Source organism: Megalops cyprinoides, chromosome 20 (assembly GCF_013368585.1).
Source record: "Megalops cyprinoides isolate fMegCyp1 chromosome 20, fMegCyp1.pri, whole genome shotgun sequence".
NCBI lineage: Eukaryota > Metazoa > Chordata > Actinopteri > Elopiformes > Megalopidae > Megalops > Megalops cyprinoides.
Genome location: NC_050602.1, coordinates 23,894,673 through 24,038,851, shown reverse-complemented (window position 1 = coordinate 24,038,851; position 144,179 = coordinate 23,894,673). Strand labels below are relative to the sequence as shown.

At 44.1% G+C, this 144,179-nt stretch overlaps 1 protein-coding gene across 2 annotated transcripts; it reads left to right on the top strand.

The window, feature by feature from the left end:
• The first annotated feature begins 24,751 nt into the window (after positions 1-24,751).
• On the top strand, positions 24,752-94,721 carry LOC118795783 (pre-B-cell leukemia transcription factor 1). Of its 2 annotated transcripts, XM_036554512.1 has the most exons (9): positions 24,752-25,382; positions 27,114-27,187; positions 81,846-82,090; positions 84,725-84,915; positions 85,788-85,923; positions 87,641-87,800; positions 89,583-89,695; positions 91,500-91,589; positions 94,225-94,721. In XM_036554512.1, exons 1-9 carry the CDS (start codon positions 25,198-25,200, stop codon positions 94,315-94,317), a joined length of 1,287 nt encoding a protein of 428 aa, XP_036410405.1. In that variant the 5' UTR covers positions 24,752-25,197; the 3' UTR covers positions 94,318-94,721. The 2 variants fall into 2 exon arrangements, with proteins under 2 accessions (XP_036410405.1, XP_036410406.1); XM_036554513.1 differs by lacking the exon at positions 89,583-89,695 and having other exon boundaries at positions 94,225-94,301.
• Positions 94,722-144,179: the final 49,458 nt, after the last annotated feature.

The following is a 144,179-nucleotide window of genomic DNA, read 5'->3' as shown; positions in this document are numbered from 1 at the left end:
CAAAAAGAAGTGTAACTGCTGTGAGCCAGGTCTACCTGCATAAAGCATGCAGGATATCATAGTGAAACCAACTGGGACTTGATACTCAATGGCTTTTGTGTCCAGGGTTGGATAATACATTCAACGGTAAAGAGACACCTTTTCCAGTGCCGACAGGTCAAAACACACAAGGTAGACCACACACTAACCCAGACATGTTGTCATAACTTTACTGTGTGATGTATAGCAATTAAAATGATTTACGCCACAACTAATTTAGATAATTTATTCCATGCTTTGCTGAAAAAAAAAGTGCTCATATTTCAGCTCTAAGCACCTGCTTGAAGGTCCTTTTCCATAATGTCTCAGCCTGGTAGCAACAGCTCCATTTTCTATCATGTGGCGTAATTATGATCCTCATAGTTTTCCTCTTTTTCTTCTCTGTTTTGACAAGCCATAATGGTCCCCCCAGTCAAAAAGGGCCACGCCATCGCCTTTGCCATTATGAAAACCATTTTCATTTCCTCCTAAGAGGTCCTGGCTTTCGCCAACCTTGACAGGGCTCCCTCTAAATCATCTTCACATGTAATTACTCCCCTACTTACCCAAATGGCTCGGGCTTTCTTTATTTGCCTAAGTGCATTAACTTGGAATATCGGCTCATTTTATTCCCACTTCGGTCTCAGAACTCCCAGGCTAATTCACGTCCCCCCGACACCCCCCAACACACCCGCCCCCCCGCCCCCACCCCACAAACATCCTGCTGTCTCACTGCTGCTTTATGTTGTCCCTGTTTACCTTTCACACTTCATCTTATTTTTTATTTGTGGGACCATAAACAAAGGGAAAGGAAAAAACAAAATGCACAGATTTAGAGAGTGAAAGATTTAGACAGAATGTCTATAATTTCCATTACTTCTGAAGAGTCTCCTCTCATCGTTGAAAATATAGTCCGTCCACGTTACACTTACAGACTTGAATCTTACGTCATGTGCCTGTCCAAGAGATTGCGAAGCCATTTGTATCATATAGCAAATCTTGACTACTAAGTTTGATCAGTGGCAAAGCTGAAATGTCCAGATAACATTTTTGAAATGATTTATTTTGTGTGTTGCAGGGTCTCAGGGAGACTAATGACAATACAAAGTGAGGATATTTTAGTTTATTTTTCTACTTTCCTGTCTGATTTCTGTTTATTCTTTGGGTCCTTGTGTAGATAGTGTGGCATGTACTGGCTTATCAACATGCTAAATGCTCATGCATCCCAGGCAGCCAATCAGAGTGCTCCGCAGTCCCTTCCCCCCCACCGTCAGGGACCAATGACGTCAGTCGGTGGCAAACACGTGGCACACGCTCCCATCGCTGGCGTCCTCCAACAGGCCGGCCCAGCATTACAAACAGATCACTTAACCTCATTGATCTTCCTCGCGCCACATTAAAAGAGGAGCTCTTCCAGTTACGGCCGAGACTGGCAGGCCCATCGATTTTGTGACAAGGGGAAAAGCCAGTGTCAAATCAAGCGGCAAAACATTGCGAGAAAGTTTCAATTAGGTCTTTGTGGACGAAATTAGAGGCCGCAATGAATTCCACCGCAATGTTCTTTTGGCTGAAATGGGCCGGCTGGCGTGGGGCCTCCTCACCTTCACAGTCTGAATGCTTGACATTCACGTCTTGGAGCTGAATGGAATGTGATATTTTTCCCTCCCGACCTCCCTCTTGCTAAAGGGTGGGGAAGTATATCGCTTCGAAATTCCAGAGCTTTTTTGTGTCCATTTTTTCTTCCTTTTGGCTCTATTTCCATCCATATCTGTTCCTTATGTTACCGTAACTGATGATACGCTTGTTTTTTTATAAAAATGGAATATTCTCATATTGTCCAGTTCTGGTGTTTCTGAATGGGTGCTGTGTGTTGACACTGAATAAACCATTCGTGGAACCCAGCACGGTCTCCTGCTTTCTGTACAATTAACCATGTTTAATGAGCAAGGGTTTTGGCCAAAGCATCTATTGGATTGTTCAAGAGAGCTAAATTATTGTATTGACGATTCCAAATTGCTTTTATTCAGCATGTTGGAGCTTCACCTACTGTTTGTGCTGCACATCATAAGTATATGTGGATAACAAATACCCCCTTCGTGTAATTTTTAAAACATCCGGGAATGTATAAGTGTGAACCGCAAAACTGTCTGTATAGTTTTTATTTTTCCCCAGTTTTCAAAATACAGACATAATTAGTACCTTTGAAAATAGGTTGATATTGCAGTGAAAACAAGGACTACAGCTGGAAGATGGCACCCTCATTCTTCATTAAACCTTGGCTTTGTGGGTGTTATCCAGCATGCTTATTGGTACTCTGGTAGGAGTTACTGTGGTTTTATGTAAGTTTGGGATAACACTCACACCTCTAATGTGAGAATTATATACATAGAATGGCACAATCTCCTGAAGGTGTAGTACTTCCCACCTTTGCCAAGTTCTTCAAGCTGAAGCTTAAGGGCGCTAGATGCCAAGGTACTTTTTATACCCTTCCGACTCAACAGCTTTCAAATGAAAGAATGCAGTATATTTTTTACTGCGTCTGTTCATTTATGAGGATAGGGGGTGCCTATATGATGCTTATGAGCAAGCGAGAATGTTCCCGCTTATTTAAAAAACGATTATGGTTTCAGTTCATCATCATCATCATTATCATCGTCACAGTCCTAATTGTTTGGCAGCCAGCTGTCGAGTGTTGTGATAATTGAGTAATCTGACATTGTGCGACAGCATCCTGAAACAATCTCCCATCACAAGTGAATGCTTGTTTACCTAAATGAGGGGGTTCATTTCTACAGGAGCTGTAATGTGGTGATTCAGCGCTGCGTTTTGAGATCTGCAGCTCATTGATAAATTGTTATTGAAGTTCCGCTCACATCTACAGGAAAATTTCAGGGGTGCTTTGATCATTAGATGTTACAATTCATTAGTGTGCGCTTGCCAAAAAAAAAAAGGCTGAATAAATTTAGGCGTAATGAGCAGCGTTTTCCAAACATTCGGATTATCCGTGTTTGTCTGTTCAAGTTCAGGATAAAATATTTGCTTCACCTCTGTTTCTGAGAGATAATCTTTGAGACACTTTGAGAGGACAAAATCTAACTGCACATTAGAGAGTTTTGGAACATAAATTCACCAATTTATCAACACTAGCGCTAATAATATTTTAATTGTGAGTGGTTGCAAAATGCAGGGTAGCACCACCATGCCTAATAAACTTTTCCATTCTTAAAACACATCCCTGCATTCACTCTCAGAACATGAATATGGAAGGGTACTGTGACTGATTCACCCAAACCCATTAAAAATTATGGAAGCCTTTTAATGATGATTTGAGTTGGAATGAAGGCCACCGCAGCTTCGTCTGGTAGCTGTAATCTATAATATTATTCCAGTCACCACTTGCTACCCACGGTCCCCAGTGCACATCGGCTAATTACTTACAGAAAGCAAGTATTGATAGGTGACTGCCTGCATAATGACTGCAGAGCTCTGTCACATTTTGTTCTCCAAACACTAATTAATCCTATCTGATCATAGCTTGGTTAGAAATGAAAAAATCTCGCTTTTGTTCAGGACGGCATTCTGTGCTGTGTCTTTTCCTTTTCCCTTCAACACAGTATTTTGACGTTTTTAGAGATAAGTTCAAGGATCCAAATTTGATGGTCAGCACACAATTGCTTAATGTTTTAGGCGACGCTTTGTCCCACTGCTAAATTGGCTGTCTGTGTCCGTTTGACTTTTTTTAAGTGCTTGTGCCTTTTTAAAAGGAAAGCCACTGATCTAATCAGGGAACCAGGTTTATTAAGGGCAGACACCAGGCAGCTCCCCCTCATTAAAGAAAATGATTTGGTGAGATTCTATCTTCTCCCTGAACTGTATATTGCAATTATCCTCTCGCTAAGAATCACTTTGAATGAGCCTGGTGATATAATCCTTTATAGAAATTAAATAGCCTTGAGGATTCTGGTGGTGTTTACTGTGTTTTTTAACTGGGCTGATTTTAGATATCTGCTAGTGTTTTGGACACAGAGAAAACTATGTTTAGTGATTAAGCCCCATTCCCCTACACATACAAGAAAGGCTGAATCAAGTTTAACATTACTGCCTTTCCTACGTCTGAAAGGCATGTTCGGAGCAAACTAAAGAGCCTTCAATCCACACTGCTTGGTCCCAGTTGTTAAACATGGTGGTACATGTGCTATAATATGGACGGTCTTCTTGTGGGAGTTATGCATGGTAGAATTACCACCACCAAGGAATGTGAAGACATTTAAGGCAACCGGGTGCACCCTACTGTACGGTACAAACATCATTTCCTCAAAGTTCTTCTTATATTCCAAGACGACCATGTAAATACAGTTAAACTGATCCAAGGGTGGTTTCAGGAGCACCAGGATGAACTCAAACACCTTCCATGGCCTCCCCATTCACCAGATCTAAACATCACTGAACCTTTATGGGAAGTTCTGCAACGTAAGGGGAGAGTAGATTTCCACCTTCTTCATCTCTTAAAGAACTTGAGACGTTCACTCTTGAAAGATGGTTCAATATTCCACTAGAGCATTCCAAGGAGGATTTAAGCTGTTCTCAGGGCAAAATGTAGCCCAGCTCCTTATTACTTAATAAATATTCATATGTTTGGTGTCTCCTTTTGTCTACCCCCTATATGTGTGTGTGTGTGTGTGTGTGTGTGTGTGTGTGTGTGTGTGTGTGTGCATATTTATATGTAAACCCTGTTGTTGAGCTGGAAGCTGTGTGCATTTTTATAGCATGTTGAATATGCTGAATGACAGAAATAGAGGTAGTAATTTCTGAATGTATGTCCTTGCGGAGGAGCCCTTCCAGTTTAAAAATAAACATTGTGTCTTTCAAACGTAGGGAGGAATCTTGCAGTTTGCGCGTCGTGCAGCGAAGTCATAAAAATGCAAGGATACCGGCCGTCTAACAGAGTGAATTCATTAGGGGGCGGCACTGTTGCCGGCGCAGCTGCAGGCGGGCCCGGGATTAGAATGTATGTCATGATTGACACGCATTGACAGACCTGTATGTCAATACTCCCTCCCTGTTCATCCGCGGCTACGTCACTGTCAGCCCTACCTCCCATGCAACGCCACACCGAGCGCCGGAGGTTCCGGGGCGCGCCCCAAAAAGGCCCGAAACGGAGAGGGAGAAAGGTGCGCTCTCCTCAGCGCCCCCCACCCCCCCCGCCAGCTGCTCGGAAGTTATTTTTCATCGCGGCACACGGGCAGTAAATACCTTGCTCCTCAGACTGTGGTCCTGGGCTGAACCTGTGACCTCCCCCCCGTCTCGAATGGCGCTCCCAAGGTCCCCTGCTCAAGGCTGCCGAGGTACTAGCAGGCCGGAGAGCGGCCCTGTAATTCACCGCTTGCTAGATCGTCTGCCAGCTGGTATTGATTTTTGTTTCCCAATCTCCAGGAGAGAAGGAAAGAAAAGATTAAAAACACTTTGTCAGTTTGGAGTTGAATAAGAATTCTGCACAGGGGATACGTTAGAGTGCGAGGGGTCAGGGCTGAGCTACGTCTCTATGGCTTTAACCCCTTCCCTGCTGGAGCTGTTCTCTCCCTCTCCCTTCCCTGATCGCTGCAGAGGTGTGCAGTGCAGGAAACGCACCGATTGCAGCTCTGCCTTTAGATCTAACATCCTCACATCTGAGACGTCCTCACTAGAGAATGGGGCCGAATGAATACTCAAGCCTGATCTGTCTCAGTATTTGTTATGGCTAAAAATATAGCTTAATACTGTTTTTCTCTGGAGCTAAACCAGTTTAGCATCGATGAAACAGGCAAAACAATGATCCCTCTGCAATCCATACAGGGCAGAATGAATGGCTGAGTGTAATCAGTAATCAATGCTTTATAATAACTTGCATGCTAATCCGTAAATTTAACCCGCCACTTTAAATTGGCTGGCGTTTCTTCAATGCTTGATGTGCTAGTGACTCCTTCTGCCCGTGTGCAGTCCCTGAGTGTTTTAAAAGCCTCTCCGGCCCCTTGACCTGATGTGAAATATTGTGTCGTTTGGTCTACATTAGTTGCCATAACCCATTATGGGTGGTGACACCAGGGTGACATTTCTCCTGCTGTCCTCTTCATTGTTGGCCTTCCATCTTTCTGCCGGCCCCTCACACCCCCCCCTCCTCCCCCCAGAATCGCTGGAGAAGTGGTGGTTATTTTTAACCCTTTCTACTAGGAGCCAGTGCTCTTGTCCCTTCTTGTCAGTCTCCATCAGCATCATGAACACCGCATTGTCTCTCAGTCTCCACTCAACACACCTCCTTCAGATTTGCCTGTTCTCTCCACCCATCAGAGGGCCTGACCTCTCAGCCAGTAGCCTGAACTCATTGAAACTGCGCTTGAGTTCCTTTCATCTATCTCCCTCCCTCTCCAGGAACACATACGCTACAGAGCAGGGTGAGACTTCCTATTGTAGGGTCTCCAACTACATTTTCTCTGTTGGCGTGTGTAAATGCGTTCTTAATTTGATGGAACCATGCTTGGGTGTGTCTCAGGTTGCTGTGAATGGTTTGGCTTTACCTTTTGCCATTTTGTAGTGGAAAACATATTTTTAAGAAGCATCAAGGCAGGCCACTGTGTGGTTATCAGCATAGGTTGAGCCCCGAGACCATGACCTGAAGCCGTCCCTGTCACCTGGCAACAGTGACAAATTGGCTTTGTTCCACAGGTGATAGGTGTGGGTAGGTTGGCCAGGGTTCACCTGTCATTCTACTGGAACACCTTGCATCTGTCCCGGATGCCTGCAGGTTACCCAGATAGCATCAGGGGATATGCACTTCTCCACTATTCACTGTCTCCAGGTGTGCTGTTGGGCTCGTTGTGTGTAAAGGAGTTGTGCTGGCTATTATTTTAGTGATATATAATATAACATTTCAGTTTTGTTTGTCTTTTATTTTAAGGTTGCATCAGCTTATTAACTAACAACCATCAGTTAATAACTTCACAAATGGCATACAGACATCAAAACATACCTGTGAGTTTAAAAGCAATTATAGCTTAGCTCTTTCCAACATGTTTTTCTGTAAGCCAACAAAGTATTATTATGAAAGAGACTTATGTGCTTTTTTAAGACAAGTACATGTAAGTAGTTAATCATGTTCTGAATGATATTTGTTGTAACTGCTATAGAAAATAAATAAAAATAAAAACTCCTCTGAAAGCAATCCAGAAAAAATCCAATCAACTATGTTGGAGGCCCTTCAACAGAATTACCATATAAACCAATAGATTTTACCCAAGTACAAGAGGCTTTGGGTAACATCTATTCAAAATTCAGAGCTGAAAAGCTGCTGTAGAGACCCTCCACCATGCTCAAAGTACACGTTACAGGTGCTCACTAATATCTGCGGGCCTAAGAATAGCACAGATATTGTTTGCATGGTAACCGTTTCTGATAGGCAATCAAGTCCGCCGCTTTTCGCCGCAAATTAAGTCCGTGCAATTAAAATTCCTCCCTTATTAATTTCGAGAGGTGTGACAAAGCTACAAGGCATCTAATCAGAATTTCTCTTTGGTGAAATGGTGTCATTTTGTGTTCCTATGGCAGGTATCTCTGTTCTATTATTAATTAGCATTTGTTGACAAAGTGCTGCCCTCCCTTTGGGAAAGAGTTATCCGAGGAGCCTTTATTCTTGATATTCTACTGACATATACTGTCATTTTCCCGCGAAAAAACATGCGTGGTGTTCAAATATTTAAGACGCGTCAACAACGAGTAACACCTAACATAACGCGCTTCCACTGCCAGAGACCGTTTCGCATTTGTTAAATAGTGTAAATTAATTGGTCAAATCTCCAAATCCCTTTGTAATTAGATCTAAGAGTCAAGAATGAAATTAGCGAGAAACATGCTTAACACGCGATTTTTTTTTTTTTTTTAGTTTTTAATCTTTTTATAGTGCTGAATATTAATTAAAATACTCATAAAATGAAATGGGACTGTTGTTTTCTCCCTGCATCCTTACTATGGAATCATATTGCCTTAAATTGCACAGTTTATCATTTAAATTACACCGAATTGCTTTTTTTTTCAAATAATTTCTTTCACCTATAAATATCTTCCAATTTGTTAAGTAACCATAGGTTACATACAGTTAATTAACCCTACATTAAATCAACCCCACTGAACGTAGCACCACTATATTCATGCCATTAAAAGCCATAATTCGCTATGTTTTTAGAGAGCAACATCGCGGTAGGATAAATTGTTTTTCGGTAAACCAGTAAATGTTTATTTGTCCTAGCACGACCGCACTTCCCCCTTGATTTAATCACGGTATTTCCAGTCTCTTTCCAGGAGCGATAAAAAAAAATGCATTTGACCAGAGAATGACTATGTGTGTCACATTACTGGAGGACAGAGAGTTTTGTATATCCATCCTCTGGTGTTGGATATTGCATTATTGAATGTGAATTTGCTTGCATCGGGACGGGCGGAGAATGCTCCGAGCAAACAGACAGACTCAGCACCCGGCTCAAAGGGCATATTATCCTTGCTGTTGCATATTCATTCATTTCGCCTGTGAGCATGCAGAATTGTTCTGACTGCACGCCGACGCCCCCCCCCCCCCCCCCTTACATCCTCATATATATGTCCTGCCCTGGAGACGCAGGGAGGGAGGAAGGGAGAGAGAGAGAGAGGGAGAGAATGAGAGATGCTGGCAGCGTAGTATATCGCTGCCTGACACCATCTGAGGGACAGTGATAGAACAATAAACCAACACTTACATATAGCACGTCTTACTGTTACTGTTTATTCATTCTCATATTTCTTTTGGTATGAATGCAGATACATTTGTTTTGTACCTGGAAGCCAGCATATGTATGTATGTGGGTACATCTTAATTTTTGTTTTGCTATTATTATTTATTTAAAGTTTGTTGATGGTTATCATTCATGATCATTGTTACTCATGTTATTTACGTAATGCTGCTCCGGCAAAAACAAATATTGATTTTGTCATACCAATAAAACAAACCAAACTGAAAACAGAAAACAGAGAGGGAGGGAGAAAGAGAGAGAGAGAGAGAGAGAGTTTTTCTATTAACCGTGCCCTGCTTTCTTTCGCTCCTTCTCTGAATGAAAGACTGCTGGAATGCGGGACTGTGGATTCCTCTCCTCCACGCTCTCCCGCCCAGGCCGCGGCTCTGCTGTCTCTCCCGCCCAGGCCGCGGCTCTGCTGTCTCTCCCGCTCAGGCCGCGGCTCTGCTGTCTCTCCCGCCCAGGCCGCGGCTCTGCTGTCTCTCCCGCTCAGGGCTCCCCAGTCTGCCGGTCCAGACAGGTGAGCGCTCCTGCACGCATCGCTGGGGATGCATGCGGCTTTGTCTTTCATCCTGGCACCGCGTACCCTACCAGATGTTCACATATATTACCATCCTCTTACGGCGCCACATGTGGTCCGGTGGATGGCTGCATTCGGTTATGAGCTTCTATTGTCCGAATAAAAGTGGCAACTTTAATCTGACAAAAAAAAAGCTTGAGCAATATTGAAAATTCATTTTAAAATCTAAAAATAGAACAGTTCATCAGTACCACCACCATCATAGAATATTTGAATAGAATTTTGTTTTTAATAAAATTTCCAAAAAATGTTCCCAATTTTTCATGATTTTTTTTTAGTAGTACTTTATAAAAAAAAATAGCAGCTGGTACCATCTACAGTAGCAACACAGTGAGCAAACCATAAACCATGTAAACCCTTGCAAAAGCACAAGTGAGAAAAATCATTATGCAGCACTGTGTTGATCCAGCCAGCGCAACCATGACAGTCTGACTGTCTGAATCTCTCTCAGTGGCAGTGACTGATGTCAGCAGGCACTAAACCACTCGTATATTTTGCTAACTAATCTATTCTGTTGCTACACTGAATCCCTGTCTAGGCGAGCATGTGCCATTTCACATAATGACACTCCAGACGGCTGATGCTTTTTATGAGAAACGCTCTTAATTGTCTCTGATTTTACAAGACATATCTGTCAGGTTTATTTCAGACCCGTTGTGGTGCAGAGCAGAGACAGCCGTCCTGTGTATGTCAGTGGGATGGGAGGGAAACAGCAGGAGCCTATGAGCGGTGGGGGGACCAAGCGCACACAGTCACAAGCACAGTGAATGAAGTCTTCACATTTAAGCTACAACTGGCTATCATATCTGTTTGCCTCTTGACTGGCCAAGCATTATTTAAAATGATTATCAATTGACCAGAGCATTTGAATTTGCTTCTGGACCTGGCAACAGCCGAGAGGGACGGGTTCTTAGCTGCATTCTGTGGATTCTGAGAGACTGTGCTGTATTTTTAGGCTTGCGGATGTACATGTGAAGGCAGCCGCCACAACGATGTAGCTCTGTGGCGTTCGGTCCTGGCGTATTAGCAGAGGGTTTGCAGGTGGATTTAGCAGGGAGAGCGTGAGCATTCAGCTGCCGAAGCCCAGGTGGAATTGGAGCAAGCTGTTCTCGCCAGCCCCTACCCCACACCCCCCACACACCCCCCACTCCCCTCCCAGCCCCTCTCCTCGGAGCTGTCAAACAGGCACTACTCATAATGAAGGGAAAAATATTTTATTCAGATTTATTAATTTGAAAATGAAGCATGCCTGTCGACAGAGGGACAGTTCTTCTCAATCTGTCATCGTTGAACCACACGCCGCTGACACCGGGATTCATTCGTCTTGTCGTCCCTGACAGTCGGATTCTCCCTGCGCTCTTCCGGGACGCGTCGTCCTGGGATTTTAAGGCGGATAAAAACCGCACTCCGACAAGGAACAGCCTCTTTATTAATGCAAATTACCCCGGTAAAATGCTAGCAACACCGGCGAAGGCTCCAGATTCCTGCCTCGCTCACATTTTCAGTCCTGATGTAAAAAAAAAAAAAAAAAGCCTGCCTATATGTCTCCTGATGGCTTACAGGGAACACTGTCACTCCTCAGCAGTGACACGCAAAATGCGTCTCAGTGAATAAATGTGCAGAATCTCGCCCAACAGGAAGTGCCCTTTCCTCTGCTTCAAACAAGCCCCTAGCCCCCCAGCCCATAGATGTGAATGAGTGCATACCTATGGAAACACAGGATCCTCATTCACCTGTCATTTTTTTGTGGCTGAGGTACAGTATGACCGGTGCCAGGAAGTGATGACGTCTTGCTTCCATTGTTGCTCTCCTGGCAGTTATTCTACCACCAGGCTTCCGCTCGATTTAGGTGGAATTTGGTCTTGCCAGGGGTCTGAGGCTTTAATTTATGAAAAAAAAATGAAGCATATTCTAATTCTAAAGCAAGCTCACAGCGGAGAACATGTATGTATGTATTTTAGGCAGTATAGACATGTCAGTGTTGACATGTCTAACCACGCCACAATTTGCCATTACAACAACCTGTTACTTCCCCATAGCCTTGCATTTTATATAGCAGGTGACCTAATGCAATTCACTATTACACTGTGCTGAAGACTCATGATCACCTTTCTGGACTCTTCACATCACTATTGCCATTACTTTCCCATGTCATAAAGGCAGGAACACTGGCCTTGTCTGCTTTATATTATCATTACTATCATCCATTATTATCATTCATTTATTCATAGCAGCTTACATAACTGTCACGGCAATATACACAAAGGGATGCATTCATTTATTTCTCCTGATGCACATATTTAATGCTCTGTCGTCGTTTTTATTCTTTTTTTTTTTTTCGCGAACAACGCGGTGCAATCTGAGCCGCGTTGGCTCACCTTGGTACGTGTTTTCCTTTGTTGTCTGGGTTTTTCAGATGAAAAAGCGGCAGTGAGGGCTTTCCTGCAGCGAGCAGGAGCCCTGACTCACAGCCTGCACACGCGCTGCGGCTGCGTGAGCATGCAGGAGCAGGCGGGGGGGTGGGGGGGGGGGCGCGGTGGCGAGTTGTTGTTTTTCGAGCCGCGTCCTCTGACATTTAGCTCCCCTCACCTGCTACCCCAGGGCCCTGAGTGAGATGCGTTGTGACAGGCCTCTCCTCTCCCCCCCCCGGCCGGCCAGTGCAGCGCTGGCCTCGGTTGGCACCGCTCTGCCAGCCAGGTTTCCCTCCCTCGCCACGGCAACGTGGCCCTCGGGCAGGCCGAGGGGCCTTTTCGCCGAGGCTGCCCGCTGTGGCGGTACACGGGAAGGGGCGGGGGGGGGGTCCCATGACCCCCCCCCCCCCGCCTCTCCACAGCTCAAACCACCAGCACCCTTACGAGAGCGCCCGCACGCTGGGTTGTTAAAAGCCGAGGGCTGTCAATCACTGACGCGGCGGGAGCCGGAGACGTGTGTGATGTGTAAGAGTGCGGGCGGTCACAGGCACGGGAGGATGGCCGCCCGTGAGGTTTGATGTGCACTGGCTTCTCCGGTCCTCAGCAGCTAAGGGAATAGAATGGATGGTAATCTGATAATGTAACATTGGGCTAATGTGCTGTCCGCTCAGCCAGGGTGGAGGATGAGCTGTCCTTTTACTGGAACAAAGAATCAAAAGTCCTAGTATTTATTGTGTGTGGGTGTCTGTGTCTGTGTCTGTATCTGTCTGTCCATATATACCTGGGAGGATGATAGTCTTTCCTACCCATGTTAGACTGTTAAGTATCACATCCTCTTATGTCAAGAATTTTCCCACTTGGTGGCTTCTTCTACATCAGCAGTGTTTTTTTACACTGAGAAACACAATGAGTCAGCCATATAAGCAACTTTCCTTCCTATTACACTAGACCTGGTCTGTGTACAAAAAAATACCAGTTTAGTCAAAAAGATGATTTAATGATGCACTTAATAAGACTTAAAGAGGCAAGTTAAAGATCTAGCCATGATATAAAACGTCTCCCTTTATATAGGGTGCTAAACATTACGTAAAATTATTTTACTTCAGCAGAGCTTGTTGTTCTATATGTGGATCTTTCTTTGAAATTTAATTTGGCTATTCCAAGGAGGGGCTCAAATCAAGATTGTTCAGGTAATAAGCAGTTGCCATAGCACCATGCCGCACAAGGTGTAAGTATGAATTAGTTACATTACGTTTAAACCATTAAATAAGTGTTTAAAACATGCACTTTATATTTGAAACATTTACACAAATGTGAAATATTGAAATAATTATACATGTTTTAAATATATACAATGAAATATTTAAACAAAATGATTACAGGAATATATAACACATTAGGGAAATGTTTGAAACGTTCAGATGTTTTTTGTAAACCTTCTGCAAATGTTGAATTTCACTAAATAATACAACATGTAGCATAAACATTTATTATTACTTGAAATATTTAGTTCTGAAATAGCATATTAAATACATAAAAAATGCCAAATATGGAAACAAGTCTATTAAAGTTGATATATTTTATTTAGCATCTGGCAACCCCATACGATTATACCTTGTTTTCACACCACCTAGGTGATGACCGCTTTATTTATAGTAAACACGGTTACATTAAGGCAGACATCCAGACTTGAAAGCAATATTTGGTGATGCTCCTTACCTGTTCATTAATCTCTGGAAAGAAGTTCTGTGCCTGCTTTGCTCCACATCATTACCATTTTAAACACTCCTCTGCATCTCGCTAGCTTTTATTTCCCCCCAGCACAAGTGTCTTCTCCCACCTTCACTTCATCAATTTCCTTCATAATTTTAAAAGCCTCCTTTTTACAGTGTTGTTTTCTTTTCATATAGCAAATGGAGCCATAATTTAATATTTTAATGCATGTTAATGTGTTGTTTAACCTTCTCACAACAATCAGTCGCCTCTAAAAGGTTAACCTTGAATGGGAGCCAGAGTGAGCAGTGGTTCTGTGACACGTCAGTCTTGAAAAACATCTCCCTCTAATGGATTGGTAGTTGATTGCCCAGCCCATCTCGAGTTAGATGCTGTATATATTGAATAGACATTAAAACGAACATTTCTCAATTTGTCTGCACCAGCCATAGGGTCAATGGATCGCGGGGGTACTGAAATGCTGAGTCAACTGCTGCCTCCCTATCTGTCTTGGCTTTGATTAAAGCTTAACTTTCGACCACACTGCTAACGCCACCGAATGCGCCACTCTTCGGATTTCGGGCTGCAAGCTGTGGCAGGCTTGAGCGTACGGTGTCACAAAGGCGCACATAGATAGCACAGGGAAAACTCCTGTGAGGGAAAACTAATTTTCCTTTTGACTAGAAGTTTTTTTTTTCCACACATATTAAACATATAGTTAAATCAATTGTGAATGTGCAGCCATTCAAATGATTTAGAGAAAGGATTACGCATGTGCTTTAATGTAGTTATTTGTGGAGGTGGGGAACAGCCGACATGATGTCTTAGGGTATTGATTTGGCAAAAAAGCCATAGATGAACTACTATATATTTTCTATGTTTCATTTATGTTCTGCTTACATACTGATCTGAACCACCAAACAATCAATCGATCCAATAAGCCGTGTTTGGGATCATCTACAGCGGTGGTTGGCACACCCTGTAACACAATGAACATATCTCACCAGTCTTTTTCAGACAGATACAGGCTTATAGAGACCAAGATGTGTTTTTCCAGTCTGTTTTTACTCTGACTGCAGAGACCACAAGATTTGTGTCATTTTCTTTTTTCCCAGATGCTGTTGTGTAGGGGTATGTATGATTGTCTGTCAAGGGGTTAACACTGGGTCTAAATTCTAGGCCGTATTATTCTGCTGGGAGACATTCATTTCAAACCCAGTCTGTGGCCTGTTTGAACTCCCCCTGGGGGAGCCAATGGGATAACGTGTTCTTGCCCTCAAGCTCCCACTCTGATTGGATAAGGAGAGTCTGTTATTTCTTGTAAACTCATTGAAACCAGGAGCCTCAGAGCCATATCCCAGGAAATGTAAGGAAATAACTTCATTGCCTTCAGCTAGAGAATGTACTGAAGAAAACAAAAACGCTCCAGAAATTAAAACACAAATGATGTATCTTGTGATTATTTGCGCTCTTTGCGGCTGCTCATGAGGATGGGTCATGACTGTAAGCCTTAATTTAGTTTATAGGTTTATTTTAGAGCCCTGACACTGTAGGACCATGCTTGTGGGGTGTGACATGGTTCTTGTGTTCAGGGCGGAGACAGCACTCTGATGAATAAGAAGTTTCAAAGTGTTCCTGCCTCTGGTCCTCCTTCATAGTCATGTGATGTCATAGATTCTTGGTGGACTTGCCATGCTGGGATGAAGTCCACCTTCCTTTGCTCCACTCAGCTATTGAATAAATATATTCATTCATTGCTATTAGTTAACCTATTCCAGTTCTTGACTTATAACAAAACATAACCAAACATCTTTAAGCCTTGCACATGCAAAGGTAATGAAATCAGAGTCAGAAATATAAGGTGTTTTGCGATGGCAAAATAAACTACATACTATTGAAACGAATGCTTAATCTTCCTTGCAGATGTGACTGTTAAACATTATTTGATAACCTTGCAGTGGCTGGTCTCCAGCAGACACCGTGTCCTGTGTGCTGCCTTTGTTCCGTGGTGGATTGTCTCCAAGCTGTTTCCTCTGCATGTGTGTTTGTAACATTGGGGCTGTTGGAGGGAAAAAGGAGAGTCGTCACGGAAACATAATTACGAGTATGAATAAACAAGGCTGTGATTGATGTGACAGCCTGCTCGTGGAAGCATTCCTGGACTTTAATTGCGAGCGGAGAGGGAGAAAAATCCGCACCGATCCAAGACTTCACAACTGCCAAAAAGGACCAATTTCTGCTGCTACTGTACTCTGCACGAGGACTTTGGTGAAACCAGAAATGTTGTTTATGCAGTCACGGTCTGAACGTCAGCACCTTTCAAACTGTAGGCTCACCATTTTCCTCTGCACCGATCACCTTCAGCGGTTCCCTGCTCAGGGCTGCATATGAAATGCAGTGACAACCAAGGTCACAGTGGCAAAGCAACAGAAACGCCCACCCCTACCCCTCCCTGGGTACAATTCCTGCCTTCCGCCCTCCCTCAAAATGCGCCAGACCCATGTTTAAAGCCGGCACTTATATTCCCATTTCCTCTCTTCCCTGACAGAGAGAAGCACAGTCTCCTCCACAACTTTGGAGCTCTACCTTTTCATCTCTTTCCCTGTCTTCAAGAGCAGAACAATGCCAGAGGCGAAAATATAAAAGGGAGCGAAAGGGAGAAAGCGAAGTTTCATTGCGGCTGTTTGAAGTATTCCACTGAATTCCTCATTCTAAAACCATGAGCCAATCAAGGCTGACAGATTGAGTGAAGCGGTAGCTCATACGTGAGCATGATTAAATCTCTGCATGAGTTTTCGATTTTGCGATAGTCACAGAATTTGTAAAAAAAGAAGTTTAAACTCTCAAAACCTGTGAAAAAAAATGATGTGAGTTGTATTAGAAACAGAATGCAGATTAAAACATGAAGGGAGTTTTTCCCACCGGGAAAAAAGTGCATTTATTTCACACTGACTATAAAAATGATGCTTACAATCACTTACAATAACATCTACCTGAACCAAAATGTTTTTCAAGATCCAAATCAGTTTTGCTTTTTCATTAAAAAATATATGTGTTTCCAGCATCTGGATTCAGTATTTACTACAGTGTCTGAGCCTGTTAGTGTCAGTTATTTTACGAGTGCATTTTATGAGTTATTTTATGAGTCTTTTATTTCATGAGTATACAATTAGTTTTGCATATTACAGACTGTGTCTGAACAAGGTGGGCTCCAAAACAGATGCTGGTCATAGGAAGTGGACCATGACGCTTGTGTTGTAAGAATGACTGTTTCCTCTCTGCTGTGCAAAGCCGTATCAGGATCACTATATTTCCTTTGCCCATGTAATCAGAAGACACCAGCCCATTTCATTCAACGGTCTTCTGGGAACAGTGAGAGCATATATTTAAACGTATCTTCCAGACTAAGGGCTCCAGCCCCACAGAATAATTGCTCTATTATACCATAAAATCTGGAGACCAGAGCAAGTTTGAATGCCATTGAATGAGTATTATTAATATATAAGGAGATTAAACAATTTGACCCCTGACTTTCAATTGCTCATGTTCCAGCTGAATTGTTGTGTTTGAAAAGTTGCTCTTACAAGGATTCACAAAAAAAAAAAATCCAACAAAAATACACACAGGCTCCTTGAACAATGGCTGTCTGTTTTCTCAGCGTTTGAACAGATTTCACAATCGGGGACACTGACAGTGCTGAGAGCAGAAAATATTTCTTGCACAAATAAAGACAGTATGGGTCTAAATTTAACTGAAGGTTGAGCTTCCAGTACTGTTTGCTCTATTTACATTCACACGGCATGCGAATCTGCTGATCGAAAAGAAAATCTTGCTCATTCCATGCGAAATGCAAAACAGAACTTGCATATGCGAGAGCGATTATCTAATATTTATAAGTTTGCAGCTTACTGGATGCAGCATGGTTTACTTGAATTTTTAATCTCTTTGCATTTAATCATTCAAAGAATATTAATGCAGCAACGTCACATAATTTGAACTGAACTGAGCAAAAAATTCTTATAGACACGCACACACACACACAATATGCAGTTTTAGCTCAATCACTCAGTCCATTACATGTTCACTCTTTACCTTACTCTCAGTCCTTCCCCTGTTCCTTTCAGCAGTGTTGATTACTATGGAAGATTACTGGCCTGTGAATGCATCATAGTTCTTTGCTATGTTAGTCATCACCCCTTCACTAGGCTGGCTGGCATGCCCAACACTGGTTCTACCTGACGGACTGTCAGCACCTCAGCATGCCTGTTTCTTTCTTCTATAACCAATGATGGACAGCCAAACATTTCTCTGCGGGGGTGAACGGATCCATTGCTCACTGCATTGATCCATCGATTGATTGAGTTTGCCTGATCGCTGTCCCAAAGGAAATGCAATGTGTGCAGTGACATGCAAAATATGAGAGGCGGAGCTTTACCCAGCTGTCACAGTGGCCATTAAACCCAAATTCCCCCTCTTCCTAATAATTTTGGTGAAAATGAAGACCTTAAATTAATACATTGCACCTGCACCCCCTGCACTGTTCTTTATATAATGAATAAATACCAGAAATATAAATACTTTTTTAAATGAAAAATGCCAGAGTAAAAACCTTTAGATGTAAAATATCATGGTTCTGTCTTGCAAAAATAAACCCCTAATATGCCCTGACTTATGGACCTAGGAATATGTTGTTTTCTTTTGTTTGAATCTTTCATATCACAGTCCTATATGACAACACTTGTGAAATGTGTTGCGTAACTGTAACAAAATATAGCAAATGAAATCTTCAAAGCTGATACTTATCTATACTTGATTATGCATTTTTACAAACAGGACCTTATATCTGAAGGTTACTCATGGGAATGGGAATTTCCACACCAATTTCTTTCATTTTGAGGTAGATGTCAAGGTCTAGACTCCAGACAGACAGTCCAGTATTCCAGCCGAGTGAGCCAGTCCGATTCCTGTATGACCTCCCAGTCCCCCGTTTGAGACCAAATGAGAAAATCATTGATCACTTTAACTGGAAACACAAGAAGAGAAGGGGAGATTCCAGCAGCGTAAATCCTTTATTGGTTAGTGTGTCTGCCGTCGAGTATCAATACGGTTAAAACATCAATCCTGGTGTTAATGAGAAAAACAACCTCTCTGTCAAGGTCCTGGATAAATATAGAGGAACTGCTTTGTGTATTTTTACAGGGATGAACGCTGCGTCCCCTCACTCGATATTACTCGGTTGGTGTTGATCTTGAGTTTGAAGCACGTTAATCTCCGCTTTTTAAGGCTTTGTGCCATGCCAGTTCTAGTATGACCTGAAATGATGCAATGCTGTAATTGCTAGATAAGGCATAAAAACTACATTCAAAACGTGATCTGACATTCCGCTCGTCTAGAGAGAAAGCCTGGTGAGGGGAGGTTGTGGTTAGTCATTACTGTTCATCACGTAGGTGTTGATAGACAGGCTGTAAAGTCAACAATTTGTTGTGTGTATCCAAGAATGCTTGCAGTGACAAGGACGCCCTCTTTAACACCCTCCTTACCTTAGAATTACAACGAATTGATTCACGACAGAGAAATGTGACCTCTGGCCACGACTAGCAGGCATGATTTATTTACATTTTTCCAGGTACATCATGAAGTTATGCCTTTTCGGCCTAGGCAAAATGAAGACAGCTACTGTAGCCTTTCAACCTACTTTTTTTTCTATGGTTTTATTTGATAAAACAGAGAGAGAGAGACTCGGTCAATGTCTGTTTTTTATTGAATTACAGCCTTATGAATGAAGAACAAGGAGAACAGTCATTTTCACTGCAGAGGGACTTTAAAGCACACTCAGTACACTAATATCTCTGGACTATGTGTCATGTAAACTGGGTCATTCTGAATGAAAATTTACCCTCACTGCTATAAATAATCAAAATCCAAACCTACCTTTTTTCATCCTTACTATACGTTCTAAATATATCTATGATGAAAATAAATCAGCCCTCTCCAACCTCCAACTATTAATATGAGGTCAACAATGTTTTACCGCTCAGAAAATTATTATTTTGTTGGTGTCATTCATTCATGTATCATTCAGATGTTTGCACAGTCTAGAATGATAGCTCATAGCTTGGCATTGAATATGCTCATACAATGGAATTCTTTACATTACATTCATTTTACATTACATTTTATTCATTACATTCATGCAGGAGCGACTGGGGTAACACACCCTAAAGCAGTGATGTTCCACCCGGCTTTCACAGTGAGCCTTACTCATTGCACCCCAGCTCGGTGTCCATTACCCCATAGTACTGCTCCTATGACACACCCAGCCTTAACTGCACTCCTGGTCTCCTCCCTGATGCAGTCAGAAGCATTGTTCTGAATGGGTCTCTGTAACCTATTTCTAATGTGTGTGGGCAAACATTCCACAAAGTGTTAACGACCACAGAGATTTTAATCATTAAATTGACCACAGAGCTCAGCTAAGGGCAGGCTTGACAGGTTTGCCATAATAAAATCTATAATTGGCTTTTCGGTTGTGGTTTCGGGTGGGAGTGAGGGTAATACAGGAACTCACTGGCTCGCTCTGGGCCTCCTAATGACTTATTCCAATGCCAATGCCAATTCCAAAGGGTATTCCAATGGCTCTGGGCGCAATGGGCTCCTGGGTCTGCAAAAAAGGGAGACATCAGATGGTTAACTTGACCGTTTACTTCCATTGGCATCAACTAAGGAATCAGTGAAAAGTAAAACACCCCCCCCAACCCCATTTTATTCCCCTTTCTCCAAAGGGGCCAAAGATACTCAGAACATGCCAGACATGATGGGCTTCATTCGTGTGGTTCTTATCGTATGCTGTGTAAAGTGAATGGTGGATGGATGAGGGGGTGGGAGATCGCCTAGGCAACGTTTGGTGCCTGAAGAGTCACCCTTTGTTGATCATTTCCTTTTCACTGTTTGGAAAGGAAATACAATGCTAATAATATAAAGACCACCGTGTTAAAAATAGTAATGCAGGGATGATAATAGCAGTTATTGATATAATTTTGGGACTCCTGTGCAGTAGATAGCCTAGGCTGCCCTCTTTAGGCATTTGCCTGAGTATCACTGCAATGAGACCAGTAATACGACCATTGCAATAAGATCTGTGTAGTAATAATCACTGTGTGATTAAATTAATTTCATAAATTAATTGCATTTAGTAAATGATAATTCTTAAAAAAAAAAACCTCTGGGACTGTATACGACCAAAGATGCCTTCTGCTTCCACTATGAAAGGAAGCTCATGTTATAAAGGACGAGTCATACTGAATAAGTGCGGTGGACGCTGTGCAGTGAGCTCCCTGCTGTCCTAGTCTGCAGGCTCCGGCGTGGTGTCCCTGCCAGCGCGTTCTATTTTAGGGACCCAGCGGATTGGACGCTTAAACCCAGTGGGTCAAAGCCACATGTTCAGTTCCTCTTGTGTTGTCTCGCCACCGTCCATGAGCACAGAACAAAGCAGGAGCGCGGGAATCCGCAGACGCCGTCACCGGAGAGCGCTCTGTCAAATCAAGTCGCCAGCGCAAATTCATTCGCATATACTCCATTAGGAGAAATGACCCGGGGCGGCAAAGATGGAGTCCTGTCTTCAACACCAAGTAATGTCAACTGATGCACTACTGACTGCAACACTGTCAGCTCGGATTTGCTCAAAGCCACGTCTGAAAATGACCTGCAGTGGTGGGCAGAATATATACATTTATTGCACTGGAGATGGAAGGGATTGAGACTATGTGTGTTGTTCATTCCGTTCTTGTATGAAGGTTCATTTAAAAACACCTGCAGGAAATATTTGTCTTGGCTGTGACAGTATATGTATATATATATTTCCATTTTCATAGGTTTATTAGTGGACTTTTGATTTTAAATTGGATCTAACAAAGTCAGATAATGCATACATTCTTTTAATTTGCACATGGACAACGGCTGTAACTTGGTCTACATATGAATTTACTAGATACATAGAGAAATATACACTCCTTCATCTTTCAAAACTAGAAACCCTTAAAACGCCATGTTTATATGCAAGTATTTGCTTTCCTCCACAAAAAGCAAAGTAATGTGTTGGATACAGTTTATATGCATAATAAAATAGATGTATTTATCCCTTTAAAAATGTTACTGTATGGAGAGGAGAAGGAGCAACAGCACTTCAATTTTCATCCAATCATACATAATATATACATGCTGGGTGGGGCAGGAGTGCTTCCTTCCACAAAGGTGTTGTATTTGACAAGGCTGTCTGAAAGCTCTTTGAATAACTGCAACTTTATTAGAAGGAATCACAGCTCTGGGGGAGAAATATTGTGCTGCGTCAAATTAACAGAGCCCCACATTATGTTCAATTTACACCTGCTGACCAACATGGTCAGGAAAATGAGGGCTATTACTTTCCCCTTTTCCCTTCTGAGAGGCAGCCATTTGGCCGTTTCGAGCAATCTTCCGCAGTCTTCAAATTGTGGGCATTTTCTCTCTCGCTCTACAAAGTCATCAGAGAGTATCGATTTGTTTGTGGCAATTGGTATTGACTGGTGCAGATGCAGCTGTTGTGTTCTCCTTTCGGATTTAAAGAAACAGCATTGTAATATATATCGAAGGTTTCAGCCCAACCAGACGCATTCAACATTTTATCAGATAAGTGGACAGGACACTTCAAAGTGCAGTTTTCTTGAATAGCATAAACCAGTTGTGTCAAATACGTCAACAAATAGAAGCTTTGTTGCTCTGTAATGGCAAGAAAGGTTTCATTTATGCACTGTCAAACAGGATGCTTTCACATCACCTCAGTATACACTTCTGAGGCATCTTTGCACTTGTGGGGAAAATTGATGATAATGGAAAATGCCTACAAATAAAATACTTCAGAAGAGATTTGAGGAATATTTATACATATTGTGTGTGTGTATATATATATATATATATATATATATATATATATACACGTATACACACACACACACACAACCAAAGGTATATTTTTTAATTCAATTGTTTTTTGGAAAGAAGTAAATAGGCATAATTTCCATAATTTATATTTGTCTAAGAAACAAATCTCAAGCATTTATGTGTAGGTCTTTAGCTCAAAATGTCTGAATGCATGTTTCCCATTACCTTAATCAGGTGTGTCCAAACTTTTGATTGGTACTACATATACTATATATAAACAACAGAAACAGCAAAAAAAGTCTTGTCCAGAATCCTCTACAAATTTGACAGCAACCCTAAACATCTGCTCCAACAGGCAAAAGCAATTCTAAAGAAGTGATGAAGTGTATTGATTGATTGATTACCTGCACACACCCCTCCATACATACACACACACCCTACCCCATACCAAATAATAAAAACAGAAAGCCCTGCTCTCCAAGCACACAGATTTTATACATACAAATGAAGCTCTCTGTTGATTCCTGCTGGCACCGTGATGCGTGAGTGATGAGTGGTGGCCCACTGTGAACTCTTGCTGACATCACTTCCTATTAGCTGATGTCTCCGCTCTGAGAATGACAGCTTTTTGAGTATGTGCCTTCCTCTGTGAACTCTCTGACATCACAGTTTTGGGGGCGCTGACTTTTTAGATGACTGACCTCCTTGTTTTCCAGGATTACTCAAGAAGTAAGCAGCTGTCTCAGCGGTAGGTTTCAACACTTAGCGGTAAGTGTGTGACATAATATATTCCAACATTTCCCGGGACCAGATGGAAGTAACTGATCGAATGTGCCATTTTTTTACAAACATTGTTTACCTGATATGGTGTGTACAGGTAAAAGCATTGCTCTACTGGTGTGTAAAATGAAATAATTTGTCTTATTTGGAGTTCTCTACATGTGTTTTATTTCATCATAAATGTTAAAATTCCTGGCCACAGATTCTAAGCAGCCCTTGAACTTAATACATTAGAAGCCATTATTATGTGTGCTTAATGCTTCCCTTACATACTCTGTACAGTATGACATTATTTAAAATGAAGACCCCTTTGTCCAATACAGTAGACCAGTAAAATAAATTACTTTGAATAATTAATAAGCTGTTGCTGGCTTCACAGCCATTGAAGCGTTTGGAGTTTTGACTGTCTCTGTACTCCGCTCAATGGTGCGAAACCATTTGCAACAAGATCATTTATCTCTGTATGCACGGGGTTTATGCAGCAAGTAAGAGAGGAGCAATTATGGTTTTGCTTTAGATGATCATGTGGTCGTGAAACCAGGCTCTCTTCCAGACCTGAACGAAACAGGCCTTTTTTTTCCCCACTAAGAATAGACTGAATCAGACAGTGCTGGAAGGATGTTATAATTTTCCCTTTTTTATACAGAGAAGTAATTCAGACTTAAATTGGTACAGGGACCGCCCCCCTGCCTGTCTGTCACGGATGCCATAGTGCTGGTCCTCCATTCTCCTGCCTCTCGATCGTGCAGGCTGAGACAGCAGGCTTGGGTAGGCCTCGGAGCCTGAGGGGGTACTGCCTGGCTGGACACAGACCCTGCAGCAAGCCTCGTCTCTGTGGGTCAGTGGCACACACAACGAGCGATGTGTGACACAAACTCAGCCACAGCCCTGTAAGAGACGTCTGCAAAAACAATACACTACCTAGCAGAGAGCAAAAAAGAGGAACATGCATTTCAAATAAGCATGATGCAGAGTACATACGTGTAGTTTAAGTACAAGTTACGATGATATCTGCAATTTCCATGCAAAAGATTGACACTAGATTTTTTTTTACAGATTAGCATTCTGAGGGTATATCACAATTGGTGGACTCCTCCCTCAGTAGTCATTAGTCTAAATATGGTGTAGTATGTTTTGATATGTGGAATAAAATGCCAATTGCTTTGATTAGGTTTTACAAACCGCAGTGGAGTAAATCTATTTCTTGGCAACGGCCTGGATAATTAAATGGACGACGTTAGAGAAAATGGGGGTCTTTCCTTTGGTCGGGGTGGTGAGAAAAGAGCGGACCTCTTGTGTCAAGGACTGTTATTTATTTCAAGTTCAGGTTCAATCCATCACCATGTTGCCACCCCGACCTGTCCCAGAGCTAGCACCACATCTTTAAACTTATTACAGCGTCCCACCTCCCCCGTCCGATGATTGACGTTTCGTGATCAGCACGCCGGGGCGGGGATACACGGTGTTCTCGTCCAATCGTCTCTAGCGGGTGGAGTTTGGTCTCCATACTCCTGCTGTATGTCAGTTGCCAGTACTAGGCTAAACAAAAGCGGCGGAGAGTACTAAGGCAATCAAAGCTACACCGAGGGTATTCAAAAAACCTGCCGCAGACGCGCTAGAGCCTTCGAGGGAAGAGTCCGCGTTTTCCACAAGCCTCAGACGAGCGTTATTGCACGGGATTAGCACTCAGATTTAAAGTTGAAGCAGATTTTCCCCCCTCTCTCTCTTGCAGTGCAGGAGTGGCTAAAAGGCAACAGCAAGCGATTCAGATCAGATTTCATTTAGACCAGCTGGGCGAGAGCAAGAGACAGCGTTCTGCCTTTTTTCCCCTTCCCCTCTCTGGTCCAAGGAGAGCACAGGGGGTGCGAGAGAGAGAGAGAGAGAGACGGACTGAGATCCAAAGGAATTTCTCGGGGGTGTTCCTTTTAGCCTGAGAGAGAAGCTTTACTTGTCAAGAGGAGAGTGAGAGCCAGAGAACAGGGCTGAGATGGACGAGCAGCCGCGGTTGATGCACTCTCACGGAGTGGGGATGGCCGGACACCCCGGCCTTTCTCAGCATATGCCGGATGGCACCGGAGGGACGGACGGAGAGGGCAGGAAACAGGACATTGGAGACATTTTACAGCAAATCATGACCATTACAGATCAAAGTCTGGACGAAGCGCAGGCCAGGTAAGGAGCCGGATTGGAGATGTCTCGCACTCCATATTTGCCATAACCAGCTGTGTTGGTTAAGTGATATTTCTCTTAGAATACTCAAAGGAGCAATTACGGCTTAATAATTATGGACCATAAAACAATTAGCTAACGCGTGCTAGCCAGGATCAATAAGTAATCCCACCCCTAAAAACCACAGTTGCCCGCCAAACGCACCCCCCTCAACAGCGCACAACACATGTAAGTCGCTATCAAGCTACATATCAAAAATATTGGCAAAAACTTTCAAAGGCAGCGCAAATTTGTGAAATAACAAACTTTTCAGAACATTGACAGAAAGGAGTGTTTGTTTATGCGACGTATTTACATAGCCGCGGCTTACAGTATTGGGTATCTCATAGCCGATTATGTAGCTGTTTACCAGAGATATACATCTGTTCAGTTTCCCATAATTTCTGGAAATGAGATTACACAATTGCTCGCTACATGTAGCGGGTGTGTAGCTCCGGGGAATATTAATTGCCGTCCTTTTGATATTTAGTTTAATAAACCATGTTTCGCCAGGCTGAAGTGTCGTGTGGACGAGGAAAACATTTACTTTACCCTAGAAACCGCAAACAGCAATTTAGGAATATATAGGTAGACGTATTGTAAATGTATATTTTTTTACATCATCTGAATTTAAAAGGGATTACGCAGTACTGTGTCATTGGTATTTTTGTTTTATTTGATGAATGAAAGAAACGCACAAGCATATCATTTATTGTTGGTAATTAACTATATAGGTCGAAATTATGTCGGAGTTTATTTTGTGACACGTGCACGGTTGGCCACATACTGTACTTTGTTTACAGATAACGTGGTCACACTAGAGATTTAAAATATGAAGAAGACACTTCAAAAAACACAAGATCAACAAACTGTTGTCATTTTTAGTCACGATAAAGCCTATCAATATTCGTTTTTATGTCAGAAAACGACTGAAAAGTGATATTTGTGTACGCGTGTCTTAACACAGTAATTCCAGATATTTATGGTATCAAATATTTTAAAAATAATAAACAAAATGCTGGACAATAAATAGGCAGGTAAATACTTAATATATACTAATACATATTTCTAATGCCAATAACATTTATTAATGATGGATAGCATAGAGACAAAAGCATTTCCCTTTATTTGCATTGTGCAAGGTTTCGTCTATAGAAAATGTAAAGTAGTAAAAATGAAACAAAAATGATAAAATTACAGTAGCCTTTGCTTCATGAAAAAAAAATGAAGATTTTGTGTGACCAACCTCTGGAATTACTCCAATTTTTTGAAATTTAAGACATCTGTATTATTTTAAAACAATTACATTGTTGAAAGTAGTTTTCATTTTAGAAGACAGTTACAACTTGAAAATGAATCATTATTATATGTAAAAGTGTGTTTATTATTGTGTAAGATGAACTATAATTCACAATAACAACAACAAAAATACTTGCCGTAAAGTGGTATTTTGTTTTTGGTAAGGCAAAGCTGTGTTCACATTGAAGATACATTCCTTTAATGTAAATGTATGCACTGTAATTCATTGCTGGAATATGCACCCATTTATGATACATTGTATGAAAAACAGTTATGCTCCATCCTGCATCTAATGGAAATATTTGGTCAGTTTTGAGCCTTGTTTCTGAAAATCTTGTGTCATGTCAAATACTGTGATTGTAAATCTATTAAGTGGGCGTACCTGTTGTATTTTAGGAAACATGCTTTGAATTGCCATAGAATGAAGCCGGCTCTCTTCAACGTCTTATGTGAAATTAAAGAAAAAACAGGTAAAGCTGAACATTTATGTATTTATTCTTAAAGCATTCAACCTCACGCTTTTATACAGTATCTCTGTTCCATAGTTTAAAAGCTGGAGCTCAAAATCCTACACCACTTTTAATATTAAGTGTTGTCTTTTAAGTTACAAATGTTGCTTGCACGTTAGAGAAATTTAGTTTTAAAGTGTTTTTTCTTTTTATTATTATTTTTGCAAAATTAGGAAACTGTGTATAAGACAAGTCATGTGCACATAATTTCGCAATTTTGTAAAGTAATTATCTTATGCCATTATATACTGGAGTAGAGTGAATAGGATTATTTGTCAGTAGTAGGGGGGAAAAGTTGCAAAATATTTACGCAGATTTTCAGCAGCAGATACAGTGTTCTGTAGCTTTTAAATTTAAAGCGCTCGGCTACGGTTTAGGCTACCTAAAGCTCTAGGACTGCAGGACTGATATTGACAAAAACATTGGATAGAAATGTCACAATCAATTACGTGAAAAGCGAAGTTTGAAGCTGACATCCTACTGACGGCACTTTAGCACCTCAGTGCCTCTAACCAGAAATGTAAATACATTACATACCAGACTTTCCATGTTCTTCCGGGCTTTGAGCTAGGGTTTGTTAAAGGGAGAAGGCAGAATATGCCTTGTATGGCTAAGGTAAATCAATGTGCTGTTGTCAGTATATCTGTTGTTGGGAAAAAAAGAAAAAAAAAAAGATTTTGTCATTTTGAATGTTGTCATTGTACATGTAGTTCTGTTCCTAATATTATATAGCACCATGAAAACAACATAAGGTGCATTCCCTGACAGTTGAAGCTAAAGAAATGCTAAGTGAAGGCAGTGGGATAGGAAGCTTTTGTGGCTGTATTAGCACCTTGTCGAGGGAGCAGTCTGTGCGCATTGAGGTCCACGCAGTGCATGATTCCCAAACTATCCGCTCCACGGAGAGAGATTGTCGCGGTGGTGCTCCGTGGAGCACAGTGGTGCCTTTTTGACCATATTCGGGGGGTTTGAGTGCTGTCTGTGGGTGTCCTGCTTTGTGTCAGTGTGGTGGTTTGGTAGGGTTTGGTAGCGTTTGGCCATCAAAGGCAGCGGCCCGCGGAGTGCATGAAATTTCCCTTTGCATCCCTGCTGGTTTAGTCCCTATCAGCATGGCATAAGCGTGAGCTCCTTGGTGTTGCTCACTCCATTGCCTCGAGCTCAGCATTGTTTTAGCTTTGTTCTTCGTGAGCCAGTGGGATCCTGATGCTAAAAATCAAAGTTGTGTTTGACTGCGTTGTTAAGGGAAACTGTAGTGCTCCCGGATGGAGTCTGGGTATGTCTTGGTTTGCGTCCACCATGTCCCTCGTGCCTGTGTGTGTGTTTTTGAACAATTGCGTGCGTGTGTGTGTGTGTGCGTGTGTGTGTGCGTGTGTGTGTGCGTGTGTGTGTGCGTGTGTGTGTGCGTGTGTGTGTGCGTGTGTGTGTGCGTGTGCGTGTGTGTGTGCGTGTGTGTGCGTGTGTGTGCGCGTGTGTGCGCGTGCGTGTGTGTGTGTCCGTGTGTCCGTGTGTCCGTGTGTCTGCATTTGTTTGTTTGTGCATGTGTATGTGTATCCTTGCATACAAGTGTGTACAACTACATGTGTGTGTCTGAGACTGCTCTTTATGCGTGATATAATTAACTGCATGTAATTTTCTGCACATTTATATTTCCTTGGCATAAAACTCTTCAAATACTGGGGAGGAAATAACATTGAAAAGAAAATTAAAATTTTATTTTTAAAATATTGAGACAAAACTGTTTAAATTTTTAAGGCCCTTGACTTAAAAAATATTGGAAAATATTCCAAAAAATGTGGAAAATATTCCAGTGGATTTCACGATCTCCAACCACCACATGGAACGAAAGTAAACAAGAGTCTAGGTAAAGGAGGATCATTTCTTCTCCCTAATTAGCCCCAAAGTGTAATTTGCTTAGATTCAGTCGTTTCATTGCTGTGAAGCAGAGGCTGGCTCAGGGCCCGATGCTAAAAGCTGCTGTATTAGCATGCGGTTTTTTTGAAGTGTCGCCCCCCCCACCCCCCCCACTCCTGTAACACACCGTGAATCGACCACAGTCCGAGGAGAGCAGGGGGCCTTTTGGGCCTGCAGAGTTTCTCCTCTTTTTCTGTTGTTTAGCAAGATTGTTGGAGGAGTGAAAGAGTTATGCGTGGTGTTGTACTCCCTGCCTTCTCCCGGGGTTCATCCAGAGTTCGGAGCTGGATGAAGAACAAAGTGACTTGGACCTTTTCCTGACTGCTCACCCTGGCTTTTCTCCCAATGCTGGCAGGCAGGAACCGGGGTCTTGTGAACACGGGGGTATCCTGTTCTGTTTACTCTTTTGTAAAAAAAGAAGAAAAAAAAACTAAAAATGGGAAACTGTCTTGGAGGTGACTTTATGTATATATTGTTTACAATGACAAGTTTTGATTTAGGTCAGCTACTTTATTTCTTTTGTGGTGAGTGAAACAAACTTTGAGCGGGTTTATTTACCTTGGCTGCTGCTGTCCACTTTGGCCTGGCTTTCTGGCGGTGTTGGGGGGGGGGGTGCAGGGGGGGGTCCATTGAGTTGGCTCCTCAGGATAATAGCCCTGCAGGGGACTCCCTTTGACCCCGTCCAGTCTTTTGTCTCTCGTGAGGACTGTAGTCAGTCTTTGTTGGAGGCAGTGATGTGAGCTGTGTAATCCTGGAAGAGCTGCGTTGCACTGTATCCTGCAGGACCCCAGTCGAGGCTGTCCGTCCTGCGTAATCTGCACATGACTTGCCGCTGAAGTACAGCGAGCGTTGTGACGTTTGTAAAAATTCAAGGACTGGGATCAGAGAGTTGTGGCATTCTTTTTAGGACCAAGATGCTTTGATTCACTTATGTGAAAGTCAGGACAACAAACAAGACAACCGCTCAAAGACATGCTGTATTTATTGTATATTGTAAATATATATTTTAAAACTCTATGATATGTGGTAGATAGCTAGCTAGACCACTAGCAAGCCACTGTCGAAAAATGTTAAGCTTGACAAACTACCAGCTAGCAGTATGGGGTTAGATACAGAGTGAAAAGCATAAATTAAATAAGCATGAGTAGAAGTTACTTTAAATTGCTAACTGCTAATGGCATTGGTTTAGCTAGCTAACACCATTGAGACAGTGCACTGATGTAGAAATGACTAGGTATGTGTGTGGGATATTACAACTGTTCTTGCAATTTAGTTGTAGTGCTTTTTTTTTGGAATGACAATCATCTAAGTACCTTTGGCTTCATTACTTAAATGTTTATTTTGCCAATTGCTGTTTTACAGTTCAAAAGATTCACTCTTGTCCACATACACTGTGCTTCAAATGACAACATGCCATTTTTTAGAAAGTAAGCAAAAAGTTATTTTACAAAGCAGTGGTCTGGAGAACAGTGGTCTTACAGTGTACTGTGCTGCAATGGATGTGCACATTGGATTGCAAAAAAAATTTGACAGATTTGTGTTAATTATATGAATATGATAAATTTATATTTTGTTATATTTTGTTTCACACCTCCTCCCATCAGGCCAAGAGCTGAGCTTTATTCGGCAAAGTGCTTGGGAATGCTTAGATTTTTTTTCATGGTTTAGAATGTTTTTAATGAACGTTCATTACACTCATTGCAATTGATCTGAGTTATAAGTGAAGCACCAGTGCGGTATGTTTTCGAAAACATAAATTGTAAGCTGATGAAGCCTGAAAAAAATCTTTTTAAAAAAAAAAATAAATAAATAAATAATAAACTGACTTGCCTCTCTTGGCTGGCTGCCAAAATTGCTAAAAAGTCAAGACAAGTTGATTTTTAGAAGGAGGCTGCCCTTATTCTTGGCTTCTGACCACCGCGGTACAAAGATGGTCAAATTCTGAGGCGTCTGCGTTAAAGTGAGAGACGTTTCTCCATCTTAGTTTTAGTTTCAGTTTAATGTCAGTGCAGCCCTTCATCTCCCCTCTGCTGTTTGTGTTTGCTTTTGAATATAAAACATTTATGAAAAACACTGGCACATTTTATAGCTATTTTGGGCACCTTGAGGATTTGCTCTGGGGATTGCAAATGCCTCCATCACCTCATATTTGTGCAGTGTTCAATGTCTGAAAGATGCCTTTCATGTCTTATTTTAGGCTTCGTAAACTTGCTGATGAAGGTTCAAAGCCCACTTAAAGTGCACCAAGGGTATTCTCCCAAACATTGATTGATTCTTCACCATGTTTTTACTTTTTGTTTTTACTGTGTCATTTATAGATTGGTGGGAGCTTGACTTTGTAACTTTTAGATTTATTTCTTTTTTTAAGCATTTGAAACGTCGGATGTAGCCAGCATTATGTAGACGGCCTGTACAGGACACAAGATCGATTCGTAATTTCTTGGTATGCCCATGCAAACTATTTCCCTAGGTTTAGTTTTTAAGGCCCCTGGATGCTCTTAAATACCACCTTTGTCATCAGCCTTAAAATGACTCCTGAAACAACACACACGGGTACAGGACCAAAAATATCCCTCAATTAAAGATAATTCCTGTGTAAAAAGCAGCCTTTGTGTTTGCCTTCAACAGCAGCATTATATTGTCTCTCCTTTTAAACCGGCATGGGGCCAGACTTCAACCCCTCTGCATTTAATTTAGGGGGGGGGGGCAATCTTTTTTTCTTTTCACCCTATACAGGCAGCACTGAGATTATTCTCTGCAGCGAGGGAGAGAGAGGGAGAGAGAGGGAGAAAATGACTGTAACTTGCCTGTGACATTTACTAGGAATGTGCTGAGCACAGTGTGAAATGGGAACAGCGATTTTTGTCAGTTCTTTTTATATTTTTTAAAGACTCAGCCACTCTCCCCAGTTTTACATTGTTGCGGCCGGGTCCCAGGTGGATTGCAAAGGAGCAGCCATTAAAGTCGCAGCCAGCGTGTTTGTTGGGAGGGGAGGGAGGGGAGGTAGCCGGGTGCGACTGCGGCCTCTCCGCGAGTTTGCGGCGTGGCGACGCCAGCGTCAGCGGATCGGCAGCGGGGTGCACACCCATGCGCTTGTTTTCTCCTTACATGCAGCACAGAACTCACGGAACTCCTGAAAAATCGCGTAGGTTTCAAAGGCAGGTATCGTTTTGAATTTCACGTTTTGCGGCTGTGAGCTATAAAGCTGTACAGTGCATGGAAAAATCAGAGCCATGAAAACACCACAGCTTTTGATTATCAGTCCGTTTTGGATACAGGTGGGCTTACGTGACGACTTGCTCTGACATTTCCAGTTTAACGATGTGAAGGCCTTGCAGCAGAAAAGACGTAAGGCGTGTCCAAGAGTTCCCTGAAAACACTATCAATACAAAGAGGCTGGCAGCAGACAGCAGATGACTTGAATGACTCCTCTGAGCCATAAATCTGCTGGTCGGCTCAGTTGGGAGAGTCCAAACAGAGAATCCCAGCAATCTGAAATCGAAATGTCACCGAGCAAATTTGCCCGCGTGCAGGCAAATGGTTGGCTTCTTGAGGAGGGGGCAGGGTACGGGTGGGGGGGGGGTTGACTCTCGGGTTGCTCGGTGCATTGGGATGTCGGCCCCCTCAGTGGCTGGATTGCACCGAGGCGGTGACAGGCTCTGCTTTGGCCACCCGTGCATCATCTCAGCGCCCCCCCCCCCCCCCCCCCCCCCCCCCCGTCCTGTCCTGTCCCCCCCCGGCAGCTGACAGATCAGGCAGGGGAGAAGGCCAACCCCAGGCAGACAGGGGCCCTGAACTCTCGACCCGCTCTGTGTATTTTTACTGGAGCGGTTCTGCGGAGAGACGCGGGGCCGAGCACGGCGCTGTATAAACAAGCGCAGGGGCGGTGGGAGGAGGAAGGAGCCCTCTCTCTCAGACAGGCCTCGTTCCTGCCCCCCCCAACCCCCCACCACCCCCGACTCTTACCTCTCACTTTCATTCCAAACATGTTTGGATATTTTTCTAGCTGGAAGGAATGCAGAGTTCCACAGTGAGAGGGATTTGGGTTATTTATTTTGCCCAGGTGTGTGTGAGTGTAAGTGTTTAGGTGTGTGTGTGTGTGTGTGTGTGTGCATATTTGTGTGTCTGAGCGGGAATGTGTTCATGCATATGTGTGTGTTTGTGCTGTGTGAGTGTATGCATTAGTGTGTAGTGTGTCTGAGTGGGGTTGTGTTCATGTATACGTGTGTGTGCATGTGTGTGTGTATGCATTAGTGTGTAGTGTGTCTGAGCGGGAATGTGTTCATGTATACGTGTGTGTGCGTGTGTGTGTGTATATTGATGTGTACAAGCAGGATTGTATTCACGTGTACATGCATGTTTTTGCCGTGTATGTGTATTTTTGTGTCTTAGCGAGGCTGAGTTTGTGTATACGTGCATGTTTTTGCTGTTTGTGTGTGTGTGTGTGTGTGTGTGTGTTTTTGTGTCCTGGCGAGGTTGTGTTTGTGTATACGTGTGTGTTTGTGCTATGTGTGAGCATACGTGCCCGTGTTTGTGTCGAACCATCGCGCCTGGGGAGGTTGGCACGTACAGGTTGTCCGGGTCGGGAAGGGAAGCCAGACATCAGCTTTTACATTTTTGGGTGTCGGGTTTCAGGTCTGCGAGCTCTCTCGCTCTCTCTCCCTCTCTAGCCTCTCTCTTTCTCTCCCTCTCCCGCGCTCGCTCCCTCCTTTCTGGGGCTGACATCATGATCGGAGAGCTGAGGCTGCTTGTAGTGGCCACCCTGTCGCATCTGGCGTGGCTCAGAGCCCTCTGGCGAGAAAGCTTTCCTGCATTTACACCCTGAGTTAAGTTTGGATTTCAGCTTGGAATATAACCTTACAGCATCTTTGATTACTCTGTCGAAGATGTGGTGGAATCGGAGTAAAAATATTGTCCTGTTATTTGATATCTGAGTGGTCTTAGTAGTCAAACACAGTATACATCATGTACCAGTGATCTTTAAGTAAATGGATTGATCTAACTTATGGGGGGGAAAAAAAGTTGAAGCCTTAAGAAGGAAGTGCATTTGAATATTAAAATTGAATTTTAAAATGCCCTGAAGGCATAGGTTTGGAAGATAATCATGATTCAAAACATTTCTGTGTTATGCCACCTGCTCTGAATTAAGTTTCTAAATTCTGTTTTGAACATGACGAACAAGGAAATGTCAGTGAATTTGCCTTGTCACTTTTCCCCACTTGTTGTCACCACTGCCCCCTCCCTGGGTGTCGTTATGGAGGGCTGTGGACATCAGCTGGGACACAGCCAGGCGGTCCAAAAATACACAGTGACAAATTCCCCCCCACCACCCCTCCCAACCCCGAGAGATTGTGCCTGGCTACCTCCAGGACCCCTGGTGTCACGCCACTGCTAGGATTATTTATATAGAGCTGACATCACAATAGAAACAAGCAGAGAGCAAGCCAACAGCAGCCAGCTTCAGACTGTTTCTGTTGAACCGCTGGTCTGGATTGCTCTCAGATAATACGCTGTTGCTCCAAGCAAAAACTCCAGTCAAACTCTCCGCCTCTAATGGGCGAGGAGATTTTCCTGCAGGATTCCATGCAGGTGGGGTCGTCCCGAGGCCTGTGGAAACGCACCGGAGCTAAAAAAATGACCTTTTTCTGCGTCTCAGTCTATGAAACGCGAGTGACCTTTGATGGAAGCCTTTGTTTATAATGGCGGGTTTTCTGGAATTTTCTTTTTTGCAAATGTTCTGCAGCACGCTACCTGGTGAAGATGCAGCCATTTAAAGGGTGAATTTGGAGAGCTGTCCTTTGAATTTTTTTTTAGCACAGGGAAAGTGTTTAGTCAGACCTACAATACATTACCTCTGTAGCGGTATGACGGCTGTTGACTCCGTGTGCTGGTACATACAGAGGTATACATTAAAGGTAAACTGCTCACGTGCCGTTTCCCTGAGGTACTGTGGGAATGGCCGTACGTATGAGGAGAAATTCGGAGCAATATCCCTGACGTCCTTTGGAACAAAGCAGATTTAGTAAAATTTAGACTGAATAACTCGGCCAGATGTTCCATTTGGTTTATGTTTTTATCTCCCTAACCATCTTGATTCTGACCTAAACAGTAACCATATGGAGCTAACAGTACAGAGGCCAGGCTTATGAGTGGGGTTGTCTGTGAACCCCACCACACTGTTGCAGAGTCTCTTACGTACATTACATTACATTACATGACATTACTGGCATTTAGCAGACGCTCTTATCCAGAGTGACTTACATAAGTTGCAGTTATATACATGTTTACCGTTTACACAGCTGGGTATTTATTGAGGCAATTCTGGGTTGAATACCTGTCCCAAAGGTACAGCAGCAGTGACTGAGCGAGGAATTGAACCGGCAACCTTTCAGTTACAAGTCCTGCTCCTCACCATTATGATACACTGCCGTTCCTTATGTTTTGGAACACTGACACATTAGAAAGGTGAAAATTTGGACACCTCAGCTGTTCTGTGTTTTAGAGTTTGGAGCTCCCCAGTTTGACCGCGCCATTCGGAGTAACCCGGTTTGGAACAAGGGCCTCTTTCATAAGAGCATACCTGCGCGGCTGATTCAGTCCTCAGGCAAATCCCTCTGAACGTGCCCTTGTTTGTCAAAGTCACGGCTCCTCTCTCACAAATCCCCGGTGACGAACCGGACGGGTTCTGTCTCCTTTCCATGCCAAAGCGGAGATTTATCGAAAAAAAGTTGGCAAAAAGCAAAGTTTATTTTTATTCCAAATATATTTCAAACGGGCCGAGCACTCACTCTTATGACCTTTTCCTGTGACTCTTATATTCTGGGGGGGAAACCTGCTCAACAATAACCTTAAATAAATACATGGCGCATTTTAAAAAATATAAATTACGTACTGCTAGGGGGTTGCAAGGGGGACGAATGTTCCATTTTTACTGTATACTTTTTAAAAAATGTACATTACTTCTTTTCATGATTGTTTTTTTTTGCCACTCATTGTTGTTCTGATGTCACGAGCGCTCTGATTAATCCTTTCTTTATCCGGAAGAACAATTAGCTGCAGTTTGACAATGAGCTGCAGAGTCTGAGGAGAGAGGCTTTTTAATTAGCATTGCCTTTGAAAGGATGGAGCCATTATGCATTGTTTTCATATTCACCACTCGAACAATGGCGGTGGTGGTGGGGGTGGGGGGGTGGGGGGGGATGCAAGCTTTTGATTTCCTCCTCTATTAATACAACTATTTATAGTCGGAGAGTGTCACGGTAATTGGCTTCATGAAAAACGCATAAAGAAAAAAAATTTTAGAGGAAGGACTTGGTGAGTGTGTGTGTGTGTGTTTTTTTTTATCTGGTGGTTTTCAAGTCTTGCAGGGTATTACAGCTCGAAATTCAAGCCATCTGGAGTCATTGTTTGTTCAGTTATTAGCAATATATCATTACATATGCTTCTGACAAATCCATGTTCAAGCTGGGCTGGAGATTCGCTGTACATATGTAGGAAACGTAACTAAAAACAGACAGAGCTCTGGGACCTCAACGTTTGATATTTTTATTATCTATTATTTTTCATTTAGGGATGTGCACGGTTTGTACGTTTGGCAGTGTAGTGCTGATGGTATGTGACTCTAATCTTATATTTTTCACATAATGAATTCGTTTGATTTTTAAAGTGTATTCAATGTTTAGCTCGTGCAAAAAATACGGAACAGTTTATTTTCACAAAGACTGAAAGTCCAGACAGTCAGTGATGTTTTCAGGACTGTTCCTGCACATTTTTATCCCTCTTGAGAACATAATGAAAATGGCTCCTCCTCTCCAGCGTAAACAAACAAATGACAGAGAGCTTTTGACAATAAATTGTAGTGGTCCAAATGCATTCTGCAAATGCTTGAAATTTTGAATGGAGTGGAACAGAGCGATTACTCAAGTGAAACATTCACCGAGTGAGTTGCATTGACTGCCTCCTTCTTCCTTGAAACCACAGCACAATATCCAATTTTCTTGCAGGCTGTGTCTAAATACTATTAGGTTGCATGTCATGCGCCCATTTATTAATATGACTAGAGACATGATGTAATGTTGCTTCATGTCTTATATCATAAGTCAATATGTGGCGTTTTACAGAGGTCAGTGGGACAGTACTTGATTATGGGGAGATGAGCTCAAGATCATTTTAGATCATGGTTATTTTTTTATGTGGAATGAATGAATGAGATGAAATTTCATTCATCTGAAGCATGGACACAATAAAAATTGATTTTGAATTTTTTATCACATTCCTAGGTGAAATTCCCAGAAAAAGGGGAAGAGGTTAGACTTGGTCATCTTAATAACTCTGCTTAATAAAATTTCTAGAAATAAATGCATTTGTATGATCAAATTAATCCCGGCGTATAACTGTTGTTTTTTTGCAAACCCACAGAGATTCTCTTACCCTCTCAGAGCCCTGTGTCCCTTTCAAACGAACATCTGTACGTGTGTCAGCCAGCTGATAGTCTACTACAGTTCCTAACACTGCCAATGTGGAAGTCAATTAAAATAAAACATTGGAGCCGTAATGGCGGCATCCAGGGACCTGGGTTTCCGATGATACGGTTCAAAAAAAGGAAATGAAAAGTGTCCCGTTTTGATTTGTTGCTGTCCACTGCAGCACTTCAGTGCTTTCAGATGAGCATAAGGGTGATGGTTATGGCCAAATGGAATTCAGATTTCTCATTTTTGATGAAAGGGTTTGCAACTTAATGTAACTGCATGCTACAGCCAAGCTCTCTGCTGTATCCCAGGCCTTTCCCCATAGGCCTAGGGCAGGTGCATCAAATGGCCCAGGTGCTGATTATACTTGTATTATACTGATATTTGCCAACATATGTTTCGGTGGCTAACTCCATTAAAAATCAGTCTGCACTTTGCAGGCTATACCACCTACTGAATATGTTTTGCATTATGAGAGCAACTTTCTCTGCAGTATATTTAATACTAACAGCTAATGCTGTCAAAACTGCCAGCTAATGTTGCTGATATTGCCAGCTAGAATTTTTTGGAACATGCTAGTCGTACATATCCTGTAAATGAGGGAGGAAGCATTCAATGTTTTAGCCACAACATATGCTAAATATAATGTACAGTGTGTAAGGTGTGAAATAGATCCTTGTTAAATTTGTGACACGCTCTCCCATTGGCAAAAAGGTGGGCTGTGAATTGTGATGGGCATGGACATTTGCATTTTTTTCATGGTGAATATTTTGCTGCTGAGCATGTTTGACCATAAATAGAAATACGTTTTAATTTTACATTTTTAAAGTTCTTTTAAATCCCATTATTAGTGTTAACAAAGGGTGAGGCTCTCATGACACTGTGCTGTAGCACAGACCAAACATTCGTCCCCTTGATGTCCTCGGAAGAGGACTCGCCGGACGGTCATTTCTCGGTCAGTCACGTGAGCGGAGCTTCGCTTCTGTTGCAGCCTCCATGGTGATGCAGGAACTGTCTTGTGAAAGACACCAAACACTGCAGCTACTCTGTTAATGCCTTTCAGTCATCATCGGATCAGTAATGCTTTTTATTCTGTGGATAAAGTAACAGGAATGTCGGCGCAAGAAAGGGTCTACAGTTTTTCTGATAAAATACGTCGTGTTTACTTTCAGTGGACGGACGCCCCCCCCCCCTTTTCTGAGAGATAATTACAAATCCATATATTGGCAGTCAAACAGACATGCTTCAGTAGTGGCATAATGCATTTTGTGTTCTGTTATTACCCAGCTTAAAATCTGAACTCACGCGCAATTAGGAGTCCTTATAAATTATGCAAATTATCACTGGCGTAATTGAGACATGTTAATCATATTTTAAGAGCCTAATTACAGAAATATATAACAGCACTGTGATTTGGTAATTAACTGAGATAACAGGTTTGAGTGAAATGACTCTGCGGTGGAGGTTCTTCTTGCAGGTACCCATCTTGTGTGAGGTCAGAGAGGACCTCAGAAGTCACTGACCTTTTTCTTTTTTCACAAAGTGATATTGTGACCGCTTCTTTCACACTCTGTGTAAGCTGCCCGTGTTTAGCTCTCTCGGTCGTCGCTCTTTAATTGGTCTTTAATGGGCACGTGCAGATGTGAGCCCGCTGTTTGGTTTTTGTGAACAGCGCTTACCTGGGTGACCTCGGAAGGGGAAGCCTATTTCTATCGACGTGTGCGCAGGTGAGAAGTGACAGATGAAGGTGGAAAATAACCCTCCTCTCAAGGGCGACCAGAGTTGTTTTTCAAAGTAAACCGAGGCAAAGTGACGGGTGGATGCACCAAGCATTTCTCATTCTGCCTTGTAAGGGCCAACCAAGCACTTTCCTCAGGTTTAATTTTCTGCTTATCTATTTCTTTATTAATTTTGTTTTTTTTAGGTAGGTGCCCTTGTCCCATGCATTGTGCTGGTCTCATGTTGTCCACGGTATGTAATGGAGGAGTGTGATTATTACAGAAACAGTAAAGGCTAAAGCACTGCAGTCAGAGGTGCTGTGGTGCTATGCAGTGTCCCAGGCTCAAACCAGCAGCTTCCTGCATACAAAACCAGTTCACACCGGTACTCTGCCTTTTAAAGGCCATTCAAAATGTGTCAATATGGAAATATGCTAGTATATTTTAACATATTTATTAGAAAATAGAATTTAAATTGGACTACAATTTTAATTTCTCTGTGAAAGTAAACCAGTAGTAGATAATTAGACCCAAGCAAAGCGAGATGTCTGGTGATGTTTGCTCTGAAGGGGGCAATATTAGCAATTCAGTGAAGAGTGCTGTTTAATGTATTTTTCTGAAACCGAGGAGCACTTTGACACAGAGAGAGGGAGAGAGCTTCTCTCCACATTATAACTTAACATTATGAAGATCTCTCTCCGATAATCTACTTTATTTTCCTCCGTTTTTAAGCCCTATGGTAATTTTGCAGCACTGATCTCTTCGGTTACCTAATACAGCAATATTGGCTATCCTGCAAGCTCGTTGCTTTATTATGAAATTGCTTCTGTACTTTTTTTTTTTTTGTATGACAGATATCACATTCACATCCATTAGGGTTAAATGGCTTGCCACTTATTGTTTCAGAAATTTTCTCTGAAATTTGCCTGCGACCGCGCTGTGTTTTCGTCGGTCGGGGACTCGCTAAATCGTGCAGGTGATGCGCCTCACGGCGACTGAATTAGCAGGCGTGTTCCTCTCTGTGTGCCTGTGTAAGGCAGCAGCAGTGGGCATTGCTCCTATTGTCCGTTTCTCAGTTTTACCCGGGATTAGCTCCGAATCCCTCAGCAGCGTGGGCTAATTCCTGCTTATGCACGCCAGGCTGCGGGGATTCCAGGAAAGAAATTCCCCCCTCCTTTCTCCCTGCTCCTTCCTTCTCGTCCCGTTTAATCTCCCCAATGTGTTACAAACGTATTAAAATCCCGCAAATTTGTTATGTATGTTAAATTTAATCGCCGGCGCCACTTTCAACTCCAGTTGCCATACCAACACCCCGGGAGTTCATTTTCTTTAATTCGGGGGCTGGAATCTCATTTCCTCCCTGCCCTGCCGCCGGAGCGGTGACGCCAACGTCTAGCGGCCAGCTCACAGCGCCGATCGCCGAGCGCGGACAGCCTATGAGAGAGCCCAGACACCTAGGCAGCGGAGTGCCGGGCGGCGAGCAGGGCTCCCTTTCCTGGCTCGACTTAGTAAAAATGACACAAATTAATATACACTACTTAAACCAGACCAAGATTAATGGTCCTCTTTCGCGGCGGCTTAGCCCAACTGTCAGTTGCCGGGCGCTCGTTGGACAAAATCAACACTAATCAACATTTATTCCCCCCTTTTTGCCCTGGGCTTGGCGGAATGCGAGATGACTGTGCCGTTAACCCCCCCCTCGTCCCCCACCCCCCCCCCCCGGTCCATCTCGCTACGCTTTTCGCCCCTCATCCAGCTGCACCATACATCAGCCCCTGCCCTGCACCTCTCCTCAAAGGCCTCCCCGCACAGGTCTCTCTCTGTCAGGCCCGTGTGATAGATTTCCTCTTCATTTGCATGGGATTTTTTTTTCTCTCTGGGTAAAGTGAGGCACTCGCTCCCTTCCCAGCGGTGTGCACGCGATGTACCCCCCCTTTCTCCCCGGATACGCCGCGTTCTTATCTTCATCCCGGGCTCCATACGGCGTTGCATTGCGTAGCCTTCTCAAACGCACGCATGCATTATGGATGCACACGGGAAGCTGATGCCCCCCCCCCCCCCCCCCACAAAATCGGGCCTATTTGCAGTTTCCTGCATTACTGGGAGGCAGAGAAATCACCCTGTGAGAGCAGGATGCACAGGATGGGGGTGGGGGGGGGGGGGGGGGGCAATGCTAGCCACGCTGAATACCTGCGCCCAATGTTATCCTTGGATTAGCACCTGTCTCCTGCTCTGCCTATTCATCGGCTTCCAATTTCCCAGGCCTTCACGCAGAGACGCTCCTGCAGGCACTGAGCATGCCCAGGAAGGCCTTTCTCCCTGCACTCAGCTGGGGATTCTGCTCCATTCTTATTGAAAACCCTTTTAATTGTAAGATGTGCAGTTTGCCCCCCAAAAAAAAGAATCCTTCTGTAGATATTCAAACAGATACTTAGTTATTGAATTTTTACAGCCGTGTTTAATTGCATGATATAAAATCACACGGAACAGTCTTACCTTGGCCTGACGGCCCAATGGAAAGGGAGCTTTTCAATTACTGATGGTAATGCAATTCATATTGCGGGCATGCAATAAGGATATCAGCATTCCTAATCTGCTGGGGGCTTATTATGCGGATCTGACTGTTTTTCCTCGCCACCGAAGGTTCTGAATCGAGGCTCTGGTGGGATTGGGGCTGGTGGGGTGGGGGGGTTGTGGGGGGGGGGGTGTCAATAATGGAAAGCTATGCATCACACACAGGAGTGCCTCTCTGTGCCTTATGCTAATATATGTTAATAAACCCCGTCATTACTTGGCTCTCCGATGACGCACAGAACAAAGGGGACCTCCGCGTGTCCCCCGTCACCCGGGGGGGGGTGCGGTATGGCGACAGGAAGCATGATAAAGTGAGAGTGATAAATTTAGCCCCCGTCCCGTGATGCAGGAGGTTGTGTGAGTAGTGCCCGCTCAAAAAAAAAAAAAAAAAAGACAGCTGAAATGTCATGGCCCTCTCTCTCCACGGCGCTACGGCCCAGCCCACCGTGTGCTGATTGGTTGTCATCAGGGCTGCTGATGTGGAGTGTGGAGAAACCGCTGTCTCATCATGTAATTCTCCTTACAATTTCTGTGCAATGGTTTGCATATCTTTCCAAAAAAACATTTTTTTCTGTTACAGTTTTTAGTTTCACAAAATGATTGACAAGAAGGACTTTTTTTTTTTTTTTTTCTTTATTCGAGTGATGTCCGATGAGTGTGTGCCTAAAGGGTTAGGACTCCGTGCTGTTTCTTTAAGGAAATCATTAATTGTTTTCTGAATTGGGCTCAAAGGGAGGCCTGACACAGGCAGCTATGTTGTTGAGATATCAATCCTCTTCACCTTTCAACGGAAGAAGTACAGAGGAAGGCTTGAAGCTTGTCAGTGGCTGTCAGGTGTGTCAGTGGCGGACGCAGTGAATCCCGCATGTATGTGTCAAAGCCATTAATGCTTCTACTTGTGCGACCGTCATAACATGCGACCCCCGCGGAAAACAAGCCGACGTTTTTATGACTCAGCAAAGTAGGCCTAATTTACGACAGTTTCTATCTTAGTGCTGTGGTGTGACCAAGTCTGACATCGTTCCTGAGCTGTTCGTGTCCCAGACTGTGGTTTTTGGGTTGTGCTCTCTGACAGACGCATTAGCCAAAGCAGAGAGACTTCCATGTTGTGTCCCGGCGACAGCAGAGGAATTATCGTGTTCTCTGTACTCCTGCCACAGAGAACTCCCTGAAACTATTTCATCTCTGCAAGTCTCGAAGGAAAGGCCGCTTCAGTTCTTCAAATCTGAACTGCAATTCTCATACGAGTGTGGAAGAGAGAAAATAATCTGTCTGACGAAATGAAATGTTTTCCAAATGGAACGAACGGTGGTGCTGTCCAAAACCCAGATTAGCATCAGAGAGGCGAAGCCAGGCAGTTAAACGCCGCCTTTGGGAGGAGAAATTGTTTTAAAAACCAATGTGTCTCCTCTGACACTGAACAAAGAACTGCAGCAAGGTCCAGCCGTGGGGAGCATCCAGAGCTGGAGCAAAGTCCGGCTTTTACTTTTCTTCCAAGAGCTCTTTTTAAAGCCCTGTGCTTCGCTGCGTATGCAAATCCAGAAATATAACCGTGAAAAAAAGAAGGGGGGGAAAAAAAAAACCAGGGGTGGCTTTGGATGAATTTCGATGAAACTCTGCGACAGTTTTGCTCAAAGACACCTTTGGAGACGCGCGGTGCCGTCCTCCTGGGGGTGTGTTTACATAACTAAACCAATCTGTGCTCGGCAGAACCGGCGGCAGAGAACCGGCAGCCGAGAGCCCGCGCCGATCTGGGAGAGGTGCTCCAGGTGGGCTCTGCGGATCTTTAAATAGACTCCCTTTGCACGTGGGGCGGGGGGGCGGGGGGGAAATTAGGATAAGCAAGTAGGCCTTCTGCCGCGGAAAGGACTGAATTCTGCAACGCGAAGGGGGAGAGCACGCCGGACTTGGATCGGTTCCCGGCGCAGACATGAGTGACATCGCAGGTAGCTTTTAGCACAGCGGGGTGAAGTACGGGATCTTTCGTAGGGGTCAGCGCTTGGCACGCTCACTTGGCAGCCGAAGCACGAAAAAAAAAACCCTTATGTCCGGGAGCCGGCAGAGGGTACCTCTGAAAGAGCCCTCACAACGCAAAAGCAGAATTTAACCGAGGAGGGAAAGGAGAAAGAAACATTACCGAGTTTCCTTTGAGTCAAAACATTAGACACATATTTGATAATTGCCTATATTTTCACCTGGGTGTTAATCCCATCCCACAACACTATCTTGCATGTTCATGTTCTGCAAAATGAAAATCTTAAAAATTGAAATATTTCTAGTTTGAACATAAATTGTGAGCTTTTTCAGAGAATATCAAACTCCTACTACTTAGAGAGTAATTGTAAAAGATCCTGCCCCTAGTTCCAAAGTAAATGTGGTTTCCCAACTTTCTGTCCATCATTCTGACAGTAATCACTCTCTGAACAGGAATAGCAGACATTATTTTCTTTGTACTGAAACCAGAACACAAATGCGGAAATTGACCTTGGTAAACAAACCGGCAAATGAGCCCTCGCACATTGCCGAACGCTGGAACGTGATGAATGTGATTGAGCATTTCATTCTCAGTCCCTACCCCTCATACAGTAAAAGCTAGAAGTCCCCTTCCTCTCCCTACCATATCCCTTCTGTTAGCCACACTGCCTTCGACGGCGTTAGTTATGCGCGGTTAACTCCTGCCGGTATTCTGTAAATGGCTGTCATTTTTTTTGTTCTTCTGCATAATCAGCATTATCATATTCAGCTGTGTCTGCTCACACACCTTTCTGCAGAGTTTGGGAAAGGGGGGGGCGTGTAGGGGGGGTTGGGGGGAGGGTGCTGAAATGGCATCTGGACTTCCTTCCAGACGGCGGGCGGCACGGTGATGTCGTTGTGCAGTTACCTTTACCTGCTTCTCCAAAGGTGACCTGCTCCCTGCCGAGGCCACCTCGGGTTCCTGGCCTTGTTGTGGGAGAACTGCACGCTCCGAGTACGTGCCCGATGCACCTTTCATCCTGTCTGCGTACCTGCGTACCTGCATACCTGCATACCTGCATATGCATGCATACCTATATGTGCGTATTTGTAATTTGATTATTGATAGGTTTTTTTACCTGCTCAGTTTATTCTTTAGTAATGTTTATTCTTTAGATGGTGAGCAAGGGATTTTTTTATGACAGAGGGACTGAAATAGATCTACTAGCCGAACAGAAATTGGAGTTAGACACCACATGCACACAGCCTGTGGGGTAAATATAGACCCAGCAGAATGTTTTTCCTCTGCGCCGAGAGCCAAGGAGAGTCGGCATACAAAATGAACCCACCTTGATGTTTCTAAAGACGCGCGCGTGTATTAATAGCTAGCTGGAAAAAAAATACGTGTTCAAACTAATGCCGCTGACCGATGAGGATGTAGTGTGGGGCTTCAATTTAATTTAAAAGCAGAATTCATCACTGTGAATTAGGAGGTTGCAGCAAAACATTTAGCAAATTAGCCAGTGCGTGTTTCTTTAAAACTGTTTGGCTTTTTTTTTTTTTTTTGGTGGGGGTTGGGGGGCCCTGCTGAAGGATTGGTCTTTGCAGTAAAAATGTGCACAGCCTCAATTGCTGCTGAGCTGAAGAGCAATTTAATCTCCCCTGTTTGTTACCGAGCTGTTTTAATTTATCGATGGCGGCGTTCTGTATTTTTAATGAAAATGTCAGTTGACAACAGGCCTCAGCGGTAACTGCCCACAAATTCATAAACCCCTCTCTCCCTCCTCACTGTCTCCCATTACTGGACCTTAGCGGGTTTTGATTGTTTCGGCGAACCCCTACTGAAAAAAAAAAAATCCTCCCTGATAAGATGGTATTGATAATTCGATATTCGGAAAACAGAAGTGAGATAAAAAGGGGTTAAGAGTGTTGAGGGTAGTTTAACCTTGATAAAACAGTTGTTTCAATGAGGTTGATTTCTTCCCATCTATCTTCATCCATCATGGCGCGGCTGAAGTATGCAAATGAAGCCCACAGATAGGAGTACAGTGCGGTTAAATGGGCCGTTTCAAATGTTCGCTGTACCGCACTGACAGGGTGATACTACTTACTGTCCAAATTTAGTGCGCCTTCCGTGATTTTCCCAACCCCCCCCTTCCAGGCCACCTCCCCCCCCACCCGCAACACACACACACACACACACGGAAGCGCATGCACAATTTGAAGTCACACAGCATAGTGGAAAGATGGTGACTCATAAAATATTAATACCATGTAGAATTTTTTTTTTTTTTTGCTCTGGCACATTCCTCTTCATTCTCAACTGTGTCAGCACAAACGAAACCCGTTATCTCTCTGCATTTGTATTCGTTTCAAAGCTCGTTTTACGATACTCCCCCCCCCCCCCCCCTAATCGTTAAAGAAGAAATCTCTCTGTGGTGTTAGTGTTGCACACAAGCGTCATTGTACACTTTTCAGAACAAGACTCTCAGAGCATCATCAGTGGTGCATTAAAAATGACTTTGAGCTGAAGAAAGACAATTGAAATTGTGATTGCAATTGCAAGAGGAATTCTGTTGAATTTTTCATCCCTAGCCTTCTATTTAATTCCTGTAAAGTGTATTTATCTCCTGTTTTACTGTTGTGTGTGTGGATGTGTGTGGCTGGGTTTGTGTTTCATTTTTTTGGTTTATGAGTTATGTGAAAACTACTCTGAGCAGCATGTGGGGTTTTATAATTTTACTGTGCGGTGCTATCAGGCATTTTATTAACAGTCCCCCAAATGTTTGTCTGTTTATTGAGCTAATTGGTGGCATGGAATGTGTGTTTATTAGGCTTTTTTTATGATGCCAGCATTTAAGTTTTTATGGGGAAATGCATTCCAGAGTGTTTTGGGTGCTGTGTGTGTTTTGGAAGGTGCTGGTGTTTGGCTAACACAGACATTGTTAAAATGTCCTACCAGTTATGTGTTACGACTTTTAGTCAACATATTTCTGAGATTAGCCTTTAATGTTTACAGCAGAGACACATATAGACATAATAAAATAATGATAGCATAGTTAATAAAAACAAATAACATTTTGACTGAAAATAACAACAGTTATCTTGCCAAGTTTTACTCGCAGGATTTTTGATTTCTTTAAACAGATAAATAATAGGATTATGTATTTCATGCACAAACCATTGTGGCTGTTTTCTGTGGACTAGACTTCTTTTTTATATTACAGAATTGTCTTGCATTGAACAGACTGCTGTTCTTCAGTAAGCTGAGTATCTGAACTTTGCAGAATATGACTGATTTATCGCATTCTGCCTAGAAGATTGATTTTATTCCTTTTTCTATTCTCGCACTTCACCGCTCATTTCAAAGCACGCCCGCCTTAGAAGGTGGGGATGATACTGTACGTTCCTTTTTATTGGTCAGACATAGTGAAGGTACAGCTGTCAGTCTCCTGCCAGGTTCTTTTTAATATGCTCTCTGGGTGGGTCTGAGGATGATTGATAGCCGTAGGAGCCTATCAGGCGATGAAGCCAAACAGTGTCTGTCTGGAGCCTGTTACAAGCCAGGAAAATACATGTAACCACTGTAGCCCTAACCACTGGCCTCCACTGGAAACTATGATAATTAATGACCTTCATTTGCCGTAAAATGTCATGACTTGATATGTAGTCTCACATGGATATGTGAGTTACTGCTTAGAATATAAAGTAATAGAATGTGTTAACCTCTTTAAAATATTACAGGGTTTTTTTTTTTGATTGCCACACAGCTGGGCAAGTATGTGAGCGCAGCAAAAATCCATTTTACCGAAAGGAGGTTAGCAAGCAGAGGAATATCTTCGATAATAATGCAGTAATTGTCGGTTTAGTTCAGGTGCATAAAAACCTCAATGTTTTTTTTTTTTTTTTTCTGTCGGAGATAAGCGTGACATAATTAGTTGATGTGCTGCATCTGCGTCCTCCTATCAGGCCTGGGAACGCGTTGTTTGCCGTTTGCTTAATGACTGCGTGTCTGCAGGTAGCCGTCCGCTTGATGGATTTATTGAAGGGAGAACCTGAGGCGGTTTGCTGGGATCGCCGGGTCTGTGGTCAGAGCGTGTGGGGGGGGTGGGGGGGTGGATGGTGGGTGCATCACCTCGGTGGCGCCTCCTCGAAAATCGCTCTGCGGGCACAAGCGGCACAGGCCACGCCCTTCTCCTCTGATTGGATATGCCAGCGTCTATATCGGGTAGCAGTGTAGGGTAGTAGTAAGGAGCAGGGCTCGTAACTGAAAGGTTGCTGGTTCAATTCCCTGCTGTGGCACTGCTGCTGTACCCTTGGGCAAGGTACTTAACCCAGAATTGCCTCAGTAAATGTCTAGCTGCATAAATGGATACTATGTAAAAATTGTGACCTGTGTAAGTCATTCTGGATAACAGTGTCTGCTGAATGATAATAATGTAATGTAATGTAATGTAATATATCTCTGTTTATATATACATGATCCTGCCGCCTTCCTGCTGAACCCTGAGGTCTGCTTCTCAGGTCACGCCCTCGTTGGGAGGAAAGAGAAAACAAGGTCACAAAAAAAAAAAAGCTGGAAGTGAAGTAAAGTGAAATCATAAAAGGCTTTTACGATGGTCTTCCAGGAGCCGGCCATTCGTCTCAGGCTGCTGATGGTTTCCCAGGCCCTGCGTCTGGCGATCGGGGCTCTGAATTTCTTTCATGACACCCCCATTATAAATTACACCACCCACAGGCCTCGTTTCCTTTGGATATTGTGGAGCATGTTGGGTCAGCATCCACCGACGCGCACCAAGTGGTAAGACGACTGTGGTGGCCCGTGACAGCGGGCTACATGCAGGGAGAGGAATGGAGAGTGTGTGTGCGTGTGTGTGTGTGTGTGTGTGTGTGTGTGTGTGCGTGTGTGTGTGTGTGTGTGTGTGTGTGTGTGTGTGTCAGGGGGAGGGAGGAGGGGAATGATGTGGGAAGCACTACCAGGCACGACATGCAAAAGGCTCCTTTGAATCTGCTGGGCTGGAATTATTTATGACGTCTGAGAAAGCGGAGATGCTGACCGGAGTGGAGAAGGAACCGTCAGTGACAGCGTGACAGTGTGTGTCCGGGCTGCACCGCCTGCCAGCGTGGACAGGGCCCGGTGCCTGGCGCTCGGGCCTGGGTCGGGTTCTCTGGGCTCGGCCCGGTTCTGGGGGTGAGTGAGAAATTCCATTTAGAAACCGCATTTAGGATGGAAGTGGGGAAGGTAATGGAGAGGCTTTGTGATGACCTCGCGACGCCCCGCGTCGGCCTCCAGACGGAAGGTGAGCATGACACCCACCCGCAGCATGTGCTGCAGTCGGCTGTCACCGGCTCGCGTATCTGTCATGCGCCTGTCCTGTCAGCGGCGGCGGGACAGACGGGTGTCACCCCCCGTCAGGGCAGATGGCGGCTGCGACGGCGTGGCCGAGGTGAGGCTGAGTCGGGTGGAAAGATGGCCGACGCGGCGTTTGTCCCGCAGACATTTCGGGCGCCCGTCCGCTCGTGTCAGGGGCTCGCGTTTGAGCTGCACCGTGCGTGCACCCGAGGGGGGGGGCTGTCCTCTCCTCTCCTCTCCTCCTGGCCTCCTGTCTGTCCCTCACCGCCACGGCTTTTATACCCCACCCGCGTCTCCGCGGAAACCTGCACTGAGAGCCGAAACTTTCCCCGACACCTAAGTGCACGCCACAGAAAGAACGGCATTGTGGGTGAAGGAGGGGGACGTCAGACCTTTTAGGCAGATGCAGAAATAAACGTCCACATTATAGCTGATGTATATCGCCCCAGTTGTTGTGTTTTTTTTTTTTTCTTCCCCTCTTTTCCTCCCTCTCTTCATGTTCGCTTTGCATCCTGCATTCGTGTGTAGGGATTATAAAAGCTCCTGGCAGAAGCCTAGCTCCTCATTTAGGAGGCAATTTCTTGCAGTTCCCTGCTGTTCTACCTGCCAGCGTGTGACATTTCTCCTGAGAGCAGTGACGTGTAATAGCGGGAGTGAAATTACTAATGCAAGCCCCTCCGTTCCTCCCCAGCCCGCACCGCGCACTGGACTCCATTTCTCCCTGCTTGTGTATATTTTAAGGAAATTTGAACTAAGCCATTGGCAGGCCAGACAAAGGTTCCACTGTCTCTAATGCCCTTCAGACTGAATATTAAGGGCACCCTTTGTGCCATGTGGAATGATCCCCCCCCCCCCCCCAGCAGCGCTCAGCCTATCAGAGCGCGTGTTTCCGAGGTGCCTGCGAGTGCATTAATATTTAACGGCAGAGGTGTATCTGAGACGCAAGGAGAGCATATGCGGAGGATGTTGTTTATAATATCAATGAAGGTACGAGCTGGATTGGCGGGGGCCGCCTCAGTGTCCCGTCCCCCCCCCACCCCCCCCCTCACCGGTGACAGGCCGCCTGTCCTTCACTCCCTCGGCCCTCTCTTCTTCCTCCTCTTCCCCCTATCATTTATTAATGGTGCCTCCGCTTCCCCCCTCTCCAAAAAAAAACTGCTGCACCCAAGAAATATTGTTGAGTTTTGCTGGCTGTCTGGCGGAGCGGAGGTCCGTCCCCGAATGGCCCTCTCCCACCGCTGCGGCTGTCACCACTGACAGTCCTCATGTTTGTTTCATCCGGCGTGGGGGGGGTGGTGGCGGTGGTGGTAGTGGTGGTGGGGAGGGGGGGCTGTCTTGTTTCCCTGTCCTGCGATGTCATTAGCGCCGAGCAGAGCGGACCCCGCAGAGCCTGGCTTAATGAATTCTGCCGCGGCTCCGCGCTCACCCACCTCGTTACCCCCGGCTCAGGGTGTCAAATTAAAAGCAGCCTGGAAAGGAAGGGTGGGGGAGATGGGGGGGGTGCGAGGGAGGGTGATGGAAGCCAAAGGCTGGTCAGGTATGGGGGCAAGCTCGTGTCTCGTGTCCCTGGCTGCGGGGACAAAGGAAACGCCGAAGCCCTCTGCGTGTGACAGGGGAGAGGGTCTCAGCCCTCAGATCCATAACCAGTGCTGCGTGATGCTGAGACCCTTTAAATTGACTTTATTGCCGCTAATGGTGATGGTGATGATGATGATGATGATGGCGCTGATCATAGCGTGGTACTCTCCCAGCATCAATATACTCACGATCTTTACATGGCGCCGGTCCCCGGTGTTCCCGGAAACGATCTGCAGATGAGAAAGCTGAGAGGCTGAAGGAATGGCACATTTTCTGTGCAGTGTGTGGAGAGGGATATCGCAGCCTTAGATTGCGACACTTATGCCTGAAGGATGCTGACTGTCGTGTTTTTAAAATGAGTCCAGCGTCAGCACTGAGGTTCGGTGCTAATTTGGCTATCATGTGGCTAATTAAATCTTCCTGTGTTCCTGTTAAAAGCCTAACTGCAGCTCCTGTTGGCTAGAGGGGTGAGGCAAGGCCTTGTTTTTTTTTTATCTGTCTGAGCTTCTAGCATCGAATAGTTTTTTTTTGTTTCACTTGTTCACAGTTCAAACAAACAAAAAACCACAAAGGCACAGGTGCACCTTATAAAACAGATCACCTTGAAAAAGAACAATAAAACAAAAACAAAAAAAACAGCTTCATTACAATTTTGCTGCAACTTTTCCAACTCTTTTTGTCAAAGTTGAATGTGAGTGAGTAGCGTGAGTTGAAGGTGAGAAATCTCGGCCTTCATGCTGTGTCCTCTTCTTCCAGGGATCCATCCTCTTGACCACCTGCCTGTATTCTAGAAAATCCTTTTATTTCCCTCCGCCTTCAGGTTCTGCCCGTCTCAGTCTGTGTAGCATATTTTGCTCTCAGTTATGTACAGTGCTCATGGTGTTACAAACCAGGCGGGAACTTGGTTTCTCCGATTGTCGAATCAAATATGCGCATGAAACGAGACAGCGATGGCATCGCGAAGCCCCACCATCAATAACAGCGCGGCGGTCCCGTTTAGCGGAGAGCCAGGCCGGCCGCTGACCGTGGTATTACCGCAGAGGAGATGAGACTTCTGCAGGGGTGGCGTGGCTGTTTAGCTCTCCGCTGACAGCACGGGCAGATGGGAAATGGTGTCAATCAATTCATCAGTCGATGAGAGGCCGGGTCTGCGGCCGGGGGGATGACTGTGTTTAGGGAGCTGGCAGGGCTCAGTGCTGGGGACGGTGTGAGATGAGAAAGTGCTGAGGACATTACATTACATTGCGCTGCATTATTGTCATTTAGCAGATGCTCTTATCCAGAGTTTTTTTTTTTTTTACATGTTATCCATTTATACAGGGTATACCTTGCCCAAGGGTACAGCAGCAGTGCCCCAGCAGGTAATCGAACCAGCAACCTTTCGGTTACGAGCCCTCCTCATTACCACTATGCTACACTGTCAGGACCATCACTGGATCATCACTGAATTTTCTGAGATGACTAATCTTGGGAAGGAGTTGTTATGTTTTTAAGTCTGTGTACAGCAGTATGTTCGTCCAGTAAGAGGCTTATTACTGTAAATATTTGATTTATGAATCGTGCTTTCAGATTAGTCATCCTTTTTGAGCCAGCGGAATTCTGAAAAGCGCCATGGAAACATTCCGGAGATTTGCGTTCCTCTCTGGTGGCTCCTGATGACGGCTGCAAAATAGACTTTACAATACAAAAATGTTACGGTGTTTATCGAAAAAAGGACTCGAGCTGTGTATCTGAAAGATGCTGCGATGAAAGGATAGGCAAGCTATTCAGCAGCGTTTATGGGAGGGATGCGCAGGTACGGGAAAAGGCCTCCGCAGCAGGGCCCCCTGGGGCCCCTGAGGAGTCTCTGAACCCGCTCAGAGATTCTGGGGGGCCCAAGCGTCCGGCCAGCCTGTCAGTCACCCAGGAATACAGGGCTCCATCACCTTGGCAGCTCCTGCCCACAGCTTGTTAGCGTGAAAGAATGCACCACGTTAATTAATGATATGTAAATATCCTTGAATGGGCCACATTTGCATATTAAGAGAGATTTGCGGAATCTGTGGAGTAATATATTTTAATTAAGGATTAATTAAAAATAATGGGAATTTCATTTCGCCTGGCAGAATCGGTTTAAATTGGAGCGCGCGTCTGGCACAGCCCGTCCTCTGAATGCTGAGCACCCTCTCTCTCCGAGAGAGGCGCGCCGCGTTCCTTTCTCCCGAAAAACGCCGGCCCACTCCAGGTCTCCACAACGAGAGCGCACCCGTCCAAAGAGGCTGGGGGGGGGGGGGGGGAAGACATTAAACGTGGGGGGATGGTGCCCGGTTTGACTTAATTTGATTTTTTTTTTTTTTTTTTTTTTACACTCCCTCTCCTCATGAAGGAAGGGAATGGCTCGGAGACATGGAACACTAGTTGTGTTGGCAATTATGTTAATGGGATGCTATTAGGCTATGATTCTGTATGAGCGATCGGGGAGAGGAAGTGCTTTGGCGGGAGAAAATGATAACAGACATGTGCCTCCTTGATGCCGCTTCAGCGGTTTAATTTGCATAATTGATCCCTCCCACTGGCTGGGGGGGGGCGTGGCTGCTGTGTCAGGGACTCCCCTTTCAAATTTGGGAATATCGGTGCAGTCCTTGTAGTAGGACGTACGCTGCCATCTCCACATGACTACCACAAGGTTTTTTTTTTTTTTTATTTTCAACAGACCCAAATTTCTGCTTATTTTGCTTATAACATAACATGCATTGTAAATGACCTCTACAGTAGGACATATGGCGGTTCATTAGTATCTAATGCCACCGTGCAGACATAAAGCTGTCTCCATTTATAACAGTTACATAGCCTCAGTGTGTGATATTGTCGCTTGCTGTTGTTTTCTGGTGCTGTGTAGGTGTGTGCTGGAATGAGAGGATCTTCCCTGAATCTGTGCTAAGTAATATTCTGCAGACCAGGCTCTGCTGTGCAGCAAGCAGTTGTGAGGAAGAGGATGTTTGTGTTTCCCACCTGTCCCCGTTAGACTGGTGCAGGCCGGTTCCCGCGGCGACTGCGGCCTCCCCAGCACTCCTCCGCTCCGCGCGCGATCGGTGACATCACCGGCGACGGCGTGTGAGTAACCGCGGCGACACCCGGGTCTGCTGCTCCTGTGATGTCACCCCCCCAACCCCCCCCCCCCCCCCCCCACCCGACGTGCCACCTGCTTCCCCGAGTCTATCCAGCAGCGCGCCCGGAGGTGCCCAACGCACGACAACCTGCACGCCACAAACGCCACCGCTGCGCCCCCCCCCCCTTCCTCTGAGTCAGACTCGCGGTATCACAGAGCTCAGGATGCAGGCAGGTAACACACTACATCCCTGAGGGGCTTAAAGTGTGCCTGTATGAATTAGCACAGATAATTGCGTGGAGCTGAAGCCGGGGGCCCGAGCGCGGGGGTGCTTTACCCCTTCCTTCCTTCCTCCTGGGCAGGAGCGGTCCTCCGGGTGGATCTGTGTTGGGGGAGGTGGGCGGGGGGGGGGTTTGGGGAGGAAGTAGTCGGCCTCCCCTCGCCTCTGCGTTCGGAGCGGGAGCCGGGGTGCTGATATTATTGATCTAAGCCTTCAGAATTCATTATTAATTTGGTTGGAGCTGCACCACATCTTTATTTATGCTTTGCCTCTCTTCCCTTCATGTATTATTCTTTTACTGCAGGCTTATTGTGTGTGTTTTCCTGTGGATAGGACCTGTCATCTTTAGGCGCTGCCTGGGGATTTGATGGGAGCGATGTGGGGGCCCGGGGGGAGGCATTAAACACCCCCACTGCCCCCCCGCCCCCCCCCGCCCCACCGTCGCCCCCCTACCCCCCCCCCTCCGAAACCCCCTTTCGCTTCCCTTTAATGAGAATTCCTCCTAAGCATTTCAGAGGCTGGAGCACAGGGGACTGGCGGTGGAGCAGGATCTCGATACTCAGACGTGACTGTTATGCTGATAGAGGCAGGAGATCAATAATTTAGACCCCGGCCTTAATGGCAGTGCTAAGAGCTTATGTGTCTGAGTCGAGATTCGACTTTAAAGGTATAGCGCCGATAAAAAGGGAAAGCGGGCCCAGGCTGTAGTTAACTGCGCGTGCGGGTGGGACTGTTCCTCTGGAACGAGGTGGGGAATTTTTCCTTCGCACTGGAACAAGTTGTTTTTATTCAGTAAGATTCAGGGACTTGTTATACACAAAGAGAAAGAAAGTTGTGTCCTTTCTGTGTCTCTGGCTCACATACATTTATGCACATGCACTCTACAATCTTGGATGCACATTTGTAATAGTCCCCCCCCCACACACACACATCGTAATATTTGTTTTGTTATAATGTTGTATTGTGGTAATCCTGACTGAAATTAATCCACCTCTAGCTCTCCTCCTTTTCCATCGATTATCACAAGACATTTGTAAAGCTGGGCCTCCCAGCTGAACAAAAGCTGCTGAAACGAGTGGGTGTAATCTGGTTCTAGGATTTGTACTCATCTCTCCCTCTCTCTCCCCCCCCCCCCCCCATGCTGAAGGCCGTTGCACATTCAGAATATTTTTTTTTTTGCCATCCATGAATTTGATTTGTGGGAAATTAACATCGGGACCCACTGCTCCTCTCTGAGTCCGCCTGCTCTCCCTTTTATTCCCCCGGAGAACACGGGGATTCTAGAATTTTTTAGGTCACCTCCCCTTAGGAGTGGATGCATGAGATAACAGACTCGGTTTTATGCAGCGCAAGCAGACTCCCCTGGGACCTGGCTGGATGTGCACGTTTTTTAATATACTCCGCTGTTATGAAGGGCCACCCGATGCAGAGCCTCCAGCCTCTCTGGGGCCCTCAGACCTTACTCAATTATTAAAGCCATGATTGGACGACTCGCTGAAATAATAAAGACGGAGCCTCGTGAAGGAACGGGACCAGAAAGACTCATGTATAATACAGCAGCGCGACTGGACGTTATTTCCCTTCGAACTGAGGGAAAAAAAAACACAAAAGTGGTGGCATTTGACCTCCCGTTCTTCTGCTGGGGCTGACTGAGGTCAGAATCCGCCAGCGTTTGACGTTCGGTGGCACCGGAGGAGAAGATTACCCAGATGTTCATTTCGGAGAACGCAGATGCTTCTCTGTTCAGATTTTTCCCATATGTTTCAGTTTGCGTCACATTCCGTTTGAGGCGGTATTTGAGCAATGCGATTGGTTAAAAGGACTTTGCAAAAGCGGTTGTGTGGGGATACCGTTTATCTTATGATGCAGTCACTGGCATGGCGTGGGCAGTCCAAATGTTCTCTGAGGTGGCAGTCTTGATTGACGTGGTCTTTTGCTTGCCACCCAAGATACGTGGATAAGTGTTTCCTAAGAAATGTAGACTAGTGCATTTTTCTCAGTTAATTTTAGTGTAATGAGAAAGTCCATCTTGATTTTAAGCAGATATCGCAAGCCATGTAATGCTAGAACTGTACTTAGTTATTGAATAGTTTATGAAATACTCTTGTAAATTTTGGATAGGTAGAACCCACTGAAAAAGAAAACCCCCCTTTTTTAATTTGATGGGGCCTGCCATTATCCTTTGTCTCTATCGTTTCATTAAATCGCAGAAGATTGCTACTCAGATGACTGGCTGGTCAGGCTCATTTAAGCAAGAAATCTTTTGGCCCTGGGCTACAATATCTCTTAACCTCCTACCAAAGCCTGTGTCTTGGAACGGTGGCTGCTTTAAAGGGTAATTAATTATTAAAATTCATTTTAAATACATGCATTAAAGTCACATTTTGAGTAGTTTATTCGAAGGCACAGCCTTTTTGCTAATGGTAAGCAAAAGCAGCCATTACGTTGAAAAATAGGGCTGTTGTTTCTGTTGACTTGTGGCGTGTTGCAATGAGTGATGGAGACAAACTCAAGTGTTTAAAACGGTGAATTGAAATTAATGCTCCCTCATTGCGAGCCATGCTGACAATACATTAAAGTTAATACCCCCGTAAAGTAAAACGAATGCTTGTTTATACGTGTGAAATGCACAGGAAGCTCTCGCTCGCCACCGCGAAAGAGGGAGTGATTGAATCTGGCTGATGTAAATCTTTCTGTAGTACATTTGAAATGAAAGGGGGAAAACGAAGTACAGACAAAACAGAAGGTAATTGATACAGGGACACGCGTCAGACTAATGAATCGGCAGGAGTCGGCTGCTCGTGTAGTATTTTTGTCATCCCCGAGGAAGAATTTGGGCTCTGATTATTTACACTGTATCAGTCATCCATCATGCAGATTGCTGTGTAGCTTGATTGAAGGTGATTGTAGGTGGTGCCATTTCCTGCTTTGGGTGTTTTTTTCACTTTAATATGACCTTTCTGTGAACCAAATAAGTTTTTTTTGTAATTTTTAAAAAAAAATGGAAATTGAGTAGTCAGAAATTTCATACCAGTTCATTATAGCTGTAATTTCAGTAATTACATTTTATTGTAGTTGTCTATTCTTTTAGTTTTACCTGTAAGATTATACCTAAAAATAAATGCTAAATATAACGTCTTTTAATTGGTTTCCATAGAATTTTTCTGTTTGGGGCCCAGTCATACATTATCATCCAAATCATTGGAAACTGACATTTATACATACACATATATGGCCTGTAAGTACTGTAGTTGTACAAAATAAGACACCGAAAGAAAACTCACCATTCTGTATGCAGTACCTATTCAAAATGGCAGGCGCCTGCAATCCAAGCATTGTCAGCTTTACCTGCATTTGTGCGCAGTGCTTACAAATGAAACGGAGAATAAAAGGCAACAACAGCAACAAAAAAAACCCCGTAAATCTGTATCTGGAGCGGATGGATGGGTGATGCTTTTTGTCACACTCCACAGCCTTGGCAGCACAGTGGCTGGTGCGTGGTTCAGTGTACATCCGAACGCAATTTATGCTCTCACGCCTCAGCTGGCCCTCACAGGATCTTAAAGGGACATTACTTTATAAGGCGGGACGTGTCCCTTTAGTGGCGACGGGGGAATGACACAAAAAAGACATTAGCAATAATGAAAGCTGTAGCGGGAACGGCGGTAAAGCACGGTGGCTTTTCCAACGGCAGAGACTTCGGTCGCAACGTGGCGGCGGACGCGCGTCCCGAAAGCGCCGGCTCTCTCCGCTCCGATAGGCCGCGTGCGCCGCAGGAAATGACACGTATGACAGGGGTTGCCTTCTTTTTCCCTTTTTCCGCGAGGTAACCAAAAAAAAAAGAAAAGAAAAGAGAGAATGTAGTGCGGATGGCCGGGGGTGTTATTTATTTCCCCCAGTCCCTGCTTCGGTGTCCCGGAGTTGACGGAGTGGCTTTGTAGAATAGAAACATTATAGACTGTTACTGTCAAAGTGTTAAATGTGATATATAGAAGGGAGCTCCGCCAGCCATGTCTGAGGCCCGGGTGCTCGTGGGAGAGGGAGAAGCATCCGCATGTAAGAAATGGATGAGGTAATGTGGCGGGAGGTAATGGCTTTACGCAGCATACTGGAACAGAGGGGCTCATTAGAGAGCCGAGTTAACCCTGCGAGGCCCGCAGCCCGCCTTTGTCATCCGCGGCGTGTGCGGGGGGCGACGGGGAGCCCGGGTTGCAGCATGCGAGCGGAAGAAGGAGCAGGCGGACTGGGGGGCGCGTGGTGCGGTCCAAAAGCGGTGAAAGGGATCTGATTGGTGCCCTGGTTACGCTGTGAAGCCAAAGACGAGTGCTAAACCCCCCCCTTAACATGTACACCCACACACAAATTCACACGCACGTATGCACACACAAGCACACACACACACAAACACACACGCATATTTACATGCAAGCATGCACGCACATACACGTGCTCACACGCGCGCACACACACTTCCCTCGTTGTACTGTTAGTGGCTATTGTGGAAGCTGGTCTTGAGCGTGACACAGTGCTTTTGGCTGGAATGGTAGGGTTTGAATGTCTGATTGTTAATTTGCCTCAGTAAATAAGTCATTGCTTAATTAAGTGGATGATTCTAAGGCCAGTCATTTCTTGTTTGGAGTCATAAATACAAGCGGCCTGTTTCCTCTGCCTGGCCGTGCTGCCAAACACGATCTCACTTTGGATGGGGGAAGGACCCACACCATTGCATCAATCGCCCTTGTGTGAGCGGTCCCTCTTCCCCATGGCTTGTTCGGGTGATTCGCCGGGGGGGTGAAGACGAGATGGGAAAGTAGGGGGGGGGGGTAATATCCGTGTGTGCTGATGGGAATATTCCGCGGGATGAAGCGAGAATGCTGGAGGTGAAGGGGTTAACGGTGCGCGGCGCCCGCGGTCGCCGTTCCATTTTCGCCGCGGCGAGCTCATTCTAGGTGACAAGGGGGATTGTCTGTCATTAAGGCCCGTGTTCTGCCCGCTATCCAAGTGTGAAATGCGCTGCCGTGGTGACGCTGGTCCTTGCTCCTTCGCCTGGCTCGCGCGTCCAAACCGAGAGCCGGGCCCGTGCCTCAGAGCGGGGTGACGGGCTCGTTTTTGGGTGGTGTCATCACCGATATTTGTGGGGGCCTTGTTTTTTTTTCTCCTGCTCTCGTTCTTGGTTTCTTTCGCTTTTTGTTTTATTCATGTGCCCAGCACACATGATAATGATCACACAGAGGTGGGTCATGTGACGAAAGTACCATACACACAGGTTTACAGACATGTTTAGGCGTCACTCAAGACACATTGACACGTCAAAAAGAGCCTCACGGGAAATATGATAATAACAATAAAGCAGACCGGTTATTCCCCTGTTGACAACTTCCAAATGTTTTTATGGCCATTTTGAAGATATAAAACTTTATTGCACACGTGGAAAAGGGGACAGCGCCTACTTGCATTGCTTTCCCAGGTCTGGCTTTATACTCCTGCTGTTATGGCCCTTCTGTGACATTTTAAACTTTATTGAACAGGACTTTTAAATCTGGAGGAAGTATATAAAATGAGGAATTTATTAGTTTTTGCGCGGGGAAGTGTCTCAGGCAATTGAGGGCTGCAGGTCCAGACTGTCAGATCCGCCTGGCTTTCTGATGCGGTAACAGGTAATTCGCTCATAAATTTACAGCGTAAACACTGCATTACATGGCTGGTCAGGTATTATAACATATACATTTTTATTGACACACTGCGCTCAAGATGTCGCGCTGCATTTTATTACCGCAATAATGTCTCCATGGATACAGGAGACATGGCGACTGACCGGGGATGTCATTTGCCTGATAGCTGAAAAACGAGGGGCACCTCATCGCAAGGTGTTCTGCCCAATCTGTGCGGGTTTCCAAATCATCCAGCTGATTATGGAGGTGATTATTTACACCTGTGCTGTGACGCTAGTTTTCCCTGTATGTATTTCTGGAATGTAATTTGCTCAAAAAATCTAAATATTGTGTGCACCATAATTGAAGGAAAGTGCTTGCAATTGTTTAAAGACCCACTGGGCCTACCTTGTATCTCCAGAGTAGACAAGGATGAAATGACAATAAACAATTTTAATTTGACGTATTTATTCCAACTTTAATTTTTTTATATGGCTGATTTATATTTTTAGAAATACAGGAAAAATAACACTTAAGCTCTAAAGCAAAAAGGAGGCTTCTTGTCTTCTGTGGGGGCGGGGGGGGGGGCGGGGTGTTGCAGCCTCCACGGTCAGGGCTGGGTCTGAAGGCCAGGGCGGTGGAGACAGGCATTGCATGGTAATGGAGCCAGCCAGTCAATAAGACCTGAATCTTTTATGAAGGCTGAGATATTCAGATCACAGCCGAGCTGACAGCGAGAGGCAGGTGCCGATTATATAAGAGGGGAGAGCAGAGGAGGGGAAGACCTAAATCTGGGGGAGATTTACGGCACCCCCATTAGGGTAATTGTTTGTTCATTACACTGTCTGGCCTGTGCTGTCTCTGCGAATCCATCCTCGGAATTGGGGAAGTTTTTGATTCTTATGCCTGTCTGAACATGCCGAAGTGGACAAATTCTCAGCTGTAAGAGACCACAGCTCAAACGGCCATGTTGGATGCTCAGTACTGATCAATGACTTATTTGTGTCGTGTAATCATGTTTATTGAGTTTTGAACCTGATTCAGTATAAATGTTTCTCTTGTTGGTTGTCTTGTGCAGTAACTTGGGGTAACAGCTGGAGTTTTCTCACACCAAAAGGCCTTTGCCATGTTTCTTAGGTGCTATGACGGGCTTTGAGGGTGTTTTATCTTCACCATGTCTTCCAGTGCCATTAATTGTGGTGGAGATGCTGTTTGTTCAAGGCTGATATTAAAGTCTGGAACTCAAGCCAACCCATGAATCTAACGAAGAGCTAGAGCTCGCCTAATCTTCCGATCAAGGCTCTCTCCTACATGAGGTCTAATTCCGCTGACAGGGAAAGCTTTCGGAACACTGACATCTGAAAATGTAAAACTAAAAACCTGAGTGACACAATAACGGCAGTTCTAGAATGATGCCACCTGCAGGTGTTGCGTTGTATTTGTGCGCCCTAGAACATCAGAAGGTTCCGTTATCTCCGCGTCTCTATTGTCTTCCCTCCCATGCCTTCCGCAGGTGTGCCGTTTGTCCTTGCAGGAACCCATGTGACATTGATGCGATCACATGACCGTCTGTGCCTGTCTGGCACTCCGTCACTCCGCCAAAACAGGGGAGCGCGTTGTCTCTGATGTCTGGGGGGTTCTCGTCAGCCCCGCTCGCCGCGGACAAAGGATATCCCTGTCCGTTCGCTTCAATTTAGAACGGAGGCCGGCGGTGCAGGGGGGGACAGGCGCCATTCGCGGGAACGAAGGGCGAATATAGCGGCTTGAATTCATGGCTCGGGGCAGGCGGTTACTCGCTACACCTGCGCCCGCCGCGCCGCAGCGTTTTCTGCAAAGGGGGCACTGTGCCGGGGACAGGTTTGGGTGCATTTCTGCTGCTGTTTCCCCTGGTCCCCCCAGAGAGAAGAGAAAGCCGCCCGCCTCTCTTTTGTGGTGTTTTTTGGAGGTGCTCCGCCGGCGCTCATTGCAATTAAAATGAAGTGTCCGTCAGAGACTATCTTCTCTGTGTGGCCCATATGTTTCAGTGCTGATACAGTGCGGATTATTCTGTTTGGGAAGCCTGATAACGGCTGTTTATAACCTTGGCAGAGAGCGGGGCCTAATCTGGCAGGAGCACATTTTCCCCGGCTCCCTGATAAAGGCCTGTTAGCGGCTTTATCACAGGGGGAGATAGGCCAGAACGAGGCGGGCAGCCGCTCCGTGCCCAATCTGGCTCCGCATACTTTTATTTTTAGTAGCTGTTTGCTTTCCTCCAACCCGGGGAGCAATCAATTCCTGCATCTCCGTACAGTAGCATTGAAGGTAACCGAGGACAACATGGCAAACAAATGGGACACACTCTCCTCTCCTCCGTTGACTTTGGTTTTGCTGAAAGGGCACGGGATGGTCAGTGCAGATGTCACCTTTAGAGGTCTGATTTTCACATTATTACACTCGCATTGTGAAATTCAGATGTAGTCATTTTCTTTACCCAGACTTAACATCATAATTCACAAGCGATTGTAAAAGATCTTGATAACGTGGGAATGCATGACAATCAGATATTGCACATGAGGATAAGTTTATGAAACCCCCGTGCCTGTTTGGGTCTGTCACTGACTGTGACAAATTCAGGCCTCTCAAGGATAAGTGTCTGAAAGTGGACAAATGCACAAATGATAAGGCACTCATTTAAAGAAAGACTTTCATACTTCAATTCAGTGCATCTTTCTTTTTCTACTCTAAAAGCACTTATTTATTCAAAACCTTCTGTTTTAACTGAATTGTTGCCCGCTTACTTGTTTTTTCTAGTTTGTCTAGTTTCCTTCTTTTGTCTTTTTAACACAGTTTTCTGTCATCCTTTTGTTCTTATTTATGATTCAGCATTTTATTTCAATGAAAGTGATATGTTTAATAATGGTCTAATTAGGGGTGATTTTAAAATATTGAAAATGGCTTCATTGTCTTATATTTCACCAAGCATTTCTCAGCTGTGTGTTCTTATGTGACATTTTGTTTATCATGAGAATTAAACTGAAATTTCTTCATTTTAAAAAAGGTATTCATTTAAATATGTGTTATTGTCTGGTATTTACAAAGCACTCAATTGTGCTTATAAACCATTCAGTTTTATAATGTTATCGGCAAGGGAAGGCCTGTAACTCCGCGTAAGTTAATGAACTAGCCTTATGCTAGTACTTACAAAATTTACAAATGGCTACTGCGGCGATGGCCTTTATGTGCCTCAGAAATGGAGGAAAGCTGGGTAATTCGAGCGAGGCGTGTTGAGATCAGGCTGAAAGGGAACATTTCTGTCTCTTAAAATGAGGTGTAAATACTGGCTTCTCGATATCGTGCCCCCCGTTCTTGCCTCTGATTCGTCCCCCGCTCGGCACTTCCAGCCTGTAATGGCTCCTCCCCCACGGCGTAATTATAAAGTGCTATTTTCAAAAGGGGTTGACAAAAATCGCGAACTGTGCACTAAATTGCCAATACTTTTCTGGCTGTTAAAAAGGATCTTTCATTCTGCGGCTCCCTAAAATTGTTCTGCCGCAGTCATTAGAGTGCCGGGTGCACTTAGGGGTAAATACAGGTAGCCTCCGGTATTAGCATGAGATTACTCCGAACTGTCAGCCTCTCTGTGTCCAAAGCTTTTACCAGGGGCTTGGAGAGGGGTGCGAGTCTGGGAGACGACTTGGGGTGCAGTATGACTGAACACGTGCCGAGATGCCTGCTGTGCTCCTCAAGTTGTTCTCTTTTATTATTTATTTATTTTTTTAACCAAAGCTGCAGGAACAAAATGTCTGGCAGTCATTGTTCCTCCTCTCATAGGCTGCACATCGCATACCTTTGCGCGAAGGGATCAATTGTGAATGATTCAGACTGCCTTGCGCTTAGTGAATTGAAGATGTGGTCTCCTTCATCTGTTTTAAAGTTTGAGGTTTGGATGGGAACCATAGCCAGGCAGGCCTGTAGACATGTAGTGTAGAGTGGGGTTAATATGCCATGTGTTTAATGCAGCCGTGATACAAGATGGAGGACGCAGGAATGTTCCACATATGGCAGCTTCCCCTCACTGTAATTTTAGCGAGTCAGTGCAGTGACAGGCCGAGGTGAAATAAGACCGGTCCCCGGAGTGCGTTGTGGGTTTTTTTTGATCAAAGCGGATTAAAGCCGCAACAAGAAAACGCGCCACAGAGACGCAGTGAGAAGCATCCCCCACCCCTCCCCACCCCCCCACCAAAAAAAAAGCTGATTTGGCTTCATTTTCTGTGAGCAAGAGAGAGTCACGCTCAGCAACACAATTCTGAAACAGGCCCACAACAAGCCATTAAGGAAGTCACGTAGCAGGCTCACCATGGAGACCGGGAGAGTGTCAGAGAAAGTGTCAGCCCATCACTTTTTTTTTCCTCTTCTCTCCCCCCCCCTCATGAGGAGACTCGATAAATTAAAGTTACACTCCGACTGCGAGTTGTGGCGACGGAGGTTCTGCAGAGAAGCTTGACTCGCGCGTCTCTGGAGGTACCCGACAACTAGGTCAGACTGATATTATAATCCAGTGACTGTCTCCCGGAAAAAAAAAAGACAAAAAAAAAAGACGAAAAGAAGAAGTTCCCTGGCGTGCTGCAGTTTCGTGCCACTGATGCGGCTTTCCGGAAAAAAAAAGGAGGTATCTAAAGACCTCAGGTTGCCAGTAGGTGGAAAATTATACCAATCAGATGTTGTTGGAAGGCAGTGTGGCAGATGATATTCTACACTTGCGTTGTGTCTGGAAAAGATTTCCGTTTTTCTCCCCCCCCCCCCCTCTTTTCCGGATAAAATATTTCTTCATTGAACTTTTGGAGTGGATGTGGCACGGTGAAATTGCTCAACGCATTTCATAAAAGCTTATTCACACTTTCTGAAGAGACAGGCATATTACTGTGCTTTGTGGGGGAGAGTGTACCCTCCACCCCATACATGCATCAGATGGCACTGCAATTATGTCACCTTTTACTTTCAAAAACAGACAAAGAGCCAGCGGAGACCTGACGTTCGGCAAACACTGCTCTCTCTCCTCGACTCCTCACATCTGACTGGTATTACTGAGCTACCAGCAGCTTAATAGGACTGAGGTATTTACGGTGATTGAAAAGTGCAATTTAGAGACTTTCCCTTGACAAGCGGTTGGAAGAAAGCTAGGGAGCCAGGGACAGGCGTGTTTTTTTTTTTCTTTTTTTCTTTATTTCTTTAAAATTTGAGCGGAAAAAGTGGAAACTTGATTGAAAATGCTCCAGTTCGGGCAGGTGCTCGTATAGAACCGTGCCTAAAAATACAGCCGCCAGATGGGAGTTATTTGCAGCAGCGGGACAAGAGACTCGGCGGAGTCCAGCGGAATCCGCAGGTGTGTACGGTTAAGAGATGTAAACCGCCTCCCCCCAGCAGGTATCAGCAATTTGAATAAACTTAGCTGTTTTTCAGACCGGCGTCAGGCGGACTTGCCTTGTCCTTTGCTCGGGCTGTAATTGGTTCAGAGGCCGTACAGAAGCCTGGGAAGTACAGGCGGGATACGTGGCGGCTGGATTAGCCCGCGTCTGCGCGGACTGCAACGATGGCAGCATCTTTCATAAAGCCGGTATCATCGCAGCATCGTTCGCCGAGGGCCGGCAGTGGACGTCGGAATTAGATTTCTCTGACGTTAATGCTACTCAGTGGCCGCGCATTAGGGAGGCTAACATGATTACGCTCCGAGAAGGAACAGGGCGAGCGCCCGCCACCCTCCCACCCCCCAATATCATTTTTTCATCTTTCTCTCTCTGTCTGCCCTTCTGAGCCTGTCCCAGTGCGCCTCCGTTCCCTCGCTCACACCTTCAGAATTTTCCCACAATGCCTCCTGCTCCAGGGAAACCTAGCAAAGCTTCTGAATATTCCTTTGTACACAACTCTTGTAGCGCCACCCCCCTCCCCACACACACCCCTGCCCCTTTTTGTAACATGTTCAAATCAAGTGAGTTTTTGTCTCTTGATTGACAGCGGGGGTTCCTCCTGACCTACATTTGGATCTGTTCTATGACCCATAATAGGGTCTACTAATGAGCGGCAGAAACATCACAGACCTGAGTACTCATGCTGGTTTCGTCTATTAGGGTGCATTCGTCCCCCCAGGGCCCAAGAACTGCATGTCTGATTCTCCAAATTCTTCCACCCGTGCTCAGTTCAGCCCCGAGGAGCTGCTGTTTACTGTGATTCCTTTCGTATTACACTATAGCTAGTCAATACCTGAAATAACAGTGTAATGGTGTTAAATACTTTGACTTTTTAAAAAACCCTACATGCATACTTTCAGTGACATTATACTAAAGTATGCAGTAATCTAGTTTTAAATAGAATTAAATGTATATAAATAGAATTAAATCGAATAAAATATAATGACCAAACTATGTGTCCACACTATGTGCAGTAATCGACTAGCAGTAGACTGGATCTGAGAGTTGTGCTCTAATACCAGATTGGAGCATTGCTGTGGTGCTCTTGTTACTTTACATGTACCTCATTTGGTGCATAAATTGAAAATGTTATCTGTGAATGACAGCGTTCGTCAAGCAAATCGATGGTATAACTATGACTTCTACTAGAACCACTTCCAGTACTACTACTATTTTTAAAAATTCCATGTATAATACTGTTAAGTATTTGAATAATTTCTTCTCCATCTTTAGTCATTCTTTAAATAGATTTGAGACAAAAAAAAGTTATTTTTGTGAGCCGAAACATCACAGAAAGCTGGTTGGAATGCTACTGTTCCTTTCCCAGTTTTCTCTTGGGCATCGCGGAAAGCACGCAGCCAAGCGCCGGACTTGTGGTGTCATGCAGAAGGTAGATCTAATCAAGCCTGATATTTTTGATGGCTTGCGTTGCTGTCCCAACACTGCCGAGAGCAAAGTTAGCAGGAGCAGCACATTCTGCGTAGGGAGAGTCCCAGGGGACTTCTGAAACGACAGATTCAAATCTTACTGTGAACGGCAGGGGTAAACTGAGTTTGTTCCGGCACCGTAGCCGTCACGCAAAAGTTCTCTGTTAAATACAGAATACAATTATTGGACTTAATGTGAAACGTCGGACACCGATGACAAATAATGGTGTTGACACTTCATTGAAAATGATTCTATTTAGCACTCATAGCTCTTTCGTTAAGCATTTATTAGAATGTCAGAACACATTACAATTACATGTGTAATTCCTCATAACAGCCTTTTAAAGCTCTCCTGTTGACATCATGGTGTGAATACTTAAAGCGTTTCTGTCCATTTGCCAAAGGCTTTTATGAAACACCACCGAGTGAAAGACATTTAAAAAAAAAAAATAAAAAAGGGACGTGGTACCTTTCACACAACAAAGGTGTTACAGTTACCGCGGAAGGATTTCATGTTGAAAATGCCCAGAGAGAAAGCCCGCCGTGTGTCAATGGCTAATTACCTCCTGGAAGAACCCCACTTAGTCATGCTTATCTTCACAGCAGTAGCTGAAGTGCTGTGTAAAAAAATATTTTATAATAATAATAATTATATATTTATTTATAATAATAATAATAATAATATTTTACAATGTTTTGTCCCCAGTTTCGTATTCACTGATATTTTTTTTAAAAAAAAGGGCCTGATGTTCTGGTCCACTTTGTTTCAAAACAGATTACCAGGGGATGCAGGCTCCCAATTACATGTTTTGAGTGTCTGATGCGCTGCAGTGCAGTCTTATCTCCGAAGCGGGACCCCCACCCCCCCACCCCCCAAGCCCCATTTGGAGAGGCCCACAGCCTGTGTCCTGGTGCTGGAATAATAGGCTCTCGTGTTGGCGTGGTTTCTTGCAGGCTGTGGTGTGATCTTTCTCTGGGAACCCCGGCTCTCGCCCTGCAGGGCATGGAGCTTGTGTGTGTCTCAAGCAGCACTTTCTCTCCATTACCGGTAATTGGGTTCTGATTTGCCTTCCTCAAGCTCACACGGCATGTTTCTCCGAAAGCTGTTGGGTTTTTCCTCTGCGCCCCCGTCAATGCCTAATCCCCAACGCTGTGATCGATGGCTTTGCAGAGCACGCAAGCGGGCATCCTTCATCCGTCGGCTTTTTGGGTGGAGAACAGTGGCCGAGCTTTTCGGGTTTTGACATCAGCTTGAGGAGGGAAAGTGAATGCAGGTTTTTTTTAAATTTAAAGTCAGTGCTGAGGAAAAAAAATGGGGCTGATTTTTTTTTTTCCTCTGTAATGCTCTGCTTGAAAGAAATGAATTCTTTTTTTCTTCTGTGATCTCTTTCATGGCGTTCTCCCATTTCACGGGAGAAGTGCTTGTATCAGTACAGAGGCAGCTTGCGTGAAACTGTTATGATGTCTACATGGGATGGCTTTCCTTTCATTTCCCTTTGGTCTGCAATTAAGTTGACAACATTTCATGAAAAATCTTCCTCACTGCACGCTATGCTTCATTTTGAATATATTAGGCTCATAACGGCTTACTGTACGTGTATTATGTTAAATTCAAAATCCTATTATTTCTATCACGATATAATGTCAGTCCCACGGGCAGTGTGTGATGTTATAATGAGGACTAGGAACCTATTGCTCTCCATTGACTGCTCTACTGCATTTCCTTAAACTGCCAAGTAAGAGCGCCATTAATAATTCATCTCATTAAAGTGTGTAATTAATCCACAGTGATATGGGGGGGGGGGTGGTGCTGGGGTGCAGCGCTGTTTTAGGGAGCGCTGGAGAACAGCGGGAGGAGAAGGTAGAGACCCACCATGGCAGATGCAGCTCCAGGAGCTCGGCTAATGCATTATTTAACTCTGCAGAAATGGGAAAGAAGAAGAAGAAAAAAAAAAAAGAGGAACGCTCTGCTCGGAGAAGGAGGGTCTCTTGTGCCGGCAAGCTCAGCAACATCCAAGGCACTTCAGCCCAAACACCTATCATTAATACTGCAGGAGTGTGGAGTGTGGTGTGTGAAATGTGAGGAGCCAGTGTGCGGGCTCAATTATGGATGCCTGGAGCACAGGGGCTGCTTGGGTGTCATGGCCCGAGGTTTGTGTGTGTGTGTGTGTGTGTGTTTTTGTGACATGTCTGTGATGCCTGCACATCTGGAACATGCTTGGGATGCCATTACGGCTACCAGGAGTCATGAAGCCCCGCCTACATCAGGAGGTCAGCTGTCAAGAATTTTTTTTTTTTTTTTGTACGCTGGGGATTTGAAAAAGAAATCTGTCTTTCAGTCAGAACGAATGTTAAATTACAGGCCTCCATTAAGGTTCTAACAGATGACCAATTACGGAAATTTTGAGAGAATAATCGCCTTGAATCTTTTTATGGCACTGTGCTGTACTGTCTGTGCATACTTTAAACACTGTCTAGGGACAACATGCTTCCAGACAGCATTTTCAAGCCGGCATATGCTGTCTGTTTTTGTATGGTTGCTTAGGGAGATTTTTCCTATAGAGAGGTAACGGGGTATAGAATTTAAAGCTATTCCACCCCGCTACCTTGCTTTCTTCGTCAGGGGTGCTCTGGGGGTTAAAAATCTCTCAAAACAATAAATATGGCAGATTGCAAATGAGGCCAGGTGTAACAGGTAGACTTAAACAAACGCTGTCAGATGAATTCAGCATCTCCCCTCGTCAGCGGCCGCCCGCCTCCGCTCGCGAGCCCTTATCTGCTCCAGATGTGGTTTAATTTACTGCGACTTGGCTAATTACAGTAATTAAGGATTAATTACTGTTAATTACTTTCACATAAACTCATCGCCAGTCAAAGAGCAGAGCCTTATGAAATGTGCCACGCAAGCGAACACCGAACGGCGGGACCGGGAGAGAGAGAGAGAGAGAGCGCGGCGCGGCGGTTTATCCGCCCGGCCGCTTCCGAAAGGCGCCCGCGCAGACCGCCCCCGCCCTCGCCCGCTATCACCTCTGAGCTCCGTGTGCTTGTATCTGCTGTGCACCTCAATAAATCGCCTCCCTAATTCCTGTGGCCCCGTCTCTTTGCTGGAGACAGCAGGGCCGTGGAAGGCAGTGCTATCCATATCTTTCCAGTCTGCTTCGATGGGGAAATAAAAAAAAAAAAAAAAAAGGTTCATTTCAGAATCGTCCAAACCAAGCAGAGTTTCGTCTGCGAGTCTGTCGGTGTTTCACTTTTTTTGCTGCCTTTTTTGCAGATGACATACGCAAAAAAAAAATCTAAATTGTTGAACAAAAACAGCCTGATGTCAATTATGAATCCTCCTTCAGAAATGGAGAGGAAAAGGAAGAGAAATAAATTCTTTTGTTCTTACACAGATTCGCAGCTTGCAGTAGCCAAGTATGCCGTGTTTGTTTGTAAAATTATGCTACTCCTGTCTGAAATTTGGAGCGGTCTGTGATAACGTGCCTGTTTCAGTGATGAATAGCAGTGCTGGTGGGTAGAGGTCACAGTCAGTTTGCCGATGATCGTAATGAATAAACCCCATACTGACAACCCCCCAGGAGCAGAAATTAAATCTGATTTCACCCCTCCCTCGGTAAACAGCAGCCAGAAATGTGGGATAGATGACAAAATGGAGTTTGGCTCTGTGATATCACATTTGCAAAACTGACTTTGGGGGGAGGGGGTGTGTGGGGGGAGTGGGGGGATGCATAATTAATTCTGACTTGGATCAGTGTCATCGTCTCTCAGAGGAATAATTTTTCATTTATAGTTTATGAATTTGGCCAGGGCTCCTCCCACCCAGCACGTGATTGGCTGGAAGGCTTGGTGGGCGGAACACAGCAGGTGGGCTGCTGTTGTGTAGATGTAAATATCGCGTTGGGAAGGGCCAGGTGTAGTGCAGGGAGCAACTGGGCCGAACCAAACCATAGGTGAGGAAGAACAGCCATCCTCACAGTCGTTACAGCGGTCAGTTAATTCACAGTGGCGGGAAAATCTGAGAAACCTGTCAGACATTTCAGATGTGCTGTATGTTGTTTTTGCTGCTTTCACAACTGACGGTGGTGGTGGTGGTGGTGGTGGTGGTACATGGCGGTACGTGGCAGTCAGATTTTAAGAATGTGAGATCCTCATTCACCCCTCCTGGTACGGGCCTAATAAAGAGCACAGAGTTGTGATGGGGTAGCGCTAATGGTGTGACATTCTCATCAGCAGTACCCCTGGGGCACAGAGGTCCCCAGTCTGGGGTAGACTGAATAGTATTGTGTGCGACACAGTCCGAGCCAACAGCAGCGTGCAGCTAACTCTCTATCTGATGCTGTATTAGCTTAGCAAGGAGGGACACCATCTGACTTTGGGGGAGAGGGGGTGTGGGGGGTGTGTGTAGCAAAGAGGGACACCATCCTGTAGGAGGGACATAGACCTGCCACGCTCCCACACACCCAAAATGTGGAAATGCACTTAAGTAATTTTAGATACAGCTATCAGATAGTTATCAATTAGGTACAGTTATTAACGCATTGCGTATAATACATAACATAATGTTTCGAGCAATCTGAAAATGATGCAAGTACATTTCAAATACTGGTTTATATTCATGCTGTGCTGTACAACTCTAGCTGATATTTGTAATTTGGGGGCAGAGTAAAATCTTCTTTTTCCTCCCAGAATTTTTGGCTGTACCAAAGATCCATAATTACATTACCCCTCTCTTGATTGATTAAGAGGATACATTCAGGCACCAGGATTTTCTCCCAAGCCCGAGGCTACTGAAACTGAATACGCAGACCACGAGTCTGATTAGATCACGTAGATCTAGTCTATATATTTTAAGATGCTTTTTAAAAAAAAAAAAACCTAAAATGGCCTCAGGCCTAATGTGTTACCTACTTTGAATAACGAGTACCATTCTTTTAATGAACGCCATCCACTTAAAATACAGGCTGGAAAAATGTCTGAGCTGGAGCGATGACTGCTTCATTATGGGCTGCCCCTAGGCCTGGCGTGGCCTGCTTAGGCCCCCGATGATGATAATTACCATTATTAGAAATAGCGGCAGGGGTGCGGGGTGGGGTGGGGGGATGTGTGTGAGGCGGGGGACGTGCTAAAACTCCCCGCAAAGTGCGCGCCAGTCCGCCCGGCCGGGAAGTTGCTGGTCGTGATCTCTGGGGGAGTGCGGAGGACGAGGACACGCCGCGGCCGGCTATTGTGACGCCTGTCAGCTCCTCTCCAGCCAGCTGTCACCTGGGAAACACGCTGGGGTTCATTCTTTTAATTGACACCTTACTCGCTTTCTCCGTTTCTCCCTGATCGTCTTCCTCTCGCTCTGTCCACCCCCCCCGTTGCCCCCCCCCACCCAGCTTGCCCTCCCCTGGCTTCCTCCGTCCACCCGCTGTTGGTTGTCCCTCCCTCTGCCAGACGCGCCGGACCGTCTGTAAGGTGCCGGCTGCTGGTACCGGGAGCGCCGGCTGGTAAAGCACATCCGGGCCGAGTCAGAACCACGCTGGTGCTCTGCACTCCGCTGATTGCACTTTGTGTTTAGGTCACTGTGTGGCGGGGGGGGGGGTGAAATGTGCTGGATCTGTGCATGGGTTTTTACATACGTCAGATCATGCTGATGTTGAGAGCATGCATGATCTCAGAGGAGATTTTAATCATCAAAATTTCTGGATGACAGTCACTGGCAGTGTGTTACTACTTATCCTTAAGAAGTGCTACCTCTCATTAACGTGGTGTTTATGCAGCTGTGTTCTGCTTGTTCTTGGGTCTGGCCACAAATGCCTTCATTTGCGGTGAATGGGAGTGAAATGGCTGATTGAAGAGTGAGCACAGTAAGTGTGAAGGCTGTACCTCAGAAGTGCAGTCCTGGCAGTTACTCTCCAACGCATCACGCTGGGTACGGCTGCTTTAGCATCTTGTGCGGTGTTAGCCGGAGTGCTCCCTTAGCCGGCTCCCCTAACACTCTGTATGGGGGCTCCGCGTGCGATTCCGAGCCCGATCAAACGCAGGAGCAGCGGGCGCCAGACTGGTGTGGGAGGGGCTGGGAGGTGGGAGAGGGGAGAGGTCTGATTTTAACAGTTTGAAGCCTGTCGTGCTAGCCCCGGCCTTGGCTCCAGCTGCTAGCCGTAGCCGCGCTGTGGCTCGGTGCTTTCTCCCTTAGCGCTCGGCGGCCCGGGCTGTAATGAATGACGCTGATGTTGAATTAGCATGGAGCTGTCGCTTTGGTTCTGGGCCCGGCCGTGTGACAGGCCCACCGTGGCGTGCATGCCGGGCGACAGGCGAAGGGGGCCCCCGTCGCCGTGATTTATTAACTGCTAAAGCCGCGATGAAGTGCACCCACTGAATCACCAATGCAAACAAACCGGGCCTGGCATTGTCACCATAAATTCCACAGGAGCCGCCGGCCTCGGCACTGCTGGACCTCAACCGCTTCATTATCTAAAAGCCCCTCATCTGATTAGGCTGAATTCAGCCCTTATAATTTCATTATACTTTATATTATTAATTACTTTATTATTTAGATTTTTAATTTTTTTTTTTCTCATGTTTGGTAATTGCTTTGAAGGAATTGAAGAACAAAAGGAATTGTTTTCTGATTTTTTTCATGTTTTTAATATTATATATAGTAAAAGGTTATATTTATTGAAAAAATTTAATGAATAAAATGAAATGGTGTCTGTAATTTCTACCCGGCAGTAGAGGCTGAAAATGATAAAAATGAAACACGGGATGAACTCTCAAAGCCAAGTCAGTCGGTACGAGAGAACACCTCAGTGGCTCTTCTGTTTTAAATATGTTGGTTTTTTTTTTATTGCAAATTTACAGCAATCCCTCCTTATCCACTGCAGAGCACAGCTGTGGCCATTGCTTTGTTTAAAGGATCGCGGGTTATGAAATCCCTGTGCGGAGGTGTGAATATTAGCCAGTATCAAAGTGCACTGCCTTTCGGTGCTTCCGAATTGTAGAATTTGAGTAAGGAAGTCGAGAGCGTTCCTCTGTTCCACAGCGCTGTCAGAGACTTCGTTTCTATGTACCAGTGGAACATCTCTGCTACACTCGCGGTCTCAAATAAATTTTCTGAGTGGTTTTTCTGTAAGGCATCCGTAGCAACAGTGGGTTGAGGTTAGCAGCAGACCCATCCTGGCTGGTTCTGCCCTTTCTCTTTCTTTCTTTTTCTTTTTCCTTTTCTTCCCCCTTCGCTGTCTGTCTTTTGTTTCCTTTTTAATTTGACGGATGGGTATGGGTGTTGAGTTTTGTGGTTTACTGTTAAATAAAGGACGCTTAAAAGTCTCGCAGTCTGCCTCCCTCTTCCTGTTTCTCTCACTGTGTCTGCGCGTCTCTCTCTTTCTGTTTCTCTCTGTCGCGGTTTCACTTTCTCTCTCTCTATCACTCACTGCCCTCACTACTTCCCCCTCTATCACTTGCAGCTCTCTCTCTCCCCCCCTTTGCTCTCTCTCTCTGTCTCTCTCTCTCTCTCTCCCTGTCTCTCACTCGCTACTCCCTCTCTCTCTCTCTCTCTCTCTCTCTCCCTCTCTCTCTCTCTCTCTCTCTCTCCCTCTCTCTCCCTCTCTCTCTCCCTCTCTCTCTCTCTCTCTCCCTCTCTCTCTCTCTCTCCCTCCCTCTCTCTCCCTCTCTCTCTCCCTCTCTCTCCCTCTCTCTCCCTCTCTCTCTCTCTCTCTCTCCCTCTCTCTCTCTCTCTCCCTCTCTCTCTCTCTCTCCCTCTCTCTCTCCCTCCCTCTCTCTCTCTCTCTCTCTCTCTCTCTCTCTCTCTCACTCTCTCTCCCTCTCTCGCCCCCTGATTGTGGACTGGATCGCGTTACAGTATCGATGTGAAATGGAGCTGTTCCAGCAGCCAAGTGGCTGCCAGTCTGAGACACAGAAACTTTTATCATTTCTGTCAGAAACATCACAACTTGCTTGTTTGACCATACATCTTCCTAATTGTGACAGAATACTTCAACATCATTAATTAAACATGCTTTAATTTAACCACTTAGAAGGAGCCAGGGAGGCCTTGGTTAGCCTTGCAGACTGTGGCTGTAGTTTTCCCTTTGCCCTGTGTGGGTGGTGCATGGCTTTGTTTATCCGACTCGGGGCTTTGACAGCCTGTTTGCAGTTGTTTTGTAACGCAATACGCCTTTTGATCAAGTTGGCGCTGTCGCGGAAAAGGAAAAGGTCACGACCTGGCAGGCCGGCGAGCGTGGCGACAGGGGTCCTCACAGCTCGGGTGGAGGAAGCGGGAGAATTCCTTCCTTTACTCAATTAGTCATTAAAATGCAGGGTGGCCCGCGGTCATTTAAATGTTTCATTGTGCCGGCTGCTAACGCGGCACACTCCCACAGACGGGGCTCCCTGCACCCTCCCGGACAAGACTCAATTATACATGAGCGGAGGGAGGCGGAGAGTTGTCTTTTGTCCTTGTTCAATTAAAACCTGCCCGGGACGAAGGGTTAAGTCGAAATGATCCGCGTCTCTGTTTTGTAGCGGCGCAATTAATATTTTAGCACCCGCGGCTCCCTCGTGTTCGTCCGGGGGGGCACACGTAGCCTTTGGTTAATGCGATACGCAGACGCGGCCCACTGTTACACGCGACACGCATCGAGAAAAAAAAAGGAGCGGCTTTGGAGGAGAAGTGCATGCTGGAAATGAGGCTCGCTCTGAAGGGTTGCATAAACCGTCTCCACGCTTAATTCTTGATATAACCTTAAAAGGGGGGGAGGGGGGTATTTCCCCTCCTGACTGTCGTGTGGAAACTGGGAACCGTGCTTAAATGTACTGCAGTTTAAAAAGGACGCGTGTCTCCGAGGCCGTGGCTTTTATTAAGCCTTGCTTTGATTTGCACAAGGCCAGATGTGGGTGAAGTGGTGTCATGTGTCTCCCCTGCCTGTACTGTATCCCACTTTCTGCTGGAGAATTTGCTTAAGGCGGAGTACTGACGTGAAGCCAGTGAAGGGGCCAGTCCCCGTCCTGGTGGGCCTTGCTTTGACCTTCCGAAGTTCAGCTGTGCACGCGAGCTGCAAGACGGCTCACCAAGTGGCGAGCGCTCGTGGCAAGGTGACATGGCCTGTCGACACTCACCCTCTCAAACGTGCAAGAAGCAAACCAATCCAACAGCGGTCAGTAATATTTAGGGGCAGCAGTAAAATTTAGGGGCGGCAATGTAGCGTAGTGGCTAAGGAGCAGGACTCATAACCGAAAGGTTGCTGGTTCGATTCTCCCCTGGGGCACTGCTGCTGTATCTTTGGGCAAGGTACTTAACCCACAGTTGCCTCCGTAAATATCCAACTGTATAAATGCATACATTGCAAAAAAAAAAAAAACGTAACCGTAAAACCGTAACCGTAAAACTGTAACCGATTTAAGTCGTGCTGGATAAGAGTGTCTGCTAAATGCCATGTAATGCTTTGCCCACCTCTGAGGCTCTGTTCCTCATGCTATGGGTTTTACACGTGGACATGGGCGCAGGGTCTGATTGGGTAAACACGCGCACAACCACCAGCACAGCGTTGGATCATCTGAACCCAGAAGAACGGATCAAACGTTCTCTAATCGGCCACCAAACGGGACCGGCTCACAGGCGGCTGGGGAGACAGATTAAGGCTCGTCTAACAACAAGTCATCTTTGAAATGCCTCCAAATGGGAAAACGTGTCCATTAGAGACTCCCAGCAAGTGCGGCGCACACAGAAAGTAAGGGAAGGGGGGTGGTAGATGAAAAGAACACACACAGATAATTGTTTATCCCTGGGAGAGAGCGGCTGATGCTCTCCTGCGGGTGGCTAAGTAAGTTTAGCACGGCCCCGGATACTAGGGGGAGTGGGGAGCAAGCGTGTGAGCGCCGCTAAAAAGACCCAAGGCCTGCAACATTAGGACAAATCAATTAGCCGGTCGTTAAGGAACCCGAAATGAAATGGCTCGCCATGGTTAGTGTAAACGCAACCCACGGTGAAGTGAATTTTCTGCCCTTTTTTTTTTCCCCCGTCTTACTAATTGTGTTTATTTAATCCAGCGCATGGTTTTAATTGTGTGCTTGGGGTTAAGGATGGATGAAATAAATCATCATTTGCCCTCATTAAAACCTGCTTTCCACATGAACCCAGCCCTCCACAGCTCTTTGGTAGTATTTGCGCACGACCACGTATTCATCATGTTTTTTTCCCCCTCATTTGGTGAGGGTTTTGTGAAATGATGGCATACGGTGACCGAAATTTTCACTCCTCAATTGTTGCTGTAGCAAATTTCTCTCAGTGGAAGCTGCTTTGTGTTAACAAAGCAGACACCAGTGAATGATGTCATAACATGGAGCTGACTGGGACTGAATACGAGACAGGAAGTGGATTCAAATTAAAAAAAAAAAAAAAAAAAGACGCAACTGATTTGAGCGAGCTGTCAGTGTCAGCTGACGCTCTGCGCGCCAGCTGTTCGCAGGTCCTGACCCTACCGAGCTCATCGCACAATGATGCGCTGTCAATGACTGATGGAACCATTTCAGTTGGCGCATCCTCTCTCTCTCTCTCTCTCTCTCTCTCTCTCTCTCTCTTCTTCTCGATACTGACAGGTGTTCTCGGAAAAAGGGCCCTACAGCGCCCCGCAAGACCGAGCCTGTAACGCTAACATTCCGGAACGAAAACACCTTGAGCCGGAGCCGTGTCTGAGAAGGCACTTCAAAGGCAGGATTTAAAATTAGAATAATAACAACTGGGACTTTACGTTTTTTTTTTTTTTTTCTTTCCCTCTCTCCCCCCCTTGCCTGAGTTCGGTTAGTGACAGGCCCTTATTTTCCGGGGGAAGGATTGGCGCTGGCGGCAGCTCTCCGGCGGAAACGCGCCCGCCGTGGCGGCTGAGGTGCGAATGGCGAGAAATGTTGTGCGCTCGTCTCATTCTCACGTTCCCCCTCCGCGACCCCACGTCTCCCTCCCTGCCTGCACCCCTCCAGGTCTGAGCTCACCTTCTGAATGTTAATTGCAGTGCTGGATTTGAGCTCACCCCCCCCTGCCCCCCCGGCCCTCCACCCCCCACCTCCATCACCGCCGATTTCCCGTGTCCCATCTTTTTCAGAGCTATGGACATGCTCTCCTGTGCCCTTTTTTGGATCAAACACCCTGAATAAATGACGCGGGAGCACAAAGCTTCAGAATGGTGATTTGTGTTACGGTTTGCGCGCCACAGATCAACCGAAACCTTTTACGCCTTTGCTCTTAGTTATGCTATTTTATGTTATGATATGAGATCATGTGTAATGGAATCTGTCAGAGCTGAATATTGCCTGTGGTGTCTGTAGTCCTCCCACCCCGACCCAGACACACAGTCCGTTTTTTTTCTCCTCTCAGAGGCTTTTATAATGAATGGATCGTAATGGATTACCAGTCTTGCCAAGCAGATTCTCTTCAAAAGAGCGATGGTGGAGGCACTTAAGCCCAGTAAGATAAACATTGGGGAAATGCAAAGGCAGGGTTCTGGCAGCAACAAATCGAATGTTGCGTGAACTCAGGGAATCCACGAACACCATTTCCCTGTGACTGTCTAGAGGTTTGCGGTGGGGGGGTGGAGCGTAGAGGGGATGGGTCATGGTGTATTGTCTGTGCTACTTAGAAATATGAAAAAAAATTCCTGTTCCCTCACCCATGAATCTCTTAAGCGAAAGTACAGTAAGCAATATTTTCTTTAATTCATTCTTTCTGTTTTTGTTTGTAGTTCAGTAAATTTGAGCTGAATTTTTGAGGAGGGGGTGGGTCTCAGTATGTTTTCCGTCCTCCTCAGAAATATGCAATCATTTCCCGGTCCCGCGCTGATGAATCTCCTTGTGCAGAGAAAAGCAAGCAATGTTTTCTTCAATTCAGTCTTTCCGTTTTTATTTGCAATTTAGCAAATTTGGGAGCTGAATTCTGGATCTCTATGGAATCTTATGCTTTTGGTCTATTCCAGTGAAGAACACGATTAATTTGGTAGTGTTGCCTCTCTGGAGTGAAGGATAGGCACGATAGAGCCCCTGCCGAAAGCGTGTTCTACTGAGGAGGAAACCTCCAGCGTGCCTGAAAAGTTAAAGATGATAAAACGTTAATTTTACGTTCTGAACTATGGTCTTGTTTTTCGCGCTCCATTGAGCCTGGTATTTATGAGGCCGTTACTGCAGGGGGAAAGGAGAGCCTCTCCCTCCTGAAGGTTCTGCGGGATGAAATCTGAATCTGCGTAAATCACGGGCTGGCGGAGGAACGGGGCGTTCGGAAGAGTCCGACGGTTGGGGTGATCGCCGCGGCGACGGCCCGAGATGGACGTGGTCACGGCGACCGGCGAGTGGAAACATGTGGCCGGTGGAAGGTTGCGGAGGGGTCTTATTTTTCTTGTTCCCCCCCCCCCCCCACACCTTGTCAGCTGGTTGAAGGACACACACTAATGAAACAGGATGTTTGTATGGTCCTGTGGTCCCATGAGAAATCAGACCACTCCCCCTGCTCAATCTCCATCTCCGCGCCGATGGCCCTGCGGCCTGAACTCTTGACCTTTCCCCCGCTTGCCAACAGTCTTGACATTTGCATTCTGGGTCCTCTCAAAAGGGGAGGGATGGGGGTGGGTGGGGGGGGCGGGGGGGGTTCAAAGTGGGCTAGGAACCCTCCTGCTGGCCTGCTAGATCACAGACCGGAATAATGGGCTAACCCCCCCCCCCCCCCCCAAATTCTCTGCTGAGTAATGAAGCGACCTGTCATTCACTTTGATTAGGAGATAATGCTCACTGGGGGTTGAATAACAGAGCCAATGATAATATGTGCTGCGATTGTAATAGCAATTACATTCGGGGGTTAATTCGGCTCCACGTTTATTTCCCTGTGAATATTTCATTTCCAGTGATAAGTGCACCCGTGCCTCAGTTATCGGCGTGTTGAGTGAATGGGGAAGGGCGGAGAAAGCGATCGGGGGAAGCGTAGCATAAAGAATGAGTGTGTATGCACGTTTCTGTCCCCTCCTTTTGTTAGCAGTTGCAGTGAATTGGCTGGAAAAGCAGTACCTGGCGCGTCACCCCTGAAATGGAAAGGCTGGCCCCTTCTCTCCTCTCAGAGAACACTAAGGGAGACCCCTAGTGGCGGCAGCGGGGGCGAGCGCTTTATTTTTCAGGCCGCCGCCGCTGCAGAGCGGTGTGTCTTGGCGGCGGGTGTCTAAGCACAGCGGGGGCTGCTTGGCTCAGATTTACCGTCGCCAAGCAATAACGTCCAATGAGAGGCCACTGCGGTCGCTAGGGAGCGGAGATAAAGCAGACGGTGTGTCCACCGCCGTGACCTTGCCCTGAGCGCGTGGCGGGAGGCGGCGGCAGGCTGTATGGCGGGAGGCGGCCATGAAGGCTCCTCAGCGCACCGCCGCTTATAGAAAACGCCCGGCGTATGTCATTACCATGGAATCACTGGAAGAGCTCTCCTGTCTCTGACAGGTCCCTCTGACGAGCAGGGCTTTTTCACACTTATTTCCTTAGCGGCGCGGCTTTACAGGACAGAGCTCGCCCCAGAGCTGAGCCAGCCCGGGGGTGAACGGTCACCCCTAGAGGTGGTGTGTGGGGCGAACCCGGGTTCGACCCATGGCCCCTCACCCCGGGGAGCGGAGCTCGGATGGTGTGAAAACAGCCTTCGGGCCCGAAATCCGGGGGAGACAGCTGGCTCTTCCAACGCACCAGGGCATCATTGCAGTGTACCCAGCTAACATCATGGTCATTAGATGTTCTTTAATATAACCCTTTTAACCGAATAAGTGTCACGGAGCGCATTATGTAGAAAGAGGCAAGTAATAGCAATTATGATACGAAGTGGGTGGAAAAGAGAAGAGCAATTATTCATGCCGAACAGGTTTAAATTCATTTTGCAAAAAAGATTTAAATTCATTTTACACCATTGATCCAAGATTTCGCAATAATTTTTTTATTTGCTTTGATATGGCATTATAAGATTTTGTTTTGTATGTTGGCATATAGGCCAATTTATTTAAGTAAAACAGCCAACCACTTTTCAGGACTAAGGAACAGCATTTGTGCAGTGCCGTGTTTATACAGCCATACTGAACTGAATTCAAATACTTTTGACAGATTTACAAAAAGATGGTGAAGACTTGGATTTGAGTATGACTTGCATTCAGGGTTTTGTTTGTTTTTGCAGAAAATGACTACCATTGATCAATGAAATTGCTTTTAGTTTTTTTTCTTCCTGTGGTAGAGCAATATAGTGGTAGACAGAAGACCAAAAGGAAATTAAATGGAATGTGGTTTTTCATACATAGGGGAGAGCAAGAATTCATTTTTACACAGAGCCAAATGCTTGTGTGTTTTTCTAGATAGGTCATCCTGTATAAACCTTGAAAGGCAGTTATTCTGTTATACTTAATTCTTTTTACTGTGGTAGCATTACATTAGTATACGTTGGAAACATTTAAACCATTTAAGAAACTCTGATTTTAAGTTCAAACTGATCTCTGATCTCTGTATAGATTAATAGATTTTTAAGATAACCCAGCTCTCCTTATTGTCATTAAAATTAAATCATTCAGATTCAATTTTGTGTTGTGTGGGTATGTTTGTGTCATGTGTTGTATCGGTGACTGGAATTTGGGAGGAACTTTGGGGGTCAAGCAAATTCTGCTTAATGATGTATCCGGTCAACAGAGAGGAATACTGACCGAGGGAAGCCGCTGATAATTATTTTATTGAAATGATATTTTAAAGTGATGAAATGATGACTTTATTATCTCGTCTTGCCAAATACAGTATGTAACTCCAGCTTTTTATGGCCCTGAAATGAGTTTTAAAAGGTGTGGCGATATATCATTAGGAGCTGACGGGACTGAGATGGGAGTTTGGGTGTGATCAGTGCTAAGAAAGCAGGAAGGACATCCCTGCATGGGCTCAAACAGGACAGTAGGCCAGTGACTACACACTCCATAAACACTGTCACACACATAACTCACAGCTGCTCCAGTAGGTTATTGTTATTTTCAAATGAGAATGACTTGTGACTTCATCAAATCCCCCACCTGGTGTTTTTAGTTGGCTTTTGAGTCATTGAGCTCACAGAAAGGTTGAAAGGTTGTGTGACCGCAACGGTATTGGTTACTGTGTGAGACGACGACATGGCCATTGGCTGGAGCTGTTTGTGACCTTTGACCCCATCCTGTGTTGCAGTGCTGAGTATCCGTGGCGCCCAGGAGGAGGAGCCCCCAGATGCCCAGCTGATGCGATTGGACAACATGCTCCTGGCGGAGGGGGTGTCTGGGCCGGAGAAAGGTGGCGGCTCGGCGGCAGCCGCAGCAGCAGCGGCGGCGGCGGGCGGGGCAGGAGCAGACAACTCTGCCGAACACTCGGACTACCGGGCCAAGCTGTCCCAGATCCGACAGATATACCACACCGAGCTGGAGAAGTACGAACAGGTGAGCGACCCCCCTCTCCCGGCTGCTAACACCTTCCCCCACCTCCTCCTCTCCTCCCCTCCCCCCACCCCCCCTTCGGTAATGCATACTTACGGAAGGTTGCATCAGAGAAACACACAGATGTTTTCCATCCTCCTCCCTCCCCCCATCCTCCACCTGTCGTACCAGCGGCGACCACTCTACTGTTGTACCCCTGGTGTCCGCACTCCTGTCTTACCGTTGGCGTCCTCTCTCCTGTCGTACCCCTGGTGTCCCCTCTCTTACCCCTGGCATCCTGTCTCCTGTTGTACCCCTGACGTCCTCTCTCCTCTCTTACCCCTGGCCTCCTCTCCCCCGTCGATCGCGCGGCCTCCTCTCCCCCGTCGATCGCGCGGCCTCCTCTCCCCCGTCGATCGCGCGGCCTCCTCTCTCGTCCTCCGTCCCCTTCCTCAGGGCTCTGCATTTCACTGCGGCACCAGAGGAGCCCGCGCCTCTCCCCGTGACGCGGGGTTTTTGGCTGCGTCTCAAAGGTTCCCCAGTTTAAGCCCCCGTTTCAAATAAGCACGGCAGCTTTTTGTTAATATTATTATTATCATCCTTGTTGCCGTGTGTATTGGATTGCGCGCACGGTCACACCCACCCCTGACAGCGGTGTGTTATCCGTTATTAATTTGTCCTATCTGTTTAAAGGCTGTCAGATTATCGCATTCCACCCTTTCATTGGAGTGTGATACAGCATCCTGTTCCTGTTATTGTGGGAAAACAGCAAACAGGCTGTGGCTGGCGATGATGTCATTCACAAATAGCTCAGCAGATTAATGTTTAGCCAGTGCAGGTTTCATTCATGTGTGTATGACGCACACACGCATGCCTCTGTATGCTGTTAAGGGCCGTTTTAAAAGGACATAATAGTGAAAATATGCACACAAGCACACACACGTGCGCCCACCTGCAGACACCCGCACAAGCGCACATCCTGTGCCTCGCGGTGAATGACAGGTACGGTTCTCCTGAAGGAAGATACGAGGACAGGACGGTCTCTGGTACAGGGCCCGATGCCACCCTGGCACTGTGGTTCCTCCTTGCAGTGCAGTCTGGCTGAGGGGTTGAGCATATGTGGTCTCTGTGTGTGTATGTGTGGGGTTTCTGTGTGTTACTTTGAAGGGGGTGGAGGTGGGGGGGGGGGCACAAACACTCAGTGTGCCAGGTCGTTCTGATACTTGTATGTGGGTGTATAAGGATGGGTGTGTGTGTGTGCCTGCATGTATATGTAATGTATATATACACATGCACACATATTGCTGTTGTGTGTACACTCATTTGGCCCCTACGTGTGACCCGTGTGCAGCAGTAACAGCATCCCAAGTGCATGTGAACCTCATAGCTGCTCCTCACAGGGGGGGGAGAGAATCCCCCACCCCCACAGACCACACAGAGAGAGGGGGAGAGAGAAAGAGAGAGAGAAGGAGAGACTCCCGCGCATTACGGCAGGTTCATGTCTCAAACCGCTGAACGTGAACAGGAGCACTTGTCAGCAGCGAAAGCCTGTCATTTCTACCTGTCTGTTTGGCAGAACGCCACTTTCATCCGATGCGTTTTTCATCATGTAAAGTAGTCGCTCTCCAAAGTCAAGGAGGGATTTCAGGCTTGTCTTCCAACGTGAAGCGTGTTCACCTAGAATTGAAATCTGACCCAGATGGAACCAGGGCGAGCGCCACCTTCCTCTGGCATCAACGTTTTCTGCGGCTTGAGAGATTTATGCTTTGGGATTTTTGTTGACTCCCATGTTTTTTTGCCCTTCTTGCCTGCTGCATGCAAACACAGATGAGTTTCACATATTGTCATCTGCTGGCGTTTGTGTCTTGGTGACTAATCTCATTAGTATTGCCAGCTGCACTCACGCTAGCACTTCCTCCGTACTGTTATGACATTTATGCTATCATTGCTAATTCCCAAGCAGGGCCTCCGTATGTGGAGGGGTATTTACTGAATGTTGGTGAAATGTCCTCCTGGGTTTGCTGATTCTGGAAGGTTAATGAGCCATGGGATGTGTCTAATTTTTGGGGGTGGTCTCTCCATCTCATGGTGTGTGTGTGTGTCTAATTTTTGGGGGTGCTCTCTCTGGCTTGTGGTGTGTCTAGTTTTTGGGAGGGGCTCTCTCAGGCTGATGGCATTTGTCTGTTTTTGGGGGTGCTCTCTCTCTGACTCATGGTGTGTGTGTGTGTGTTTTTTGGGGTGCTTTCTCTCTGACTCATGGCGCGTGTGTGTGTTTTTTTTGGGGTGCTCTCTCTGAACGATGGCGTGTTTTTTTTGGGGCTCTCTCTGACTTATGGTGTGTGTGTGTGTGTCTTTTTGGGGTGCTCCCTCTGACCCATGGCGTGTTTTTTTGGGGCGCTCTCTCTGACTCGTGTGTGTGTGTGTGTGTGTGTGTGTGTGTGTGTGTGTGTGTGTGTGTTGTTTTTGGGGCGCTCTCTCTGACTAATGGCGCGTGTGAGTGTTGTTTTTGGGGCGCTCTCTCTGACTAATGGCGCGTGTGAGTGTTGTTTTTGGGGCGCTCTCTCTGACTCATGGTGCGTGTGTGTGTTTTTTTGGGGTGCTCTCTCTCTGACTCGTGGCGTGTGTGTGTTGTTTTTGGGGCGCTCTCTCTGGCCGCAGGCCTGCAACGAGTTCACGACCCATGTGATGAACCTGCTGCGGGAGCAGAGCCGGACGCGCCCCATCTCCCCCAAAGAGATCGAGCGCATGGTGAGCATCATCCACCGCAAATTCAGCTCCATCCAGATGCAGCTCAAACAGAGCACCTGCGAGGCCGTCATGATTCTGCGCTCACGCTTCCTGGACGCCAGGTCAGTGTCCGTCCGTCTGTCCATCCGTCTGTCTGTCGGGTCTGAGTGGCTGTCTTGTGTGCATGCGCGCATGCATGCGTATATGTGTGTACGTGTACATGTGTGTATGCATATGTAATTGTGTTTGTGCGTGTGTGTGCGCGCACGTGTGTGTGTGTGTGTGGGTGTGTGTGCGTGCGTGTGCGTGTGCGTGCGCATGCGTTTGTGTATGATCATATGTGTGTGTGTATGTGTATGTGCGTCTGTGTGTCTGTCTGGTATTTTATCACAAAGCGTGTAGCAGATGCAACTGCAGACAGTGTGAGGCAGGTGCTTTGGTGGTGCTCACAGCTTCATATTGTTCTGCAAATAACCGGCCATTCCATAAAGGGCACAGTCATCTCCACTGAACGTCCTGGGGACTGGAGGCCGACTAAAAAGACCTGAGATTAGTATATTGGATTTCCAATAAAATGTTAAGAAATGTCAATATTTCAATAAAAAAAGAAATAGATTTAATATTTCAGTGCGGGCACCTGTATGTGCTTTGAAAGCACATAGGAGATTGGAAAAACTGTCTTGTTGTGGGAAGTTAGAAGTAAGGAACCCATTAGGGCCTGTTGCAATAGAGAGAGGAAAAGCCTTATGCTAATGTCACAGTGCCCCTCTGTGTTATGAAAAATCCCTCATGAGTCAGGGGGGAAAAATGTAATTATGAAGCCCTGCTGCCTTGTCGGGACGCCTTTGAGAAGACTCTCCAGTGTTATCTCTTTACCTCGTAGAACTTACTGCGACTTTCACAAAAAAGTGAATGCGAAAGTGTGAATGTTCTGATGGTCCGTGTCCTCACACCTGCGCTCTGCCTCTCTCCCCCTGGCGATCCGTCCGCTCAGACGAAAGAGACGGAACTTCAACAAGCAGGCGACAGAGATCCTCAACGAGTACTTCTACTCGCACCTCAGCAACCCTTACCCCAGCGAAGAGGCGAAAGAGGAGCTGGCCAAGAAGTGCTCCATCACAGTGTCGCAGGTACGGCCCCGTGTTACAGTAGACCTTTGCATCTCCTCGTATGGGCCTTAGGATTGGTCAGTAAGAGGGCAGACTGACTAATACACCTATACCTCTCTGTGCCATTTTTCTAAATTTGAAAGGAAAAAAAGTAATATATGGCTGATTGTGGACGATATGCCAAAGGAATAAATACACCCAAAGTAATAACTGAAAGGTTTTGTATTTAGTGGTGCAGCCATAAATACACAAATAAATGTAGTTGGGTTTTCAGATTAATACTTTTCATTTGCATTAAGTTTTGTTTTTTTTTATTTTAAATGCATAGTATTTTTTTAAATGCAATGCATTTTTTGGGGTATTCCCTAAATGTTCTTTGGAAAGTCAGACTCAATCCCTAAAAGAGAGCTGTATGAGTCCAGATGGTTGCTTCATACTCCAATTCAAAAGGACCCCCCCCAACACCGCCCCCCCCCCCCCCCACCAATCGACTCCAGCCCCTCGCTCTGTTACACTCTATCACCTGTCACCTGCGTTCATTTCTGACCCAAGCCTGGCTCCATCTACTTCATATACTGCTACCAGATTAGATTTGTATTGAGCCTGAGAGAACATTGCAATCTTCAAGCTTATCATTTTTTTTCTTTGTCATTTCAAATACAAACACCGCTGCTGTATATAGTTTAGCGGGTTGTTGCTCTGAAAAAGGATCAGTGATTTACCTTACTGTTATCCTCGGACATATATATCCAATAGGAGCTTGGGTTGAAGCTTAAATTCTCTGGAAAGGGAGGCTGAGGAAATCAAACTCAGGGAAAGCATTTGGTTGGATGTCACAAGCACTCCAGGAACAAGGGCCCTTGCAAGACAGACGCTTAGAGGACTGTTTGGCTGACTCCAGTCGGTCAGTCTCTAAGGGGTTTAATGTTTACACGGAATGATGGTACGTGCCCTTGAACACAGATGCGGGGAAGATGTTCAGGAAATGTGTCTGAGTCTGTGAGGAACAGCAGGTAGTAGACTACCCCCCCCAGACCCCCCCCCCCAGGTGGTGCTCAGAGTGGTGCCTGTCTGTACAGCCTGTGCGAGCCACAGTCTAATGGACCTGGAGTGCAGCTCTGACTCCAGAACACTGATCTACACTGAAAGTACAGAGAACCCAGCAAGCCTTAAACAGGCCTCTATGTGCCCTCCAATGTAAACCTGTCAACCCGTCAACCCTTTATTGCATTTTCCATGTGTGAGCATGCAGTCTAACTTTTGGAGCTGAACACATTGAGCTACACTTGGGCAGGAGTGCACTACAAATCCCACACTGCACCAGGGTAGCTGATGCCAAACACAGGAGAGGAGCATCTCCCTGATATCAGCTGTGTAACTCATAGCACCTGACAAATTGCAAGGTGCATGAGGTGCCGTTAAGACATACAAACCCGTACACCAGCTGGCTGAAACCAGCTACTTCCACTGCCATGGAATCCCATGAATTCCACTAACTGGAATCCTGCTCCTGCATCATTTTTGGCTGATGACACAGCTAGGGTCAAGCCTGCACTGTATGGCTCACCCTATACTCTCAAAAAACACCTCAACTGACTAAGCCACAAGGGACCTGCCTGTATTAAGTTTTGACAGATTTTGGAAACGTAATACAGGTGGCCGATACCTTTTTTTGTTGTTTGTTTTGATGGTTTTTTCCTGGAAGAAAAAAAACTGACATTCATATTTGAATCTGCAGGTATCTAACTGGTTCGGAAACAAAAGAATCCGATACAAGAAGAACATTGGGAAGTTCCAGGAAGAAGCCAACATGTACGCCGCCAAAACAGCTGTGAACGCAGCCAACGTGTCTGCTCACGGCAGCCAAGCCAACTCGCCCTCAACCCCAAATTCAGCAGGTGAGTGCGAGGATCCTCCATGGCTTCACCTCTCAGGTGTGGCTGCTCTGATTGGACTCGCTGCTGGTCATCTGTGTCCTTTAGATGACCTAGCAGTGATGTCCTGGTTATCTTGTTGCCAGAAGTGGAAAAATTGTTGAGCAAACCTGTTGTGCAATAAATAAAATTTGAAAGACATTTTTTTCCTCCTTCCCTAACACACCCAGATGATTAATACCACAATGGCAACATATTTCATTTATGGTTTGAAAATACAGACTACAGCATCAACACTGAGGTTTCTTATTCAGCTTCAAATGAATATCAGGCAACATCAGTATCAAATTCAAATTTCCTTTCAAGCACTGTTCAGATCTTATAGGGAGCTATTAGTTTATTGATGCTTCCATTTCATACATTAAAAAAGAGACACAGTGTGTGGACTCTCAGGAATGTTTTGGATGTTAAAATGGTGCAGACCCAGGTGAGTGAAAGGAATCGTGTCGCCCTCCCTCACTATGAAATGAATGCAGTATGTAAACATTCTGTTGTTGGTGCACATTGGATGATACCTACACTACTGAGCCTGTGAAACAAAGTAGAGAGAAACATCACCCAAATGGGTCAAAGGTACCAGTGGAAAAGCAGTATGCAGTACACGTACACACACACTACATATTACACGTTGCCCTAAATGTGTAGTAAAAATGAAATGATTAATGTCTGAAGAGTACTCTTTAGAGCTGTGGTATGATTGAAGATTAGCTGACCTGGGCCCCGTTCTCAGTAGCAAGTCTCATGTACTTTCTCTTCCAACTAACAAGACCTGCACCCTTTGCTCACTAACACAGCCTCTTCTAACAAGCCCTGGGCTCCTCTAGCCCAGTGCAGTCTGCTTCTCTGTATGCGGTCATCTCAGTAAATACTCCTTGCTGTCTAACCCATCTGCAAGGGAAATATGTGTGTATATCCCTTTACTGTAGTCTGGTTGGTCTCCTGCATGTCATTAAGCCGATGACAGAACAGCCGAGTCTTTTGTCATATGGTCATAAGCTGTATTCGATTATGGATCCATATGTTTTTTAAATTAAGTTTAGCCATCAGTCCTTTTAACATCTGGGTTTTTCTTCCATTAAAAGCACAAAGAGGATTCTTTAATTCTTCCTATTCGATTAGGACTTCCTTTTGGATCCACTGCTAGCCACAAAAAAAAAAAAAAAAAAAAAAAAATCAATCCTCTCAGAGGCCTTCGAGCCATCTGAAATTTTGCTGTGGTTTTAGCCGTTGCCATGAAATTGTTGTGACAGCAACACAGAAACTGCAGGACTTGCTCCTAATTGCAAGAGGCTGTTTTAAACAGCATCACTAGATAAAAATGTTATGCCAGTAACTGAGAAGTGTTGTGAATGGGGAGACCTATCACTGACAAAGCAGACAATTCAGTGTTTTATACTATCAGCTTCCTGAGCCAACAGTAGAACACTTTTCCTGAGATCACCAATATAGACAACGTGCCCATATCAAACCCTCTTGACTTGCTGCCTCGTATCCTCACCGCATAGGAGTTGTGCTGTTGTTTGAGCCACGCCATTGCTACGCAGTGCAGACAGGAAGAGATCCAGCAGCTCTTAGCAGCGATTCCCAGATTCCTCCACCCCTGTTCCCCCCCCCCCGGCTCTGCTGCTCTCCCCGGCCCACTCTCTGCATGCACGGCCGGCCCACCTCCCTCGCTTCTTGCATGGCTGGCTTGCGGGACTTCCTCTTCTCTTCTCTGTGATTCAGCTGCTCACTCTCTCCTTCCAGGGTCTGCCGGCTCTTTTAACATGTCAAATTCCGGAGACTTGTTCATGAGCGTGCAGTCACTCAATGGGGACTCCTATCAAGGGGCCCAGGTGGGAGCCAACGTGCAGTCACAGGTAGGGAAAACGCTGCGGGGCGGTGGTCCACCCCACCCCCCACCCCCACCCCCACAAAAAAAAAGACTAGATCAAACCCACGGGCTCCAGTCAGGGGATCAGACATACGTTTTTTGTGGTTGAGATGTTATGGGTGTACATATTGCAAAGGAGAGTTTGTGTGTCTTGATCTTTACCCTCTCCTTACTATAGGTTTCCAGCAATCTGCTAGTCTTAGGTAACAGAGTTCCCAGGACCTTGGTTAAGAACCATTATAAAGAAAGAAGTCAAAACATTTCCCCCCAGAAAAGTTCCCCAAAGAATGATGTTTGACCAAATTCCTGTAATGTAAAGGAATTTTTTTCTAACGTCGCCGGTGTGGTGTGCTTGCTGACTCATTGGGGAATGTCAGCCATGAATAAAGGCGTTTGGAGCACAAACACGGCTTTGTTGCTGAAAGATGAGATGATAATCAGTGGTGCAGCAGTGTAGCATAGTGGTAAGGAGCAGGGCTCATAACTAAAAGGTTGCAGGTTCGATTCTTGGCTTGGGCACTACTGCTGTACCATTGGGCAAGGTACGTAAACCTGAATCGCCTCAGTAAACTATCCAGCTGTATAAATAGGTAACGTAAAAACTGTAACCCATGCAAATTGCTCTGGATAAGAACGTCTACTAAATGTAATGTAATGTAATCAGAGCGTTTGATCAGAGCATAGCCCCCTCAGAAATGGATGCTATCGGGTACTGTAAAAGTGTACTTTTGGTCATTGTGGATTCCTCTTTTAGCAGCTGTATTTCTGAGGGCATTTGGTTCGTGTGGACAAGTAGAGTGCGGTGTCAGCCCTCAGCACTCTGTTCCTGGCTTTGAGGGGGTTTTTTTGTGGCTCTTGTCACCTGCGGGATAAAGAGACCAGAGACGTTTTTTGGAACCAGTACAGCACTCATCTGTGCCTCTGATTTCATTGTTATGAGGTGCCCTCTTTGCTGTGGGCGCACTGAGGCCGTCTGACCTTGCCCCACATACCAGAGTAGGTCGACCTCCATGATCTTCCTCAAAGAACAGCAATCCAATTCCTCCCAACAGCAATACTTTTGTTGACACTGGGGTGTTCCCCCCCCTCCCTCCCTCCTTCCCATAGGAATTATCTTTCCAAATGCTGTGGGCGCTTCATGAATATTCTAAGGAGCAGTCTGTAGGCCCGAGAAAAGGTCCTCCGGCCTGGTACTTTGGCACACCCAGTGTCCTTGTTCTATCCAAGGTTATTTGATTGTGCAGAACTAGAGGAATTGTTTCCTATGACTTTTATGGAATGGGAGGAGTCATGCATGGCTGCTATCTCAGATCTGTTTCATGGTGAGGGTGACTAATTTCAGCACCCCAACAATGACATTTGAAAAACTTTTGTGAGCATTTGTGAGTGCATACCGCCAAACACACACACAATTGCACGCGCACACACACACACACACACACACACTGACATACACATACATATACGTGTGGGTACACACATATACAGTAAATAACAGTAAACCTATGTACATGATAACTGTGTATTTATGTTCGGGTGGGTAGTCATTTTGTAATCCTGTCATGAACGCCCGGCCGAGCCGAGCGTATCTTGGTAATTTCCGTGACATATGCTAAATAGTTTCCATGCCTCCTCTCTCCATGTTTGACCTTCCATGTCCACGGCACCCATGTCCTATCGGGCTGACCTTTCCCGCCCCCAGACGTCTGTGAGATTCAGAGCTCCCTCTCACCTCTGCTTTTTCTCTCTTTTTTTTTTCCTGTATGTTTGTTTGTTTCCTTGCATTTCAGGTGGATACCCTTCGCCATGTTATCAGTCAGACAGGAGGATACAGTGATGCGCTCGCAGCGAGCCAGATGTACAGTCCGCAGGGCATCAATGTAAGAAAAATAAGATTTAAAAAAATAATAAAAAACAACTTTGCTTTCTCCTTCCACCAATTATTTCAAAGCCATAGGGCGTAGAATGCCACTTAGAAGGACTTGTCTGAGCGTGGCAGTCACCTATTTGATAGCCTCTGTATCGGTCACGCCGTCGGCAGCGCGCTGCCCGGGAAGAGTGGAGATCCGGCTGGCTCCATGCAGGCAGCTGGCGTCTTAGTCTGTCAGAGTCAATCAGCGTTGGCGTGGCACCTGCGGCCAGGCGAGGGGAGCCGAGAGGAGCCGGGGAAACAGGTGACACCTACCGCAACGCCACTTCCAAACGTCGCCCCGATGACCGGACCTCCATTTCCATAGCAGCGGCCCGGCGGCACTGAAGGAAGCGCCCCGAATCAGGCTCTGAGCCCCCTCTAAAAATAAATCTGCTAGCCAGTAGGAAAAAAATTGAGATCGGGGGGGAAAGCGGCGTTTGCCGGGCAGCTTTTCGGGGGTTTTTTTGCCGGCGGCCGCGGCCAGCATGAAAATTTGCAGCGACAAGCTGTGTCGCAACGAGGAAAATCGATAAGACAGTCACAAGGAAAGCCGAGTGTAGATTTGGGACAGCAATCCAAGCGCATTGGTCAGATCACGCGTCTGCCATCTTAATGGCGGTGACAGCCAGCCGCAGCGCCGGGGCCGGCCCGCAAACGTGGTGCACGGCCCCTTGCGCTTAGACCGTCCCCCACCGCCGCGCTCGCCGGACGCACGGTAACCAAATGAAAAATTTGTCCCGGAAAAAAATTGCATATATTCAAATCCCAGGGCGTTCCGCGTGCCTTTCCGAGGGACGTGAGAGACTGTTCCTGCGAGGCGGCTTGTGATTAACTGGAGAGAACACTTATGCATGCGGGCCCTGGCTCTAGACAGTCAGCTGTCTGCACAGATATCGTTAGCCCCGGCTTTAGCAAGCTTCCGCACAGGAAAAAAAAAACACGTTTCGGCCGTATCCAGTGTCCAGTTTTAAAGCTTTTAAGTTTATTTACCCTTTTTGGTTTACTTTTTGTTAATATTAATGGTGAGAAAAGACTTGAAGTGCACTGACACTGTCTTGTTTTAAAATTATGTCTTCAATCAAACGCTTGTGGCCACAGAGTATTTATTGAAACTAGTAAATCTGAAGCATAATTCGGATATTTCTGGATATTAAAATCTAATAGAACAATAAAAAGCCATCCCATACATAAGATTATTACAAGTTATTTGTATTCTCTTTCTGTATAGATGATGGCATTTTTGTTTGATTTGCTGAGGTTCAGATTTTTCTACCATTCTTGGGATTGTGTCAAAATGCATGATGTGTAAAAATGTGTTTTAAGCTCCTCCTCAGCACTGGCAATTTGTACTGCTATATTTATACATTTAAGCCATAAGACTTTAAAACAAATTTAAGTACTACATTCATTCACTAAATTCATTATTCACTTATAAATGGTTTTAAATTTCCAATCATTTATATTTATATGCAGAATAATTATAGAATTTGAGAAGCCTTGCATTTGGACTAATACAATATTTGCATGAAGTAAAAATCTGTCAGGTTTAAAATCATGTGGCCTTATTTTTGTTTTTGTCCATTTCAGAGAAGAAAGAAGGGGCTAGGTTTCAAAATGCATAATGTATTCTTTTCGCCAAATTATTCCCTTTTTTCTGCTGATAATGACCAAGCTTACACACAATTCATGTATGTGGGAGACTATCCCTCCTCTGTTTCACAGCTGCAATTATTATGACTTTGAAATGGATGGAGTGGCACCAAAGCTGAAGATTTTAAAAGTTTTTATTCTTTTCTTTTTTTTCTTTTCTGATTGCAGACTGCCACCATCTTAAATAACAGGCTTTGAAATAAGAGGCTGCCAAAGACCATTTTCAGCCATTTCTGATGGCATGGAAATTGCTATTAATGTCCCAAATGCTCTTTAGCAGGCCTGTCTCAGGGATTTGAAATGGCTTCCGTGTTTCCCATTATATTTTCATCCCTATCTCCAATGTGATAATTTGCTATAATTGATTCCTCCATTGCTTGTCTTTTGAGTTTTGTTTCGGAAAGGGCTTGATACATTCTCAATAATGTAATTTATGTTTATTGTCTCATTTAAATCACTTTTTGACAGGGTGGCTAAATGCCCCTTTTAATTTGACTTGCCTTGGCTGACACATTTTAGCATTTTAAAGACGAGTAATCTAGTGCACTGCAGACTCACTAAATTGCCTCTGTGACAAGGATTTTTGTCCATTCAGTGATTCAACCACAGTGTTTGTTCTAGTGAAGATAAAAAAATGCACTCCATATAGATTTAGTCTGCACAATGTAATGCATCTAATATTAGAGGTATTTTTTATTGACTGAAAGCATTTTAATTATTCCAAAAATGCTAAATGAGGGTATTGGATCAGTCAAGCTAAATTGATATAATAGTAATGTACAGTGGTATAGATAGTATCATGTCAGAAATAATGTGTAGAGAATGGAATGTAAGGGGTATAACGTCACAAAAAAAGAGCGTGAATGTTTTAGGCTGCTGTTAGTATTGCACTAGGCACACAGAACGCATCTCCTCCCCAGGTCTGAACCTTTCCCTCTCCGTCCTCTCCACAGGCAAACGGTGGCTGGCAGGATGCTACAACCCCTTCATCAGTGACTTCGCCCACAGAAGGACCCGGAAGTGTTCACTCCGATACCTCCAACTGATCCCCACCACCACACTACTACCCCCGCAAGCTCCACAACATCAGCCTTGCCAGCGACCGCCACCTAGAGCGGAGGTGAACCCACCAGTAACACAATTGGTTTTCCAACTGTTCGGGAAATGCTGTAAAAAAAAATAAAAAACAAAAAAAACAAAATGGTATCAACACACACGCTGATGTCTAAAAATCACACTGGGTTCATAAAAAAAAAAAACCAACCCTGGTACTGTAGATCGTTTGGAATACTGATTAAATACAGATCACCAACAGACATGTTTGTAAAGTTTTCACAATATAATCAAGAGGATCCAGTTTATCTTGATTTACTTGTAATTATCTCACTCGTTAAATGTTAAAATAAATAATGAAAATAACAGGCAACACTTGTATTTCGATTTAAATGCTTTCACACTACCTCTTAGCAAAAAAAAAAAAAAAAAAAAAAGAAACAAAATAAAATAAAAATGAAAAAAATGTTTAAAAAAAAAAAAAGCATTTTATTTCTTAAACTTTGTTACTACTAGCAGATAGTACCTGACCACTCATGTCATTCCAGATGGTTAGATTTGCAAGGACACTTCTCCATCCGGTGTTTACCTTCACTCGGGTTCCTCTTCAAATGCAGGCGCATTTTGTTTTTTCCCCTCAAACTTGCTTCATTCTTCCCTAGAGCTGAAAAACAATTAGCGGGTAAAGAGCCCCGTTTGACGTTTTGCGTAGAAGAAATAGAGGGGAAATTATTGTCCATTTTGCATGGCTTGCTGACGTAATGGCATGACACTTGCACAAGCCTATGGGATGGGGGGAGCAGGAAGTGCAGATGTGAGACTGCCACACCAAACCCACCAGGGGAAAAAAAAACATGTCCTATGCGTCCCATATTGAGTATGTCTAGTGTTATTAAATACATACCGCACATTGACACGATTTATGAATATCTCTGCAACATTCCCCCTTTTATTTTGCGAAGACATTTTAATGCATTTCCACTTTAACTTTACTTATGAGGGAGTTACAGCATATGGGCCTATAAAAACCTAACAAGATGGTGTGATTGCAAGTGAAATGAAATTTACTATCAGTGCTTGTTTTCCTTTGTTTCTTTTTTTTTTTTTTAAATGTGTTCAATTGTGAAGTATTACACTGCTAAAATACCTTTCATCTGTATCTAAGATGAAAAACGAAAAAATTCAACTTTACTGCTGGAAGCAGAGTACCTGCAACAAGCAGTGTACTGTTGCGAAGGTCTATCCATCTTCCTGTAAGACAAGACTTCCTGCACAACAAAGCAAAATGTAATCGCATATTATTGTCATACCAAATGGTACAGAATTTTTGCCTCTCAACTGAATTTCCTGTGAAAGCTGCACGCATTCAACTCTCGTTTGTCCCAAAAGGGCAACTGTCCTTAACGGACGCTGTGCTTACCTTACCTTACCGTTTAGCAAGTATGCGTATTGAAAAGCAAGGACTACCGCGGCAGAGGAATCACACTTTTCTCCCACGGCAACTTCATGCTTCGATATAAGGAACAGCATTAATTGTTACATTTTATAGTTTTGGTGAAGTTAACATTTTTGTTCAAATTATGAAATTGAATCAGTGTTGGTTTTAAATTTCGAATTTATCCCTGCATGTTTATTGATGGCTTAAATTCACAAATATCAAATGTCAAAAAAAAACTGAGTGTAATAAGGAAAAGACAGACTGTGAGTATATCTGGGCCAGTGGTAGGGATTTGTTTTGTGTTGTTCTGATTCTTAATCAAAATCAATTCCTGAGTCTTGGATTTGGGCTTCAGTTGTGCACTGCTATCCAAAATGAGGATGAGGGCTTTTTATGTTGGGTTTATTTAGTAGAAAATGAAAATAACCCCCTACACAGTAATACAAATTTCTAGCAGTGATAGACTTATTAAAAGCCTTTTCCATTTCGGATTGACTCGCAACATGAAAGCTTAATATGATCAGCACGTTTCAGCAGTAAGAACCTGAACTGTATTTCCTTTCTGGATAGGTTCAAGGCATATTCTCACTTTTTAAATGAAATATCATAAGGGAACCGTTTAATATGTATATGACAATGAATACTACCACACTGTTCATAAGATTTATTATGATAGCCAAATGCTGCTGTTAACCAAAACGCTTATGTAATATGTGCATAAGAAAACAAATTTTAAATCATACACTAACCTGTAAAAAGTTATTGTTCTGGTTTCAGTGAAGTCCTACCAAGACGTGATAATTAAAACACGCTGCTTGTGTACGCTTCACCCCTGTTTGTTTCACTGACCATTAAATGCTGGTCCTACAAACTTCCAACCTAAAATCAGACCAGTACTAGTTAATTGAAAATAATGTTGTTGTAAAATCCAATAGAGTTCTAATTTCTGTTGAAAATATATTTACGTCTGTCGAGGGTCTCGGTAACTCAGTTTGTTTCTCTGTGCATTAAATCACATCTTGCCAGAATCTACTTAAATGTGGAAGTCATTAAGCTAATAGGATTTAGGCATTTCTACAGTCACTCGTAGCTCAGTCGATTCAGGTAATACCAGGACACAAAACAGTGGTCATGAGATGGCCCTCCTGAAAGTGAAGCAGGAAAAGAGATTTGGAGTCAGTGAACTCCATCATCAACCATCATCCAGCAGTACACCTAATTTCAGTCCGCAGTAAAGCTTGCTAATTAATCCCTCGATTTAAGCAAACAAAATCCACAATGTGAAGTGTATTATCTTTTTGTTGTCTTTTGTTGTGTTTCATCCTACTTTTTCATTTTTAAATTTATGTTTACAGAGTTTCCACCCTTTTAAGCTGGTTGCCTTTTTTCACAATGTCATATCTGCCCAGATCATTACTTTGATACCAAAAACTCCAAAAGTTTTAAATTTGCCTGCTTTATTGGCTTTATTAGCAGACCTTTCACAATATCTCAGCAACACCTTGTCTTCTGCCATTATCTCTAGTTCTAACTAACATTTATTAAGAACGTTCTGGAAATCTCAGAACCAAAAAGCATTTACAATTATGTTGTGTTTATAGTAAAATAAAGGAAAATACCCCTGTGACATGCAGTTGCAGACACCGATTTGATATATTTTTTTTTGTGTGTCCTTCCATTGTGGTAGACAGCGCGTTTGTTTCTTTTTAAACATTTTGTAATTTTGCTGTCTTACAGTGCTGGACTAGCAACATATGTTTTCTTGGTCTCATGTGAATTAGCTCAAGAATGCTTTATATATGTATATGTGCACCTTTGTCCTTAGTTTGCTTTGTTGAAAAGGGATGGCATCCGTTTTTTTTTTTCCTTAACCATTGCAGCTAAATATTTAATGAAACAGAGGGTGGAGGAGGGGGAGGGAGTTCCTTCTCCATTTTGGGTGAAATGCTCTGGATATACTTTGTGCATCCAGGGTGGAAAAATTAACCCATTAAACAGTGCACACCATTTTGTCAAGGTGGATGAATCCTAAAAAAAAAAAATTAAAAGCTTTTGATTACATACTAAAGTGCAGCTATTATGAGGTAAAAGGAAAACCAAACCCTTTGACATTCTACAAATGTATATATTTTTATATGTAGCTCTGAATGAATAAGCAGTAGATAACAGTACAGTTATATTATTTATGTGCTCGAACAGATATTGAAGTTCTTTTTAGAACTACAGTTGAAAGGCTCACAATCCCATTGACTCAGAATTCACACACTGTCAAGTCTTTTTATCTCAGAATAGCTGTATTTACATTTGGACATTGTAACATTCGCTGAAATCGTACAGTTAAACACACAGGTTGGGACGTGTTGATTTTGAGCATTTTTTTCCCAAATGCATATCTGGTTTTCGATGATATTATTCACAGCAGGCAGTAGACTCTGATATGAAATTCTGTTGTTCGGTATTGGGGTCCCAAACTCCCTCCCCTTTCTCTGTTAAGGTGAAATGCGTGTCCACTGAAGCAGATCACCTCTCCTCACATTCTTTTCATTTTTGACTGTACTTTTCACATTGCCTGTCCAATACCACAATATTATTAAAAGCTTCATGTAATGATGCTTTTAGTTTTTGCAAAAAAAAGAAAAAAATATAAAAAGAAAAGCTGAGCAATTTGTAAAACATCAAATGTTTTCTTTGTTGCATGTCTTTTGTTCTTTATTAAAACTGCAGTGTTTTTGAATGTTACTTCTTTTTTTATAAAGATTTCAAAGTGTGAAATCACTGAGCCTTACTTTGGCCCAGTTTTAAATTTTAAGGTCTCTGCATATGTAAAAAGGTATACAAATTGAAACACAAAACTAGTGTCTTTTTGATTCCAACTTAAAACTCTTGTGTTCTGTGGAGAAAAAAAAATCAAGGTGTAGGTTTTATGGTCTCTTAATTTGTACTGGTAATGCATACTCCAAATAAATAGTTTCATTTGTTGCAAAACTGTTTTTTGTCCTAATTTATATATGTTATACATGCTAACCATTCTCACATTCTCTAAGGCATTGACTTTAAACATTGATTGTTATTTGTAATATGATAGCACCTATGCTATAGCTTTCTGATTCAAAATGCTGAAAAATCTCCGAAATGCTTCGAAGTACAGATACAGCTTTCTATTTAATTACACCGCTGACAATGATTACGTTGTAATTTTTTAGGCAAGTTTGATGATGATTGTTTCATTGTGTTAGTTGTTACAGCAGGAGAAAGACCGCTTGTCTTTCCTCTGATCACCCCTTTGGTGATCAGCAGACACCATAATTACACCTCCAAAAGAGAGGCGGCCTGGCGTGATCGGTATTCATGTAATGGCTTCTCTGTGGGTCTGTGTGTGTGGGGGGGTGTTGAGATGGCCGTGAGGCTGCATTCGGATGGCTCTGGGACTGGTGTGAAGGACCCCTCCAGGTCTCCTAGGCTATCCAAGGTCACGGTCTCTGACACACCCCCCATTGCCCCCTTCTCCTCGTGCACACGCCCTTAATCTGCTCCCTCCGTTTATCGGGAGGAAACAGACGGAAAGTCTGTTCGGCAGACCGTGAATTCTGGCAAAATCTGCGCGGAGCACGTATCCAAAACGGTGGATTGGGATCTACACAGCAAAGCAGTTGACAGTCGACTAAAATTACGTCTATATTTGTTTGGCGTGCACTCTTATCCAGAGCGACTTGCATAGCAAGGGCTCCGGCAGAACAGCGCACACAGAAAAAACAGCTGAACTATCAACCCGTCACACAGTGCTATATTTTTAGTATGGCACTGATTATTACAAAGTGTTACAAAAGGCTACAATAATCAAAATGTCAGTAACATACCATGTGAGTGTTACATCCATGTATATTAATGCTGTAAAACCCCCAAAGTGCTAGATATTAAAAGCAAGATCTAAGTGCTTCATCAATTGATCTGCTTAGACTAATATTTTCTCAATTCAAATGAAAATAGAAGTCACAAGTTAACACGGGTTTAAGACGTACACTTTTGCATATCTGACTTATTCCCCAAAAAAATGCATGGTATCAACTTCCGATTTCTCTTACCCACCTGAATATTGAGTCTAGAAATTATGTAAAGCAGACATGTTTATTCAACGTGATTACTGAACCACTATATCCAACATTCATGGCAGGAAACGGGACTTGAATTTTCATCAACAACTCATTTTGGGAATGTTTCGTGTAATCTTCCTCCGAGCCCTATTGTCGGTAAAGTGGCGTGACAGCCTAAGAGGCATGGTCTCTTTAGTCACGGAGGGGGCCACACATCATAATCGCAGTCACTCAGAGAAGTCCCCTCTCCTCGGACGGTGTGAACCGGGTCAGGGTCAGCCGCCACTGCGGGACACGAAAGTTTACACGTTCGGGGTCTGACGGCCTCTCACCTCCCGGATACAAACAGCTCGAGCCGAGGAGTTACACCTCGCACCCCCCACCCCCCGAAAACGGGGGCGCCGTCAACAAATTCCCGTTTCTGAAGCCGACGAGCGAGCAGGGAGGGTGCGTTTTCTCGCTGTCTTCAAAGGCGAGGAGGCATTGGCTTGCACGCTCCCCTTTCCTCGCCCCCCGAAACGCCGGGGCCCCCTCCGAGGCACGATTTATGCACGTACGGCGAGGCGCGGGGAGGCCGACTTATCTCCCTCGCCAGATAAATGAGGAGGGATTTCTGATTCCGTTCTACCCATCCACCTCCCTTTTGAACTTTGAAGGAAAAAGAGAGAGGGATGGGAATGGGGAGGGGGAGGGGGGAGGAGGGAGTAGAAGGGGGGCAGGGGAGAAGGGGATGAGGGGGGGGGGGGTGATGGGGAACCCACCAACTTTGGGATTAGCGATGGTTTCCAAATGTTTCCAGGAGTGAAATCCGCAGAGCATGACGGAGCCTGTGGGAGTGACAACATGATCAAATACAATTATGTGGGAATGCCATCTTGTTGATATCAAAGGAATTTCCCATGCCGCCCTAGATGAAAGGGAAGGAACTGTTGGATCTGTTGCTTTTGTATGTTTTTTAAATATTGTTTTGCATGCGAGATAATTGTGTGCATTTGTTATTCCTTGATGGGATTTAATGCATACCCTGTTAGGCTTTTCCAATCGCTCCGTTTAAGCCCCCCAGGAATCTTTGTTTTCTACATTTTCAAGAAAATGTACTAGAAAATTCCATTTATTTCTCAGCTGAAAAAAGGGCCACCAGCTTTTGAACAAGCTCAGTTCACCTGTTTTCAATTCAGTCACTTGTATTACGGCGATGCAACAAAGTCCATTTTTTATGTTTTCCGGACAGGCAGTAATTCCGAGGTTGTCTACCCACCACCCCCCAGCAGAAATAGTTTTACAGTAAATGAGTGATGTGCCTGGATCTAACACTTGAGGAAAGAGGCAGACCATTTTGGGAAAGGGGTGCCTTAAAACGCAGAGTTGGTCGTTAATATGTAGAGTAACACTTTGCGTAATGGTGTAGCCTTGCTCACTTTCCACCCCTAGTGGAGAGATTGAAGGTTCCCATGGAGTGATCTGACATTTCCACAGCTCTTTTAATCCATTCCCGTACAGTCCGCGGTTCATAAATAAACCCCAGCGCAAAACAAAGTGTTTTGTGGTATCTGCTGTTTCAGGAGCCTCACTGCAAAGGTCAGCAACCAGGGGATGGGCATCTGGGAAATGCATTAAGTAAGGAAGATAAATGCAATCTAAAGCGCTGATATTTATTGATGGCCACTATTTAAATTCCCACTGTGGCCTATTTTTCATTCCCAGCGAGCGGCACTTTTGTTTGAAAATGAATCCCCAACACGAACTTGGGAGATGTATGCCCTGTGAGGTTATGGAAAAATTACACCGGCGCATTATGAAACCTTGGAACGGCCTGTAACTAAACTGAGCAAGTTCTCACAAATGAGAGATTTGCGAGGTGCGCGGCGATGATAATGTTTGTTATCAGAAAATACTAATCTTATCGCCTCTTAAAAAGTGGATGGTAAAAAAAAAATTGTACGTGTTTAAGTGTGAGGGTATTAATGTCAGGTCAGTGGGAAGCTGCCTGGATTCTGAGACAAAGCCGTCGCCACCCTTTATGTGAGCGGAATAATTAGAACAAAGGCAAGCACGTGTCGACATCATTAGAGGAACGGTTTTAATTCCAGCCACCAGTGCCCACTGCCCCGCTATCCAAGATGGTCTCTTTGTCACTTATTATTCCGGCTCATACCTGACCTTTTATGTTTGAAATAACACGGCAGTATCTGTGGCTTCCAGGCTGCACGGAAAAATCCAGGGTATCTGCCGCTCGCAGAAGACGCTCGAAATTCCCACATCAACACCACCAAACAGCGCTTTCTAAAACGGGCAGAATTATCTGCTTCCCACACGCTCTGTCTAATACCAGTCCAATATCATACCCCTCCCAGCTGCTTAATTCAAATAAATGCGCGTCTGTTCTTCTCCAACGCTGGGGAGGAACGAGGGGGGGGGGGGGGGGGGGGGGGGGCGACTGGAGAGACTAGTCTCAGGTGGAAATGTCATCATTTATATGCATTTGAAAACAGAAAATGAGCCCCGCATAGCGTGTGCGCAGCACCGCCAGTTCATTCCCCGGCCTATCTCGCATTATGCCAGCTAATGAAGGTTTTCAGCTTGCTTCTGAAAAACATTTTTTTTTTTTTTTTCCACGCAGACAAAACACTCCGGCCAGCGGAAATATCTGACTCGATTCATACGGACTGCATTACCTTCCGGCACACGGAATTGTGTTGGTTACCCCCCCAGGCGTGGGTAGGGAAGGCAGAAGGAGACACTGCCGAGGCTGGGGGGGGACGACTTGAGGGCAGGAGATAATGGAGGTACGGCGGCCTAACCGAGGTGCTTGCTGGATAAATGCCCCCAGTTGATCTAGCTGCAAAGGGTTATCTGACGCAAGTCAAGGCAATCGGCTGACAGCTGAGGGAGATGTGGCTCATGTCACGCTTTTTACCGATGATCGGAAAGACAACATCCAATGGAGCTCAAAGCGGTCCAGAGTCTAGACGTTGAGAAGTGGAGAGTAACCCCTGTTAGCTAATGCCTGTCTAATAACGGTTTCTCCAAGTGAGTGAGATTTAAATCGAACACATGGTAGCATATCATTTACTATATATTTGATATTTTGCTAATGTCATGTTTTATATACCCTCACTTTGAAATGCATAAACCTTCTAAACAGAGAACACTACACAGGCTTAGGCATCACGTCTTTTGCTATTGTAGCTAAATGTGCACAAGAGTTTAGCTCCAGTCCTTTATGGGGCTTAGAAGTGACTGGTAATGCGCACTTTAGGCAAGGGAGGCCTGCCTGGCTATAATAGCATGCGATACAAGATCTAATTAATTGCTGTGCTGTGTCTCTGAACTGGAGAACAGTTGCTGGTGTCATCTCTGGAGACTGGGGACTTGGAAGCAGATCAAGTTGGCAGCAGCGCGGAACCCAGTGGGAGAGAAATCACAGTGCTGGAGACGAGGCACGACAATATCAGAAGAGGACACACAATCTCAAGGTGCAATCTGGGAGTTTCTCCCCCCCCCCCCCCCCCCGCCCCAATGATTCTGCCAAACCGGCATTCTAACCGCGGTACCAACTCACAGGTGCAGAGTTAAGCCAAGGTATGTCAGTATCATAAGAATATGAGAATAAATACCGCTTATGATGTTGGTTTTTACAGATGATCCGTCTTTCCAGTAAATTCAGGAATGCAGAATTTTGGGACTCTCATTAAGACCGACATGCCGCATGTACAATGCTTGTGTCTAATTTGCATCACTGTACAACATGCATCATCAGACTCTGTATTAGAGACAACTGATAGTACATTTTGAAATGTAATTTGAAGAGAGTAAATATGCCTTTGAAAATATTCCTTTGCTGTGCCAAATGTGACATGTAACATGTTCAGTCCGTGTCACAACTGCCTTTGAGCTCCAAACTGCAAATACTTTTTTTTTTTTTTAAATTTGAATTTCAGAAATCATCATCATCACCATTGCAAAATAAGGTTATCTGTCTTTGTGAGTGGGTGTTCTTACATTGTTTACAGTGTAGCTTTACAACGTTTTTTGCCTTAAGCTTCCTTGTTGTGTTAATGAGCCAGATATGTACCCCTTTCCATACTGATTTTACAGTAAATGTAGTGAAATAACCTCTGGATTGAAAACCAGGCCCGGAGACACTCAGTGAAAAAGTAAGTAGCATTCCAGCATTATCTCCACAGAACACAAATCCCCCAATCACAGGGAATGAGTGTAAATATTGAAATATATACTGTTATAGGGATTACTTTGGTAGTAGCTACGGGGCAGTGAGGGAAGCGTGCCTTGCCTGTGAGATTCGTCTCTCCCGTGCCGAGATCGGCGCTATCATAATATGTCATCTTGCTTGTGCGCCTACCGTATTTGAAAGCTCCAGAGTGGCCTTGTCTTGTTTTGAGGGCCATCTGATGGAGGCTGACGTGGCAGTGCGGGGTAGTGGTGAAGAAGCTCGGCTTTTAACCCAAAGGTTGAAGGGTGAATGCCAAGGTGGGCTACTGCTGGCGCACTCTGGATCAAGAGACGTAACCTGAACTGCCTCAGTAAATATCTGTTGCCGTTTAAGTGTGTACCTTACTGTATAAAGCTAGGCTGCTCTAGAAAAGAGTATCTGCAGAGCTAATAGGCAATGTAACTTCCGCAAAGCAAATCAATAATGCTAATAATAAAAGTTGCTCAAGATCTTGAATAATCTGTTACACAATGATTCACACAGGCAAAAAGTTATTTGTGAGTGACAAAGGACATTGCCACACCGTTAGACTTCCCCGGTAGCTCTTTTGAGATGACATCAATAGAAGGCACGTCTTATATCTTACGTTTCCCAACTTATTCATTTGCATTCCAACATAAGTAACCGTGTCCTCTTGTTTCTTTAAATGCGGCATTTAATTATAAAAATTACACGGGTATCTCTTTGACTGCCCATATGATGTGCGTATGTGGGTCTGCGTTTCCTTAGGTTTCTGTTGTTTGCATTTGAATGCATTTGTGCGTGCGCGTATCTCCGCGGCACACTGAAGTCACTTCCAGGCATGGGCCGCGCAGAACAATGGCGGCGGTTGTCACATTCAGTTTCTGAGCGGTCCCAGAAGTAAATATGAGCAGTGCCTCTAACCAAAAGCAGATACGGTACATGCTTTTTTTTTTTTTTTTCTTCCTTGCTTTGTTTGGGAGAGGCTCTGGAAATTGAAGAAATGTGTTCTCATTGCAAGGGGGAAAAAAAAAAGAGACTGAATCTGCTTCAAACCACATACCGCATCTTATTTAAGGGATTCCTCAGTAACTGTAGTGACAACTTCGGAATCAACCAATTTCTGCAATTGCCTCTCATACGGAACTGAAAAATACAAATAAAGACATAAACCTTAGGGGTTACAGGAAATATCTCTAAGAAATTGCACACAGTGTGTTCCTTGCTTTCTGTGTGAGGTTATGATGTTCCCGGCATTTGTTTCTTTCTCCTCCAGGTCTCTGTGAAGTATGAATATTTATGAATATTGGTCAAACACCCCATAGTGTTGATACTGTTCTAACTCATTCTGCCACTGTGGTTCAATACCTTGGCTTCAGAATCATCTCCATCTCTTTCCCTCCCCTAATCTGCAAAAACACCTGCAAATCTTATGTCATGGTCTACTGGAATATTGCAGAAAGTTTTTCATCATCAAGAATGCTAACCTGTGTCAATGGCAGGGTTCCTACCGAGCATTTTTAAACGGCCGAAGCATTTCCCCCGAAATAAAACAAATTGCCTTTCCTTCCCAGGTTTCTGTAGATCAATATTCCACTCTCAGCCAAATTACGTTCCACACAATTTCCCATGCAAATGGCAGGGGAAAGGTACAACGACCATGAAAACAGTTTCCAAACAAAAATTTAACTGCCTGTTTATTCCTAGTGAGAGGGTCACGATCAATCACAATACACGTGAAACATTTACAATATTAACATAATTAATAATGTTATGATGTAATAAACATCTTACTGCTCACTAATTAAAAATTACTATCATGTTTACTATTTTCCAGTTGCTTACCAACCATTAAACACAGTCATTCTTGTGTGCTTGCAAACCACATTAAGCAGGGTTAAAGGAGCCTGTTGTAGCTTGGCATGTTCAGATGTTCAAAGCTCACAACTAATTGCGTCTTTGTTGGGATTCATGCCATGTAGTTTTTTTTTTATTATTTTTTGAACAAATATTTATGCATTTCTTTAACAAAGCAGTCATATCTCAGTGTATAAATAACTCTGATGAATAGAGGGGGGTATCCTGGATGCATATTTACAAAGCAGACAAGTAGTAATCAGACAAAAACAATTACAGGAATGAAAGGGTAACACTTTTAACACATGGCATGCCATGCAGTTGCTTACAGAGCTGGTAAATAAAAAAAAAAAAAAAAAACTTTGATTATTCTCAGTTCTGAGATCAGTCTCAGATCTTTGTCTTCAATCTGGGTTCCACTGTCATTTCAAGGCAAATGCTCTGCAGAAAGGGCAGAACTGTGTGCTGACAGAAGGTGTGTGATGTCTCTGAAAGCCTGTTTCTTGTGGCAGTGTGCCTCTTAACAGATTTATTAAAAAAACCCAACTGCTGCTTTATAAAAAGGTAACAATAATAATATTAAATGCAGACTGTAGGGAGCCTCCATTAAAAAATGTGCTGATACAAAATAAACGTAACAATACTCGTTCAGTGTTGATTGTGGTGCTGGTATGATTTGGCCGAATGTGCCAATCACCAGTGCTTTATTGGTGTGCCTCTTGTTTCACGGTAGCGAAAAATCAAAATCAGAGGCAATCATGCTTCTCTGTGTTAGCGCTGAGACAGTGGTGACCTCTTTTGGTCAGTTTGTTCAAAGCTTTTGCAGGCAGGAAAACTCAGGCATTATGCGTGATTCAATGCCCGGAGAGAGTCATGCTTTTCTGTGATTACTCCAATTGAAATACAGAGTGTAATAAGGGTTTATTCAAACCATTATGGAAATAAAAGGGGGTAATCGATGTGCTGACAATAAGACTTTCATTTCTGATTTTGGAGTTCTGTTTTGAGACAAAAAAGGTCATGCCACTTAACCTATTGTTACAGCTGTAGTACATCGATATTGTTACATTAAGCTACATTTGTTAAAATTGGCACAGCACACCGATATCATTCGTTACAATAAATTACATCAGTTAAAATTGGACCAGTACATCAATACAGTATAGACTATCATACTGACATTTGGAACAATTATGCAAGCATTTTTCATCACCTAATTTCCAAATGACACCTCAAAAAACACAAAGCTTCCACATCTTCAGTTTACCTTATGAGCAACGCCTGGCGAAGAACCGTGTGAGCGAACTTCCCTACAGACTGTACCGGAAGGCGCTCAAATGACGAGCCAGTGACACGGAATCAATATGTTAACTGTGTCCCCAACACGTTGTTCTTTTGGACGGCCGCCCATTTTTTCCCCCCCTAACTGAAGCGTCCGGGTCTTCGGAGTGTGTCTGGCAAAAGTGGTTGTGCTCTGTGTGCTCAGGTGTCGGCTCGTCCTCGTCCTTTGGTCGGAACCGGGACACCCCCCCCGCTCCGGCCCGCTCCTGCAATCGCGGCCCCCTGTCACACCGTGTCAGACACCGATCTGCAGTGCATCAGCGAATCAAATTAGACTCCCTCTCACTACAGATCCATCTGCGCTCGGCCGCTCCACCTGTCAGAGGTTATGTATGTATACAATACCTCCCTCATATGCCCAAGTTCATATTAAAAATGTAATCGTATGCTGAGTTGACATATTCTAGGGTGACTATCCCTGCTCTATATATCTGAACATGTGCAAAGCAATAATAAAGATGTAATTAATGAATCATATACGTTTAAATAAATACTCATTCATGCATCAATGTATATTAATCTAAACTAGCAGAATTTTAATGAACAAGTTTATTATCATTGCAGCTTTTGTTGTAACAATAGTCAACATAAAGTAAGTCTGTGCATGGAAATATCATAAATCATAACACCTTGCTCCATTTTCAATCAAAGGAACGAAAGCTTGCAAAGGTATGTAGCGTTGCATTTGAAATCATACATACACACACACACACACACACACACACACACACACAACAGGATATGCCACAGAGGTGAGGATTTGAGGATGCTCACTGAGAGGGAAGGAGACAGTATAACCTTGAATTTACAAAGCATCTTTATATCGCTGTCTGGGCATTGCTGATTTCTAAAACATCAAAAGACCTTTCAATAGAACTGAACTGCACTCTTATTTAAGCCTCCAGGTTAAAAATAGAGGTGTGTGTACATCAAAAGAACTTCTGTAACTATATTCATAAAAGATCTGTGCTTGAATTTTTTTTTTTTTTTAAGATGAAACTTATAAATCAAAAGGCTTCATCACTGCAATGGTGTTACTCTTTCTGCAGCTTTTGTGCTGTATACCTCACCACAACCACCTAACAAGTCATCCCCCCATGGGTGTACAGCTTAATTACAGAAGAGCTGCAGTCAGACACTCCATTTTCCAAAAGGTTATTAATGAGTTCCTAACCTCACATTTTAATCTATAGGCTAAGGTAAGAGTGCATCTCACTTCTATTGAAAGTTTACGCATCTGCTCTTGTCCTCCTTAATTAACTTGTACAATCGTGGTTACGATTCGGTTGATATAGAAAGGTTGCCAACGGAACAACACCGTAACATTGAAGGGGGGCGTTATGCCGATAATGTTTGAATCTTTTAGTCGTATGAAAGAAAAAAAAAAAAATTGTTGAGTGCGGATCTTTCACGAATGTAGAATTAAACATCAAAGAGCGAAATTCAGCATCAGACATAGCTTTGGGGAGGCACGAGCAGAGGCAGAATTTAAAGTCTGTTGTTAAATAGGATGTTTTTGCGTGACAGTCATGTATGTTTATATTCACTTTGAATTACGAAGGCCTGTGCAACAGGGTTACATTTTACAAATTCAAGGCAAATAGCTGAGAGGAGAGCAGAATGGAGCTGTTTCACTGTGGCTGTTCCCTTGTGCTTATATTATTATGTAGCCTGGAGTGCATTTGCTTTTGAAGCCATTAAATATGAGCAGTTCAAAACTGACTGGTTTGAAGTTAATAATATGTAGGTTGGTCACTGTAATTATAATTTCTGCATGGTTTTCAGCTAATTAGGCCTATAACTTCTTGATGCATCATTTTACGTACTAACAACTATGAATCAAATTGTGTGTTACTCATGATCAATACATATATATTTTTTATCTCAACGTATAGAGAAAAGTACCATATCAAATGGCATATTTAATATTTCAATGTAAAGCAGTACCATAACTACTTCATGATCCTACTGTATGATTCATAAAAAGAGTCAACAGCAAAGAGTCAATAGCATATTTTTAAAACTGTGGAAGCTGGAATATGGAATATTTCATAAAATATGGAATATGGAAAATTCCAGGTAACCTAACCACACCACATTCTTTAATAGATATAGTTGTATAAGAGGTTTCAGTCAGAATGCTGAATATTGAATTTTTGAATAAATTTAGCTGCTTAAAAGACTGAGTCAGAATGAGATGTGAAGTGGCTGTGAAACTGTGACATAGTCTTATGCTGCTTCTGTTGGGCAGTTGGCTCTTTATGTAAGAAACTGTTCATAAAACTAGCTACAGTGGTATGTATAAGGTCATAATCCTAATGTCCATCTATTGTACATGTTAATGTAAATGGGGAAAACAGTGTAAGAATGACCTTTTCCAGAATAAAATATATTGTTTATTAGATGTGATTTTTGATTTTTTTTTTGTCATTATAGACTTATCATGCTAGAATGATATCATTCGTGATTGTGTCATGAACATCAAATATGTACAAGTGCATTCCTGTCCAGGGGTGATTTCTGAGCAGCTTTATAATACTGCTCCCATAAATGCAACATTATTATGAAAATTATTACACAAATTTTCACGTACTGTATTTGATGTTCAGCTGGAGGGTTCTTCAGCTAAACTGTATTTTCAGAAATCTTACAGGTAATATTCAGGGTCTAAATTTTCAATATCGAATAAAGTTCAAAATGATATTTGCTTTGTCCTCATTTTATAAGATTGCAATGGCATTGGTGCAAAGCAGATGTGTCAGAACTCACAATTAATATCAATATTCAAAATCATTATCTTTGCTTTTTTTATATAAGACAGAAAAGCTGCAGCGCAGATGTGATAATGTCAATATAGTGGTAATGCTTCATATTTGTAACCAATGGAGTCGTTTGAGAAGTAGAAATCTTCAGCTTTTCCCTGTTTTGTTGTACCATATTGTTTGTTTCCTAAATACATGCTTGCAGGCAATGGCTTCACAGGGATATTACTAATGGCTCCAGAGGTCACGGTATCCTCCACAAGGTCATATTTTATTGACAGCTAAAGACAAGAAGCCTTCCTCTTATGGTGAGAATTGATGTTCGTGTGGCAGTTTGGGTGTCTCGCTTGACATCTTAGATTTAAAATGAGCCTTTAGAGACACGTGTCAAGGTTTCCAAGTCTGTTAGGCTCAAGAACCAATGGCTCCGAAACAGAGAGGAAAGATCGCGTGGAAAGCGGCTTCACTATGGGAAATAAGGAAACACATTAGGAGGGAAAAACTCCTCCTCACATGGCTAAGCAGAAAAAGAGCTCTCTCGTTTCTCCTCCTCGTCTTTGTTAACAAGAGCAAATACAACGGAAGCTAGCAGGCCAAGACAAACATCTGTGTTTGCAGAGTCTCAGTGCTGAGATTCTGAAAATGCAGCTTGTGTTGGGATAGTGCACAGCAATGCAGACATCTTTTTGGGATAAGTCGTGTCAACACAGACATCTTGTTGGGATAAGTCACAGCAACACAGAAGTCCTACACTTTTTCATTTGGTGGATGCTTTTATCCAAAGCAACTTGCAAGTGAGGCAGAGTACAACACAAGCAAAAACCCATATAAGGAGTCAACAATATTAGGAGCGTTGCATGACCAAGTTTCAATAGTTGGCCAGACAACGTACGAGCTAACAAGTAGAGGTAGTTTAGGTAGTTTAGAGCAAGTTTAGGTGGTAGTGTTTCAGGAGTAAGTCTTGTTGGCATAAGCCACATCAAGACATCAGTAATTGCATTGGATCCTATTGCGTTCATTAATCAGCCTATAAAGTTCAAGTGAAGGTGGGAGATCACCGTCACAAATTCAAATAAAAATCAATAAGCGCTTCATAATGTCGGATGTCTCCACCTGTGTGTGAAGTGATCCCGGTCAGCAGTAGAACATGGTTGTGTCTGTGGAGCAGCCACTCAACGTTCAGAGTGGGGGTAAGGGGTGTGGACGGCGTTCTCGGAGCTGGCCGGAGATGAATTAGCTGTCTGAGCGGGAGATGCGGGCGGGCCTGGCTGGCGAGATGGCGGCCGCTCTTGCTGATCTCATTAGTAGCGCGGGCTGAGACCTCTCTTCCTTGGCCCTGTGCCGATCACACCCCGCCAGCCCTGATCAGCGTCTCCCCCCCCACCCTCAGTGTGCTGCCTGTTTGATGGCCCCACACGGCCCATGAGAGGTGGCACGCCGAGAAAAAGAGACAAATATCCACAAAGTGATACGAGCATTAGCTGGGGCTACAGAGCTGGACATCAGGCTCAACCCCCTGTCTGAGTTCGTTCTCTATCAGCAGGGACTTTCATTCAGTTTGAAGTAATCAGGCCGTACGATATTATTAATCAACCCCCGATTTAGACCTTGTTGACGTTAGATGCTAAAATATGCCTCCTATGTTTGAGGTTTGGATCCAAATCAGAAATCTCCTTTATCTTCAAAATGTCTAAATACCCACAGGACATGGACATTAAAGTTAGAGAAATGAACGCTGGCCAACAACAAGAATTTGAATTGAACCTCATGCAAATGACTGAAGTATTCCTACCAAAACTGAGTGCTGTGCTGTAAGTAATAATTCTGAATCAAGATAGCTGGCACAAAGAATGACACAGAGATGTTTACTCAAATCCCAAATCTGGTTCTCATATCCTTTCTAATGAGCTTGGGGAGCCCTTCTCTGGGGTAAGCATATCTATGGGGAAAATGTCCCAGATGTAGATTTTTTTTATGTTTTTATTGTTAAGGTATCTCCCCTTTTAAGTCCACCTTATGCTGGCTCCCTTGATTCCTTATGATCTCTGATCAGTGTTCAGCAGGTCAATCTGAGTGCCACTTGCTGCACACTGATCTGGGATCAGCTGAGAGCTAGGGAATGTTTTGGGGGCACCGCCAATGAATCTGTGCAATCTCACAACGTGTCAGCAATTTGTTCGCAGGTTTTCTGGGTGAGATGAATGAGGACCTTCAACACCCTGACTAATGACTGCTTTCCCTCTGTGGCACTGTTATTTCAGGTCAGTGTCCATTGTGAATTTGCGATAAAGCACTATGCCATACAGCATAGTCTCTAATACAAATTTCTGCTTTGAATTTTAATCGTGAGTAAGCAATTACCATTTTTACACTAAAGCATAATTAACATTACTGTCCTTGTTAGCCCCCTATTAAATCTTGGAGATTGAATAGTGGATCATGCAGTAATCGTTTCTTGCTCGCAGTTCTCAAAAGAAGTCAGTTGATACTGAAAGAAGATGTGTCAGCCAGATTCTGTGTCTACTCTCTTCTTCTCTTCTCTTCTACTCTCTGGTTGAAATACGATCTTGTTTTTGGCACACTCTCTATTCAAATCACTCTTGCGACTAATTTTTGCATATATGAGGAAACTGTGCTTCTAATTAAGTCTCGGGGAATTAATTGAAGACAAAGGCTTAATTTTTCACACCAGATTATTTTACACAAGGTGCTAATTGAATAGTTGCAGAGATTTTCTAGTTGTATGTTCTTTATTAGCGCTTAGATTTACATGCTTACTTAATATGGTGGAACAAAGGAGAATGACATAGAATCCATACAGGTTCTTTCCCAAATGGAATTGGAAATGCTTATGAAGATATTTTCATAATAGCAGAAAAAAACAACAAAGAAGACCCATTTTCTGACACGAAATGGGTGAACCTGTTCACAGAGAGGAATTGTGGGATGCTGGATGTCTGCTGGCGGTATGGGATGAGGCGGTGTGTCACCTGGAGTACCTGGTTTTTTTGAAGAGCTTGTCAGTGTGCCAGCTGTGGGCAAATTATGCTGGGAATGCTTTCATGGGCTTAATCAGTCAGAAGAACCCTATGGTGACAGCAGCACCAGTCTACACACTTCACAAACACACACACACACACACACACACACAGCTCCAGGTCACAGACGTGTGTGTGTGTGTGTACATAGGGTCTCTTTGTCTCTTTGTTGGTGTAACCCTTTTTCCATCTTCTGTGCTATTGTTTAAGATAGGAAGAGAGCCCCTAATATATGGTAATTTATGGATGCAATTAAAATATATAAATGTCATGAAAAATGTACAATATACAGTAGGTTTTAATATTTTGATTTGTATTTCATAGAAAAATTTAATTTTCTGTTTGACAGTCATAAGATATGCAACATATATGAAATAGAGATGACACTCATGAAATTGATCATGCATAGATTTAATATTTAGTAAACATCTTCGATTTTAAATCCTTTTGCATTTTGTATTTTAAACATGTGTTTTAGTAATTCCAACTTATTTAATTAAGTAGGAAAAGCACTTAAGTAAAACATATTTACACACACACACACACACACACACACAATAAACTTATATACTCTAACACCACAGATTTGCTATTGCCTTGACATTCGGAGCTTCTCTCAGCTGCCTCTGTCCAAAAGGCAATAGGCTGTTCAGCAGGACATGCAGACTGACAGGATCTGAAGATGAAGACGCCAGTCTGCGAAGATGGAGAACGCTGTCAGCGAGAGTGCGGTGAACTCAATCCGAGAGGTGGAGGCGGGGACAGTCCGGCTCCGGTCGACTCCAGGGGACGGCGCGCCTATGACGGGGACGGCACAGGCGTGAGCGGGCCCATGCCGGGCGTTAGCGGAGCCAGGTCACAACCCCACGATGCGAGGTTGCTCGGTCGGATCCGGGAATCTGTGCTGTCAGCTCACCCGAGTCGGACCTTTCCCGGCACGCCCCCCCCCCCCCCCGGCTGCCTCTTTGGCGTAATCACAGACCAAGCGACTAGCAACTGGAGGAAGGGGGGGGGTCCTAGCCTGGCCCGGCCATGGGAACGCTGTCAATCAAAGAGATTACTGGGGCGTTTCCCCCATTTTCTGCAGATTCTGGGCTTGACCCGGTGGAATGAGAGTCTTGGAAGCACCATGCCAGTACACCATATGTGACCTGATCTCCGCTATGCTCCCTCTTTCCCCATCCACAGCGTGGTAAGCTGAAGGAGGAGTCCTACAGGGAAATGATGCACGTCTGCTCACTGCCGCGAGACTTCTAGAAGTGTTTAATAAAGTAAAACCAAGCGTTTCAACCGCAAGGTTCTCCTTCTGGTCACGTGGTCAAAGCACTCTGTTCTGCTTTATCAAAACACTTCTGGGAACATTCGCTACGGACAGCTTCTTCACCCCATTCCTTCAGACGGGGCCTGAAGACGCACCTCTTCAGACTCTACCTGGACTGACCCAGCACACAATTACTGCCCCCCCCCCCCCCCCGCCCCCCATTTCACTTGAGTATTCCTATTTTACCCCTCGGCATTTCTGCCATTTGTGGTGTGTGTACGCGCATGTTGCATGTAACGTTCCGCTTTCTGATTGGACGAAGGGAGGGGGATATAATTCCCGCCCCAGCTAAAAGGTGACAATTACCGCTGTAGCGGTTGTTCTGAAATGTCACTCTTCGACCTGGTCCTTTCGTTCTCGAAAAGGAAGCAAGCCAGTGGAGGTGGTCGTCTTAGCGAAACCCACTGGATGCATGAATTTTATAAGCTCACATTTCCTTCGCTGGAGTGCAACAATTCAATCCAGCAAATTTTAGTTTGATGAAGATCCAGTGTGTTGGTAGAAGAACTACTGTCCATAACTGTTAATATCTGAAACTTTTAGCTGCTTGCCAAGCTGCCCACATGATGAAGTGACTTGCCATAGATCAGGGCAATTGTGTAATAGTTTCAATTTCTGTCATTTGTCTCCCGTGGGATCCAAGGAGAAGGACATGCTCCTGATAATGGAGGATTCTGAGACTGCTTTCCAAACCTCTCTCTCACTCCTTATGTCACACCAACACTGATACCAGAACAATGCTCAGCGAGAGGGCAGATTATGGCTTGCCTCTGACAGCCCTCCTCTCTGATCTGGGATCAGGACTCAGGACATGGTCTGGAATGCAACCCAGGGGATTCATAAGCTCATAAGTGTAAGTCCATAAGTATCCAGACAGATAGCCAGAGAGGGACAGGCAGTGAAACATTTGTAGCCCTCTCCTCTATAATGTCTCGTGGTCTCCACAGTGCAAGAAACTGCCAGATTCTGTTCCTGTGATGTGAAAGCTAACGCAGTGATCTACTGGGGGGATCCTGACCTTGTCGTTTATAAGGTGTGAGTATAAGGTGAATAGCACACACCAACCTTGTCCTCACCTCCCCTTTCCCCATCCCCATTCACACACAGTTTTCTTTTATGCGTTGGTCAACCAGTGTTATTTCAGTTAATGTTTTATTTCAGGTAACCACTTTGCTCATCTCTTTGTCACCTCTACAGTACCATCAAGGTCAAGTGTACAGCGCTAATTTAGCCATTTTGCTTCTGAACCATGCGAAAGAGAAGTGTCTGGTGATCTCACACATTTGGCCCTAGCTCTTGGTGTTACTGGATCCCACTGTGATTCTCCCCTGGAAGGGGAGGGCCTGTGTGTGGTTCCTGATGTTCTTTTCCCAGACAGTCCACAGATGGCTGACGGAATGGGGTTAGGCGGGCGGGAGAGCCGGGCAGGGCTCCAGTCATCTCCTGTAAAGCCTCCCCGCACAAAAACGAGGGTGGCACTTGACCCCGAGATCATCCTCGGCTTTGGTCTTCCGCGCGCGACGCCGCTGTGATCGGCGCAGAGTTTGCCGGGAGTCGACAGCTGACGCTGTTACAGTGCATTTTCATACGCGCTGAACTGGGTGACTGCTTGCTTCGGACAGACATCTTGGACAGTGACATTATGGGGGAAAATCCATCAGGCAAAACCCAGGTGTCATTGAGGTGTCTTTTGGACAGCTTTGCACTTCTAGCACTGACGCTACATTTTCCATAAGTGCGTTTAGAATATTTGTATCCGGAGTCTAGGGAAGAAAAGGATGATGTCCCAAGCAACTCACAAGGTCTGTAATTATTAAATCGATAGCTTAATAACGCTACTGTAAATTTCACTGAATTTGATGAATGATTTTTTGTGCCTATAAAGTCAGTTAATTTAGCTTGGTGTTATTGACCTTGGTTCATCTAAAAATACTCATCTTTATCTGTACTGCTCTGTTGAGAAAATGCGCAAAGACTGAGGCTTTGGTGATATCTCAGAGGACCTCTTCAGTTGTGGATAATTCTTTCAGATGGCTGGTTGTGTGTGTGTGTGTGTGTGTATGCGCGAGCGTGTGCGTTGGGGGTGTGCAGTATGTAGGTCATGCAGTGGTCCATATTGCTGCTCCGTGTGTGCCAGGAAGCGGTCATTGTTCTATACGGTATCATCTCATTGGGACAGGCATTGGAGTGGACAGACCGCGGGTTTTTCCGAGGCCCACAGTGTCAGCATGGACTCCGCGTCCTCCGCTAATGACTTTGACATTATTCGGCCGGACAGTGGCATGTCTGGCCGAATTACTTTCACCACTATTGCATATTCATAATCGACTAAATATAGTCAGCGGGACAGAGGGACTGCCGGGCAAGATGGACACTGGATGGTCACCGACAGTGACTTCTGAACAATGGGGAATGGCCAGCACTCTGCAGGCTACAGGAAGGCAGATCCTCCCTTGCCAAGCCAGGGAAAAAACAAAAACCACATGAAACCGCTGTAGCAGTTCTTCCAACAAAAATATCTGGACAAATTTTAAAAGTCCACACTGCCTCTCACGTGAATTCCTCCATTTCACGTCTCTTTGTGGGTGAGGCTGGTGGCGATTTGGTTCTTCCCGGCACGCTGGCAGGTGGCTATTTATGACACATCTTAGCTTTGTTTATCCGGCTTGAACCCTGTGCATTTAGCAGAAGCCACGCGGCTCTCCCCAGCCATTCTAAGCAGTTTGCCCCTTTGCCCCATTCCATTAATGTGATTGGCACACATTTAAAATTCTTTGTACAGCTTTATGAAATTTTATTAAACTCGTAAAATGAATTATCTTTCGTAAGAAGCGATGTATGCAAACCCTCTCGGCTTGGAGAATGGCCAGCATACAATATTTCTTCGGCACCCTGCGAATATTAATGCGCTAAGGATCGTTCAGCACTTTTTTTCCTACTTTTTTTTTTTGCTGCGGTGTGAGTGCTTTTTTACAAATGAGATGGGGCAGCTATTTTGCTCTGATCCTTATATACATGCATAAACATACACAGCCTTGCTTAGCTAAAATAGAAAGCAATAACACTCTAATCATTTCAAAAGCAACGCAGCCAGCATGTTTCCCCGGCCAAATGCGTGACATTAGTGGAGCAGACATGCAGGTTTGCCGTTGGGAGAGATCATGAATACAGGTAATACAGTTGAATGGAAGGCCAACGAACAAAACAAAAATCAGCATGCAGAGGAAACACCCACTGTTGCTGTGATATGGAATGACAGAGGAGCTACGTAGTGAGGATGCTAAATGTTAGCTGCGCTCCCACCGTATTGACGTGTGGTCAAGAATGGCGATTTAAAGCAGCACAGGGAAACACCACAATGCAAATCAGCTCCGACCACAGGGACTCCAGGGTCAGGGGTACAGAAGAGTCATTTACTACAAGCTACATTTGCAAATTACCCAATGTCATTTTCATTGATTACCTGGATTACAGAGACATCATCATGTCCCACCTGATAATGAAGGCTGCCTTCACTGTTACAGCAACTGCTAACTGCTCTGACATGACCTTTGACCTTTGACTGGCTTTTTATTTATTATTTTTATTGTGGAGTTACTTAAATTTCTCTTTTTCCTTTGACAAAGTTCAACAAGATAAAAATTCAATAATCAGCATTCAATAATCATTCATTTTGCCTGAAGCAAAGCCACTATAAATATCGTATGGATAATTAATTACAGAAGCTCTTTGCATGCAATACAAAGCTACAAAAATCTGCAAGCTTTTTTTGAAAGGAACAATTTTGCTAAATCCTACAAACATCCATGAGCCCCTTTGTGCCATTTGAAGGGTTATAAACAACCAAGAACGATCCTTCTCGTATAGTCTGGGGAATTATAAACCAAAAAAAAAACAAAAAAAAAAAAACACCACCATCTCAGTCAATCTTGAGAAACAAAACAAAAAACAAACTTGTCCCCGTTGATCTTTGAGGAACAAACAAAACCAGTCCCAGTCGATCCAGAGGGTTACGAAACAAAGAGAAAAATCGGTCTCAGTCGATCCTGAGGGTCAGGAAACAAACGAAAGACAACAGTCTCGGTCTGGAGGGTGAAAAAACAAACAACAAAGAGCCGTCTGCGCGCGCCACAGGACTTCCTCTCCTCGCCCGGCGTCTCTCTCCCTCGTTACCGGAGCCCGGCAACGCACCTCTTCCCCCTCGTACCTGCACCGCCCGAGCCAGCTGTCTGCCCTGCCGTTCCCACAGCGGGGGGAATAAATCTCACTTACGTCCCATTAACGCTTCTCTCTTCCAGCGCCGCACGTTCTCCAGCTACACCTCACGCCGCGAGAACCGCGAGGCCCGACGCCGCGCGCACCGGAGAAGCCGAACTGTGAATATCAGACAGCAAACGGCGCACAACAACAACAACAACAACAACGGCACCTTATCATCCGATGCGCGTCTATGTCGTGAACACTAATACTGCTTCTAGCATTGTTAACTCCTTATATGGCTTTTTGCTTGTGTTGTACTCTGCCTCTCTTGCAGGTTGCATCCATGTCTGCCAAATGAATAAATGTAGATGTAATGTGCATCTGTTTTGTTTCAGGCTATGCTTAACAAAGGTTACCAGTTGATTATTTGTGTCATTCAAGATTGTTTAGGGTTTTTCATATCTGTATGAATATTGTTAACAGTATCATTTGGTGAACTGAAAATTTTATGTTTTAATACAGTGGGTGTGTCGGTTGATGCCAGTTATTGGAAAATAAAAGGGCCCCCCTTCGATGGGAACACAACCCGCAGCCGACTGCATGACATGAGCTTGCTGACTCTACAATACGGGCCGCCTGGCAGCCACGAGTTTGGCCCAGCGCCAGTCTCCACTCCAAACCCAAAGCCTGCGTGTAAATGGGACAAAATGACTTTCAATAACTGGTGTGTTTAACAACTTCATCCTTCAAAGGTGGCACTAAACCAATGAGCGCAATCAATGTCTCCGATGACATCTGGCTTTGCAGCTGTCATTAAACTCCCTATTTAATTACCGCTGCCGTCGACGAGCGTAGGGGGAAAATTGGCGGCAGTGTCCAACCCTCTTAACGAACCCAAAAGCTAGATGGCTAATGCGTAGCGACATGGCTGATTTGACTGATCCCGGCTGTAAAAACTGCTGGGTGAATCCACTCGAATAAAAAGCAAATGAGGCACTTAAAATGGCTGTTAATTACCGCTCAACCTCTCCAACTGTTTCCCCTGCTCTCCGCTGTCGCGGATAAGCCGCACGGCGCGGACACGTGCACGCGGTGGAATTTCCAATGATCCAATGATTCCAACAAGGAGTTATCACACGTCAAAAAAAAAAATTAGGGCGAAATCAGTGTTTTCTATTGATGCGTTTACTGACTCAGTGATACTGACATGGAGGCAATAATGTCACAGCACACAGCATTTCATATCTGAGAAGACGTTAACATTTTTGTTGAATTCTTTTAAATTTCTCTTCAATAGTAAATTCATATAAACATTCTGAGGGAAGAGGAGAGAGAAAAAAGCACCAAGGAAAGGTAATGGTGAAAAACATAAAAACACAAAGAAAGATCTATGAAAAGAATGAAAAAGAACACTTGTAACATATATTTACACGCACAGGAAATAGAGGCAATATGAGCAACCATTACTGTGACTACCACTATCGCTATGAAGGGATCTGAGAACACCATGTGAAGAGACATAGCACTGATAAGGTGGAAGTGTATTACCGTACTTTTTTCAAATTTAGTTGTGTATTACCCATGTTTTACCACAGGGGGGCGATACTCACTGGAATTGTTACTGTTGTTACTTTACACCACTGGAGGGTGACATTTTATCATTTAATATTGACACAAAATTGCATTACTGAGGTCACACATTTTCCCTTAATAAAGGGAATTTACATGTTTTCCAAACATCCTAACCACCATTGTCAATTTACAAGCAAAAATACAAGTGGTAAATAAACTCAGCTCTACAGAACAGACCTAATATATTTTTGTCCTTGTCCCTATTTGGCTATCATTTATTTCCTAACTGACATGTATAAAGCATGTTGCACAAAGGCTTCCATTAAAATTACAATGATGAAAGGATGACAAAAAGTGCTTTGGTAAGGCTGATATTCATAGAACAGGCTTACGTTTAGATATTTATAGTAGTACACACATGTGCATGTGATAGCACATTACTGCATGGAAACAGGTTTTCGAACTGTGAAGCTCTGTGCTAACTAACTGTGAAGCTCTTATTTCCCAGAAGCAATATGCAGAAAGCAAATCAGGCTATCCAAGCTCCTGGAAGAGGTGAACTGCACACTTCCTGGTTTCTAAGCACAGTCTACCTGGCTGTCCAGCATGTGCCCAGGTCAGTGCTGACCAGTGGTACCTTGTTGTGGAAGGTACACCATCATCATGATAACACTATGATGTCATCATCTTGTCCAGTTGGTGGGGGTGAGCTATGAGAATAAACTGACAGGATTAGTTTTTTTTTTTTTTTTTTACACTCAGTGTAGTGATTTCACCTGCTCCACTCAGCTATTCCTGCTTCTTGGACTGATGCTCCGGATCATCACTGAACTGAGCTAACTGGTGGTTCTGGATCATCACTAAATTAACTGGTGGTTCAACATGATCACTGAGCTAAATAGTCACTGATCTGAAATAACTGGTTGTGGAAAATTATGGAACTCCACTCAACTTGGTTTTTCTAGATCACAGAACTGACTAATGGTTCTAGATTATGGAACTAAAATTATTTTTATCCAAAAAAGGGAAGGTGGGTGATCATTATTAATTATTAAGTTAATAATTAACTTATTTTTCAGGAGTTAAAGAAAACCCCAAAACATCTATGCAGATCTGCACAGATATTAACACAGCCATGCTGCTTTACATGTTGCGTGACTGCCATCTAGTGGAATTCAAGCGCAATTTCAGCCAAATGCTCAAGAAATAACAGGAAGTACTGGGTGTTTCAGCTCTGAGTCCGCACTGTGGGTCTGGCGACATTCAGCAGGGACCTCATTGTCTGACCTGTGCACTCTGGCCTACTCCTCCATCCTGTCACTCGTTACAGCTCTCTGTGGTGTGGGTGTGGGTTTAATCCAGGCATAATGTGGGTGGTGTTGGTGGGCGAGAGGGGATAGAGGGGGCACTAGAAGAAGCGTATAAACATGACATACTGTCATGACCCGTTTTGCATACAGCAGTGCATGGGCGAGGGTGGGGATTAAAACTAAATCTGGAAAAATGAATCTGATATAGCAAAGTGAACTCGGTCTTCACCCATGAAACACCTTGCTTTGTTAATGGGGTGTTTGTACACATCACAACATCTCACAAAATGGCGGCAGTGTAGCATAGTGATGAGGAGCAGGGCTTGTAACCAAAAGGTTGCTGGTTTGAGTCCCTGCTGGAGCACTGCTGTTGTACCCTTGGACTTAACGCAGAATTTCCTCAGTAAATATCCAGCTATATAGAAGAGCACAGTTTTCATGTCAGTTAGTCTGGATAAGTATACTACACTATATTATTTAATTTAGCAGTCTTAAGGTGTTTTCTGCTTTTGTTTACTGCACTAAACTGACACTTTGATGGGGATATCACTGAGATGATATGGACCTGGACAAGTTATTTCAGTAGGTCTAAAAAAGTAGCAGGCTCAAATGACAGATTTGTGAGCTTGTACATTTCACACGCCACATCCTGACATTGCCCTTTTATTTCAGGGGAAGATCTTTTATGAATGACTTTATTATAATTCTTTTGATCTATACACCACTGCTTTTTACCTGTCAAGTTAAATAATGTTAAGTCCGTTTTTGCATTTTTAACTCGTCAAACAAATCCAAAGAGGCGGCACTGATCAGCAGCTCCTCTCCAATGAACTTAAACATGACCACAGGTGTACAAGACTTGAGTGTGCAAAGGTTACCAACACAATAACACCCTTTAATTGATGTAGATGATATGAGATTTGGTGTCATTTTCATAAACAAAAAACAAAATACAAATTTTATATATCATTATTCTATATAAATATAAAAATAAACAATACAAAAAATGTGTGGATCTTGAATGTCATGACAGCTTTAGCTGCAACATAAAAATTGCAATATGACTGAATACTAATGCATGGCAGTGCCTATTTCTGTAGCGGTAATAACAAAAACAATAGCTCCTCAGCTTCATTTTCATTCAGCCGTTGCATTACACACACATTGGCCTGTAAATGATATTTGCAATGCTAGCAGCTATAAACAGCAACAATATATTACATTTCCTCTACTGCCGCTTCAAGAACGAGAAACTAATAATTCAGCTCAGTTCAGTACTTTGGAGTGTACTTCCATGTGGCCGTAAAAATCAAAGCACTTTGTTCTCGTTTGTGGAAAGCAATCCAAGCGCCCTTAAACCAAGGGCATTCCTAGTGGATGATCTAATTGGGGTCAGGTGCCTAAAAGCATTTTCCAAATCAGACTGTGACTGGGCTTAGTGTTGGTAAGATAAATAAAATACTTGGCTTCCCCTGTCTAGTCAGGTTGCACGAGTTAACCTGGGGTACGACAGACGAGTAGCCTTATACTCACACTCATGTCTGGGAGTGTTGTTAGTCTGGTCTGACACGGTTGTTCATTCAACTTGGATGCACTTATGTTCTATTGTGCTGGAAGTCACTCTGGATAAGAGGGCCTGATAAATAAACGTAATGTAATATAATGAAACAGTAAGAAGGGATGGCCCTTGCATTTAATGGTTTTCCTTGCTCAACTTGAGATCAGGTAAGTGACCTCTGATGGAACGGCCACCCAAGGGCACCCAGTGACCCAACAGCCACATAAGATCTGGAAATTCGCTTGGTAGCCTCCTCTGTACATTGCTGTAGAGAACCACTGTGTTTCAACTCCGTGTGTCTATGTTATTTACAAGTCGTACAGCATTATCTTGACGGTAAGCACTGATGGTCCCACTGAGGTCCTATAAAGCATTCATTTGACAAGCTCTGCCCTCACAGGAAGCCTGGCCTTTCTCTCCCCTTCGGTTTCTGATGTGTATTCCATTATCATCATGTCTAACCAGTCTTTCTCTGACAGGGATGTTTATTTGGCCATATCTCACCTACTCCATGTAACATCAGCCATTGCACTTGAATCATGGGCTTAGGTACAGGGAGGATAAACAGTTTTATATTTCATAATAATAATAATAATAATAATAATAATAATAATAATAATAATAATAATAATAATAATAATAATAATAATAATAATAATAATAATAATAATAATATTATTATTATTATTATTATTATTATTATTATTATTATTATTATTATTATTATTATTATTATTAATAATAATAATAATTATTATTATTATTATTTTTATTAATTAGTATTTATTAATATTTATTAATATTTTTATTATTAATCATTTAAAACAAATTATGAGATGTAAAAGTTTAAAAGCTAAAACAAAAGTTTAAAAATAAAGTGCACAATGTAATGAAAATGAGCAGTATTTAGAGAAAAAAATATTTCTGGCATTTGTACTGATCATTACCTGAATCATGAAATTACTGCATTAACAAGTAAAGTGGTCATGAATGTGTCTTTTCTGATCAGTCAGTCCTCATTTGAATAGGCACAAGCATCATACTGGATTTTTTTTTTCCTGGACTATTCTCTTCATTCCAAGTTACTCAGCTCTTGAAAATGTTTTTCTGTGTCACATGATTTGACAGCCATATTGGATTTTATATCAAACCGTATAATGACATTTCACCACAGCATAAGGTCCTCCAATTTCTAATCTAAGCACTAACCTCTAAATAAAATGCTGGCATGAAATATCAGCTCGTTATAGTATTTGTATAATAGCTAGTCAGAGAATTATTCATCAACTGAAGGATAATTATGTATGGCTAGGGACATCACATATGACTGATCACAAGGTAATTGGTCACATGTTCAGGCATGTTTTGTTGGTCACAAATTCATTGCTGCTCGTTTATTGGTATTTTATGGAGACAGAGACAGAGAGAGAGAGATGGAAGTGAGGAGATGGATTTGATAAATGATATTAACAAGAAACCGATGTGAGAAAGGGAGGAAGGAAAGCAAATAGCTGCAGAAAGTGGACTGCAATTAGTGACACCATGCGCATGGATTTGATCTCCTTGCCAAAGGTCTCTTGCGTGCTCTTTGGGACCGGGCTTGTGAGGTGCAGAGCCGGAGAAGCAGGAGTGATGGATCCAGAATGTTATTTCAGACTCTCCTTTCTGAAGGACTGGTTTATGAATCCATGTGGGGAAGGGGATCTAATTGCTATACCCCAGTGAGAGAGAGATCAAACGAGTGAATAACAGCGGGCCGCCTGATTAGCTGTGCATCACATTGGTTCTGCTCAGACAGTCCCCCCTAATAACTCACACGCCGAATTTAGCGAAAGGCACTCTCTCTGGAACATTTCCAGCCCAAATTATTCCCCTGGTCCCCTCCATGTGCTCCTGGTGGAAAAGCCTGCCAAACTGACTTCCCAGCATTTTCAGCTAAAGCCCTTTGTAAACGCATAGCTTGGGGGTGGCTGGCCGGATGATAGCACTGCGATTCGTCCAGACAGCTGGCCAGCTAGACTCTAACCCTGTCTTTCCGCTAATTTTTCAATTGTCTCTCCACGCTGGCACTTCCTCAATACCATAGATCAACACAAAACCACCACATCCTCAGTATAAATACAACAAATATTGCCATAAACTGTGATTCAAATATAATATTGGTCTTGCTATATTTCACTTGTAGCAGTGCAGAGGTTATCGTGGCGAGACGTACAATTGCCATTTCCAAAACAGGAATGCATAAGCATATCTATAACACTTTGATGTATATGTAATATTACTATGTAATAATGATAGACGTGAGTGTAACATAAATGTAACAAATGTAATGGAGCTCTGCAGCCTAGCAACAGTGAGTGAAGCTAAGGAAGGAATATTTTTAAGGTGGGAATACTTGATAATGTGAATTGCACTCCATAATCCATAAATGGCAAAGGTTTCCTGCACCACAGGATCATCCAGGAGTGGCAGTAATGAACAGTAATCATTCAGAAACTGACTTACTCCTTGTTACCTCCCTCTCTCAATCTCATCCTGTGTGGGGGGGTACAGACTTGGACGGTCATGACACTGCAACACCTGACCCATGTATCCAGTCATTCCTCAAGCGGTCGAATGGCGTGAGTGAACGTGAGAGTGAGTGTCAGGAGTGCTTCTTGAAAATAACCCAAAATGCTAGTCTTTGAAAAACAGGTGACAACACAATCAAAACTGATTGGAGATATTACATGTGGGTGCAAGTTGTAGTCATAGGTGAAGCTTTTTATGATAAAGGACAGTAATTCATGGGCAAGAAAATATTGAAGCTGGTCAGTCGGTGTGTTTCCTGGTCCGAGTCCATCCTCTTGATGCCTGTTGCCATGGTGACAGCTTTTCATTTGGGATTCTTTCCCAGCGTCTCTGTTTTATCTTGCTGACCATCGGAAAAGCCCAGCACTGATTCAGTCATGGTTTAAAGGATGGTTTAAACATGTGCCATTTGTACATCTGTTGCTTTCTAACGTATTGATAAATTTGCCACCCCACCTCTTTGCACTGAAACAAATTGTCATCCTCTGATGTAATTGCATGTAGCCAATAGCCATTATTCATACTACGGTGCATTCCCACAGTACATCACATAAAACACTAAACAGTGGACCAGTACATACCCCAATGACCCCTGGGCAGGGCGTGTTACTAAAGAGAGGCCATAACATAACCCTGCTTCTGTTCAACTGCTGTCTAGACCCAAACATATAATGGCTGCAGAACATTTAACTTATAGCTTGCTCCTGGTGGGCTATGATTATTTCAGGTGTAAACAAAAAATCCACTGGACAGTGACGTGATCTTTCCAAATGTCCTTCAGAGAATTCCATCCAGCAAGAGTCTTTTTTTTGCACCTGGGTAGCAGGGGCTTGAGGGGTGAAATAAAAAGCAGAGATGAAAAAAAAAAAAACAAAGTTCAGGAAAATGCATGAAAAATGGGAAATGAACAGGGCATAAACAAAATAAGGCAAAATCACTCCATGGGAAAATTAAAGACAGTCACAGAAACCAGAAACCAGGTATCTGTTCAAAGTAAAAGCACACAGAGGCACAGTGTGCCAACTTGGCGAAACCAAAAAGAGACAAACAGAACGAACAGCAGGAATTATACTGTAGTCTGCCAAGGCCCTGACACCCCCTTTCTAGCAAACCAATCAAGTTACTCTCCGGCATCTTATCTAATGAGAAAACCTGGAGGTGAGCCTTCCAAACTTAAATCAAAACCCCTCTTTTGGTCAGACGGCATGAGGGACTAATTACTATAACACAGATCAGGCACACTGATTATATCACCTCTCAGGGCATTGCCACTATAAACGGAGGCAGAAGCAAATTATGACCTCATCAGCCTGTTCTTAAAAGGCGGGCCTTAACTGAGCGGTCCACTCCCTTACGTTTATAATAAAAGACTTGTCACAACCAGTTAATTGAATAGGTTTGTAATTTACTGTAAACTGACAGCTTGGGCCAGTGTACCATCTTGCATGAAAAGAAAACAGTCAGTCTAAAGGTAGTTAATATGTTTTATAATATTATGTTTTCCCCTGTGAATAAAGGAGAGGCATTACAAACAGCAAAAGCTGACACTACTATTAAGATTTTCTTTTTGTTGCACTCAGGAAGAATGCAAAGCTCAAGTAAGCAAGGGATTATTAAGATAATTATGCAGCATATAGAGTTATATGCTAAATTGTTGTGTGTTAACTTGTCTGTGGAACAGACCTCTACCTTTCCTCTAAGCAGGTGCAGGTATGGATGGAGGTATTCAAAGTGGAAGATCAAACAGATGATGGAGCTCCACCCTGCTCTGAAACTAATAGCATCTACAACCTGGTGTGCTGGTGGCTATAGCTAGTAATTGCACCCCTTCACCTGTCGGACACTATTATTTTTAGGTTTTGTTATTGTAGTTCATTTTGTTTACTTTTCAGTCAGGCAGGCGTGCTGGAATCTCAGGTCCACCTTCCCATTGCGGGGCGGCCTGGGTTCTTCCCTCTCTCAGTGGGAGTCACAGACAAGACGCCATGCTAATGCTTCCAATCAAACATCAGCAGTTTTGGAATGTCAAAATTCATAACACCACCATGAGTAAGACTACATGGCCCAATTATGATTTTTTTTCCCCCTTCATCTGCGAGCCAGTTTGGATGTTTTCAGAACTGAAAACAGCAAAAAACACATGAAGTTGCATCTTTTTGTTCCAATTTGGGCCACATGAATATGTGGAAATCAGATATCTAGCCATGCCACCTGCATGCAACCCGTGTGTGGATGCCCAATCAGAATTGAGTGTTAAATGTGGCCAAAATGATTTTTACATCACTCTGCATGCAACAGGTTACCCTCATAATCATTATTCTGCAGGTTTAGACAGATGAGATGTCTTTTGTTGTTTATACACACATATGGGACTAAATGATGTCATCAATATCAAGGCATAGGGACATCTCCCTAGTCCCTGTCACCCATTACGCCTGGTCAATAAACCCAATCCAACTTATTCAGAGTCCTTACTACCACTTTTCCCGTTGTACCTGACACACACAGTAAATTTAGCCCTTAACCTTATATACAGCAGTAGGAAGCTCACATCATTTACACTTGTTTAGAAAGAGGAGCGAGAATAGTTTGCAAATATTCGCAACAAGCCGTGCAGGTAAAAACTCGCCACCTGTGTAATTTACTCCCAGCAGCCTGTACTGCACCTCCAAAACTCCTGGAATCATATGCTGAGTATATTAAAATACAGTCATTTTTATTTATTTTTTTTGGTGGGGTGAATGCAGAATCAATTAAAAGGGGCCTTAAAGCTGTCAGCCTCTGAGGATGAGACTTGCTGGGTTGCGTTTCTGCTTTGTGACAGTGACATCTGTAAATGCCATTTGGGAGATAAATAAGACGCAGGTGCGGCGGGGAGAATGCAGGCCGCGTGACAGGCTGATGGATTCCCATTCACACTCATTCGGAGAGCTGTCATGCAGATGCGCCAGACAAGAGGCAGCTTTCTCAGTGCTGTCAGCCTAACTTTATGGCTGCATTTGATTGGCCTTGGGAGAGAGAGAGAGGAGGAGAAAAAGAAAAAAAAACAAAACATTTTGGAATATTTACTGTTCAGGATGGAATAAAGAGCTGCGTTCTCCTGAACAGTTGAAATTCTTCACATGGCATAAACAAATGTGCCAATCTTAGTGATTTTTACAGTAGATCTGAGAATTCTGAGATATTGGAACATATGCAGTAAAAACATTGTTTTATTAAGAATAAATGTGAAGAGGTTTTTAGGCTACATATCATGGTATTTTATTCACAAGCTCCTTAGCATCCAAATATAAGACAAATATAGTTGCTTGCACACTCGCTGACAATGATCAGTATTTAACTGTTATTGAATGCTAATCAGAATTTAATGTCTTGTCACAATAATCTACCATAAATCCACTGTGAATTAAAATGTGCCACTGGAGGTGTATTTCTGCCAATGAAAATGAAAAGTTAAGGTGCTCCCCCTCCTTTGTGTTTTCAGTGCCTGGAATAAATGATTTGTTTAACCGATGGATAAAAGAAGGTAATTTACGTTTTGAAAGGAGCACAAATTCAAAAATTGAATGAGCACCTTCCTTTGTTTGGGTTTTGTAAGCACCCACAGCAACACATCTTTCAAAAAGGTCTTACAGCTCGTTCAAACCAAGAGACTGATCTGAAAGGAATACCATTGTTCTATGTTGTTTTATGTAACTTTAAAGTTTTAGTCCCACTCAGATACAGATGTACCTCAATCTACCGTGTTCTTTTTTTTTCGGTCACTTTGCATATTAAGTGCAGCTACTGTGCATAAAGTATGCATAAAGCCTACATAAGCATGATATAATAGCTGCAGCAAGCATTCATAATACAGTGTACATGGTATATGGAAATGAATACCCCATCCAACTGTGCCAACAGTGTAACATGGCATTGGGAAGCCCCAGCTCTCACCCTAGCTATAGCATGTGTCAAGTGACACTATCAGCAGGGGTTGGATGTGACATTCATTCGTACATAACACCTTATGTCATGTATCATGCAATGTATCATCTTAATTATTATGAATGCTTAATGCCACCTTTATGTCCCGCTTATGCAAGCCTAAGCTTTGTGCGGACTTACTTGATATACAATTCAATTGTTTTTTTTCTGACATTTCTACATTGCAGCGAAGAACCTTTGACCCCGGCTAGGACTGGTCTCTTTCAGCTCATTTGATAACATGATACTTGAGGGGGCCAAAACAGGCCATGTGGTGTTAGATGTGTTAGTTGTGATTTTATGAAGGGAGTAACCAGGATGTTTTCATTGGTGCATGCCTCCCATACAACTATAAGAAGAAAGAAGATCTTTCCTTTTCATTTACTGTTAAATGTTGCTCACAGTCAGAGAAAAAAGTGTAGAAAATACATTCTATAACTAGTACTTACAACATACTCTGTTGGTCATGGCATACTGTTACGAATGCATTCTCACACAGTTAAGGAGGTACCAAGGACATCAACTTAGTATAGTAAATGGCTGTTCAGTTGAAGCTGCTACTCTGTCAGCAACTGCAGGTCTGCTATTGGAGTACTCAGTGAAGTTTAACGTTGATGTACATTAATGTAGCCAAATTACCTTACTCCAAAAAGCTGATTGCCTCAGATGAATAAAATTCAAACTCATTGAAATGGATAACATTATCTGAGTATAGCAGCAGTGCTCAATAACTGTAAAGTTGAAGAGACTCTAATGAACTGTACACATTAACATTCCGATTCACTTTTGGGTGTTTGTACTGTGAAGCGACTTGAGTGTTAGCTGGCCCTCTGGTGTATGCACACACGCACACGCACACTGCAGTCCTGCAAGGTCAACTCCCAGGATGCACTGCCTCTGTCCCTTCAGGAGATTTCCATTACCTGACTTCCTGAAGCCATGCCCATATTTGCTGGGATTGCAGCAACGCCCCCCCCCTCCCCCCCCCCCCCCCCACACACACACACACACACACACACACACACACCTCTCACCAGCACACCTGCAACCATCACCATGGTTACAGTAGAGCAGGAGGTCTGCAGACTAAATGCGGGGCCACTGGTAACCCAGGGTGCATCTGCGCATGGTGAAAAAAAAAAACTTCCTCTCTGCTGCCTTGTGGGCGCTCATAATCCATTGGTTCATTGTTGCTTCCTCCAAGTCTATATGATGTCTTCTTCCTGGAAGATGTGCGTATTCTGTAAAGGTGGGAGTGACACGTCTCCATTTTAACATGGTTACCTCCTGATTTTGACCAGAACGGAGCAGATTTAGCGAATACACCAGTGTGACTTGCACAGAGGATTTGTTGATATTTGTTGATATTGTTGTGATTGCAGTGAAAGCCAACAGTGGGGCTGTAGGCAATTTGAGTTGACATTTCAGAACTTCTGCAAAGAGGACGCAAGGTTATCGCCTCTGCCTCACAGCAGAATAAAGACGTCGGTGGCGGCGTCTAAAAATAAAATGTGATCTTGGAAGACCTCCAGGAAGAGACACCTGATGTTTTTTGCTGGTTATGCATCAGGGAATATGACAGCTCTGTTCCACTAACAAGGTTGCACATGGAACATTGAGGGTTCCACAGTAAACTTCCATTAACTTCACAGGTTTAATTTTACTCAGCAGGTGAGAAAAATTGCTAGAGGAACGGAAGATAAACAGAATTCATATCCTTACTGTCACCAACAATTTCCACCACTGATGAACTTTGCACCATACTTGTAGACATAGGCTGAACTTTTGTATTGTTTCAGGCACAAACAGATATTCTCTCACATTATCAGCCAAATAGCTTGATTCAACACCTTCAAAAACAAAAGACTGAGCTGCAGTTTCAACCATTTCTCAGAGTGATAATTCATTAAACGTTAGCGTTTTCAGTATCATATTCACCACCAAATTTCCATGTTTTTGAAATAAAACAAAAAAGGTAAAAGCCATCAGAGTAAATTTAATTCTCTGAACTAATCTGAATTCCCACTTTGTCAAGCGATACAAACGAATGCTATGACCAAGTCTGTGACACTAAGGCCGTGTCTGTTGTCCAACACAGTGCCTAGAAACTGAGGAGATGCTGAGAAAATATTAGCAAAAAACAAAACACTTTGGCACACTGAAGGAACCGGGGACACCATTGTTAATACAAGCTGCTGTCTGTTATGGGGGCTTAAGAGCCTTCATCAAGACTGTCCTCTGTCCTCTCACTGCGAGGACAGACATGAGCTGAACTGTGAGGGTTGTTACTGCCGGGAACTGGTTGCTCAGGCTTGGTCCTGTTGACCTGTGGGAAGGTGACAGGTGAGGTCATCACCAGTAAGGTAATGGAGGCGATGACCTGGCCTGACCTCACCGCTGCGGACAGCGAGAGGAACGCCGTCTGGCTCATCAGCGATTCTGCAGTAATTACCTGCTGCTGCAGAGATATTCTGGAAATGGGTACACAAATCTGTTGCCCATTTGCCACTTATGTGGCAGTGTGTATGTGTAATGCCTTCATATTGTGCCTGGTTCAAGCAAAATGGCAGCAATTTTTGTCACACTCTCTCAATTATTAATGAAGGGTAATACCTATGCCCGCATTTTCACAGCATCCAAATTTTCACTCATTTTGTTAGCTGTGACACAGGTATGAAGGATAGATAGTTTATTCCATGTGACCCAGCCTATCCCACATCCAGTAAATGCTTAAATTTACCCCATCCCTCAGCTTTACCTTTTCTTGTGTAAATGGAGAAACATCTCTCAAGGTCAGTGAGACTTTCCAGGATGGAACCATGAACATAACACACACCACTTAGGTGGTATAAAATGTAGATGATAACTCAACGGCTCAAGGTTCAAACTCCAGGGCTGCCACGGTTAGAGCCTGGAAGGCTGTCTGGCATCAGAGACACAGAGGCACTGCAGAACTGGGGCCACCTTAGGACTCCCGGGCACTCTGACAGCGTACCTGCGGAGTAACCTAAATATGCGCTGGCTGCTCATTAAACGATGGCAGATGACGACAAATGGAGGACTAGCCTGTCCGATGCGGTAGCGCAGAATTAAGCTGCCAGGTTTTTTTTTTTTTTTTTTTTTTTAAAGCTCTGTGGGCTCTCTTCTCTAGCCTGGCAGGTGATACTTTGTGCTGATGGAGTGAAAAAATAAAAACGTTCCACCGATATCTGCATCCCCAACTCCTGCGGAGGTCCCCGGAACTGGGCGAGTCACTCTCTGGCACAGAACTCCTCAGACAGCAGGAGGAGCGCGGGGTTTGTGCTGGAGAGGGAGTACCTTGCCACATGAAGACTAAAGATCTGTGGGAGTACACGCCAGCAGGACACATGTCCATTCAAGGCCTCAGCTCCTCATTCCAACATTCAGAGCTAGAAGTGCAGTGAAATTGCAGCAGAAGGGCACAGTGACTGATGTTTTTGAAGAGTTGTCCAAGTAATATCTCTGCCCCTTTAAATAATGGCTGCCACATTGCTCCTAGGAACTACAGGGCCCGAATAGAAAAGTTCCCATGGAGATTGCAGTTCTAGCTGCGTGTACATTGCACAAGGACATGCGTTGAATGCATACTCTTATACACTGTCCTCTAGTGGATGTGGTACCGTTGCCACCATTAGTATGACTCTGCTCATTTTAATTTGTTACTAATCACATTTGAAATATATCTTCGGAATCCCATTGGTCATAGCTTGTAATGGTTTCTGTCACAGCTAAAGCAGTTCCAGCTTTCCAGCTCCCCTCAGCCCTTTTCTCTACATACTTACAGCCCTCTCCCCTACCCCTCTCCATAATGACACCCTGCCAAAAACTTAAAATGCATTTTTTTTTTTTTTTTTTAACAGGGCTCCCCTCTCTCTCCTAAGGCAAACTATGTGAGAAGGTTGCGTAGGCTCTTAGGTCCATAGCCAAACAACAAAAGTCACTGAAGAAAGAAAAGAAAATTATAAAGTTTATAGAAGTTTATATAATTTTAAAAGCATGCCTGTAATGGACTACATATCTGTTCCATGGACCTTTTTAAAATGAACAAGAATATCCTGAACAAACACACACAGGCACCCAAGTTGGAGGAAAAGACATTTGAAGACCTCTTTCACCAACTCTTTTGTTTGCCTCCTCCCAAACGCACCCACAACATGGACTCTACAAACTAACAAGGAAACAGACTGAAATATCTTAACATGCAGGGTGGCCAACTGGATGTTTAAGAATTTCTAAATCTTGGACATTTTTTTGTCAATCTGCACCTTTTAACAGCTAAAGCAAACTAAATGTTTGGTTTGGTTTGGGGGAACATGGCCTACCTGTTCATTCCATGGCACCAGCAGGACAGACTCCATCAGCCAAAGGACCCGAGGGCTGGGGGCTGATGGGATTTGTAGTGTTGGGAGGGCGCCGGCAAATGGGGCTGAACAACATGGACTGTGACTGTGGGGGGGGGGGGGGGGGGGGGGGGGTTTCTTGTGTTTGCTTTTAAATATTTTATATTCGATTTGTATTGTGTTTGAAAGAGGCAAAATACATATGAAACATTTTAAAAATGTAAGAGAGATGCCTGTATGTCAATGCTGATTGGTTTATTGCCTTTGTGCAGTTGATTTATTTTATGCTTCTTAGTTTGTTCTAAAATGGCTGACTTCCTTTATAAGAATCAACATTCAGTCAGTAAGGGGATAGCTGGCTAAGAGTGCAGTGGTGTTGAGAGCGGCTGTATAATTAAAGTATTCTCTTTTTCCCCGGGCTTAGGCAATTATCGTTTGTATTGTCTTTTTTGTTTGCACTAGTATAAAAACTGTGGGTGTTTCAGACAGAAAAAAAAATTGATAAAATGATAAAACATAAATGTTGTTTACCGACCAGTCTTTCCCCCGTTTTCCTTAGCTGTGTGCACTCCAATACCAACACAGGTAAACGGAATGTGTTTAACTTCAACGGCAGATTATCTCAGTAAGAAAAGTCGTCATATTCCAGTCAATAGCTATGACATATCGTGTGTCACTCTGGGTTGGTAGGTCATCAACAAGCAAGTTCAACACAAGTGTGGTTCTAGAAGGAAACCAAACCCTAAATGTGCTAAACCCAAGGAAAGTGTTTGATAGCAGTCACAGTACCACAGGGTCTCTAGGCTTTATGTATGGTTGATAAATCCATCTAATGAAAAATTTGAATTTAGGAACAATAGAACATTACAATGACAAGAACCGGTCATTCCTCCCATCTTGGTATTGTCATTTTGCCCATTGTCTATGGCAATATTAATAACACATTTGCACGTGTGGTAAGTCGCCTTGAATGAGGGCATCTGATGAGCATATAGATAACGTAATGAAATCTATCCAGGAGAGAGACCCCACTTTGGAAAGGGTGTCTGAATAACAATGCTGCGTGAACAGATAAAGACTCAAAAAGAAGAGAAAAGTCTGAAAGTGGAAGTGGCCCCGCAGATTAATTGAGTTTGTCTGCAGATAGAAGACTGGGTTTCGCCTGCCTCCTCATGCAGAAAAGGAGAGCAGGGGAGAGTGCAGGCTTTGCAGAATTCTCCCTTTTTAAAGATGACAGATCTCATCCTGTTCCGACTGTCTCTCCAACCCCAGCCCCCTCTCAGTTCAGCTCAGTTCACTTAATGTTTGTATTAATTTAATTTATGGATGAATCGGGGAAGTAATTGCCCACATAGAGACCCTCAGGTTTTGGCAACTGCTATGTGTTGGGCAGCCAGTAGTGCCAGCTTTCCCTTCTCCAAAACGGCCATCACTGACTAATGATGGGAGAACCCAGCAGTAGAACAGGGGTCACAATGCCATCCATGAGTGTCATTGGTCAGCCCAGAGTGAGTGATGGTCATGTATACGTCTGTGCTTTTGTGTAATGCCTCGATTCCATGTCATTCCCGAACTCCGTGTCACTCTCAGGATCTAGGTGCTGGAGATGCATTGTTCCAGGAGTAGGTTGCACGTTGTGCGGGTACGGAGTGGAAGCCATCACCTCCGTTACCTCATTGGGTGTCCCCCACCCATCACCCTCCCCCAGATAAACAGTGAGTGATGGCCACATTTACATTACATGCATTTAACACATGCTCTTCTCCAGAGTGACTTTCAGCACAATGGAACATAAGTGTATTCGTTCAAGTTGAATGAGCAACAGTGTCAGACCAGGAGTGTGAGCATAGCATTGTTCAGGCCTTACCCCAAGTTAACTACCTAACTACCATACATCAGTTGCTAGATCACAGAGCCCAACACACATAGCAATACTACACAGCAAGTAATACAAGTAGCCAGTGTTAGGGGGCAGGGATTGAGGTGGAACCAAGATGCAGTCAGAAGAGGTGGTCTTAAGTCTCTGTGTGGCTCTTCCGACACAGACTGGAGCGATGGTGGACTTTGTGCAGTTCAGTTCATTCTGTCCAGCTACATCTGCAAAGTCCGACCCACTCCTGGTGCAATGTCCTACATCTCCAGAACCCAGAACTTGGGGGGTGATACAGAACCCTGGAATCCCTTTTTTTCCAACAGCAGCTGAAAAGGTTGAACTCATCTGAACAAATGGTGCCAGTATAGCTTGCGGATGCTGGCGGATCTCCAGAGCCTGGGTAGGCAATTGATGATTTTGAAACGTATACTAATCAAGGTTTAATAGACATAGTATAGAGCTTTATTTCAGCAGAATAAATATGAACCAAGAGATAGAAAGTTGCTGAGCAGATGTGGGCGATGTTAATGAGAGGAGCATTATTGACAGACTGGGGAAATATGGAGGACTGTATTCCAGGCTCTGTGAACAGAAGAATGGCTGTGTGATTCTCCATTATTTCCCAGAGCCCGTAAAAAGGAATTACTTCTGTAATTTCCCAATATCTCTGATTGTTTTGCTTCAGTGTCGGTAAATGAATTGAACACCATTCAGGGGAGAGATATTGAGGCTCTGTTACGAGCGCAATAACCATTAGACAAGAAGTGACGATGTGTCAGGGGAACTTTGAGGCTGTAGCAGGGGACAGAGTAGCTCAGCTGGTGGTGTTACACTGAAATGATTCCCCCTCCTCTGCAGTCTGTAGTACCAACAGCAGCAACTCTGCCTCTCTCTGTACCTCAGATACAGCTAGAGTGGAGTGTGTCTGTCTGACTTCCAACACACTTTGTTCTTTATTTAAACTTTAAACTCACTCATTGGGACATTAATGTCTGCAGGCACTTTGAACATGTGAAAGTGTAGGTTCACAAACCCCAATTACCCCTATTTAGAGCTAAATGGCAGTGTGCAAACGTGTCATTTAGCCTGAGTCTAGTGCACATCAGGGCCTATGGGATCCTACTGTATAAGACAGTGGAGTGCAGCTTGGGTACTGCTTGTTTACAGTACCTCTGGAACACTCTTTTCCGTGCCCTGAAAAAGCAAGGCTTTTAAATAGCTCTATAAAAAGGTCATCAGTGCGGTTTCCCAGAATACCTATGGAGAACCTCCCCAGGATAGAATAGAACAGAATAATTATGTTATTTTTCCTGTGGTGGGGCAGGGCGGGGGGGATAAAATAGGACACCAAAAGTACCATGCAGTAGACATTACATAGTGTGCCGTTTTCAGTAACATAGACTATATACTACAGCTACTGACAATATAGTGTTGGTGGCAAGGAGACAAGCGCTATTCAGACTGAAAAGCCCTGAATGAAAACCATGCAGTCTACTTCCTTTCACTCTCCCAAAGGAAATACGAATGTCTATTAACCAGCAGCACTGTAAGCTTTTCCAACATATCACTCATTTGATTTGACGAGAAAAGTCCATTAATTATACAGTCTTGTAAGAATTCACTGCTTTGGGGAGGAATTGAGCTGTCTCTTTGATGAATTAGTCAAACATCTGGACAATGTGCAAACTGAGTAGCCAAGTATATGGAAGCATTTTTGTAATAGAGGCTACATGCAGCACAGCCATTTTGCAGGACAGCCTCAGGCTTTACCGTGGATCACTGCTACAGGCAGTACATTGTTTAGATCGATAGACACAGGAACTCGGGGTCACGGGTTCAAATCCTGGAGGGACGCTGCCGTTGTGCCTATAGGTACTTTACCTCACTTGCTCTCGTAATAAACCACCTGTGTAAATGGGTTAGAGAATGCACTGCATCAGAATTCAGCCTTGATAAGGGCATCTGTAGAATACATAAGCGAGACAGAAATCCCAGCCCATTGAGCAGCCAGACTGATATTTCATGCAGATGTGATGAATATGTTTCATTTAGAAACTCGGCACAGCTGACCGTAAATTGCGACCAGCGGCAATTATTTACGAATCATTTGAGGTTGGGAAATGCCCAAAGTGGTCTTTTGGGGGAAAGAATACGGGACTGTCTGTTCTGTATTTCATTCACAAGTATAGTTTTCACAGAGATGCTGACAGAGAGAAAAGAAATGTTCAAGAACAAAATTACCAGGTGATCACTCTGAGTGTGTGGTGCACAGATAATAGACACCTGGCTTGAACCGTGTCCCAGTGATTGCAGGATAACCAAAGCCATGTGTTGGGTAGGATCTCTGGGTCCTGATTAGATTTTTAGTATAGTCCTGTTGAGGTCCCGGTTTGGTTGCAGCATGCAGTCCGCAGTTACCAGTGGGTGTGAAACCACCGATGGGTAGAGAGGGTGGGGTGGAGAGAACGGGAGCATGAAACCTCTGGGGTGGGTGGGCTAAGAACAAATCAGAGTGGTGTCCGCCGAAAGACAAAAACTGAGTCACTTGCACCGCTTGGCAACAGTGCGTCTCCGTCATGATCGAAATCCGCAGACAATAATGGGTTATCCAGCACATTTGTGGGTGTTAACCGGAAGAGACAGCTAGCACAGATTCATTTTTGTACTGCACAGACCGTACGCTTATGTAAAACATTGTGGGTGCAGTACTGCCTATGGCCTACTAGATGGCACTGTTGCATTACCACGGTGCGTCTTGATAACAGTGACTTCGTGTCAAGTCAAGGTGCTTTTTCCGACTGAAAGTGCTAAACTTGAATTAATAAGAATGAGATTAAAATCGCTCATGTGTTGTTCTCATAAACTATTCACAGAACTCAAATATTTTATTAATTAACTCACATTGCCAAGAATTCCAGTGTCATTTTAGCAACTATTTATTTTGGGCTTTTTATACCCTGAGGCTGAAGAGACTGCACAGATTATACAAGCAGTATATTTTAATAAGTTACAGCGATTAAGCTGATGATAAAATTAAAACCAAACAAGCTGTATCTAGTAAAAGGAAAAAAAAATAGAAAGTATTAAGAAAACAGAATGATAATCTGTAGTTCCAACAGAAACAGTGATTATGCTATATAGCTTCCAGGAACAAATGCAAGGTTGAGAGGAATTATACCATTCATTGATATAAACAGCTAATGCGGAATGCCAAAAACAGGGATATTACGTCAGCTCCAGCTAATGTATGCAATGATGAGAGTCAGTCCAGGGTGATTTAGCTTATAGAGTCAACCCACCACTTGTGTCTTAAGTTCCCAGTGATTGCTTCAGCACGCTGTCCAAGCAACTACCAGCCCCTCCTCCCTTCCATGTGTCATGTGGGTCATGTGATCTGCTAACCCAGGAGTTCCTTACAGGCTATCGATTACAGAGAGTACGCACCATTCATAACCCGCCTGCTTATCCACCCATGTTTTGTCTGACGTCCAGTAGCTGTCGCTCCATTAAAGTTAGCGTGATGTTTTCATTACCTTAGCTCCATTGCCCTTTTGCGCGGCCCTCGGAGTACAATGGACATACTGCAGTGAAAGGGTCCCCCCCATCAATCGGATATTCAGGCGATTTTCTGTGTACAATGGGTGAGTGTTGTGTTAACAGTAGCTGTGCGTTAAAATCCTCTCTCCGCAGCTTGTCATTAAATCAATAGCGGGTACAAAACGCAATACGAGGCGAGGGATGCAGGAAATGTCATTTGGAGGCAGTTTCCCCAGCCCCCAAACACACTTCAGGCGATAGCTTTTTAAGCAGCTGAGATGTTGGAGCCTGCTTGTTATTCTGCAGTGGTTTATCTAGCCTGCCTGTAAGAAGATCACACATACCGGCACAGTCAAAATGATACTCTCGAGTTCAAAGGCGTCACGCAAACTCTGGATGCAGTGAAACTGCAAAAGGAAATGAGACAGACCTCCTATTAGTTTTCAATGCAATGTATAATAAAGTTGTAAATCTACAATAAAGGGTAAATTGATACTAGGTCGTAATGAAAGAATTCAAGGCCTGCAAAAAGAATGATGAAATGACATACCTTCAAAGGTTTCTGAATAATAAGGAAATATAGAGTCTTCATCAGACCAATAATGAGTGCCAATGCCATGCACTGTCAATGACTGTCAATCAAAAGACTTCTCTCCACACCAGAACACCATGATTATTGAGTCACTGATGGCGTGTAATAGTTCCACCCATTTTAGGGGGTTCATAAGGCCTGTCTCCCATCAGCGTGTGTGTGGCTGTCTTTGGAAAGCCTCACATTCTGTAAGATTACATTTACTTTAGCAGACATTGCCACTGTGACAATCTTACATTGTTATCATTTAACATGTTCCCCAATGAGAACAGGTGGCTGGCTGGGTTGGGCATTTACAGCCCATCAATCCCTGACACACTATATGCTTAAACAGAGTGTGTTAAAGAAGACCAGTGCATTAAGCATCACGATGCAGGCAAATCCTATGTAAAATGTTGGTTTGTAATTTCAGTTTCATTAAGTTTTCACGTGTTAATAGTTTGAAAGCAGTGCATATGTATGGAAGTCAGCACTCAAGTAAATTGTGTTTTTTTTATTGCCCAAAATTTTGACCTGAATTTAAATCAGGTGCAAATTAATGTTTGCTAACTTGAAAATGTATATTCATTATTTTGTTAAATCATAATTATTGATCTTGCCCTAGCTTGCTTTAAAAGCTTTTTTTTTGTTTTACGCCCAACATCCTTATCCAAAATATTTTCTGCAACCCAGTGCTTTCAAAACTCACAGCTGGTATTTAGGAAAACAGATTTCAAATAGAATGCTATTATAAACAAATAATTTCACTTTTGCATGACCCTTTTTTATTATTTGTTTGGCAGATACATTAATTTAGGATGTTAGGAGAATAAAGTACATTGAAAACATGCCCAGTCATTTTCCCCAGTTGATACAATTATTCAGCATGATATCAAATATAGTGCATTTGCTTACTGAGGTTATTTTCCATTCTGTTTCAACATTGTTTATGAGTGAGTGAAAAGTTCATGCATTTTCTCTGCTCATATTTTGTTGCCTGAAGGAATTACGCCTCACCATCTCTGTTGCTCTTATTTGACTGCTGAAAATGGTGTTGCTCTCCGACTGTCCGATTCACACAGAGGCTCATGCAGTACCTGCCTATTTCCACTAGAGGGTGCACTGTAGGTGAAACTAGTGCTGGAAGAATGGCCATTCATGAACCCCATTATTGGTGTAGCCATTTGACCAATGAACCAAATCAAAACTTTGCCCTCTGTAGCAAACTACTATGGCTGGTTCACAGTTCAAGTGAGTCAATGATAAAACATGGTAGGTGTACCCGTTTCAGGATTCTTGAAGCTTCCATTTGCATCTTTTAAACAATACCTGCTTAATTTCTTATTTTACTCAGTCATTAAGAGTCATATATCACTCTCTGTGCAATGTTTATGACGACTTTCTATTGAAAACATTACCCATGACATTTTTGACAACCAAATTTAAGTTCTTGTTTACCATCAGTCTTATGTACTTGTTCCTATAGACCATTATGCTCGAAAATATATATCTTTGAAATTTCAGGACATTCTACATTGCTTTGTTCCTTTGGAGAACATTTGTAATTTTCTCCGCATTACAAGCAAACTGTCTGAAATCCTTTTACTCCACATAAACGTCTGCCTGCCTGTCCCCCGTGTCCTTTGCAACACAAGAAACAAAAGGTTGCAGGCAATAACAAGGCTTTTAAGTCAAATGGCTGGTGATTTTGAGCTCCATTGCACAGGTCTGACCAATGTACCAATTACGGAGTGAATAAGTGGAAGCTGACAGATGTTACACAAAAACTGTGCTTAGGTTTTGGCCCTTGGTGATGTACAATATGGCTGAGAAAACTGGCTTATGCACAAATACGCTTAGGCTGAAATGTTTGGCCAATAAGAAAAATGCAGTGAGAAGTTATGAACACATTTGGTGGCCACACTTAAATGGGACTTATGACCGAGGGCAAGAAAATGTTTTTACCGTACATTTAACACTGAGTGCTAGATGCGCCAGACTGTCAGGAAATGCTCTGAAAAGTTTGGGAAAAAAAAGTGGAATGTTTTGTGACCATTTTAGGTGTTGTCTGGGACCTTCAGCCATCAACATGCTCATACCTACACGTGGCAAATGTGACAAACACTTGAATGCTGTGCAAAGCTTCATGGGAAAATTTTTATTTGGTGGGCAGATTCAGAATGGGTTCTGCAGTGGAACAACAGGGAGTACAGCATTTGAAAACACGTGTAAGGACTATGTGCAAAACAGAACCATGCTGAGCAAGAGTTGCAAAGGCAGGAAAACCAGGGAGACAGAGACAGAGACAGAGACAGAGACAGAGACAGAGACAGAGACAGAGAGAGAGAGAGAGAGAAGGCTGTCATGCAAGGGTGCTCCTGGTGAGAAGCAGGGACCCCTCAGATGAGAGCAAGACCTGCCTCAAACACTGTCAGTAAACAGGTGGAGAAGATGTCAGACGGCAACCTGAAACTTCCTTTCCCACAACAGACTCTTGTTTTGGTTTTCAAATGTGATATAGGCTGTGCAGCTTTGCCTCAATCCCTCATCTGAAAGGAAGGATGATCTAATTAACAAACTTCACTAACCCCACACCAAATTATAACCTTGAAAGACTGCATAGGGATTTTCAGCCAAAACTAACTGTTAAAAAACAAGGGTGCATAGATCAAGAGAACTTCAGTGACATAAGATTCACATCATTTTTTCAGGAAAGGTGAGGCAAAAGATTTGAACATTTCAGCATGTTGCCTTCGTTAGTGAAAAGGTGTTGTTCTAATGCAAATCTTATACATCCAACTCTAAATCTTACTCTAGCACCACAGGTGTACATGATAATTAGAGAGGAATTGCTAATCAGTGCCTGTTTTCAGCAAGGCTATTGATGAGATCCTAGCTAATGAATAAAAATAATATGCCTAATTGCAGAAGCTGACTAATGGTACATAAGTTTACACAGCAATTTCATCATGCATGTTGACACCATATAAACAGTGTGCTTACACAGAGTAAAATGGCCATTTCTAAGGAAAGTTCCTGCTTTCAGCAATGATCAGAAGACTACAATTGTTGCATATTCATGGCAAACTTTGTTGCTCTGCTTCAAGCGGAGGGGACAATTGACAGAGTTTCTGAGATTTCTCAAAGGAAAATAGCAAAGATGATTCTGTCCCAGAAACAGTTTCAGTGGCAGAAAGTAGTTTTGGAGTTCAGTAGCTAAAACGAAGATGGGAAAAAAAAAAAAAAAAACAGAAAGTGCCACAAAACACCTTGAAACTTTTTTTTTTTTTTTTAAATGATGGTACTCGCATCAAAAACTCCAACAGGGTGAGACCAAAGTAATGAAGTGTAGCCACATGTCTGGATCTGTCACATTCTTCGGAGGCGTTCAGCAGACTGTACAACAAAGCGTGGTAATGCCTTCCGGTGAGATTCCACGAGTAAATGCCTTTCGGTAAGATGCCAAAAGTGGCACGGCATATTGAGCATATCCGCAAAACAAATATGAAGTTTCTGGCGCTCTGTACCTTCCCAGGAACTCCAAAGGACATAGACAGTCTGCTGATGTACTGATGGACATGGTGCTCATTTCCTGCAAACACACTCAATTGACTTTGCTGATCCAAAATGGTGATTGGTTGTATTAAATCCCAACCTATAAGAAAAGGAAGTGTTTTTGCAAACATGGTGAGATTAACTGGCTAAAACGTCAGCCCTTCCCTCACCAGGAGTCCAGTCTCCATACACCTACTGTATGCACAACCTGCTCTGTCAGGTAACTAGCAAATCATGGACCCTTTCCATAAAACATATTTAAGTGTCATATACAAAAGAAAATTTTGTATGTAACAAGTTACAAGGTTCTGTAGGATCTTCACAGTAAAGAATCGTCACAAAAAAGCTGAAGACTTCATTGCCACTTCATGCTGGACTGAAAGAATCCACTTCTGTAAATGGATCAATGGCACCACAAATTGGCCATAGTTTACAAATGAAAGGGAGAATTCTATAATGTGAAGGAATGATCGCAGGTCACAGTCTGAAAGTGCAAAATATGTAACACTGAACAGACACCTAAAAAAAACAAGGTAAAATGAGGTGCTCTTCATTGGCCCTGAAAATATCAAAATAAGCCAGTTGGAATATGCCTGCTACCTCTAATCGGCCACGCTAAGAAAATGCGCTCATACCCTGATGAGAAACAAAATGAACACTACCCCGGTTATCAGCTGAGTCATCTGTTACAAGCTGGGCAAATTTCACCGAATGAAGCCTTGCACAGATCAGCTTGTT

What these genes read in the sequence shown, in the direction of transcription:
- LOC118795783 (XM_036554512.1), top strand. Translation starts at nt 25,198, where the DNA reads ATGGACGAGCAGCCGCGGTTGATGCACTCTCACGGAGTGGGGATGGCC. An exon ending in TCACGCTTCCTGGACGCCAG is followed by an intron (nt 84,916 to 85,787) that starts GTCAGTGTCCGT and finishes CCGTCCGCTCAG; the next exon opens with ACGAAAGAGACGGAACTTCA. An exon ending in ACAGTCCGCAGGGCATCAAT is followed by an intron (nt 91,590 to 94,224) that starts GTAAGAAAAATA and finishes TCCTCTCCACAG; the next exon opens with GCAAACGGTGGCTGGCAGGA.